The 144,179-nt window shown below is 39.7% G+C and overlaps 1 protein-coding gene across 9 annotated transcripts; it reads right to left on the bottom strand.

Moving 5' to 3' along the window:
* Window positions 1-24,284: 24,284 nt before the first annotated feature.
* On the bottom strand, window positions 24,285-121,704 carry NRIP1 (nuclear receptor interacting protein 1). Of its 9 annotated transcripts, none has more exons than XM_071563173.1 (5): window positions 121,645-121,704; window positions 121,284-121,406; window positions 92,007-92,092; window positions 47,429-47,477; window positions 24,285-33,081 (listed from the first exon to the last, which is right to left on the bottom strand). In XM_071563173.1, exon 5 carries the CDS (start codon window positions 32,712-32,714, stop codon window positions 29,229-29,231), a length of 3,486 nt encoding a protein of 1,161 aa, XP_071419274.1. In that variant the 5' UTR covers window positions 32,715-33,081; window positions 47,429-47,477; window positions 92,007-92,092; window positions 121,284-121,406; window positions 121,645-121,704; the 3' UTR covers window positions 24,285-29,228. The 9 variants fall into 9 exon arrangements, with proteins under 9 accessions (XP_071419274.1, XP_071419284.1, XP_071419264.1 ...); XM_071563183.1 differs by having other exon boundaries at window positions 121,284-121,409; window positions 121,645-121,659; XM_071563163.1 differs by lacking the exon at window positions 121,645-121,704 and adding an exon at window positions 121,527-121,614.
* Between the last annotated feature and the right edge of the window lie 22,475 nt (window positions 121,705-144,179).

Below are 144,179 nucleotides of genomic sequence, written 5' to 3'. Positions count from 1 at the left end.
GAAAAGGCTAATGAATGATTCAATGGCACAGCAATAAGATTTTTAGGAAGTTTTGCATGAAACCATGCATTGAAAAGAACAGTGTTATCATAGTAATAATGTATAATTATCCCTTCACACTTACCTCAAATAGGCTTATTAAAGAAGGCAAGAAGTATTACACTCATTTTACAGCAAGCATACCACAGAGCAAAATATCACTCTCAAAGTTGTGCAGTAGAGCACATGATGGATTCAGACATCCCACACAACTTTGGCTTTATTACATCTCTCTGTTTCAGTTAAAAAAAAAAAAAACAACATCAAAACCTAACAAAAAAACCCCTCATAAACTAAAACTATATGAGATTCTGTGCAGAAAAAATAGTGTTTTATGAGTCTCTGACTGCATGATGCATCAAAGCCTTAATACAGAATTCTGCAACATGGAGAACCTATATGCTAGTCTTCAGAGTCTGGGGGGAAAAGTAACAGTTTAAAAATTCTAAGAAATGAGAATAAGCATTTTCTCCAATTTCTAAAGTTGCTCCAATACTAAAAGGTTATAAACCACCTCCTATCTACCCCACATGAACTTAGACATTATGTGACTCAGATACTAAGTGCATGTTAGGATATTTGGATATATCAACCTGCTTGATTTACATCCAAAAATGTTGTGTGAAGATTTATACTCCCTATATTTATTGAAAACTCAGTGACTTTCCCAGCTAGATAAATATGAACATATACAAACACATGCACGACCTTAAAGAAGTAAATAAGGTGGTGAATAACCAGCTTAGGACTTGGCAATTTTGGAGGTCTAAGCACTTCACCAGCATTATTTTTGCAACATCCTAACTGAGGGACATGGTGAAGTGCCATCTCTGGCAGCTGAGGGCACATCAGAAGGCATGTGACTCCCCAGCAAGCTGGAGCCTCATGAGAAGTCCAGTGTGGAGTCAGGTCATACTAAACAACAACACACAGGGTTTAAGCCTGAGGTGGGGGATCTGGGCAGCATCACAACTGGCAAGGAAGGACTTGAGTTACAATAAGCAAGAAAATGCTAAGACTGAAATATATTTTAAGCATGTAATCTCCCATCATGTGGTATTATTCAGGAAGCTGCTTGAGCTTGGGGGTGGCAGGGCTTATTCTCTTAGTCAGAGCCAGTGCATTAGCAGGAGATTATTGCTGTGCATGTAGCAGAAAAGGAAAAGGATTGCAGCGTTTGTGACGTGGGAGAGAAAGGAGGTTACGCAGCATGAGCCAGAGAGGGAAAGAGATCTACAGGCACAATGGGAGGAGCGTGTGACGATCCCCATGACTAATAATGAAAGGGCTGACAGCCCCTCTGACAATAACAATCAGTTGTTTAAAGTTGAAATCTGAATCTCAAAGCATAAAATCGCTGAACATTCACACTGAGAGGGGAAAAAATAAGGCTAATTGTGAAATATATAATAGATTAGTAGCCATGGGATTAAGCTAAGCATTCCTGTACATTCCTGTCATACAGTTTGCTGTACAGGAGTTATTCATCCTGTATGCAAAAACTGCTCACTTGATAGATGGCTGAAGTCCTCAAAAGCAAGCTGGATAAGCTGACTCTGTTGCTTTCACAAGGGCTGAACCTGTGCCACCCTTTTTCAGAATTAATACCTAGAGATGTTTCCAAGGCATCACAATAAATTTTTGGCCTTGTTACAAATGAGAAAGCACCCTCTCCAGATCTGCATGTGTGTGCTGCCTTTTGGGCAGACTTGAGCTTCTAAATCTTTCATCCCTCTTACAGCAACAAGAAAGAACTACTGTGCACTTTAGGCAACCAGTGGGGATAGGGAGGGTATTTAATAAGGTTCACTGCAGTTTCAACACCCAGTTTATAGTTTTCCAAATGAGATAAAAAGTAATAAGCCTGCAAATCCCTCTAGTTAAGACTTTCACATCTCTGTATGCATATAAGAACAAGCAGCTGCAAATTCAAGTCACTGATTTACATTTACCAGACATATGAAAGGCTAGTTTGTTTGTTTGTTTTTTAAATCAATATATGAATTAGTAAGGGTTTGGGGCATATTGTGTCTTGTCATAGTCATTCCAAGTGCTCTTTTGTCATCTTGTCAAGTGGAAATCAACTAAATCTTGGTCATTATTCTTTTTTATTGGAAAAGGCAGCAACAACAGCAGTGTGCTTGTTCCTTCTATGGAGATTTTCCCACATATCTTCTACCTTCGATTTCCAGTATTTCACTTTTTCACTGATCTTTCCTTGGCATTCTGCTGCACTCTCTGCTTTATTTTCTGCTGGGGTCAGTAAGTGCTATGACATCCAGTCCCCACTTTTTTAAGGGCCTGCAGAGTTTTTAACATGATAGGTGAGTTCCAAGAATTCATTACTGCTTCCTGATCGCTCTAGACTTAAAAACCCAGATCCCATAAGCAACATGTAAATCTATTATCAAAACTGTTTGGAAAACTTTTGTCCCACATATTTCCATGCTCTTCTACTTCTCTCTTGCAGAGATGCATTAACCCTGCTGTGCTCTGAGACTGCCCTTGGTATTTTTCTGTACACCTCAGCTGTTATTGTTCTAGAGATTAAACACTACCATACTCCTCTTACTGCCTGAATGCTGACCAGTTGGGCTTTCTTGGGCACCATGTCTAACCAGTCAACTCAGGTGTTGTTTAGGAGGCTGGAAAGAAAAAGGTAGAGGGGCAGGAGAGCAGGGCAGCATGAGCATAAATAGGAGAAAGCATGGCAGAGGTACCTAACAGAGGAACTTCAGCTACTATAATTACCAGAGCCTCAATTTAACTGCGCTACACTGATTTTTTGCAAAATGAGCTTCTTATCTATTAAAGATGAAGCTGAGAGCTTCAGACTGTTGGCCTAGTTCCTCTCTAAGGCTGTCTCCAGAGATGCAGCCTTCCTGGTGACTTTAACAGCACCATTCCATCAGAGTTTCTTTATACCTTGGATATTTCACTTCATATTACCTCCATTATCAACTTGCTTTGTTCAGCAGCTTTGAAATATTATATAACACCAATCTCCCTTGTCCCCTTGAATTCAAAATATTACTATTAATCCTTTTGTAACTGTGAATCTGGGTTATATAATTTCTGCTGTAGACTTTTTTTAAAGTTGACAGAAAATGCAGAAGAGATATTTTCCTGATTTAAATTTTAGAACTTGTTCCAAATGTAAAACTACTCTACTGGCCTTTAGGCAGTATGTCAAGTGAGGCAGACATATTTAAGAAAAACATAGGATGCCCTGAAACAGATAAGGTGCTGATAAAGTCTTTTAGGCATTTTCAAATCAGTAGACTGTAATCATTATAGAATTTAGACATGCATCAAAAATATAAGGCTGAACTTTTTTGTGATGAGAAGCTTGGGGGTTTTATGTCACGGTATTTTGCAAATTCTAACTTCAGTGTTTCATCTCTTCTCACAAATTACTCAGAAGTTACTCAGGTAAAAAAAAATACATGTAGTCAGCCTAGTTGTCCCTAACACGTAGAATACATGCTACATTTTTTTAAATATTGTACAGTCAAGTTTGCAACTTGACTGTCTCACATTCAGAAGCATCATCAGCCAGGCAATTTAACCGGTGATGATAAAATAAATAATATTATTTTTAAGGCTATGCATCTAAAAGTTGTTAAATTATAAGTGACTTTTACTCAGTGGGAAAAGCTACTAGATGAATTTCAGTTTCTTCAGATTAAAATTAAAAAAAAAAAAAAACTATATCTTTCTCTGTACTCTGAGTTTAATTCAGATCCCCGTTCAGGTCTGAATAAATTCAGTGGGCATTCTCCATTTATCTTCAGCAAGCTACAGATCAAGCCCAGGAAACATGTTACAGCCAAAGAAGAGATACTATTGCACTGCCACTGTCTCTGCTGATTAACCAGGACTTTCCATACTAGGAAGGTGTGATTGGAAGTATCTAGGCTAAGGCAGACATTCCTCTGCTTATAATTCAGTGTGAAACATATGGAAAGTTATATACCAGGATGAATTTTGAAATATCTATACAGAATAATGTGGGAGACAACCAGCTGCTGTCTAATTTAGGGAGTGCAGTGAATAACCAGTATCATCTGACTGCAACAGGGAAATAAAAGGTTAATAAAAGTCACCACAGCCAAGTATTACAAAAAGGAAAGCTCCCTGCACTCTGCTATCAATTTAAATCTTTGTTATTTCAGCCTCTTTGCTTAGCTTGAGATTTACTACTGGGTATATCAAAATATGTAGATTTGAACCAGTTCTAGAAATGAAAGACTAACATAATCTGAACTGAAATAAATAGTCAGTTGGCTCAATAGCAGTTACAGGAATTTGCCCACAATGATATGAATTTCAGCAGACTTTCTGAATACACAAAAGTGATTTAAACTTAGTGACTTTTTCACCTGCCTGAAGAATTAACAATTTTGAGGGAAATGTGTGAACACATGTTAGAATTCCTCACTATTAATTGAATCAGTGTGCTGCAGTTAAAAGCCTGGAACCAGGAAAATAGGTAAGAAACATAGCATGAAATATTTTTACATTTATTTGTTGAAAAAGTAATGTTTTTAAGAATGCCTGTGGAAAGTAATTTTCTGGCCTCCACAGCCATCAGACATCACATCTCTTTGCTTATGAGGGTGTTTTCATACCAAGCTGTGGTTGATTGCTTCCAGTTCAGCACTTCCCGTTGACTTCCAAGGGCTCTGGAGGAAGTGTTCAGTGACCTAATGTTTTCTACCTCTTCTGTTTAAGTTTCTTTGACGTTAAAAATAGATTTTTCAGTAGAACATCTTTCCCCTTTATACTTTAATTATATTATCCTAAGTCTACTTTACATTGAAAACTTGTGCAGCTGTGACACTTCAAGAAGCTGTGAGATTCTGTTAACACACACCTTCAGTTTCATTAAAGACCTTTTTAAAACTTACCCTGATGTCTCAATTCTAGATGCTAAGCTGTGGTTACAAGGCTGAGTTCTCTCTTTTATTCTACCAAATGTGCTTCTGTAAGTCAAAGATAACTGTTTATTTTCCAGTTATTCTGTCACTTAAAATAGAGCACTACTAATTTCTGCAGAACAACAAACTCAACAAAGTGAAGCACCTTTTGTTTCTGTCACTAAGGAGCCTATGTGGTCAACAGCAGAATAACAGAGAAAAAGGCTTGATGATCATAACAACAAAGATCATGGTCTTACACTTACAAACTACTGCTAATCTGAACTAAAGCAGACCAGTATTTAGATAGCATTTGACCAGTGAATTCATATGACACATGCCATGAAGTTCTCTACATAAACTGAACTGATATGCTCTGGGGATACAATTACACTTATGATCCTAAAATACATAATCTTGGAGAGAGTTAGTATGAAGGAAAGCAAGAAAAATGAGTAATCAACATTTCCACTGAGAAAACAATCTCACTTTAGTTTGCAGAACCAAATATTCCCACAACCAACTAATATTATGTTGCTTTGTGAAATCAGAATGTATTTATAAATCTGTGAAGCACAAATGTCTTTCTCAGCTCCTAGGACTTGGGGTTTTGCTTTTATCTGCTTATGACAATCTCAGATTTGTATTCAGACATATGCAATTTGAGAATTAATTTTTGTTTGGTCTCTAATGTATAAAGATAATCTTTGAATGAGTCACAAGAAAAGAAGATGGCTAAAAGAAGTGGTATTGGGTTTGACCAAGAGGGGGTTTTTTTACTGTAAAGAGGGAAGAAGAGGTGGTGGAACTGTTGTATACCATTCTGCAGCAGGTGACAAGCAGTTATTTAAAAGAGGTGTGGTAATAACTCATATTCCTCTGTGAGAAGCTCATGCAGAGCGATCTTGGATGAAAAGTGCATGAGGACTGAGCAGCACAGGACTCAACTCACCCAGACTCACCATCATAACTCAAAGGCCTTACTTGGCCACTTTCTGTCAGCTGTAAGTAAAGCCCATGACCTGCAGAGCCCTTTCTCTCCTGCTGCCCATCCCAGCTGCCTCTAAGTGGGTACTGACATGAGATACATGATACACATCACACATCTCTCAGCATGGGTAATTTTGGAAAAGAAGTTAGCATCCACATCCCAAAAAAGCTGCTGAAGTCAATTCAGGTGTGCCTGCCTAATAACACACATAATGTGGCATTTCTGTTGGAGGCATTCAAAACACTCTATAAACATGAATAAAACTATTGATCCAATATACCATATACATATATATGCTGAACTGCTGTCAGATTATCCTAAAATTACTAGTCCACACAGAATTATAATATCAGTAACAATTAATGGAAGATGCCATTGAAGTTCAGTTTATGCTACAGTATCTATCAGAGTTTGGAAAGCTTCCATCTCAGCTTCCATCAAATTTCACTCAATATTTGCACAGCAATAATGTTTTTTCCATCCTTGGCCTGTCTCTCAGAATTTTTCTGCTTGTTCGCTCTTTTCTGTTAAAAAATACATCTAAAATACTTAATCCAGATTTCACCCTTCTCAAATTTAAATCTCAGTTTCCAACTGGTGACAAATTTAAAAGTGCTGATTTTTCCCCCCCTCGCACTCAGACAAAATACATTGCTCCTTCAGTATGGCTGTTCAGACCCAAAGTGCTTTTCAAAAACCTGAGGCAGTCTTTAGCAGGATTAAAAAACTGTAATAGGATAACCCCTCTGAAATCAATAAACAAACATCTAATAATGTAATGCACACCACTCAACTTTTCTATATCAGGTGAAACATTTCTCAATAATTGAATTTGCCCCAGATCCTTTAGGAATGTTGATGATCTACCCAGCTGCCTGAATCTAAAATTTGGAATATGATTCTAAGTAATTTTATTTAATACACAATAGAAATTTATCACCGAAAGACTTGTGTCAAGGACCCTACAGCATCTTATCTAAAAGGATTGTGATGAATTCTCACTTGATTCAGCAGTTGCTTATGCTTTTATTACTAAAGCCTCCAGATTACCTGGTGAAAGCATCACTGACATGATGGAGTATCACACAGCATAAGTGGTACTGCATACGAAAAGAAACTCAGAGTGGGGTATATCCCCAGTGGAAAAATCTCAGGCCAATTTTCTGCTGACCTACCACTGTACCTTTACATAGGACCACTATGCTTTCTAATTCCCGGCCTTACAGCTGGATTGGAAGCAAAAAGCAAGTAAAATGCTGTATTTTTGGTTTTCGTGCTTCAAGGAATATTAATTTTCTCTTCCTATGGATAAACTACTTGGAGATAGGAAAGCAAGGAATGAACTTAGTGGGATTGTACTATTAAGTGTTGCCCATTAAAATAAATCTAGGCCTTTGCTTCACAGAAAATTCAGTTTTACTAAAGCTCTTGTTTTGCACATAATCAGCTTTTGCCTGGCTGCTGTATACAATATATTTTCAGGAAACACTACTTTAGAAAAAAAGTTATAATAATGTAATTACCCTGCTAAGTGAAAAGAGAGGCACCAGAGGTATCAATCAGCTGATGTGTATCAGCAGAGCTACACCAAAGGAAAGATCTTGATGCAGTCTATCAGACAAGACTTTTATCCCAGTATGTTTCGTGACTGTGTATACCTTTGGCACACATAGAATGAGCTGTTTAAGAGAGCTGTTCTGTGAAATTCGTAATGATTTTTGCTGGAGGCAAGAGGGATTACAAACAGCCACCCTTTCAGCAGCTAAAAAAGTCAGGGGTGGACACCACATAGTGAGGATCAGCAGCAAACCTGTGCAGTGGCTTCCTGCTGAAGATACAGCCTGAGGTTCAGCTACTTGCCTGAGATGTATGTGGCCACTGCACTTCAACATGAGAGTCAAACAAAACTAACAAGGAACAAAACCAAATCTGATGCTTTTAGAAATGAAGTCATGGCCTACTTTTACTTCCTGTCCCCAGGCAAATGATTGACATTGGAGCAGACTGTGACCTGTTTAGACTGGTTTAGTGTGTCAACTGCCACCTGGTTTTATGTCATTGAACATGTAATGAGGCTCACTAAATAAGGCAGACCTAACCTAGAAAACTGCATCAGTCTTCACTTATATTTTTAGGTTGATTTCTTCTCAAATAAATTTAAATACCAACCTGAGTCATTCACTGTGAAAGTCTGTACAGGCTTTCCTGTGCTATCAAAAGAGATTAAGGATTCTTGCCAGTTACTTGGTGTCACTTTATTCTGGTTTGGGTTTTTTTATTTCTTTTTCCTTTTTTTTTTAATGAACTCTGATGTTCTGTGTTGAAGACAAATGGTATGCAGAACCAGAAGCTTCTGTGTTTTCAGGAGAGAAGAAATACCAACAGAAGAATGGAGAAGTCATCTGCTAGCTCAAGGAATTGGCCAATTCTGCTGCTCTTTCCCAGTAATGAGTTAGTATTTAACACTATTTTATTACTAACACTGGACCCATGTGATGCTGCTGCATGTTTTCTCAATGGTGACCAGTACAGTTGTTTCTGACAGGATTGTTCCAGCATGCTGCATTTCTGGGTGCTCTGCTGAGAGCCCAGAGGGGCATTACCTCTGTGGAACTAACCTACATTGCCCAGGGGAAGCTGAACACTTGCTACCTTTCCTTCTCCACACTCTAACACTGAACAAACCTTGCCACATGCAGGGAGGATTTTGGTAGCCCTGGCCATAGGTAGGCTCTGCCCTTGCACAGAGCAGCTGGTGGGGGGCAGGACTGAGCCAGGAGGAAGTATTGTGGCCCCACAAAAGCCCTAGGATGGGGCATAACAGTATAACTCAAAGGCCAAAACCAAACTTGGTGCTTGGCTTGCTCTCACAGAGATGTATTCCTACCGCTGTTCCTAGTAAGCTCATATGAGAAGTAGGGCATGTGTCAGCTGAAGCTTAACCCTTTTAAATTTTTTCCCCTGACTGAACACTTCTTAAAAAAAGGAGGATGACTTAGTCTCATTTTCTATGTTTTTGCAGCATTGGAAGGTCTTGGATTAGACTTTTGGATGTTCAGTCGACTTCTGGATCTGCTGCAAAGCAATGGCTTTAGGCAGTGGCTATGTTTTGAAAAATATGCAGATACTTTCTGTGAGTTGTTCAAACTGCAGTGCTGGGTCTAAACTCACTGACCTACTTTAACTTGCTTTTTGAGTGGCTGAGTTTCAGACTTATCTTCATTTTATCTGTATGTCAGATATTGCTTGGTTTTCAGAATTATTGTGCATGTCTCTGTCTGTAGTCAGTGTCTTCTCTAGGTTGGTGGTTTCCTGTCCTAAATTTTCATTACTAATTGTAATCATTCCTAATGCACACAAAAAGCCCTGTTCCAAGCTGCCATATCACCAATGCATGCTCTCATCCCTGAGAGGCCTTCAGACATCTGGGGCATTATGTGGTTAAGTACTTACCCATCTGTACTGAAACAAGCACATGCAAAACATAATAACTGCAAAGTGTTTGTTGCCTTAAACCCCAACAGTTGGCAGGCTATCAGAGCACCTAGTCTGTTTGCAGGAATAGAAACCAAGTGTATGAGGAAAGAGTATTACACATGATTGAGCTGCCAAATTGCAAGAGAGATGCAAACCTTTTAATGCCCCACCTTTGGAAGGTGAGCTGCCCAAACTCTGTCAGTTCACTTCAATTGCTGGAAAACATGGCCCCAGATCTTCATTCCTGGTGGGCAGATGTTAATATTCTCACGTGGTGCTCCCATTCACTTCCCAAGAGCAGTCTGTCAGTGCCTCTGGTCTGCAAAGTACACCAACTGTTATCACAAGTTTTTCTCGAGAGGAATTTTCACGCTTCTCTGCAGACAGAGTTGTGCAGACTTGAGTTTCACCAATGCGAAAAAAGAACTGCAGTTTAAGACACAAAAGTCCCTTCCCTTGACTGGGTGTATTTCAGTCCCTGACACTGGCTTGGTTAGTGGAGTGGCTGAGATTGCTCCCTAGATGGTGACACCAATGACTGGCTGTATCGCCATTTCTCTACACAAGCATCCAGGAGAGAAAGGGGCTGTGAAACCCTCAGTCAGGAAGCCAGCAACAGCTTGTGCAGTGTCCTGGTCCAGATTTCTGTGACAGCTCCAGCACCCTCATGTTTCCTTAGACTACCTTGACCCTGTTAAGTAGCTTGCAGAGGTGGGCTCAGCAGAGATGCCATACTAGCTGCAGTTTTTTGGCTTTGTCCTAGCAAGACCTAAAGGCAGTGTTGGTGGTGATCCAGCTGTCTGCCAGGTTTTATTGAGTCATTGGTGGACAAGAGTTGCCATCAGCAGAACCACTCTCCTCAAGCCTCATCTCTTCCTTTCTCAGCAATGCCCAAATGCTCCTGTGAGTTCTGGTTCCCAGAGCCCACTCCTATGACATGGCGTGGTGAGCCTCTCTTTCTCCCAGGACAGAAGAACGTGGGGAGAAGTGCCAGCTGCAGAACATTCCCAAGCTGGGCACCTGTTTGTTTTTTATGTCTGCATCATGCCTGACCTGGTCAGAGCAGCAGCATGACCCAGCCAGAGCAGTACATTGGTATATTTGGTGCCAGGGTAAGAGGGTGTGAATGGGTTTGACATGATCCAGGCAAGCCCAAAATAACCTCAGCTCTTGGCAAAGCTAACAGAATTTGACAGAATTTGTATGAGGAGACTTCAGGCTAGTCTGAACTCATTAAGAGACACAATAGAACTATGTTTTTCAAAAATGTATTTGAAAGTTTTTCAAAGTTCCTCTTCTTCAACGCGGGTTTTTTTCCCCCTACTCCACATCTCCTTTTGGGATTTACAAAAGTACATCAGTGTCTGGTGCACACCTTACAAGCAAATCCCACATATTTTCCAGATATTTAGAGTATATATGGCTCTCGGATATCATCACCAAATGCCCTGCCTGGGCCCCTACCCGCTATTTCTCCTGAACATGGAGAATTGCCTCACCTGACAGCTCAACAGACACTGTTTTTCCTACTCACATCATCGCACAGGGGTGTTGGGGACGTGGCCTGGACCACCCACTCCAGCAGGGCATGGTGATGCCTCATGGGCAGTTCCACCACACCATATCCACAGGGAGCAGAGGTGGCCTGGAGGCAGTACCAGCCCCCTTAGCCACCAAGGGGCTGGATGAACTCTGCCACGAGGTAAGCAAGGGACAGTGACAGCCTTCTGGGTAGTGGCCACATACCCCAACAGCCCTGGTTATATGTACTTTTAAACAACTTCTCAGAAGAAAATGCGGGAAATTCAGCATGAGCAAGGACAACATGACCTGTAACCTGATGGTTGAAATAAATATAGCACAGCACCAGATCCTGCTCCTCTGCTTCAAGCTACACCTATGCACTTGCAGAAGTAGGAGTTAATGAGTTTTCTTTACTAAAATCCTGCTTCTCGTAAAACCCTTGTCAGCTCCGGAATGTCAGCCACCAAAAGTTCCTTACAGCGTAGCCAGACACAAACACTCACTGCACAGAAGACCTGTTTGTTTGTTTTTTTTTTTTAAGATAAGACCATTAGCAGAAGCTTCTTCAGAGGATTGAAAAGTTTTAAAAATACGCACATTATGAGTGTGTGCTGGTTTAAAGGTGAACCAGCAGGGGAAATGAACTCACCACGAGAGAGATTATAAGTCAGACCTAAAATTTAATAATAATATTACAATAACAACACTGACACACAAGGGAGATTGCTTTCAACTCACAAAACCCCAGCAGTATAACCCAGTGTCCTGGGGCACAAACCCAAGGGGGTTTGTTTGCCCTTGTGCTGAGACCCCTGTGGTTCCCCCAAGTCCAGAGCAAAAGGAAAAGAAAAACCTGTTGGTGCAGGCAAGGGCTGTGGTCTGGGCGAGAGCGGGGATCTCCTCCTGTCAAGGTCCTGCTGCTGCTCTGGATCCGATGAGAGGTTCCCGAGGTCTTCTTACCCACCACTTATGTACCCTCAGGGAGCTCTCAGTCCCTCCCCCTGGGCGGGGACTCACACAATGGGTGATTAACTCTGGGAGCCAGGGGGTGTTGAGCTGTTGATGGCCCATTAGCAGCTCCGCCCCCCTCAGGCTGGGTGTGAAGTGATAATGGCTCCCTGGGCAGCTGCTGCTAATGGCCCATTGACCTTGGGGAATGAATAGAGGGGGTAGAATACACAGCTTTGATCACCCCCACACAGGGTTAGCTGGTCCCTCCTGCTGAACTAGGACAGAGTGCTTGCCCACTGCTCCCACAAATACCAGGTTTCCCAAAAGGGCTGCATGGGGCAGGGGACAGGCCAGTGCATGCTCTCCCTTGTGCTGTGCCTTCTTCTGGCCCTTGGCCTTCTGCACTGGAACTGATTGTTTGTCTGTAAAAACAGGTGATGGCCAGATCAAAACTTATTAAAACATAGGTATTATTAAAATCTGGGGGACAGACCAGACTGGTGGATGTCCCCTGTGTTGGTTTAAATACCCTTAGAGGGTGAGTTTCTCTTCTGTAGCAGATACCCAAAGGACAGAACAAGAGTACCTGCACCAAAATTAACTTATGCCACTGGGTGAAAAGAAACACCAAAACAAGTCTTTAAAGCCTATGGTGGCATAACTAAATCATAGTGACAAGAAATGTCCAAGCATAAACAGTGATATTACTCCTTCTTCACAATGCTTGGACATACTCTAAGTTCCCCAATGCAGATGCTCTAAACTTGGCTCTAAAATAATCTTCTCTCAAGTGGTATATGATGCAGATCCATTGGAAACCTACTGGATTTAGACATGCATATTGAAAAGCCCACGGTTGTTTTAGCAAGAGACCTCTGGTTTCCCTGGAATGGAGACATGGGCTCAGGCAATTGAGCCGCATGCAAGAACTCACAAGCATGCCTGAGATCTCAACCTCACAGACTTCAGGCTGGCAGCACAGTCACACGCCTGGCTTATTTTAAGTTGATAAGAATCAATCCCAACAGAGTTTATCAAATCATTTTTTGTTTACAGAGACATCATTTACTTAGATATAAAAATGTAAACACCAGAAGTGTTTACAAGTTTAATGTGTGCTTGCCTCTGTTTAAGTTGGGGCAGTAAAAACTTTCATTAAAATCTTAGAAGCAGTTCAGAGTGACACTGTACCATTAAAAAAAAGCCAAACCAAACCACCAAAACAACCACCACGGGAATTATAAAAGATGGGGCTGGCACTGGGAGATTGAAATTCACAAGCACGGCTGTGTTTGAAGTTGTCATGGTACCAGTGCTACGATGTGTGAATCACAGCACCATCAAATCACACTCTGAAAAGTTTTGCCTGCATACAAAGTGAGCAAAATCTTGGAGCAAACTGTTCTGTACCTTCAAGGAACTCAGTGTTCACTCTGATCTAGTAGTGTGGATCCAAATTTTAAGAAGCAGCGAGATTTTGGAAAAACTAGTAATTTTTTGCAAGGTAGGCCAGACTTCACACTGCCATGACATTATGGAGTTGCAATTCTGCAAGTTGTGGACTAAATCAGAAGCACCAGAAATACCCCAGCTCTTCTCACAGTGTTGGCCCTTACACAATGTTGAATAAACTTGTGGTTTCCTTGGGCAACTGCACCTTGTCTATGGCAATAATAAAAGTCAGCAGAATCCCTGTCAGTAATCAATGCTTTTATTGCTATTAGCCCTTTTGTGCTCTGCTACACATTGTAGCATGGATAATCCATCACTATCTTGTTAAACTTATTTTGCAAATTTTTACTTGAATATGTGGGCTAAGGTTTGTTCCCTTTATTGCTATGCTCCTAATAATACTGTGCAGCCGAGTGTAAAAGATCTTCTGTCTTCTCAATTAACAGACTATTAAGCTTTCCCCTAAGAGTAATAAACTCCTGAAATCTGGCAGGGGCAGCAGTCCACAGATACATCTTTTTTTTCCCCAAACTTCAAGTTTCTCTTTGCCGATCAGTATGGAATGTTCTAAACAGATTTTGCTGAGAAGACACACAGAAGGTATATTCAGACTAACATGCTAAACAGGTGAAAAGTCATCTGGTATGCAATTAAATATTTTGATATATTTCTTTCATTTCATGTATTTCTCCCAAGTATTTACTCGTGGTACATGAATAATCTTTAAAGACTGTCTCTCAACAGCAGATATTTTCCTACTAGGGCCACAGGGACTCTGAGTTTGCCTGGAAAAGATAGCTGGAAAAAGCAAATATTTTGTCAGGATGGTTGAATTCACTGACTTAAAAATGTCTGCACTCTTATGAAATAAACGTAGGAGGCCATAAATTCCAGACCTCTTGCTCTGAATACACGACTTGAGGAATGCAGAAACTGAATGGCAGATTCTCCCTCCCTTCTTCCAAATGCATAGTCAGGTATCTGGGAAACAACATGCAGTTTACCTAAACTTACAACTAAACACACTGTTCCCCATAGTCTCAATGTTCCCTAAGTCTCAATGTTCCCCATAAAAATGGTAAGCAAGGTCAGGCTCCAGAGGTGAGGTGTTACCCCACTCATTAAGTTACAAAACAGGAGAGCCAAAGATCACACCCAAAAGCAACAAGGTTGCTTTGTTTTCACTGTGCAAAAGCAAAGGCCAGGCATTCATTGCTTAACAGGTCCAAGGTCAGATTTTCTTGCGTCATTTTAAGAAAGGACAAAGAATTTCTTCCTGAAATTTATGATCTGAAGACTTGGAAAGAAGTCTTTCTGCCCCTTCTCTCTATAGTTGGCTGTAGAAAACAGCCAGGGTTACCCATTACTTGTATCTGCTTGGCTTCACTGCTTGTGAGCAGCCCCAGAGAGTCCATGGTAATATCATGGAACAAGAAAAGGTGCAAGTAGGTTCTTTTACAAGTTACAGAGCAGGTAAGGTCATCTACTTCATCACTTCATGTTTGAAACCATGGCTGGTTTGAAACCTGCCCAATAGCTATGCTATACTAGCCATAATTTGTTATTTTCTTGTCCCTTGCAACCAGAAATGAGGGAAAATCCCCAAAATTCACTACTGAGAAGTCCCATTGCATTTTTTTCAGCTTGCAGTGATAAGATGGTATTGTCAGCACTAACCTTTGACTAAGCAAAGCCTAGCCTTGGGCTGCAGTGTGGGAACCACCCACACACCAGGATATACCTCTCTACTAATTAAAAGCAACTAAGTATAAACAAAGGGAGCCACTTGGGGACTTGGAGTCAGCTCTCTCCACATAGCCTTTCCCGCTTTTACCTCACTACTGCTCATTTTTCAGATCCAGGTGACACTTAATTTCTCTGCTGAAATCAGGGTCAGGTTCATGCAAAGCCCTGAGAGCACATCTACAGTGCTCTGATGCTGTGGCTGGGCAGGAATACCCACAACAGCTGTAAGTGTATTGGCATGGGCACCAGCAGCATTTCCAAGTACATTTTAGATTTCTTAATGTATTAAACAAGTTTTTCAGCACTTTTTTTTTTCCCTCCCCTCTCTGGGCAATTTCATAACTTTTTTCTCACTCCATTTTGACTTTCCTTTTTTCCCCCTTCATACTTATTGGGTTTGTGGATTTTTTTTTTTTTATGTATTATTGGGGAACCACACAGCAACAGGCCCCTCCCTTATCTGATCAACTGCATGATCCAAGCCATAGATAATCACTCTTGTTTCAAGATAGGAAACAACATACTTGTGAAACAAGGCATACAAATGCCTAGGTAAGGAATTAATTAAATAAATAAGCTTTCTGCTTCTCTACTCCTCCTTTATTTACCATTTTTCTACATTTTCTATGATATTGAATGCTCTGGATTGACTCAACTCCTCAAAATCAGCTCTACCATCTGTAACTGGTGTTTCTTGACTAGCTCTAAATGAAGCTCAGTTACTATTTTGCGGTTTCATATATCCAAATTCTGTTCTTTTTCTGTTCCTGCTCTCATCTACCCCTCATCTTTAGCTTCAAAAGCTCCTTCAAGCCCAACCGTAAAAACTTTCCCTCCAGCCCAACCTGACTCCACTTCTTTCCTCAACAGCCTCTTCGAATTGGAAATCATCTTTCCCCAGTGTCAAGGATAAAATTCATTCCATGCAGAGGGGTTGGTGTCAGGTCCACTTAGGCCTTCCAGACAATTTCACCTTAGATGACTTTCCCCTCTCCTCCTTCTCCAAACTCATTCCTTTCATGATGCTTTTCAACAATGACCTCAGCCAGATTCCTTCACTACTGCTAACTTGTACCAGCACTTAATGTACTTTATGTGCCTGCAGTGGTTTTTTTCTGAGAATGCAATAGGCTGAAAATTCCTTGAAGCATGTCTCATTATATTTTTGTATAGCTCCACTCATTCTGTCTCTACTTAATAAATAATGGCTACTCTACAAGAACACTCACTATACAACACTCCTGCTTTAAATATCAGCCCTTGCATCGTCAGCTTTCTTAATTTTTCTTTTGTCTGCATGAGTCATTGTACCCATCTTCTGTATGTGTTTACACACACACAACATGCTCATTGACATTTTTCTCCACAGAAAGAAATGCAAAAGTAATCCTCTGCACCAAATTCCTTATTGTACACGTAAATCTAAACATTTTGGTTTAGCTGTAGACACAGTAAGCTTAAAAGATTTTCCACCTTTTTTTTTCTTTCGAGAAAAGGAGTCCTTCCCTCCAAAAAAACCCTAACCACAGAGTGTAAAAGCACTGTTTGTGTTCTTCAAGAAAAGCTATTTTAGACACGAGACCCCATGTTTAACTTGCTCTGTTGTTGCTATAAGAAATATATGGCAAATGATAAACAAACAACATGCTAAAAATACACTGAAATCTTGAGCACTGGAACTAAGCCTAAATGAAAGAGCTTTATGTTGAGGAAAACACAGTGAGGTGTAGCCTGTCTGAGAAAAAATGCTGGTTCCCACAAGCACAGTTGCAATAAGGCACTTTGACTACTGCAAGGTCTCATTTACTTGTCCAAGACTATTAGAGGTTAGATGTGCTATACAATTGCAAGCCTGGGGTCAGCTTTCACAGGTTTGAGGTACAAATCACAGCCAGTGCCCTGTTTCTGCTTTGGTTACTCACTGGCTTCAGAAACATTTCTTTTATTTGCTTCATTCGTATTAGCTTTTAAATTTGCTCATTTAATGCCCTGCAAGTGAGTTATACTTCTAAAATGTTTCTCTTGCAAGTACATTTTAACCTAGTTTTACTCAAAGGTCTCAGGTGAGATAACCAAAGCAGAGGCAGGGCTAAAGAGTCTGATTTAAATAACTGATGGAGACAGGAAGCAGCATCAGAGTTGTGGATTTTACCATCTACTCTGTGATCTGTCACTTGCAAACACATTCCTGACAAACAGGGTACCAGATCATAGCAGCTCCATAATCTCCAGGGATGTTCCCATATGAAGGGAAACCACATTTAGGTGCTCTAAACTGAAAGGCAAAACCACATGCTATGCATTTTAACACCCCAAAACTTGATATATGGCAAATTATATTATCTTGTCTATCTCAGATACATGTGCAGCTGACTCTCTGCTAGCACTGGAGTCTCCCTAAAACATGGAGAAGCCTTTTTTTGGTCTGTTTAGCACAGAAACCCTGGCATGTAGTATAGCCATATGCCCCACCTGAAATTTCATGAAACTTCACAATACAAGCACAGGATTCCTCAATCATCATTTGTAGACCATTCCTTTTCTCCTGCTGAGGATGGTGGTAGAAAATACAGGCACCACCTGACAGGAATACAGATCGAAGTTTTACATAGATGCTGTGGAAAGAGGACCCTTGCTCATAGCAGGAAAATTGCAGTGATTGCTGCAGAACCTGAGTAAACAGCGGTGAGCTAGCAGCTGTAACTTCTGCTGTGGAAAAAGAAAACATAGCAAACAGGAACTCCTGCTTTCACAGGAACCTCATCATTTGCCTCTGTAACCTGACTTTGTTTGCTCAGATGCTAAGGCAAGGCATCCTGGTACCACAATACTCTTCCTGAGGTCATTTTCTGCATGTCCTACTCATCCTGCCCTCTTTCAAGCAAGACCAACCCAGTCATCATTCCCTTCAGATTCCAGATGGTATCACCTACCCAGCTGGCCACTGTCCCCCACACCCCACTGAGCAGCAGTAGGTGCTGCAGCCAGTGAGGCTATATTATATTGCCCCTTTTTGCTGCCTCTTTTGGTCCTGTCAGGTCTCAGTTAACACCAGGAATCTGGATACTAGATAGAAAAGACAGAGTATCTCTCTAAGCACTCCTTCTTGGACCAGTCTCCTTCAACTGTCTCCTGGCCTTGATACATTCTGGACAGGGGTGTTTCTGTGCTTCATTGCCTTCTCATCTGGTCCTCATTCCAGGGACAGAATTTTGCTCACTGAATGCTATTCTCTTTCATCTGATCTTTTCCCATCTGGTTCCCACTCCAGAAAAACACGTGCATCAAAGCAGAGAAGGAGTCTGAACTCTGAGCATCCAGTGTGAAAAGGAAAACCCAAGATATACCCTGCCCTTCAGATGCTTCCAGACTTTTCAAGAATTAGATCTCCTATGCTGAACCCTCTACCTTCCTGCAAAACATGGGATTTCATGCCACAGGCAGTCACATTCCACATCAAAACAGACAGCACTGTCTCAGCTCCTGTGTAACCATGTTTGCTTCAGGCCAACCGGGCACATGTTCAAAGGGTGACACTGTTCCAGCTGCACCATTAATGCAGGCTAACAGGAATACAGTAGATGACTGGAAACTGGCTGCTGCTTCTGCAGCCCATGCTTTATGTACTGCCAAGAATCTCTGTATCCCCTCGATCCAATCTAGGAGACAGAAAAACTGAACTAGGCAGATTTACATGGCACTCAGACTCTCCTGTGACTGACATTACCAGTTACCTCTCCAGGCATTCTTGGAGCGAGGTACAGCAGGTACCCTGGGCTAGAGGAAACTTCTGTTCCATGCAGGAGGTTCCTGGGACTGTCAGGAGATGTTTTGCAGACAGCATTGTACTGTGTCTACAGACATAGTTTGGAATCAAACAAGGGATAGCAAGCCATGTTGTTCTAGTGGAAGTACAACATCAATATTTATGTGAAAAGAGAGAAAGATGACAGGTAAACTGAGTAGCACCTTTCTTGCTAAAGGGAACAAAGTTTTCAAGTGCTAAGCAGATGTTGGAAGACAATGAAAAAATCTGTTGAAGCCACTGAATATATGAAAAGTTCTATCTTATTTTTATGTAACTATGTAACCCTTGGATCTTCTATGCAAGTTTTAAAGAATGAGATGTATTCAATACAATAGCTGCTGTCAGTTTCTAGGCAATTATTCCTTCTCCTTTTAAATTAATAACTAAAAATCCATGCCATGCAAAAATATGGGATGATTCTTTGGGCTGTGAACATTTTCAGTGGGGGATTTCAGTACCTTCTCTTTCCCTATCACCAGCTGCCACTGTTTTGTTGGTGTTGAGAGCAGCTGCCACCAGCTCCCAGGTTTCCATGTCAGATCTCATGCAAATAGCAAAATTTGGCCCCCTTGGAAGCAACCAATGCCTGCATCACCATTGTGCCTTCCCTCTGGAAAATAGGTGGTGGGACAGAATGGGAGCAGGCAAGAGGCTGCCAGCAGGACCATACTGAGGATGCTTAAAAAAATTTCCCCTCTCATTTTCCTTCTCTGTCCTTGAACTTGCAGTTTTTATTCTGACACTTTTAAAAACTCTTGAAAAGCAGGGTTTTTTGTCTTTTTTTTTTTTTTGTGGGGAAAAAAGGCTGTGTGACATACACTTTGCTTCTTTCTGCCACAGTAACCAGCATTCTTAAAGGAGATACTGGGGGTAGGTGTTGTTAGATGTCATCACCTCTCTTCTCAGTATGCAGGCACTATGCAATGCCTTGGGTGAATACTTTCAGAGGACACACTAAGTTACAGCATTCAATACAGTCAATGTATAACACAGTACCTTGGGCAAATACTTATTTCAAAGCAGTTGTCTAAAAATACATACTTCTTTTGCCTCCTCTGCCCTTCATGGATGGTGACTGTGCTTCTGTGCAGTTTAAAGATGAAATGAAAGGACTCAAAATAATAGATAAGAAGGGGGGAAATGGCATGAGAGTTAACAGTTGCTCACACAAGAGAGACTCATCACTATATGCAAGGATTAGCTAAACCATTCCTTTCAGATTTTCAAGCACATTTACATAACGACCAACCAGCTCTTGGTATTTTTGCATGATGAAATGTAAAGCTTCTTTTGATTATGGACTAAGAGGTACATGGACTTGCATCAGTAATATTCCAGGATTTAAGTAGCGATACTGAACTACAGTTAATAATTAGTATACTAGGCCAGCTGCATCCTGGGCTGAATCAAAAGCAGCAAGGCCAGCAGGTCAAGGGCAGTGATTCTTCCCCTCTGTTCTGCTGTCACAAGACCCCACCTGCAGTGCTGCTTCCAGCTCTGGGAGTCCCCAGCATAAGAAAGATGTAGACCTGGTAGAATGAGTTCAAAGGGGGGGCACAAAGATGTTCAGAGGGCTGGAGCACTTCTCCTATCAAGACAGGCTGAGATAGCTGGAGTTGTTCACCCTGGAGATGAGGAGACTCCCCAGAGTCCCCAGACCTCAGAGACCCTTTCCCTGAAGGGGGCCTACAAGAAAACTGGAGAGGGACATTTTACAAGGGCATGCAGTGACAGGATGAGAGGGAATGGCTTTAAGCAGAAAGAAGGCAAATTTAGGTTTGGTATTAGGAAGAAATTCTTTACTATGAGGGTGGCGAGGCACTGGAACAGGTTGTCCAGAAAAGCTGTGGTTGTCCCATTCCTAGAAGTGCTCATGGTCAGGTTGGATGGGGCTTCAAACAACCTGATCTAGAGGAAGGTGTCCCTGCCCACAAATGGGGGTTTGGAACGTTATTCATTATCTTTAAGGTCCTTTCCAACCCAAACCATTTTATGATTCTACTACCTATGACATGACTAGTTACATGAGATTTTTGTTTCCTGGATTTATCTAATTCTTGTCTCAAATGCCAGTGAGGACTTTCTCATTGTGACCATGTCTAAATAGAAGAAAATGAGGCAGGATTAGAAAGTAGAAGGCACTTGACAATAACATAGTTATGCCCTTCCCTCTTTCATCCTTCTCCTCTTAAATTAACTGTGGCACAAAAGAAAACACCCCCAAGTCTCTGGTTCACCACAGCAAACACAGAGGACAGAAAGGCATACAAACATGGGGTTAGCATGTAGGAACTAAAGAAGAGGGTTCCTGCAAGACCAAAGGTGAATCACATGCTGAGATGTTTGTAAGGCATGTGAGTCACTTAAGCTTCTTTAAAGAAAAAACAACCACAGATTTCTTTCAGAGTCAAATGTGAGTAACACATTCAGGATAAAAACTTTCACAATTATACAACTATTAAGAGGAACTTCCATCTTCCACAGAAACCCTAATAAGACACTTCCCAAGTCACACCATACCAGAGACTGAGATCAGGGCATCCAACTCCAAATCATGCTTGAATTTCATCTCTTAATCTCTCTTGGTACCTGTGATGAGATTTGGGCATGGGGTCTGGCCAGGCATAACTTGGAAAACTATGACATTTTGCTGGAGTTACAAAGGTGCAGATAGGCAGATACAGAGAGGTAACAACACAGGATGTATCTATGTCTCAGTTGCTACCTTTGAGTTCTGTGCTGAAATTTTCAAAAGAATTTGAGCATAAAAAAGGTGTGACTTTAAAAGTCAATACCAGCTTCAGTGAAGACTGAGGCCAGAGATCCCCCACTAACTTACAGAATATAAGTTTGCCTTCCATTTAGTGAGAAAGTATCCCAACCTCACCAAACAAGACTGGATGAAGAGAATCCAGGTCATCTTTACTGTGAAGGACACAGTTATTTCCCCATCTCACTCCAAAACACGAAGATGCACTGAAGGCACCGAGTTTAATTGCAAAGGCAGGCATCAGGTTTATCTAACTGGCACAGTCACAAGCCAATAATGTTCCTTTTGCATTCAGTTAAATTCTGAGTAATTTAATCAGAAAAGTAATCTGGAAATAGTGGTAAATCTCTTAACTCATTAAAAGCAAGCAGTCCTCAGAAAGCCAAATGAAAGTGGGCTGCTGTGAGCTCAGATCAGCATATGCTCTTTCATTAGCAGCATTAATAGTTACCAGCAGAGAGGATTTTCATGCCCCAAGTTTGTGCCATCCTCCGAGTCACTCTGACAATCAGAAGGAAGTAAAAATATTATCAGCAATTGTTACCTGTGTATCTTAGCCACTGCTTGAGGCTCATATGGAATCCCTACAGACATTCCCATGGGCATATTCCACATCTCTAATATGCCAAGCTGTGTCATACAGACAAACGTTATCATTACATTCTTTAGTTTCAAACACGAATTGGCAAAAGTTTATAGTCAATTAAGAATAATTTGCTTTAAGTTTTTTTATGCGTGGACATTGTTTGTATTACTGCAACAAGTTTCTCTACTCTGATAAAGGCTTCCACAAGGCACATCCCTGCAAATGATCTATCAGAATCCACATCTGTCCTTGATGCCCACAGTGTTGATTTTATTGAGGAGCTTATTAAGACTGGGCTGCCAAGTCCCATGAACACAATTGCTACCCTGCTCCCCACCTCAGATTTTGAAATCTCTGAAACAGAAATGAAAATTTCTTTATCCAGCAGCTGGTTTGTGAAAAAGCATAAACATCAGACGCATCTTTCATTTTGAGAGGAACAAGCTGAAGATCAAGAAGATTCTACATGACCACAGGTCTGTCTGCAGAGTTCACGGGTAGTTTGAGGCATTTTTGAGCGAGTTCATTATGAATCACTAAGCAAGTGCTGCAAACATTCACTGGGAGTGAAATGTTTCTCAGGATATTCACACCCATTCAACATCCTCGTCACTCCACAGGCTGTTTTAGCATAGCATACGCTCAGCTCTGCAGGCCTGTTTGTTCTGGTAGACACAATGCAAGTTTTACTTGGTGTTACAGCACAATTGAATAAATATAGTGAAGTTAGGAGAGCCTTTCCTGCCCTCCCTCCCCCACGCTCCCCAAGTAATTAAAGAAGAATCAGTGATATTCAGGTGCTCCAAGGAACTGTCCTAGGGCATCATCACCTGAGAAACAGAGGCATACTGTTGGCTTTGCTTGGTGGGTTGACTCAAAACCAAAGGAACCACATCAGTGAGGAAACCACATATTTCCAGAAATTATTTCCAAGCTGCAGTGCTATCAGGAGATTGGCTTCTTAGGTAGAGTAGTCTCAGGTGGCTGTATTTTGGCTTAGCCATTCATCTCTCAAGTCAAGCCTACTTGCAGAGAGTAGGGTCTATAGAGAAGCTGGGTCAAGGGTCTTTTCTCTCTACAGCACAGCTGAGTATCACTGGTGGCACTGCATCCAAGATGACATACATCATAGCCAAAGACAGAGAGCAACCCAATCCTATTTTATTTAGGATACCAAACAATTAAAATGCTCACTTACATAACTGATGAAAACCAAACTGAGATCTAAGGAGTTGGATTCATTGTTTTAAAATTAACTTTATGTATCATAATTTATGCTTTCCAGAAAACTTCCAAAGAACTTTATGCATGCAGTTTATTCCTAAAAGATAGGAAATCATAGGATGATTCATGAAAATAGCTGTTAACGCAGGACAGTCATGACCCAAGTGCTTGCTTGCAACTGTACAGCTCCAGACGCAGTGTGCCTGTACACCCTGGAACAAAAACTTTCTGGAGAAACAGCACTTGCACTAATGCTGCAACCCATCATTTGCACTAACATCCTAAGCTAGCTTAAAAACTCCAAAATATGATGCAAGTGCATTATTAAACTTTTCTGTAGGCTTCATGGGCAAGCTGTGTTCACTTTTCTACGTGTTTACTTATGAATATAACTGAAATAAACTAAAATGTGCTCTCTGTGATAGAGATCAAAGTAGACTTTAGTGGGAAAACTTTCCTGCCCCGCACAGGGAAACTGAACAATGTTTCAACATTTAAAATGATTTTCACGTGAGAATTCTGCTTTAGAGGCTTCTAGTTTATGGTCATTGATTTCAGTTAATAAGCAGAAGGGTATGTGAATAAAACATGGGACAGAGCTTTCTAAAGTAAAGCTGCTAATCTGATTTAGATTGTTTCACTTCCAGCTCTACAACTCCGTTTCCAGTCAGTAGCTCTGTTGAAGGTTATGTGTGCCTAAGTCCTTGAGGTATTTTTGTTGTCAGGTATTTGTGTTAACAGCACAGGTACAGAGAGTCCACTAACACATGAAATAAAGCAGATTTAAAAACCATCAAGACAATGCATTTTTCTCATTTATTCAAATCTTCTGCAGGAAGTAAACACTGAAAGATTTAAAAAAACTTCACACTGCAGTATGTACAGTTTTGTGACATCACATGAGGAAATTAATTTCTAATAAAAAAATGAGACCAGTTAGATAAATTACTGAAGACACATCACAATAAAATTGGTTGTGGTAAAATCCCAAATTCTTATGTATGGCAATGAAAATCAACACTCCTTTGTTTTACAGGGATGGAATAGTCCTGGTACAATATTTCAGTTATGCAAAATGGAGTCCTGAACTTACATGACTGATTATAGTTGTATGAGCACTTCATGTTTTAAAAGTAGTTTTGCATTTTTTTTCCAGACCCTTTTGATTTGAAGCACATTCTTTCACAAAGCTAAAATACCACAGCAGAAGTCATGTCCAGAAGTGGAATACTGTTGTGTTTTGAACTGACCTGACTTGTTAAGACATTTTTTTTGCCAACGCACAGATGCACAGGGTCCCCCATGCACTTTTCATGCAGCAGGTAATCACAACTTTAAATAAAAGTATTTTTCTATACATTCTTCCAGACTTGCAACTGTATACATACATGCAAAAGTTTTTAAACCTATGTGATCATATTTACACTTATACATGGAATATACATAACAAAAAAGATTAAAAGGGTTTTTTCCTTTGCATTAGAACAATACAAAATATGTATTTTTCATTAAGGAAACCACTATTTACATCACCTTTTAAAAACCAATTTCAACATATTATAGGTGTAACAAGTCAACATATTTACATTATATATAAATATATATAATATATACTTACCAGTTTACTCCTCTGTAAGATGTGGCAGAGAACAAACTGGTAATATCATGTCACTGACGTCAATGAGAGCTGAAATACTTTCACCAACATTTAGCAGGGAAAATTTAAACCACTCATTTCTTTCTTTTAAAAACATTTGTAAATTAAAAATCTAAAAACATTACTAAGAGTAGATGGCTAAGAAAAGTGAAAGTTATGGCTGAATTCCCTTTTGATCTCATAACTTTTATAAACTTCTCAAACTAAGCCACCCAGTTACATGATATCAGCAGAGAAGCCTTGCAGCAAAACACCTCTGATTCTGCCATCACGTGTTACCCCCCACTATCATTTCCTCAAACAGAGGAGACACCAGAAATCCGGTTAGCTGAGTCCTGTACACTTCCCTCTGGAAAGAAAAGGCGTATCTCCATTGTGATTACAAGTCAATCGCCAAATATATCTGGCTTGAGGGCTACACACAAAGAGGACGAGCCTGCAGATGTTCCCTCCAGCAAGGCATCGGACACCTAGCAACCCAACTGTTGCAAGCCTTCCCAGTTGAGTAAGATTAAAGTTAATTCAGGTTTAAAACCCAAGGGGCTGCAATTACAACTCTAAGTGTGGTATAGAGACAAATCCCTAACTCACTTCTTCACTGCTCTATGAGGTGGAGGAACTTTCCTCCAGCAGCCTCACCCAGCCACAACTGGGATTCCTTCTCCCCTCCCTCCCTGCTCCTTGGATGGTGAGATCACCCACCAGCACCCATCGATCCTGCACTGCTTTGCCTATACAGCTGCTGCTGCTGATATCTGACAAGACCCCATTTTACTTCTAATCTAAAGGGCTATAGGAGACAGGAGGTGCTGAGCATACCAAGTGCTGTTCAAGAGACGACCTTGGTCTGCAATGCATCTATGATGAAAATCATGGATCTTTGACCTGCTTGGGAAAACATGGCCAGCCCTCCAGTCCATCTGCTGGTGCAGCAAACCCAGCTCCCGCACCCATCTTTTCTGATGGAAAAGTCCCAAGGGAAAAAATAGTGACTCCTTTTTAATCACCCATGCTACAAGACAAAAAATTATTAAAGAGCCTTTGGTCCTAAGGTTTAAAGGCTGTAAATGCAGATGGGGTAGACTTAAAGAGGACCAGTCTTCCCTAGGGAAGGGGTAACACCAGTGATACTGGACAATTTCATACAGAAGACTGTTGCCCTCTTAACAGCTGACTGAGAGCACTCCCTCGGTATGTCCTGCTCTCTCTCAAGGGCCTCATCACTGTGTTACCTGCTGCTTGAGACTGCAATGTTTGCAAGATGCAAGATTCTTACATGAACAGCATATCCTAAACTTAAATTCTTGTACATTATAGTTTCCTGAAGTTTGTGAGAATGGCAATATTCTTTCATTAACATCATTTAAAAAGAAAGATAAATCCTTAACTGGTCAAACTGATAACATTTAACTTAAACATTTCATAGAACTTTCAAAACTAAATGTTCAAAAGTATATATTATAACAATAGACTACCCTAGAATAAATACATAGGTCAGCACACTGCTAGAATCCAATATCACTTTATTTAGGGCCAGATTCTCTTCCCTACTTTTCATCTCAACTTTGATGAAGTTCTTTTCAACCAGATTATTCCACATTCACTCAAGCTGCACGTTTCTGTGGAGCTCTTCAAGTAAATTATAACCCTGTATTTACTCCAGGGACCATCTATTATTCTATATGGTATATATTTCCTACCTATATACACATTGTTTCAAGAAAAATAATCAATTAAGACTTTAAAAGACATTTAATGGATGGAACAAATACCATCTTTTTAATATTTCTGCTGGGTTGACTCATATAAAAAGAATTCAGTTCCACTGTCAATCCAAAATATACTTTATCTCATTAATGATTACTCTATGAGACATCTGAATTGTCATTGGGCCACTTATAAATGCAATATTAAAAACAAACAAAATTTTATTTTTATATTATACTTCAGACAATGACATTTAAAATGATATTAGATTTGTGTGAGGTTTTAAAATATAAATCTTCTTTGTACAGCCCATTAATATATTATGCTTCACCGAAATAACACAAAAATATATCTTTAAATTGCTCTGTTATTTCTCATAAAAACCAGGGGGAATGTTTTATATCAGATACTGCCAAATATTTGTGTTCCCTAAAAGAAGGTATCTCCCAGAGGGGGTCAAAACAGAATAGTGGTGCATTTTGCAGCTGGCAGACAGGAGAAGTCCCTTTCAGTAGGAACTGCACTGGAAAGAGGAGAAAGGGATCCCAGGCTGGGGACAGGGATGAGATGGGGAACAAACAGCAACACAGTAGTCTGGGAAAAGGGTCTTCAAAACCAAACCAGACAGGAAAAAAGCAAAATGCCCCATCACTCATCTCTGCTACACAGACATGAGATGGACAGAAACAGCAGTTTTGTCATGTCATCAGCTCTCAGTGGTGACAAGTCAAAATTAAAACTGTGGCTTTCTTTATCTGTGCAAGCCAACTACTCAGCTGTTTGCTGATAGCAGAGGGGATTATCAGTGAAATTAAGAACCCAGAGAGAAAAAATTTTTTCCAGGGGAGTAAATAGTTCAGCAAAACTTCTGCTTGCCAATAATTCACATAATTTAGAGGAACTGGATTTTGTCCTCCTCCTCCCCCATGAGAAATAAGGGCTGCAAATGGAGTTAACACTGACAGCGTTAACAGGAAAGCGGTGCCACACAGCTCTTCCCCAGCCAGCAATTCTTTTCAGGTGTCTCAGCTTTGACTGCAATTTTCAGTTGCTCCCATCTCAGGCTGATACTGCCAGATGTTACAAATCGCAGCACAGGTGGGGATTGAGGAAAAGGGCAGAGGAGGATTTCTCAGACATGTACCAGTATCCATTATAGAACATGACAAACCCACAGTTTTATCTTCAGTGCAACCTGGAAAATTACTCTAAAACCAGGTTTTCTGCAGTGAAAGGGTAGTGCATTAGACCATGCATCAGCTGTTCAGAAAGTAATAAATATTGGCAGATTATGGATCCTTTCCCTGGTTGTAGGAAGAGGCCTACACATTTTTTATTAAAATCCTATTCCATCTTTGAGTGGAAGTCTGATGTGCTGCTTCAGTGTAGTTGATGGTGTTCTGCAGGGAAGCAGGATGGTGCTGAACAGACAATTCCACTCATCCACTTCACAAGCTTTCCACCATTTTCCTCACTAGACGTATGCACTAAGCCTTCTCAATCACACTACTCCAAGAGGCATTTTGGCTTTCCCCTTTTCAGTAGGGAAGGGGTAGGAATGTGCTGACAAAAGGACTCATGCAGTACTTGCACGGCCTATGAAAATCTGCCTTTTTTATAAAGACCTAGATAAAACCCTTAATCATAATTAGTAACTCATAACTATGGCTAAGAATTCTGAGGAAGGCATTTGTCAAGAGCAGGGTAAGGAAGAAAAATAGATTTTACACCACTATTCTGGCAGGACACAAACAAGATTTAAAAATAACAATACAAATTTTGGAAGCACTAAAAAATACATTTCAGTGCACTTCAATTATTAACACTGACGCAGGTTTTCCAATATGATGAGCTAATACCTTGGACGGACTGCTCCATTTCTTAAAAGTTATTCTTAAAATGTCACAAAACATGATAAACATTCAAAAAAAAAGTACACTGTCTCTATGCTCAGGCTTCAAAAAATAAGGATTATTTTACAGGGAGGGAGGAAACGCAGCATTACCACCACCTAGGCTGTATGCTTATACTTTGTTATACCAAAAACTTGCAGATCCAAATAAGACTCTGATCAAAGAGTACTCATAACTTAATCTGATACATATACAGAAACGTCTTGTACAAATTACAACCTTTCTAGTTTCCTTGTGACAATCTACTGTAAAGCAAATTTTATCTACATGTATTTTAAATAACATCACCAGAAAAATAAAAAGTTTATCAAATGAAAACATGTTTCAATTAACCATGCTTTTTTTAAAATCATGCTCAATTTATACAGTAGTCAAGTTCATACTAATTTTTCTTTTTTTTTCTTTTTTTTTTTTTAACAAAGATTCAAAACCGCTGATTGTAAACTCACTGAGGAGGCTGCAGTTTATTCTGGCTCTTTTTTGATTGTTCGCACTTTTTCCAGAAGTCCATGCACTTCTCCATTCACACCACCATGTTGATGAGAGGTGTTACTCCCCATATGGCTGTTGTAAGGGCTTCTTAAGTTACTAAAAGAAGTTTTAAGCTCTGTGTCAGATGGCAACTCCTCTTTGATTGTAACATGAGTTGAACTCTCAGTAAATGAAGGTTCATTCCAAATTTCTTTGTCATGTGCTTCTTGGCTACTAAGAGAGTTGCCGCCTTTCTGTAACATGTAGTACAATATTGGATTGGTTTTGGTCAGTCTCGGAGAGTCCTTCTCATAATCATTCTTGTCCATACCTGTGATCACCCATCTGATGGGCCCTTTTTCACTGGGCATGGAACACATGCTAAACTGGTCAGGCTCAAGCCTAGATAGCGTATTCCCCAAATGTTCAGGGAAGGGGGAACTGGCAGGGCTCTTTACTGCTACAGGATACTGAAATGTTCTATGATCTACACAATTGTTCTGTTGCACAGGGCTTCCCATCAACGATCTCACTGAAGAAATGGTGAATTCAGGTTTATTAATTGTTGCACTGGTTTTGTTTCCTTTTTTCTTGCCCTCCGTTAGTACGTTATTCCTATGTTGTGACAGATCTCTCTCACAGTTTTCTGAGAGTAGCAGCTGTTTCAACACATTAAAGCCTTTACTATCTCTAGACCAACTCCTATTTTCAGTTTCACTATTTGAACCATGGCTTACAGCATATTTAAATTCAGCATCACTTCTGCTGAATTTCAGTTCTTGCTGGTTAAGCAAAGGCCCGTACAGTGCCTCGGAAGGAGAAGTGTGATTGTTTGCAGCATCAGACACATTATTTTTCATCTTTTTTAATGGGCTTTCCAAAGGTTCAGTGTGAAGCTTCCTCTTCTTCGGTACTGTGCAAAGACTCTTAGATTCAAGGTGTGTCAGCTCATTGTTTCGGTGACTCCTGTCCAGCTCATCTGCAGGGTAACCATCTTGATTCTGTCTCAGCAACCTACTTAGGAGGCCATTTTTGGAAAAAGAGAAATCTTGAGGTGAAAGAGGCTCAGACTTCAACTCCTCAGATGGTGGAGAAGCAGCTGTGTTTCTCTGCAGTGAATGAACAAATCCTTGAAATTTATTACTCTTGCACTCTCTTACTTGTGCATTTGGATTATAAGGAACATTAGAATCTTCAGATGGTTCAGTTTTTATTTTCACCGTCAATATTTGCTCATTCAAAGCCTTATCTGTCTGTTCTTGAGAACTTTCATCTCTTGAAAGCATCCTCTCTTTCTTTTCACTTTTACCTTTATTGGGAGTTCCCAGAAGCAGCTGAAGGACAGTGCGCCTTTCAAGGAGATTTTCTATTTCCGAACCTGGAAGTCCTTGTTCCACGGGCGCAGGCTGACAACTGAATATTTTGTTATTTTCTTCATGGGTACTCAATTTATTTGTAAGCAGAGGGCTGTTCAATCTATCAATCAAGCCTACAGGTTTATCCATGTTCCCTGCTAGCAGCTGTTTGCTGGCTCTTTGTTCTTCACTCGACATGGAAGTCTGCATGCCGCACTGAGCCAGGTTCTGCAACAGCTTGCTGGCACTGAATGCTGAAGAGTTTTGGGGACTGTCATTCCTGCTCAGCTTGGCTCCTTGAATCTCTTTGCTTTTAGACAGGTCTATCAGATGTTTGGATGCAGGATTCATCAGTCTGTCTGGCTGGATGCTGCAGGCATATGGTGGTGAGCTGCGCTTGATGGCTAGCGATGGGTGTGAGAGATTTATAGGAGAGTCTGCTTTTGCAGAAGCCAGCAAAGGTGGAGTGCTTAATGGAGTCATTCGATTTGCACTGGGACTGTCAGTAACAGGAGTCCTTTTCCCAGTCTGAACAGTGAATTTTGCCACATCAGCTGCACTGTGTGGTTCCTGAGGGTCATTACTCTTGTCTATCTGTTCTTCACTCTTATGCCCAAGTAACAGCTGAAGCAGTGTTACTTTCTGATGGGGATTCAGCTTGGAAGCTTTGGGAGTGTCTTTCTCTTCCTTGTTTTCTGTACAGGAAACTTTTGGATCCCAGTTATTAAGCAAGGACTTAGTCAGGTTATCCAGGGATGCAGGTGGACCTGCATCTGGTTTATCTGTCCTCTGTTTGAAGGATAAGTCTATAGGAAGACAGTTAGAATGGGAGCTTTCATCATCACTGCTGTCTTCTGTAAAACTAGGATTGTTGTCTGAATACTCATCAACAGTTGTTGGTGTGCTACTGTCTTCAAAAATGCTGACTCTCTCACTCTGCTCACGCCCTTTCACATGCTTGGTGGTATTCTGGCTCTTCAGCAAATGCAAGAGCAAACTGTTGCTGGGAGAGGTTTTCAGGTTACTCCTTTCCACAGTACTTTTGTATCCCACAGTTTTGGGAGGTGAATGCATGATTCCCACCGAACTCTGAAATGGTGCCATATTGCTTTTGCTAGATACTGGTTTGGGTGATGATCCTGCCTGACCATTGAGATGGCTTGTCATTCCTTTTGCCAGACCGTATTGGCCTATGTCTTTCTGAGCACTTTCTTGCAATCTGGCCATGGCTGCAAGTCTCTCACTTGCAATCTGATTGGCGTTTTGTGCTTTCAAAGCGTGTTCCCTGGAGTACTGCTGCAAGTGGGCCTCGCTGGAAAGGAGCAGGGCGAGCTGGCTGCACGCTACGCTGGGCTTCGGGGAAGCAGCAGGGCTGGATCGTTTCTCCACCATGCTTGCAACAGCTTGCAATCTTGCAGCACATGACAGAGGCTCATTTATCACTTTAGGGCCACTCTGCACCGCATGAGGGGATTCTATAAACCTCTCTTTGGGCAGATTCTTTGTTATATCAGGCAAGCTGTTGTCCAGCTTCTGATCTTTTGCTTTGCTCTTCTTCAGCAGAGTCTTCAGGTGGCTGGATGCAACACCATAGCACCTTAAATCTTTCTCCACTTGTAAGGAATCATGGCTAAGGGAATACCCTTGCTCCTTAAGGCTCTGCCTAATCTGCTGTGACAGAGCAACACTCTGCAGCCTAGAGCTGAATGACTGAAGCAAAGAGGCAAGTAATGTGCTATCCTGTTTGCCTTTAGGCACATTTTCAACCATGCCAGCCAACAAAGCTTCCTTTTTCCCATCTAAATCCACAATGGAATCAGACAACCGCCTTCTCTTTGCTGCATTCCAGTCTTCTGAAGACTGCAACAGTCTTGCTTTTTTGAGGTGCAGCATGCCAGATCCCCGATATGTACTTGTATTAAGAGCTGGACCATTACTTTGACAGCTGGGAAATATATTTCCTGAAATCTTAAAGTTTTGATCCTCTCCGCTATGCCCAGTAGACTTTTTGTCAACTGCAGTACCTGAGCCTCCTGCTGCTTGATGCATTAGTAATCCTTCTAGGTAAGTTAGAACAACAGAATCCTGGTGCATCTCAGAGCCAAGCTCTTCTCCATGAGTCATGTTCAATAAAAGTTTCCAAAAAGGCTCTGGTTCTACTCACTTCAAAGATTAGCTTTGCTGAATAATTGAGAGGCAGAATTAAGAAAAAAAACAGGTAGATGTCTATAGTGTTTTCTCACAGACTTTCAGAAACAATAGAAAATGTCTTATTCTAAGAAAGCTTCTCCCAGTGTATACTGTTTGATGAGTCAGGCTTCCAATCATATCAATCTGCTGATATCTAGAATATTTATGAACGATGTCTAGGAGGAGCACTCAAAACATGGGTCCACAGAAATAAAGTTCCATTAAGTATGTACTGCCTTCTTTCTCCAGGAAGCTGGCTTGCTTTTCTTCTTTTTCCATCTCCACCAAGCACATAAAATTCCTAAGTGTGAAACACAAAACAGAAAGAAAATATTTAGGATACATTTTAAGTGCTTAAGACTTCTTTTCCTTTCTTTCTTAGGAAAAAAAAAACCAAACCACCAACCCCCCCCCAACACATTGTCTTAGGTAGAGATTAAGGACACATAAGCAAAGACCACCTTCCAGAAGAAACTAAAAATCAAGCAATGGGCAAAATGTATTATAACTAATTTAAAGGCTTTTGTGAAAACAACTCTAAGACAAAGTTTTATACTTGCTTGTGCAAGATGCATCTCTTCTCTTTTTAGTTGTGAAGCTGGTCAATGAAAGCATGAACAGTTGTCACAACAGTTCAATACTGCTACCATTACACCACACAGGTCTCCTCCTTCCCTCTTGCAGTTCTAAACTGGCATAAATATTCAACATGAGCAAAGGTAAGTGTCTTTCTGCATATTTAACTCTGCAATTTGCCTTCATAGACTAAAAGCCCATTGAAAACTTGTATTTACAAGTTTAAAAAGGATGTACACAGATGAAATCCTTGCCTCCTTAAAGTGAATGAATATTTTATGACTGATTTCCCAAAGGCTGTTTTTTAATTCAAAACCTACAGGCAACTAGGTGCCAGAAAAACATCATATCTGAAAAAACTAAAGAATGAGAAGAAAAATTAAATAAAGTTAACAGCCCATATATCCCTCTGTGCAAATACTCCCTTATTAGGCTTTAAGTCATTTAGAGAAACACTAAAAACTGAGCTACCTCAAAAAAAACCCCCAAAGTAAAACAATCCAGCAATGCATTGTAGTGCAAATGTGTATATCCACGTATTTAAATATCAAATGAAAAGCTGATAGCTATTACTGAGGTCTCAGTACTCCCCTCAGAAATACATGCCTACATTAGCCAGCATTTATGTGTTCATTCAAATATGTAACAACTTAAATGTGGATTCATCTAATTGAAAATTACTAATCATCTTATTGTTCCTTCAAAAACCTGTGCACCTCTGGGTGGGCTTTTGCAGAGTTTTGACCCAACATAGACTAAAATCACAAATAACAAATCCTTAAAAAATTAATTTCCAATGAATACATCAAGTATCCAGCAATAGTAACATCAACACAGACAGACTTACTTCCTCAAACATGTGGGAAGGCACTTAATCTGGAAAACACCTTTTTCCAGCTTCTAAAAATAAAGTGTTTATTTGCAGCCACATTTTCCTGTTTCAAAATGTAATTAAGCTGACAGCATGATGCTATTAAAAAGGAATGAGTAGCACTTGATACTCTCTGTGTTGCATTTAAGACAATAGTACTGAATTTTTGTCAAGATTTCTTATTGTCTGATACAAGTTTGCTTTGAAGGTCACCTTTAAGATGCAAGTCCCAAACAAATGCACCATTAAGCCACTATTCAGTACAACTTCATTAATTACAGCTTTGAGAAATTCAAAAAAGACAATGTATTTATGCAAACCCCTCAGGTACTCCAAAAGCCTGTTGTAGGAGATGACACTTGTAGCCAATACAGTCTACATACAATAACTACTCTAAGAAGTGTTTTGCCACTTTTTATTTTACTTTAATTACTCAGTGCTATGGAAATCCTGACAATTTTACAGAAATCAAGTTGATGCAGAGGAACCTTCTTTAAACCTGAAAAGCACTTAACATCAGCAATCCCTCTTAAAATCCTCTTCTGATCTAGTGCTGCAACAGGTATTACAGTGCTATAAAATCTTACTTGATTTAATGTTCGATACACAAATGTGAAGAAGTCATCTGTCAAGAACTAAAATTACAGTTTTAAAAACCTGTCTCTAGTCCTACACCTTATTTGTGATGGGAAACCAGGCAGTAAATTCCAGGGTTTGAAGGCAGTCCCATAACCAGGCACTTGCAGCAAGTTTTGAACCAAGAATGATTTTCTTCTACTATCTGAGGCACAGTCATGTGGAAACCAAACCAGCTCTGCAAAGTAATGTTCAGCTGGACACTAAGGCAACCATTCAGCAACCTTTTAAAAACAGAGACTGTACCAAAGAACTTCTCTGGCCTCACTGAAACGTTAATTTTTCTTGATGTTAAATATTATTCAAGAAATTACCAGAACAGAGAAAAGAAAAAAGCAGAAGAACAGGAAGAAAAAGGGAAGAAGGAAGAGAAAGGAGAAGCCATACGGCAACAGAGCTCACATGTCCCAGTAAGGGCTGAATAAATTGCTAAGTTCTATGAATCTCTACACATAAAAATTATATTTAGTTACTGTGAAAACATAAATTGATAAGTTGATGTGCTTTCTTGACTACTGTAAATGCACTGTTTGTTGCAACTTCTACTATTTTCTCCCAGACTTCTGTATGCTAAGAAATAAATAACCCACTTGTTTTGCTGAGACTATTTTGAGACCCTCCAAGAGCACCCACTGATTATAGCTCATTAAAACATGTTTACCCAGACAAAACTAAACCACCAGCAGAATCCACAGCACAAATGCTGTAACCTGGTGAGACACTCCCCAAGTGGAGCATACCAGGAGAAATTGATCCTACAGCCTTTTAAAATGTGCCCAGGGAGAAACTGTGTGCAGAATAGGGCAGGTAAGAGAATATCAAAATGTACACTGAACCATGTATATTAATTCTATTTTTTTTGCAGTTGTTGGGAGTTTTTCTTTGCTTGCAAACTACAAATATACTTGTTCACCACAAAGATTTTTAAGTAACAATAGCAACAAACTTTGACATCCTTTGCTTAGAAAAGTATTACTGCTGCAAAAGATAATGAAACTTGAGAATACATGAACAAGTATGTTAAAACACAACAACTGAGCCAATGCCTTTTTGCTCATGAACGTATACTTTTGATTTTTAAAGAATTCTTTGATCTCAATTGTAAAAACCTAACTGGAGACTGTAAACAAACAGCAGACTTCTAGTTCACCCAACAGATATTCAGTTCCCACCATTTAAGAAACCAAAAATAGTTCACAACTGAAACTAGCAAAATTACATCCCTAAGACATTTTTCCAATATCCCAGACTAGTATTTCTAGTTAAATCCCTTTGCTAAATAGAACAGAGAGCCAAAGTAAATTAACAACTACTAGTATTATAGCGTACTAGACTAGTATTTATAAGTTGAAGGGTTACACAATTTATTGGAAATAACCCATAAAACTGGATATTAACAAGATGTCTTCCCTATGATCTTGAATTAAGACTACGAGAAAAAATCTTATAGGAATCATTTCCTTTTGGAAACTAGCAGTGGTTAGCAGATTGCCCAAGCAAACATTTATTAGCAAAGAGATTACCAAATTCACACACTTTGTTTGATTTATTAATAGAGGTTGGCATTTGTATACATTCACAAAGATCAACTGCATTTTATCAACTGCATTTCAGAGTTCTTTCTTGACTATTAAATTCCTGTAACCATTTTATGTTCCGTTTTTAAGTTGAGATGCATCAAAACATGAATTTGTAGAGCTAAAATCGAACTGGTCTGGGAAATAAAAATCTTCAGATATTTAATAAATTTGGTGTTCCAATGCTTAGCAACTACTGAAGAGTCAGAAAAAGTCTCTCATTAGCTCACTGACTTCCTGTTCTCATATACCCAAACGTAAAGGCCCCAGCCCACCACATCAACCAATGGCTCAGTCATTTTAATTATTACAGATTTGAGGAATGCAGTACAGTGATTACAGTGGCAGCTTGGGATCCAGGGGTCCAATTACTCCCTGTGCTGCAGACAGGCTGTCTGACTTCTGGTTTTACGTCTCTGTACCGTGTTTTCCCAGATGGAGTAATAATAGATGCAAATTTCAGAAAGATAATTGAGGATAAACATATTAAAGGTTGTGTGTTGCTCAGCAGCTCCACTAATAGCACTGAGTAACTACCTAAAATACAGGATTTTAAGTGATTCCCCATCCTTAAAGCTGACTGCAGTGAATTGTTGCAGAACACAATGAAATTAAGGTCTCTACAAAAATTCCCAGATGCGCTGGAAAATTGAAGCAGAATCTTGCAGTGAACTAAGCATGAGTCGGGGAAAAGGAGACTTGCTGTCCCCGAATTATTTTGTTACGAAGCTCAGTTTGTAAATCTTTGATTTCAGCAAGCAGGAAAGATGTTTTTAAGATGGTGGTAAAAGCACTTCAGTTGACACTTTCTGTTAAGGTTACGAGCAGTGAAACAGGTCTGATTCAACAGCCCTGGGCACCAAATCCCCTGCACAAACCTGAGCGTACTTCAATGGTACTTAAGCACGTGCTTTAAGAGAATCAAGTATTTAAGTGCTTTGCTTTCTGAAATCCACACTTTAAGTCAGAAATCTGTTGAGATGAATGGAGCAGCTGAGACCTCTTCACAGTTTTGATTCCGGCTGTCAAGACATTTCAAAGGTTTCTTTTGCAAATGTAATTTAGACCAAAAAATAAAAAGCAAAAGTGATCAGATGGGGGAGCAAAACTCAGCAATAAAATTATTCCATGGTTGCACTCAAAAGAACCTGGGAATCCAGAAGCCTTTTTTATAGTTAAATCATTGAAATAAAATAAATCAGGCTCCTCTCCTCCAATGGTACGATACCACTTTGAGAAAACAAAAATAGGCTTCTTCCCAGGAGCTTGGCACGTTATTCACTCCTTCGTTAAGGCTTACTGACTGACTCCAAAAGACATTTTAAACACGGGAAGGATACCCTATCCCTTTTAAACAGCTCGGTCAGGAGAGGGCACATGGGGAATCATGTTGCAGAAGCAGCAGGAGCTCCTGCTCCTGCCAGGAAATCTGGAGAGGCTCCCAAGGCCCTGACCCCAGCACAGAGTTGGCATCCCCCACCCTGAGTTAGGGCTGTTCCTTTCAGGCTGGCATGGTCCCACAGCATCCCTCCCTCTATGAAACATCCCCCTGGATAATGGCAGGATCAGGAACAGCCACAGCTTCACGACCAAGTTCTGCACGAGCATATGAGATGGAAAAGCCTTCTCCCTAGAGTTTCGTTAATCTGTGTACTGCCAAAGCCAGTCCTGATCTGACTTTCTTAAGAGAAGTTTTAGACAATAGAAAGAGGTGTTGTTTTCTTCAGTATGGGGATGGGACGGGAGGGGTTGAGTGGAAAGGAACAGACCCAAAACAGAACAGTCAAAACTTCCTGATTATTTTAGCAGCTTAATAGTAGGATTTGAAAACCACTGTAGAAACCCAAATCTGTAACAGCTGATGAAACAGCTCAAAGCAATGCAAAATATACCATTTTACAAAAGCACAGAAACTCCGAGTCACTGGTAAATCCTGTGTCACATAAATTTGATGAGAACGCAGAACCAACAGCACAGCAGGCACAAGACACAGTTTTTCCTGTGAGAATAAGATCTGACAGACCACTGGACTGAAATGTTAGTAAACCAACAACTGAGTGGGGAAGGAAAAAAACAACTATTCTCCTGGCAGAGACTATCTAGATTTACTTTAGCCTTTAAGAGACTTATTACTGTTGTTAATAGTGATCCCAGAGGCACATAAGGAAGGGGAGGCTGTTCCTACACCTTCCATCTGGGGTGTGGAAAGGGGGATTTCAGACACCTCATCTCAGTGTCCCTTCGCTCCTCAGATTTCACATGGGATTCTCCAGTCCGGGAATCTGTGACTCACCCAGACCATGCAATACCACCTCATGACAACGAGTAGCTTTGGGATGGTATGTAATAGATATCAAGGGGGAATGCAATATTTCCAGCATCTGCTGAAATGAGGTGTGGAAATGTCACAGAGATTTTCATATCCACATAGAGAGCTGCTCGAGGAGGCGGCAAGGCAGGCTGTGCATCATGCTAGGAGAGACACAGATGTTGGACACCTCAAACTCTGTGGCAAAGCATTTTCACATGAAAGACCAAATCCTGGGCAGTGCTGGCTACATGGCAGTGTTCACCCAGCTCAAGGGAAGCACGTTGAGAAGAAAGTCCCATCCAGCCCTGACAGACATGTCCCCCCAGGAGAGGACGGCATGAGCACAAACGACAGCAACCTGAGCATGGTGGTGTTTAGAGAAAGGTCTGTCTGCCCTGCAGACTGACGGGTACAGGAGAGAGCCAAGGCAGCTCAGGTGCCAGAGTAAGCCTAGCCCAGTGGCAAGGGATCCCAAAGAGGCTGGTCCCCCGCAAGAAGCAGGATATTGCAACACAGAGCTGGTCTGCTGCAACTCATCCATCAATGCTGACACTCAGCTACCTACTCCAGAACACAATGCACAGCTTACAAAAGGCCACAGGCAGACATTTCTGGCTAAGTTGCATGTGACTTGTGTTTTTGAAGCTTACTTCATAAACCTATCAGAAAGGAGGGGGAAAAAGAAAACAAAAACGAAAAAGCAACACATAAACAAACAAATAAAAGAAACCAAACCAAACCAAACCAAAAAAGACAAAGAATCACCAAAAAACCAAACCAAACCAAAAACCAAACCACCCTATTATTAAAAAAGTCCCTCATCCACTATCACCTCAAACCCAAGCAAATCCTCAAAACAACTGAAGTCAGTTATTGAAGGGGGAAATGGCAGACAGACAACTGCCATGGAAGCTGAGTTTGTGAAAGCCTTAGCAGCAGCTCTCCAAGGTTTGCAAGTACGCTTAAGCACCATACACAGCTTAATCCAAATCTGGCCTGCTACAGGGTTCTGCGAAGTTCAGAGATGAAACACACATGTGGCCATTTGTCATGCTGTGGCTCTCTTCAAACAACAGCTAATGCCAGCCTACTTTAAATAAGGATTTCTTCTAACAAGTAAAAGAATTGAGCATCACAGAAACAATCACTTCTAGATGCAGAAAACCCCACCCATATTGTTCATGTAACCTATGATTCACCACAGTATTTCATAGACATTTTAGTCAATTCCTAAGCCAGACTCTCATGCACATATATTTTGTTCTTACAAATATTATGGGAGGAACATTTATATTTTGTTCTCTAATGGTACTGTAAAGGCCATCTTCGAGTTAATTTGCTGATCATGATCTGCTAACACTCAGACATGAACTTCTTAGAAACACAGTCTCTGCCAACTCTTTGCTAATTGTACTATGAGGAGGAATAGTCATTCAACCTACAAATGCCACCTGTGAAGGAATCAGGTATTTGACATCTAACACTGCCCCTTGGATCATTGCTCAATGATCTCCTTTTACTGAAGATAAAAAGGGCAGAAACTAAAAGATGATGCAGAAAAGTTACACCCCATCCCCACACACATTAAGGACAGGAGTCCACAAATAACATATATGACTAAATCTCAACTAACTTGGGTAATGCTGTTTATCAAGGCTAAGAAATCCAGTGAGCTGAAAGGTTTTTGGTTAATTGAATCTTCTTATTCAAGAGACAAAGAGCAAAAAAACACACAAAAATCTACAAAGATACTTGTTTTTAGGATAGAGGAATGGATAATATACAAGAGGATGGACAAAAGATGCATCTTTCCCATCTTTGGTAAACCATTTGCCTATAAACAAGCAATTAAGAAAGGACAGTCACAACCAGATTCCCATTCCCTCCAACACCTACAAAAACAAATCACTGATTATGCATTTAACACTACGTCAACTCCCCAAGAATGAAACTTGATTAATATACAGCGAAGAAATCAATGTCTTCTTCAGGGCAATCATGCTTTTGAATTATGATCGATGCATGCAGATAATGCATTTCTACACAACTCTGACCTTCTGCTTGTTGGAGGGATCTAAAGATACAGGCAGTTATTGATATCACTGCAATAAAATTGTGTATTTCTTAGAATAACTGTATAACATGGCCTGTCATATGATAAGTCACTTTATGTTATTTTAACCAAGAATTAGTTTCAAATGCCAAACTGCAGCAAAGCACTGAAGAGTAATGCACAGTACTTTATTGATAGTAGTAGTTGTGTTCCACTTGGGACCAAGCACCTCATAGTTAAGTTATGAATGAGAGCCACTTTCTAGACTTTACAACAGAACAGGTTTCATCTAACAACACAAATGCACAGTAATTCCACAGCAAGATGAAATACAGGATCACAGTCGCACACCATTCAATTATATGTAAAAACCCTATAAATCCATGTTAGAGACCCCGATGATTTGTGGTTTGGGTTGTTTTTTGGTTTTTTTTGAGTGGAAGGGACAATACAGTTTCTACTGTAATAGGAGACTTCAGCTTATTGTAGATGATGTTTCTAAAGGTTATAGACACAGAAGAGGCTCATATACCTATAATTAGGTGGGAAAAGAAAAAATCGTATTAGCAAGACCATCTCTTCTAGGTCAATTCAAACAAAAAATTATGTGGTGGGGTTTTTTTGCCTCCAAAGCAGCAATAAACTCAAATGAAATAAAAGATGAAACAAAAGAACCAACTTTAGTGAAACCTTGAAGATGAGGCTCACAACATCCTGTAGAGCCAAAAGGACACAAAGCCCTTATTTTATCACTATGCCAGAGTTAATCTGAAAACATTCATAACATAAATCCCTAAGTAAAATATTAAAAAGGTTTAAAGCCATACAGATGTATACAGAGATGACCAGATGACCCTCAAAAGTAAGGAACTGGGGTGCAACTCAACCTTAGACACAAATCAGAACAATTAAAATACCAATTTAACTCAAAACCAGTGGAAACAGTATTCACTGCCACAAAGCCATGGTAGAACAGCAGAGAGCTGAAAAGGGGAGAGCTGAACTACCCCTCAATATGAGGACATACATTTTAAAACAGTTTTAGGATGATAAAGGCAGCATTCATTTTAAGAAGATAATACACCGTAACAAAATTGTACAAAAGAAACATTATCTATCTGGTTTTTACGAGTGTTGCATGAAAGAAATAACTGCAAAATAGCGAAAAAGGTTGTTTGCTGTTACCACTTGTCCCATTACTGTCAAGAGAGTTGAAACAGGTGGTTTTACCAAATTAAAACCTGTAAAAACAAAGCAACACAGATGTGTGATTGATTTCTGACGAAATGTGATTTTCTACATAAAAGAACATCTACCCTAAAAAAATAGAAGACCTATTCAAAATAAGTCTATTGCTCCATAGTTACATACAAGTATTACCTAATCTGGGACCATCTTCCATAGTGCCTGTGAAGCCAACAACCTGAGTAAGCATTTATGAAGCTGTATGCACAAGGTGTCAGAACACCAACCAACTGCAATGCCCTCTTAGCACACGACTACAATAAGGCCTGAGTTGAAGAACCCTGCTGAACACACCAGTGCATCAGAGCCCAGCAGGCTGCTAGGGAGCTCCACCTCTAGGAAAAAAAAGCCATCCAATCACCATGGACAACAATGCTAGAAATAACCTAGTTCAGAATCTGCACATGTAAATGTATACGAAAACATGGTTCCACAAGAATTGTTGTTTGATCTAAGTGTGAAGCTGCTGTCAAAATACATAGCCTTGTCTTGGTCTATGGATCTGCAGCCACTTGAGCCTGCCACCTTCTTAGGATTGACACAAGCATTCCTACACAAAGCTCCTACAAGGGAAGTCAGACTAAGGACCTCACCCCATCAAAAGAAACCCCAAAGACACTGGTGAGTGTGTGCTGCACAGCTCTCCATGCGGGAATGGGTGACTGTGAGTGGCATGAGGAAGGACAAAGAGCAGGGACTACTCCTTCCACTGGGGAACCTCACTTAATGCCAAACCAAAGCATTGCCACTGGTGAGGTTCTTGTAGAGAAAACTCCACCTCCAGGTGGAAGGTCTGTGCTGACTTTAGAAGAGTTCATGACTAAGGCAAAGATGCCTTTTTAAGAAGCGTCTCCTACAGAGCATTACAAAAAATAATTTTAAGAAGTCAATGCATTCAAGCCCTCTGAAATCTTAAAATATGACTGAAAATTTAATTGATCCAAATATTTTAATTTGGGGATTTTACTGAAGTATCTTGTGAAGCGTGAGTATAAATCCTATTAAAATGAACTTAGTTTGTCCATCCCTAAAATAGATTTGACATACAAACACAAACACAAGGTCAAGGTCACAGATCAGCAAGAAAGATTACAAAGAGGACTGATGTAAGAGCTGGCATTTGATCAAAGCTCCTGCATGTATTTTTTTAGTACACTTACCAGAAATACCACTACGCTACATTTTCTTCACATTGGTACATTATACATTTTAAACATTCCCTACCTTTGCGAGCAGCTGCTCTGTCCATATTTATTTTGACAAGTGATGTTAGGCAGTATAGCAAGGAAATTATGGGAGAACTCTTATGTTAAATGAAAAGCAAGTGGAAAACACTTTTTGCCACCTTTTTTACTCTGTTCAGCCATGTGCTGATACATATGAACTCAGAAATCTAAATATAAAACCCACTGACAAACACAAAACACAACAGCAAGACCACTGCTAGAGAGTCAGGATCTCAGTTTTTAACTGTACAGTCCACGATACATAATATAGCAATTGTATCTTTGGATGTGCATTTCCAAGCACAACACTTGCTTATTTATCCTAATTATCTGTGTGCACTGCACATATTTCTTAATTAAAAAAAAAGAACTCAACACAAAGTCTATGCAGAACACAATCAAACCTCTTCTGTAATCAGGACAACATTTACCTCCTAGAAAGCTTCTTTAATGCTGAATGCTGAGTAAGTGAGCAGATTAAACACAGTAGCAACAGTTGAAAGACTCATTAAAACCCAGCTGCTGAAAATAGTTAGCAATGAAAGTCATTTACTGATCTATCCATCCACCCACTGATACATTCTCAAAGCTTTAAACATATGCAGAAGAATATTTATCTTACAGGTCACGTCTACCAGACGTAGCCTTCTGATGCTTAAAGGAGAGGAAGAAGGGGTGTCTTGGGTGACACAGCATCATCTGACTGACATTCAAAGGTGCACTGCTTCCACAAAGTTTAGATGCTCATGGTACCAAGCAGTAATTTAAAAGCCAGTGTGGCTTGTACTCTTAATTCTGAACCCGCACTTTCAATACCAGCACCACTCTGATGTTAGTCTAGACATGACTGGGAGCAGTTTATATTTAGACAGAGAGGTATGTCTATAAATAAGACTGTTTGTGTTGGTATTAAAGCTTTTATTGGAACACATTTCGGGTGACCTGCATAACTCACTTGTATATGTGGGTCTCTTGGACATTGCCAGTAAAACATTCATGCCATCACAGACCCTCCTGTATCTTTTTTTGGTTATTAATTCAATATTTCTTTACTGATTTTTCTCCATTTAATTTTTGTATAGGTATTACGTTTGCAGCAGTCTACCTGTGTGATCGGGTTGGCTCAGCTACTAAAGAAAAGGCCTTAAATGAAAAAGACAAAAAGAAGTCAAGTTTTAAAAAGTTGTCTCCTTTTTGAAAACATCCTTCACAAGAATTAGATTGTCACCCTTTTAAGCTTTAGTATTGCCTGAGCTACTAGGGCCAGATACAAATCACTCCTGAAGCCTGAGATGTGAGCTTCTCAGCACAATGGTATAGGTGCTTTTAACTCTGCTAGTGATTCATCAGATCTTAAAACAGTCACTGGTTTAAGATCAAATTGAGTTAAGTCGTAGACCTCAGGGCAATGCAGTTCTGCTCTTCCTTAGTCCCTTCTTTTCTAAACCCTTTCAGCAAAATGGAAGAAAAGGGGAGGTTGGATCCTTTTTTTTTTCAAGGGGAATTTCTATCCTTCCTCCTTTGCGAAAGGCTGATAAAGCTGCTCACTGCACTAAGGTCTTAGGGAAGAAATATAATAACCAAACCCAATAAATTTGGCAATGACTGTGAAAAAACAGAGGTTAATTCAACATTCACAAACAAATCAGAAACTTAGTCTGAAAACCAAATACACATGAAAATGTGTATATAAGACATTTCCCAACCGAACACATTCTAGGAAATAGTTGATAAAGCAGTACAACAACCCAGCACTCTAAAATAAACATGTTTGGAGTCACATAACATCTAAATTTACTAATGTACGAAAACTCAAATGTGTGAAAAAGCCTTTAGATTAGCTATATTACAGTGAATAACTGCTCATTCAGTATCATGGTAGGTCTTCTCTCAAGCTTACACTAGGGAAAAAAAAAATCTGTCTTTAATCTTCAAAAGTAAACCTTGAATAAAACTAGTCAGCAGCAGTTGCAGGTTTCGTTTGGGGTTTTTTGCCTGTTAACTACAACCTCACTGTCTTAACGCTCATAACCTGCAGAAGGCATGAAGTTTCTGCTGATTTTGAATTTTGGATTAAAGATCCCCTCTCTTCAAGAGAAGCTGGGATGTGACAGGTTGCTATCAGCAGTCAGTGGTGGTTTTGGTCGTTTTCTTATTGTGGCACTAAGTAGAAAACATCTGAAACCCAATTCTAATCTATTTCTCTTTGGAGAGCTCAAACAGGCATCCTTCCACATGGCAACCCAAAGGTAAAGCATTTCAAATGTCTTGTCTTTTTAAAAGGGGTAATGACAAACTGCAATAAATGACAAGCCAATATAGAAACAGAAATGAATATGACAGCTAGCACAGAGAAGAGAATATTTCTGGTCAATTCAGTGGTCAAGTAGTCTAAAACAATGGGTTATCTTAAAGAAATTCATGGCTATCAATGTCCAATTTTGTAAAGGTACAACTTTAACTATTTTGTAGGTATTGACTGTGGTTATATTTACATGTCTAAAATGTTAAATTTTTAAAAAATTTAAAATAACATATTGATGAATAGTGCAGTAGTAAGGCCCTGAACCTTATACTTTCCTTTTCCTTATTTATTTTTCTTTACATAAGTAGATCTATGGATTTTAATAGGACACGCAAGATTATGCATGTCAATGTATGAGAGAGATACCTAAATGATGCAACACATATTAAAGTAGCAGACTTTCTGGATATCAACCATAGTAAAAAACAGTAATACATCACCTGTTTAAGCATCATGACTACAAAAAGCAAACTAGTTCATATTCAAAATTTCAATATTCTTCCATTATTCAGGACACAGCAAAGGATTTCCAAGATGTGCAAGATCAGTTACTCCAGCATTCCCGCTCCTCAAGTTGTTCAACACACAGCAAGGTGATTTAGTTTCCAACATGCTGGAAGTTTGATAGCAACTCAACATCTAATAAAATTGGCCAGGGTTAACAATAAGAGCCCGTGGGAGGTGGGTGAATTTGCCTCTGCAAATCTTGTCTCAGCTTTGAGGTTGTGGGGGAACACACAGAAGTATCTTAAAAGTTGTAATTATAGTTTTAATCTAGTCACTTAATGTCTACTGATAAGAGTATGGAGACAGTGGGGGAAATTGTCGCAACAAAAGACCTAAAATTCAAGAATGTAGCAAAAAAACAGGTGAAACTGCACCAAAGTAACTTAAACCATGTATCACAAGGTCATTAACTTAGAGTTATTATCCGTAACCACAACTCTATTGATTCAGCTGATCAGCCCAGGTATTATTTCCAGCTTAATCTGCCATGGTACAGATCTGAGCATGGCTGACAGGTCACAACCCCTGTCCTTTGTGTTATATAAAGACATCTTCCCTTGATGTAACTGGAAGAGCCATTTCCCAGCTCAATATGCCATCAATAAGTAACTCCAGCATCTTCTGAATCAATATCTAGTAAGGCCTTGTCAATGACCTGAAGGTAAGTTTCATTGACTTGCCTCTATTCTCATTAAACCATATTTTTGTTGTTTCTTCTCTTTTTCAGTTTTTATAAGAATCTGGTCACAAAGCTAAATAAGAATGTTTTTGCTCAAATTCTGTTGCTAAATTTCATTGGTGAGCGACACCAAAAAAACTCCACTGAATACAACATTAATGTGATTTTATTCAAGAGTAGTTCAGGCTCATATGTACCTGCAGGAATCTTACAAAACCACAAGATAACTCCCAAATACCAAATAACTGCTGAAGCAAATCAAACTGGAAAGGGAAATGTAAACCAAAGAAAGACAAGATGGAAAAAAGGCCACAAAACTCTCCACAACCTATTGTTCTCAAAGAGACTTTATGCTCTAAAAGCATACAATTTCAAATCCATTTCAGGAGGAAAGGCCAGAAGTTCTGGTGGGCAGGTGATCGTGTCTTCAGCTTCCCAGGAACCTGCTTAGAAGATTGTTAGCTTGGCACCCTAGTTAGCAAACTCCAGAGAAAGAGATCAAGACTATACAAGGATGTGAAATAAACCACCCTCTGACTCGCAATTCTTAGGAGAGGTAAGGACCAAAGGAAGTGTGAATGAGATAAAGTTACCATTCCATGCCCAGGGTGAGAAAAAATACAGGTTAATAAACTTCACAAGTTCAGGGCAAAAACTCATACCTTTCAAGTGTCACTGCCGGATCTTAGTGAATCTGCTTTTCACTCCTCCCTGCCAAAAATAAATACATTATAATCAGGATGCAGAAACTTATGGTGGAAAACATTATTTCTAGTGTAACAAGAAATCACTCTGCTAATTCAATATTAGCTCATGAAAGAGAGTCTGTCTTACTTCTACAAGGCATAACAGACTTAAACAGAGTTTTCCCCCAAAGTCGGTTTTACTTGTGGTCGGTTTGTGACAGGATCAGACCTTGACAAGTGAAACTGAGCTGAGCAAGGTGATAAAGGTAATGTGCCAGGAGAGAGGGGATAGATCTCCTTGCCTGGTTAATACTATCCACTTTGTCAAAAAAAGCTGTCATCAGCAGATTATCTTTATTTTAACACTCCTGCTATCCATTTACACACCATGACTAACAAGAAAGCAAAACCCAACCAACCAAAACCAAAATAAACAACACACTACACACCCTTGACACTGCATTCTGCTTTTTAAAATCTTTCTCACTTTCTCCTGCTATTATCCATGTTACTCTCATTCAGCTCCCTATTTCTGCAACCCACACTTTTGTAACATTAAGGACATCCAATGACCATTCCCCACTACACAAAACACAGCTGTTATTGTAATCTTTCCCCTCAAGACACTCTGACCGTACAACTCTTTACTTCAACTTTCCCATTGTTTTTCTCTTGCTTTAGACTAAGTTTAAAATTTCTCATCTCTGTACTACAGACATTAGTAACTTTCATTTCTACCTACACAACCTAACCACTTAATGTGTCCTTCTTCCTTATCCTTTTGTTTCCACAAACACTCATTTTTGCTGTAATACTCAGGCACCTCTCACACAGGAAATTCCATTATGTTTCTGCACTGCTCCCCAGGTGAAGATCATCCACACTCTGGAGGCTATTTCTTCCTCTCCTCCAACAGTAAATTACCAGAACAAAAATTAATCCAAATCCACTAGAATACCTCCTGCAAGACCACAAGCCAAAACACAAATGACATATGTTACTTGCCTTTCCTCACAGACTTGTTTGCCCCCTTTCCCTCATCATAGTCTATATTAAGTTTAAAATAAATACATCTGCACCTCTGAGATGCTGACAACTTCAGCTGGACAGCAATTAAATGAAGCCCTAGAGCGACACTGCCTTCCAGAATAAGTACATTTTCCCTTCCTCTCACAGAAGAAAAAAATGCTCTTATTGGTTTTGAGGTACAAAAATACATCCTGCTGTAATAATACAGTTTTCACTCCACTCCATACCTTTCTTTTACTACATACGATTAGAAGGGAGGAAAGAGTGATGCACACTGAAAGATCAACAAAACACAAAAATTAATGATGTATGTTGAAAAGGGTACAAAAGGCCTAAAATAAAACATAAAAGGGCTAAAACACAGTGTCAAAGGGCTCCCCTTCTCTTGAGCTGGTGCTTTTAAAAACCTGGTGAAAGCTCTTTCACTTCCCTGGCTGATACAATGACAATATCTCTACCCTGATGCAATCTGTTTTCACTTCAGAGAGCACAGATGCTACGAAGGCCAGAGAAGGAAAGGAAATACTGCTGCTAGGAAAACTTTTCAGTGACCATAGTTACTTATTTTTAATCATGACAGCCGGTGGTGCCAAATATATGAATAAGGAAACTTTCGAGGAGGAAGGTGAAGGCTGAGAGAGCACCTGTCCCAGAGACTGGTTAAACATAAACCCAGACCTCCTTCAATAAAACAAAGAAGCTTTCTGTGTCTCAGCTGCCTTAATGAAACAACCTTCCCAACCCAAACAGCAGACTTCATTCTGCAAGTTCTCTACTTTTTTGAACATAGTTTCTCTTCCTCCTTCTCAAATCAGAGGGGTTTTATTTACTTGGTCTACCTCTGAATTCTGTGTTATTGCAAATAAAATTTAACCCTTGCTTTCAAAGTCTCTTTGCTATCTCTCTACTACATCACAAACCAGAGCTTGCTAGTAGCACTACTGGAGGTGAACAGTTTGGTTTACCAAGAATAACCTATTGGGGTGCAAAAAGCACTTTCTTTCTTTATGTGCTGTCAGGTTCCTGAGAGCAGGCCTGCCTATGCTTGACATTTGACATAATTACTATTGTAAACCATTTTATATTCCTGCAAATTCAGTCTGCAACCCCAAAGGGCTTACAAAATAAGATAAGATGCAGTGATAACAGAGGAGAGAAAAAGGGCTGTAGTGGAAAAGCAGGTATAAGAAGGAGGAAAAGCATCAATGGCAGGTGAAGACAGTGAGGCTACTCAAGCAGTTTGGGACACTGCCTTACCAGCCTGAAGTCACAAAGAGTAAGAAAAAGAATGGCAGAAACAAGATGTAGGACACTGCATATGGTAAAAGGATATAAGCAACTGCTTCATTAAACTATAAAGTCAGAGGTGAAATACTAGGTTGCATGGTTCCTCAAACATCAGCTGTATTTCACTGTGGTAGGGCGCATTTCCACTGAACTGCGATAAACACTGTTACAATGCATATGGTCCAAAATCTTCAGGAGTTTACATTGGTTTTACTGTGACTTTGACCAAAGAAACAAGACTAAGGACTGGAAGATCTAATGCATCTTGACTAACCTGTTGCTGAAAACTGGGTAGGAGGGGAGGAGAAAAAAAACCATTAAGTTACTGCCTATCCATCACCACTCAGACCAAAAACTCCATTTGCACAGGGAGGACAGGAGTAAGATTCCAAAATGAAAATTAATAGACTAAACCATTCTTGCAATTCACTTCAACATACAAGAAACAAAATGTGCACTAAATGAAACCTATTTTTGTCAGCTGCTTGATAAGACAAGAATGACTAAAGAAGATGGAGTAACAACAGTCTCGTTTTCGTTAATACATCTGAACAGAAGGTATTTCCATAAACAGCTTTCTTGAGTTTTCCACAAATTGTTATATTCCACTACAGCTACCTTACTTTAAAGCAAATGCCTAAGTTCCAAGAGCAAGCATGATCTGTGTTATGCACAGGTATCAATCACAGGAAAGGTAATAGTAGTTTATGGGAGTTTTTCTAAAGCGCATCCAAAAAACTCAAGACTGCTTGATAGGGATATGCAAACACAATCTTTGCCACTCCAAGTACTACCATTAAAACCTTTCTTTGTTTAACATTTCTCTGTGTTCGATTGGCAAATTTCAGTACTAGCCTGATTTTTGTGTAGTACATTTCATTCTGCCATTTTACATCTCAAATTGGTTTGCACTCCATCATTACTACCTGAATGCTGCAAAAATCTTTGACATCGTAACTTCATAAATATTGGAGAACAGAGGAAATGCTCTTATGAGCAGGGAACTGTTGATAAAACACTTCTTCCTCCATTGACTGTATTTTGTCAGCTGTAACTATGTGCAAGTGTCCACACTTGCAAATTACACAAAACATGCATCTGAACTACCCTTTCATGAAATTATTTTGTTTGGTAAAATGATAGCCACAGGTAGAAAAGATGAGAAGAAAGTGTCTGAAGTTGACCAAGCATCCTATCTTTCTTTGTTGCAACATACAATCAATTAAAAAACTTAATCAAAAAATAATAATATACTCCGCCACCAAGCTGCAGAGTGCAGGCAACATCCTCACTGCAGAAAGGACTTTCACAGACTTACTACTACATGAATCTGGAAAAGAGAATCCCAAACTACTTTGAACTTGAGTGAACTACAGAATTAAATTCCGTATTGCTTATACATAAGCCGAGGTCATAAAAACCCCCACTCACATGCAAACTAGTGACAAGTGAGAGGCACTTCAGTTACAAAAGGCCTACTTCAATCTGGCATCTAAATATCTGATGTTAGGTGGCTGCTGCTGTTTACAGACTGATCACAGTCATTTCATTCCTTTGTTGCTCACCAGGACCTCTCATTACATGCACTGTGCGAGTCTAAATTACGTTGGAGGCTACTGGACACTATCAAAATTGCAAGAAGAAAAAGTGATTCCGTCTTTGAATAGAACAGAACAGAAGACTTTACAAACATCAGTGAAGACATCACAGCAGTCCTTTGGAATATAACCACTCTACACACGAGGAAAAGTGAGGACAAGAGAAGATAAACAACTTGCCCAGTACCATGAAGTCCATATCCATAGGAAATGTTCAGTTTTGCCCTTTAATTACAAGATACTTTCTTTTTTATTTCTTTTGTGTGTAGTTTTGGGTATTTCTTTTCCCCCCATTGATGAAAAAAATACAATTAGGTACACTAAATTTGAGGAAACAGTGGTTCTTACTAAAGGAGTAGGAATTGCACACTACGGTAACTGCTTCTATCTTCCAAAATAAGAAAAATTATTGGCACTTCCATCACCTTAGGTGGAGATGTGTGTCAGTCAAGTACAGGCAATACAGGTTTTCCAGTATACCTGCTGAAAAAATGTTCTCCCCAAGAAAACAACTGTGTCAGTACTGAGCTGATGAATGATGGCATTAGGATCAAAAACATAATTCCACCAACTTTACCTATTTCTCAGAAATCTAACATGCTGAAGGAGTCTACTGAGCAAGGGAAGCACTATTACATTGATTGGAGTAGGAAAGACCACTACATAGCAGAGGCTCTTCTGATCCACTCCCTCTTTCAGTCTCTTTCCTAACCCAGAACAGTAAAGTCCTTTTTTATCCTGAAGCAGGAGTCTTTCATAGTGAAGTACATATAAATGTCAGTACACGTATCTAAGCCCTTCCTTCCCAAACAGGTCCATTTTTATTTCCTTGCTTTAGAAAGCTGTTAAAACCTGCTTTTACCAGTCTAATCCAGCTGCAATACATTTACAGCACTGGATTGCTTGGATGGACCAGAAAACAGGGTGTGCTTTTATCCACAGTAACACCAGTGTAAACACAGAACTCCAGCAGCAGCCCACGAAAGAAGCAGGGCAATGAAGGAAAGCAACTGATGCTGCAATGACAAGAAAACCCAGACAGACAGCTTTTTTTTTTTAAGTGCTGAACTGCTTGGTGGTGCCCAGGCTCTGGAATCCTAAATTACATCAGGCCTGACTGAGCATCCTCTGCAAGTTGCATCAGTGACTAAAACTGAGCCTGTAGAAAGGAGTTAACTCCCCATTCAAAGCCAAAAGGCATAGATAGAATATTCATCCCTCAGCAACAAATATTAACATTTTTCCTGATGAGTTTGTACATACTGAAATTCTAACTTCAGAAGCTGGATGTTTCCAAACTCACCAAAGTCAATGAATAAACAACTCAGTTCCTATACCTATTACTTTGTAGAACTTGCAGATATCTGCCACATACTCTTTGCCAGAGTGAGAGAAAAATGGATCAGGAGGCTGCCAGTCACTTAAAGGGGTAAGTTTGGGAGGAGGGAAAACATCCCAAACCTTCTAACTGCTAATAGTCAGTGCCACCTATGGTTGATATTACAGCAACAGAGATTCAAACAAAGAAAAAAAAAGGTGCCGGTATACTTTTAATAAGGTTTTTCAAATGGCTTCAAGAGAACAGATTAGACAAAGTAGATTAACAATCTTTGCCTACTCCAGATTCTTTACAACCACTGCACTAGGTATAATGCTACTACCAAAAACAGGTCCCAATTCTCAATATGATTTTACAACCAAAACATCTTAAAAACACACTAGGACTTTTTAAGCACAACTTTCTACTTTCTTATCTTAGCACACTCATCTCCTCAAGTAAGGCTGATCATGTTTTTATTAACAGTTCCATTTCAACCATTCAGTCTGGTTCCGTTGCTGCAGATACTTTGTCCAGCGGTCAGCAAAATGATGCCAGAGATTATTTCATCAGGCCTTGCAAAATCCTCCCTCATAACCCCAACAGAGTATCACCAACACACTTAATTTTCAGGGAAAGTTAACCAACACAATAGACAAAATAATTCCCTCCAGAGGTTTCCCAGCAGCCTCAGTTCAGTACACAAGGCCATTAATTACACAACTGCCTGTAGCATTAGCAGGAATCTGGTAAGGACAGCACTGCTTCAGTTAAGGCTGCCTTCAGTATCTGCACAGAAAATCTATTTACTCTGAGAAGTTATGCAACACCTCCACTTCCTCTTTGCTTTACTATGGTAGAGCATGATAACAGAAGGAAAGCGGGTGGAGATGGGGAACAAGCATTTCACAATGCCTGGTAGCAGGGCACAGCTACCTCTCAAAAACAGACCTAAACTGGAATTCACCTCTAAAATCTGCCCAAATTGATGATAACACTCAAGCATCACTTTTACTTGAAACTTGATTACATATTTCCAGAGGAAAAGTGGTCACACAGTTAACCAATGCTGGAATCAACTGCATGCCTCTAATGTAAGTAAGAAGGGTTATTAAAAATCTGACTTACTTGGTTGGGGATTTGTGTTTAGTTTTGGTTTGGGGTTTTCCCCCCTCATTTGGTATCTTTCCCACCATCCCACCCAAAATATAGCAGTCTACCCCAGGCCAAGTTGTATTCCAAAAATTTCATCAAGATTTTAATGCTGCCAGTTATGCTCATTCATTAAAGTCAGCAGTAAAAGTTTTAATTCTGCAAACATCTTTTCATTCTCCATTTGGTGTGGGGTTGGTGGAAGAAAACCAGGAAAATGCTAGGCAAGCAGATACATTTCATGGCAATAAGAAAATAAAGATATAAAAAACACAACACTCATCAGTCCTCTTTTAACTATGATTTGAAGGAGTCTACCACATCTCTCTATTGATACACTGAGAAATGACAAAAACCCCCAAACCAAAACCTCCACAAACCCTCAGAACTGGCTTTTCCAATAGTGGAATTACAACAAGTCCCAAAGCAATCATAGCAATCTTGACTGGTAAACTGTTTTCAAGGACTTGGATTTAATCACATGTCATTTTCTTTTCCTCTAATCATTTATTTAAAGTCATAGGTTGAATTATTTATGAACAAAAGTTAATTGCATTGAAATGCAGTATTGCCCTGTATTTATCTAACACCTTCTTCAGAATTCAACTTTCTCCCATGAACTGGTTAAAATCTACAAAAAGTCCATCCAGAATTTAAGATAAGGTTTAACCATTTCTGCAGCAGTGCTGCAATTAACTTCCAAAACCTAGTTAAATATGGCAAAGTTCCTGCATCTTGAGATCCATTGTGTAAATTGTGCAACTGTTTTTACCAACTTTTGTTATCATTACAACATGTCTTTATGGGTTTTTTGTTTGTTTTTGGTGGGTGTTTTGTTTTGTCTTTTGTTTTTGGGGGTTGTTTTTAGAAGTAATTCAAGGGGAAGAATAGCTCACTCACAAAGTACTTGCTTTGGAATAAATAAGTTTTGTCTAATGAGTTGCAATCAGAGTAGTCACTATTTGAGTCCAAACAGTCACATCACAGAGCCTCCCTAACTGGGGTTCTTCAAAATTTTCTTAGCTGTCAGAGGATCTCAAAGATCAACAACTCGCATGCATAAGGCTGTATCCACACTCTTCGCAAGGTGTAAAATACAAGTTCAAGAATACACTCATAGAAATACACCACACATCTATAAAGTGTTAATCTTAAATCAGCAGGGCCACATGACAGAAGTAACTATTACAGTGCATGACTTCAGCTCAGCATGCAGCGGTTCCCAAGTCCCTCACTTCCTTAAAGCAACGCATTGACTTCTCACTTGCCAGGACAAAGAGTGGGAAGAGGATTTCACAAATACCTCTGTGGCTTGTCCGTGGTGATAACGCACTAGGAAAGATGGATTTTCATTTTCTCATCAAGTTATTAGGTTAGGTTTACACACACATTTAAATGCCCAGGAGGAGTCTGCCACCTGTCCTAAACTTAATTAGTCCGGAATGTCTGCATGACAAGAGCAGATACTTCAGATGTTTCTGAATGACCACAAGCAAACATCCAAATAATCACCAACACGATTTCAGTGATGCCAAGAATGAAGGACTAAGCACAGCTCTCTGTGAAACAGCTTGAATTTTATTAATGGAGTGTTTCATACTTCCCATCAAACACAACTGACATCAACTGAGCATTTATAATACCAGAGAATCAACTATGTAAAGTCTGCAACTATGTTCAGAAAATGAAGAGCACTAGATTTCTCATTAAAATACGGGTGCATATTTACACATTACTAGGAAAGGGGGGGGGGGGGGGGTTGAAAGATGTGAAGACTCAAATCCTTAAGACTTTTCCTCAGCTTTGTTCTTTCTCTGTTTATCACAGCAGCACATCTAAGATTCGCAGGTTTTTATACCTCCCCTCCCATACCCACCCCCACACACACGTAGGACCAGCGCAGCAGATTAAAAACTAGTAAAAAACAAGACATCTTCATTTAAAGAGGCACACACATCCATGTTCAAGTATATTTCACATTTATCATCTCGCTAAAAGCTAAACCAAAACCCCCTTGAAACATTAATTAGAATTTTATCTGTGTAGGTACACAGCAACTACTGACACTGAAGTGAGTAACTGAATATAATACAGAGAATTCAGTTAATCATCTCCTTACGTTGCCATTGGCACATAAATTTGTCTCATTAGTAGGGGCTACTTAGTTCACTGTAGTAAACAAAGCTGCTGATACGACAGCCCCACATACTTTTCATTCATTCATATATTTTTCTTTACTTAGACTTCTAGCATGTGCCACAGAAGAGCTGAATGTTAAAACATTCCTGGAGTGTCACAATATGTAATACAATAAAACAGATTACAACCATACCTTTCTTTCACAGCAGTGGTGCCAAGCACAGGTACACTGTAGCAATCAATTTGTTCTGCAGACAGTAAGGCTTTCATAGAATACTAATGCAAAATCTCTTTTCTTTTTCCTTTGACTTGACTCCCCAATGCCTGGGTCCCGACCAATACAAGGAGGAGGGCAGAATGTCTTCTGCTGAGATAACCACAACTACTAATCAAGTATACGTGTACAAGGGCACAGGATTAAACCTCCACCGGGCTTGACTCGGGCACTGAGAGCAGCTAAACACATGCACAGCAAGGTCAGAATTAAACACATACACACGCACGCGCATCTACTTGAGTGAACTAATTTATCACACTTTACCACTGACGGCTTTTTACCTCAGGGGAGTAAAATTACATCCCGGAGAACTGACGACGTTCAGACACAACAGCATCCCACAACAAATTAGATCTCTTGGAAAAGGGAACCGGGCTCCTTGGTGAATGTTCCTCTCCTGGTTTCACAGAAACTCTGTGCATGCTGCTTGTGTCTGCAGGTGCATGCAAATACTTGGGCACAGGTGTGCATATGCACACACACACACATGTGGGACACACCAATAGGTGTTGGGTAAACCACCACGACTGCGGTAAAGTTCAAAAACAGGCAGCAACTCCCTTCGAGAGAGTTCTCTTTCTGATTATATTTATCTTTACCTCTTAACATAATCAATCTATCAAGTCTAATTACTCCAGAAGAAAGCATTTTATTATTGTCTAACATAGCAAATGTCAAACAAGCTGTTCATTTACCTTGAAGTTTATTAGCATAGAAATGCAAAACAAAGATGCTCTCAAAACACTGTCACTTGTATTCACAATATTTTCAAAAACCCACTTAGCAGGTTTTTATTGCCTGGCATAGCTGGATACTGTATTAGTTCTTACAATAGGCAAGACTTTACCTTAACTGTATCACCCTTGAGCTAATACAAGACTTTTTCTGTAAACATCCAATTTACATTTAACTTTTCTCTTTGGCTCTCTCTAAATACAGACTTCTCCCATGTTCCAGTCAGCTCTACATACATGGATACATGTGTTTTCATAAAGGTTCACACATGTGCCTTTCAAGTAGGAGTGAAAAGTGAAATACTGAAATGTCAAAGCAGGATTTCCCCCCCCCGAAGTTCTGCCCTGTCATGCATCCTTCATGGCATCTTCCCTGCAGTACAGGCAGATGTACATTTTACCAAAAACATTGAGATGAACCCTGTAAATGACCATCAGTGAGCTTTTAACAGCACTGCTTTTGCAAATGATCTATATTGAGAAGAAAACACTGCACCAATGCTCCCCAAAATAACATGTGGCACTTTACCTAGAAAAAATTAGCAAAATATTTTTGAAATAACAGTGGCTTTGCACAGACACCAGGAAAAAGCAGGGTTAATCAATACTGATGAGTTTGTCCTTGACATACTGACCGTGTCATCGGGCTATTGTCATGTGATATCATGTCATTTCCCCACCTGGCTCATGACCTTGTCCTTTAAATGACCCAAAGCTTCCCTCAAGTAGCAGGAGGCCCCTCCCCGCTGCCTCAGCAAGGTCGAATGGGTCAGCGTGTCCTCATCTATAATCCACCACCATTTGTCAGCAGGGAGGCTGGAGGAGGCAGGCTTGCTACAAGGGGAGAATGCCCAATTAGGCAGCTGTCACACAAAGCATAGGCTGCAAAATTATCCCCTGTCAAAAGAAAGAGCAGCTGCGGGTGCCAATTACAGCAACCTTTCAACCCTTTAGGTACTGGAAACTACACAGAAGTAAATGAAGTACAATTAGTGATAACAAATCGATGAATTAGGACAGTAAATTAGAAATTACTAGCAGGTGAGCTTAGGTCTCCCATAATATTAAGGGCACAGCACACCCCAGGCAAGGGCAGGAGCATACAGATTTCACAGAGCACATCAGTTTTGTCTTATCCTTGTCTTTCTTGTATGGAGTCTGTTTTCCTCTGTCGTTTTCTTCTCACAAGCCTTGCCTGAGCCAGATAGCAAAAGGAAAGGAAAAAAAAAGCAACCCAAAGAGGAAAAAAGTTGTAACACCAGATCTTCCCTCTTTATCCTGGCAAATGCAGTTCCCTCCTTTCTCAGAAGGAGGTCCTCAGAGCCAGCACAATCTCTCTCGAGTAAATACACTCCATCTGACATTTGCTGCATCTCCTATTCCAGCTGAACAAGATTCACCCCAGAAAAAACAAATGAAACAAGAACCAAAACAACCAGAAGTAATAAACTCTCAGTGAATCTTAAGTCATTTGCACTTGAAACATTTAAAACTGAATTAAATGCGAGACTTTTGACTACATGGGGAAATACAGAGGAAATTTCTCCACATTTCAGCTCTCCGCAGATCATGTAGTGTGTATCTCTGAGCATACACAGAGCCCAAAGTTTGCCAGTAAAGTTTCTACTCAATGATTTTTTTTGCCCTTTTCCTTTTGGGTGAGCAATTCCCACGTATTTTTTCACCCTTACTACTTTGTCAAGCAGACAACCTGGAAAGTTACTGTGTGCTGGCACCAAAAGGCAGGTCCTACAGACCACAGTAAATAAAGTTTCTCCTCCCAAGCATTTGGTCTGTCCTTTCAAGGGCACCCAGGTGAGCCCTGCCCACAGATACCTGGGGCTCTGCATGCCCAAGGCAAGCACAGAAGGCTGGTCACCTAACCAGCCTCTGGCATTTAGAGAATAAGACTGGAAAACAGAGTAAAGAAAAAGATCAGGAGGATAAGATTAACATACAGCCACATCAACACATGGTTGAAACAACAGTATCAGTGCCTGTTTAGGTGCTTTGAGTCAGAGAAACAAATCTGAGGAACAGAAATCAAATTCCAAGATGCTTCTCTTTCCAGCCAGCTCGCAGTCATTTCACACAAAGTGAGGTTGCCATTTCTTATCAATTTTCTCCTTTCATTTCCCATTCCCTAATATACTTTCGTTATGTTCTTATGCCTTGCAGTCACATTGAGCACTGAGGATAGAAGTCCAGATTTTTCCCAGGGCAGTTCTAAAGAATACCTGTACACCTGCACTGTAATTCATACATGTACTCACACATATATATATATATATTTATGCTAATACATTCATCAAAATATGAGATGGAGTAGAAATTAGATCACTGATCTCCAACAAGCAATTTCCTATGGCTATCTCTCTATCACTAGCCAGTAGTATTTCACTGTTTACTTAAAAAAAAAAATCTTGCTTTTGTAACTCTGATAAAAGAAAGCATAATGGAACACTAACTAAAAATACATGTAAAAATGCTCATTTAACAGCAGTTGCAATAATGTTTAGCAAGTCTGACATTTTCTTTTGAGTAGCATATGGAAACTGTAGAGTACTGAAAGAGTTAATGTGTTTAGAATTCAGTTTCCATCATACTTGGGTGACTATCTCTTTAAATAATTTAAATCCTCTCCATCAACTACAAAGCTGTTTTGAAGCCATTTAGCTTTGTTCTTTACATGTGTTCTAATTAAGAAATGACCTTGTCATCACACACACCAGAAATCCTGGATTATTTCCTGCAGCAAAAATCTACGAAGCCAAAAGAAAAAAAAAAGATGACAAAAAAAATATACACTTCTTCCTTCAGTCAGGAACTGAGGAAGTTGTTGGTTGCCTGAATGCTGAAGCAGTTTCACTGCATAATTTTGTGTGTGTGTGTGTGTGTGTTGTTGAATGTCACAGGGCGGGTTAGTGTGACCTTGAGCTGCATCAGCAGCACAGCAAGGGTCGAGATGCCTGCAGGCGCCCTTGTACTGGATTTGCAAGACAAAAACCTTCAAACTGGCTGAAGGACATCTTAAATCTCTTCAAAGGTTTTCCGAACTAATCTGGGCTGCTCTTAGCCGGATCTGTGCCAGTGTGAGAGGCAAAATTAAAAACAAGGTCTTTGACAGGATGTTGTCTCCTCTTAACCCTTCCCGTGCAGGAGGCAGCGCATCGCATGCGTGCTGGAGACACACTTTATAACCCACGGCTCAACCAGCAGCATTCTTTCATAACGAAATTATGTAAACCACCACTCCCAGGAACGGTGCTGCTACTCACACCGAGCACCCAGACGGCTCCCCCCGCACAGCCATCCCCATCCCCGTCCCCGTCTCCGTCTCCATCCCCATCTCTCGCCTCCCCCGCAGCTGAAAATGTCCCTTTTCCAGCACGCTGCAGGGACGGTCCCAGCTCACTGGCTGCAGAAAAAATGCTCGGTCCCTCAACCCCCATCCCCTCCACAAATATCCTGGTGAAGATGCTTTTATCAAGTGAAAGTGGTGATGCTAAGGCCAGGCAGGTAAGGAGGAGGGTCAGGAACACACAGAGGGTTCCTGTGGCAGGCACCTGATGTGCTATGAGAAGAAATTAAAAAGGGACCACTTCTCATCTTAACCTGTGATCTCCTTTTCAGTGATCCTGACCCAAGAAGGAAGCAGAGCAGAGGATATTAACATGCAATGGGCCTACAAGAGTTTGAGAGCATGACTCTGTGGGCTGGGAAACAAAAAGAACTAACCAAGCAACCTGTCTGTCTGTGACTGCTAATCATCTCACCAGTGACACAGAGGTTTTCTAAAAACTTTAGCAAACATGCAGAGATAACCTCTAGGAAAGGCCCTAGAAACACATGGTTGCTCTATGAAACCACAGGTTTATCCAATGGATTTGGCAGCACTATTAGAATGCAACTATCAGCACACTGAAGCGATGGGCACATTCTTCAGAAACATATTTGCACAAAGATTCTCCAACTTCACCTCCAGCAAGAGTTGCCAACTAGAGGTAGCCTTCTGTGCGTTTAGTTAGAAAGCAACATAGATTCCTACATCTTAAAGCAAAGAAAAAAAAACCATCACCACCCTCCCTCCATCTGTTTTAGTGGTGGAATGTTATTGGTCAGACCAAACTGACAAAAATTTCTACAGGGCACGGGGGGAAATAATGGGTTAAAACACCCTCAGTTTAATTGAAAAGAGCCAGCATCACACTTCAGAACTGTCTTTTACTATTTCTAGGATATCTGCCAGGCAAGTCCTTGAGGAGATGAGGAGTCACTCGCACCAGCAGAGGGTGTTGTGATTCTTCTCTGGTTGAGCACTAAGGGCTTCATTTAGTTTGGTTTGGTACAGTAATTTTTTAAGCACTATAATCTGTTACACAGTAACAAAAGACACCGAAGTTTACTGAAGAAGGACACAACTTTGGCAGTTGTGTCAGAACTGCTGTAAACACTACCCTCCACCTACCACTGAAATAGGTCCCTCCCTGACTCCCAAGAACCACAGCTCTTCTCACGAAACTCCCTCCTTGTTAGAAGGCTCTAACAATTTTAAGGCGTTAACTTTCAGTAATATTAATAATGGTGCCTTCTGTATCAGCAGAGGAGGAACTTGCCCCGTACCGATGCTTTTCCACAGACGTGCCAAGGTTTTCAAGGCATTTGTTACGCCTGGACAGAGGGCCACAGTGTTCCTGCAGCACCTGGATGTCAGGAGCACCCCTGTGATTACTCAGCAGCAGCCTCAGGGTGTGCTCTGCCCCAGGGGCTCAGCCACCTCGGCCACAGGGGGCACACCACCCCAGGCACCTTCTCCACCACATCAGGGACTCTGGCAAAGGGAGACTGAGCAGACCCACACATGTGGGTCCATTGATCTTTCTGAAGAAAGGTATCCTTTTTGCAGCCTTTGAATTGGCAGGATGCCATACAGGCAGCCAGGTGTGGCTTTAAAAAAAGCAAATGAAGTTTAGTCACTTACCCTATTACACACTTATTGCAGTACTGGGTCCTAAACTGTGTTTCCTAGAAAATTTTCCAATTTACCCCAGAGTTAGCAGGAAGAGGGATTAGAAGAGACCAGTTTAAGTAGTTCACATGTTTACATGTTAGCCCAGGAGAAAACACTAAGATGTATTTTCATGGTATGCACAGCTGATCGTGCAGCACCCGCAGTTTCTTAAGCTTCTCCAAAGTGTAATAAGACAAAAATATATTACAGGTTTTCCAAACACCATGTGTTGTGAAAACCCCCAAAACAAAAACAAAGAACTCCTATTGCAATATTTCAGCTGAGCAGGGTGATTCAAAGACGCAATGAAAGCTTTCAAGCCACACAGTTGTTGCTGCCAAGTATGGGACACGTTGTGTGGCTCTGCCAAAAGTAGAAGCCAAAAGCCAAAAATACAAATTAACAGCTTTCTTCCAGGGCCACAATAGTCCAGTGAAAACTTTCCAAACAAGCTGTCCCTAGGAGCATCAGAAGCAGTGAGTGCAGTCACACACAACTCCAAACCTACAGCAGTACCCAAACCACAACCATCATGACAATGTAACATCTGTGAAGTTGGACAGTAACTCATTTCTACCCATCTGATGAAAGTGGTCTTCATAGCTAGAATTTCTCAGGGACAGCAAGTTGCAGAGAGCTGGGCTGTCCTCTGCCCACCTGGCTCCCTACACAGCTGTGCTCACACTAGCACACACATGGCATATAAAGGACCAGCCGAGCATTTTACAGACCATCCAAGTACAGGCTGCCCACTCAACCTTAATGCTGCCATTTTCCAGCTGCTGATTCTGACTACACAACGTGCACATTCTTTAAGCATAAGCCTTATTTTGTGGAGAATGTACCTCTGTGCTGCAGAGAAAAAGGGATAAAGATGGCAGAACTTGATCTAATGAACTCTCTTCCCACCTGGATCCCATTTGTAACTAAAATTGTATTTGCTAAAGATGCTATTGATGAAAACATTCTCTTGGGAGCAAACACAGATAGTTCCACTGGTAGTGGTATTAACGAGAAACAGTTGAAAAATTGTCTTGTGACCGACCATGTCTCCCAGCATTGCTGACTTGACTTCTCAGCAGCATCCAGTGCAGCCCCTAGTCTAGCACCACACCAGAGACTTTTCTAGAGACAAGAGTTGCAAATTATGACTCATTATTATGCATTGTTATGCTTTTTGTGAGCTACCTATAGTATAAAGCACAGCAATTTTTAAGTGGAAGTTAGGTAAGGGGGAATACTTATTTTAAGTAACATGACTAAATAGGTAATTTGATGGATTGCTCTTTACAGTGCTAATATACTAATATATTAAATAAGTTTTCACGAGAAAGGAAGCAGCACTAGATACAAACTAAGCACTGAAATAACAGCTAAAACATTAGCACTGATAAATCTCAGAATGGTTACAAAGAAAAACATACTCAAAAAATGAAAATTAATACTATTCCTATTGATAGAGATGGCATTCTTATGCTAGTATACAATATACTGCTTATAGTAGTATATAATACATTAAGTAACTATTACTTGAAAGTAACAGTTAAGGGCAGGAGCTACTGAATAATGTAGGTTAAAGTGATCAAATACAGCAATCCTTTCCACATCCACAAGGGAAAAAAATTCTTAATAGATTATTAGTGTTTATATAGCGCTGCATCCAGCTCCAGGGTCCTCAGCACACACAGAGATCTGTTGAAGGAAGTCCAGAAGGGGCCACCAAGTTGATGAGAAGGAATGGAGCATCTCTCCTATGAGGAAAGACTAACGAGTGGGATTGTTCAGCCTAGAAAAGAGAAGGCTTTGGGGTGACGTAATTGTGGCCTTCCAGTACCTGAGGGGAGTCAACGAGAAACATGGCAAGGGACTATTTACAAGGGGCTGCAGTGACAGGACAAGGAGAAATGGCTCCAAATTGAAAGAGGGTAGGTTTAGATATTAGAAATTCTTGACTCTTGAGTGGTGAGGCACTGGCACAGGTTGCCCTGAGAAGCTGTGGATGCTCCATCCCTGGAAGTGTTCAAGGCCAGGCTGGATGAGACTTGGAGCAGCCTGATCCAGTGGAAAATGTCCCTGCCTAGGTGATCTTTAAGGTCCCTTCCAACCCAAACCATTCTATGATTCTGTGATACAAACAAAATAATCTTACTCTACTGAGATCTCGATTATCCAGGCGTTTTCCACAGCTTTCTAGTAAAACCTGATGTTTAATTTAGGTCTCCAAGAACTATCAAACACAGCAGCAATTTTTTGCATATGTTTCATCAAAAGCAATAACTTCTAAACCAGGGGACACCTTTCCACAATGGGCATCTCAAAGCAAATGAGGTTGATGACCTGAACAGATATCACCGCTCATTTTGGTGGGGTTCATTTCCTGCTTCAGACATCTCAGATACCAATTTAAGGACACTATCAACACTTCATATTATATGCACTTTTATTCTTATATTTAACTTGTGCCCTGCTCAGGAATTACATGAGCATTTGCAGAAGAATAACGACTGTATCCATGTTTAAGATTAAATGTGTTTTGCTGAATCAGACCCTGAACCTTAATGCAGGTTTTTCTCATTGCTGTACCAGTTTATTTTATTCAGTACAAAGCCACCAACAACCTTTGAGTTCTTCTGCTCAAGGTCATTTTTAACATTCACAAGCACAGCTTTTTGGCTGTCTGCAGAGCACAGAATTTTTTTAAGTGCATTTCAGAGCAAAGTGATGTCTGGAAACATCTTTAAATGGTGAAAAACACCTTAATCAGTTGCTTCTTAATAATTCAACTTGGCTACCTTTAACAGCATAGGCTCTAATTTTATCTTCAATCTCTGCACCCACCCATATCTGGAAGGTATAAACATGATATAAAAATCAGTTCCAACTCCTGGAATCTGAAAGTCTAAGCTACACCTCCCACTCGTAGCCTTTGAAGGCACCCAGTACATAGAATAAGGTCCTTGAGCTCCTTCCCCTGTTCCACCAGACATAACATTTTCTAAATTTGCACTTAAAAGGGAGGGTAGGGTTTCGAGCTACCTACATTCAACATTAATTTGCAATATAAAAAACATCCACAAGTTTGTTTATTATTACCTCTCACAAAGTTAAACAAGATTCCCTATTCCTCAGACATCTTCTTTCATCACCCTAACTAACCTCTTCAGGTTTCTGTACCACTTCTTTCTTCTTATGATTAATGATGTGGGATTGAGGGGGGTAATATAAGGAAGCACTTATTTTCTTTACAGTCCTGATTGTGCTGTACTAAATATTATTAATATTTTGTCAGCATCTGACTGCCAAAAAAATATCACAAGCCTGGGAAAAGAAAACAACAGTGTATTTTGGGGTTTTTAACAAATATATCAGTGTCTGCATCATCGCTGAAATGCTACAATGCTAATGTTCACCTTCAAATAGTCTTATTTAAATACTCTTCATTTGTCTGTGGAAATCTCAGATATCTCAAAGCGAGAAGCAGCATAGTGATTACAGAAAATACAGCTAGCCATGAGAAGTGAAAGTGTCTGGCAGGCAGGCATGTTTTATATCCATGTACTGTATTTCCACGTGTGCATCCACCTTAGACATGTGCACTTTTATCTTGGTAGCCCAGGCCATTGGGAGAAGAGAGTAAGAAGCTGTCAACCAGTCAAGCTCAAAAGAAGAGTGAATTACACTTGTTCAGTTCCAGCAATGATCACACTGTAATACTGTTTCCATCTGTCCAACAAAATAGCTGAAGCCAACAGTATTCAGCAGCAATTCCTGGTTATCAAGTGTATTTGGGCGCTCAGTTGCCAACAGCATTTCCTTTTCCAAAACAGCCTTCATTTTATCTTCAACAATATTAATTCCTAGGTCCTACAGTGACTCAGACCTCTCCTCCTCTCCAGCCAGCAAGAGTGTCAGAAACTCTTCTACCACAAGCTTTCTCTTGCTATTTTGTTATTTCAGTTTACAATATTCTCAATTTTAAATTGGAGGTTCTTTGCCTTCTACTTGAGCCAGGGATTCCCACTTTACTGCATGCATCAGAATTCGCAATGTATTAGACTCTCTTTTTTTTTTAAACTTTAGAAATTCAAACGCTTATGAGTCTCTAATACCTTTCCAAGTTTTAGACCTCTTGACTATTTCCTAGCATGTAACTCAAAAGTGGTATCAAATCTCACAATAAAGTCAACAGAAACTGCAGTACTAGAAAGTGAGATTTATCCTGTTTCTAGTCAAAACCATAAGCTTAAGTAAGGACTGTTTCCTTATTTAAGAACTAGTAGTGTTTTTAAGTAAATAACAATAAAAATAATAAAAAGTAGTGGAAAGGCAAGAAAGTTCCTAGGCCATTATCCTGAACCGTACTCCTCCCTTTCTGAGAAACACTAGACAGACCCTTTTAGAAACAAAGCCTCTCATTTGTCTTGTAACAGACATAACCCCTCTGCCCAAACACATTTTCCCTATAAATGAGCACACAACAGCTCCATACTCATAACAATTTTTCAAACTATGGCACATTCTGCAAAGGTACTGGCTTAGGAAAATACAGAGCACACTAAAACTGTTCTGCTTTTTCAGAACACACATTAAGTTCCTATTTAGTGCACACCATTCAAGTTTGTCTAATTCTTCATATTTTGCCAGTAGAACAATTGCTGTGACCGCCAACTCGAGACTGACTGATTTAAATAACCAGAAATATGAAGCCTTCACAAATCTTTTAAATGCACCCAAAGATTTCAAAACATTTACAAAACCTTTGTCACTTTTCAATTATTTTCATTTATGGATGACTAATAGTATGTCTGTGCCAAACAGAGACATAAAATGCATTCTTCAAAAGGCATAAATCTACATAAAAACACAGATTTACCAAATTAAAATCCTGTAAGGACAATTATTTTCCTCAAACAAAAACAAAACACAACTAAAAATAAAATTTTCAGCTTTCAAAACTTTCATTAACATAAAAAAATGGTTTGAGCTATTAGAAGTGTACATAACTTATATAATAATAAAAAATAACATTATTTTAATATTTCATCTTTCCTGCTGTACAGGTGAACAACTCTTGAGAAACCACAGATAAGCAGAAATGCAGCAATGGGAAAAGGCCAAACTGAGTACTAATTTCAAAAAGATAATAAAGATGGAATGTTGTGGCTACTACTCTAAATATAACTCACATCCTTTTTAAAATAGTTGTATAGGTAAATATCAGATGTGCTCCTACAGGTTGTCTCAACTTTCTGTGGTTAATTAATCAGCCATAACAGGGAGAGAATTGACACAAAACTCTAAACCTTTCCTCCTTGTTATGTTTGAGTTAGTACTAAGAAACACCAAATAAACCATCAACAACAAGGTACTGACCACTGAAAGAATAAAAGGACCTAATTTATTTTCTCATAAGAACACAATTAACATTACAGTACCCTCAAAAAGCATCAGAAAACCAACAAAAACAACTGTACACAGAGTTCGCCTACACAGATGGCTCTATGTCATGTACCCCAACATCACCAAAAGGATCTCCCATGCTCATGAGGAAGCCTTCTCCTCTGATCTATCACATTCACAATTCAAGCATAAAGAATAAATAAGAAATGTCTATGGGAAGAACCTCATGGAAAATTTCTTTCCTTTAATTCTGTTCCTATGTACAAGGTTTTCCACAGCAGGAGCAATTTGGCTCTGGAATATTCATGCTCACTACCACCTGACATCAAGGTTCATTTCTCTGTGAAAGTGTCTCCAAAGGGTAATAAAGTAAAAGCCTGAACACTTGCAAGAAGCATGCAATAATGCAGACAAGCAGTAAAGATTACTCCTGCCCCAGCAAAGGGAATAAATAGATAATCATGGAAAAGAAGTTTCTAAGATCTTCTGAAAACCTGCTGCTTAAGAACACAGCAAGAACCTGGTCTTTAAACAAGCCATCAGTATTTAACATATGTGTCTTTCAAGGCAAGCTCAGTCAGAAATTCATATAAACCTTTTTTTGTGATCCAAACCAGAGCACCCAAGCTGCAGTTTGCTGGCTGGATGGAATCCACCATAACAATTTATCTGGCCAGCCACCCACTCCTTGCTGTCCTCCCCAATGGCTAATTAGATACAGGAAGGAAGCAGGCAAGGGCTAGGGGAATTACTCTCACATCTGATTTCCCACTGCTATGTTTCATAAGAACCTGTATCCTCTGCTTTATTAAAAAAGTGGGCAGAAATTCCCATGCAGTAGTGATGGTGCTCATGTACCTGCCATGTACTTCCTAATATATAAGAATTTTGCTCCATGTCTGTTAGAACAACCAGTCCTGTGGCAGCACAGCTGTCTTGCCCACAGCTTTGTTACAACACGCTCGTGCTCCATCCTAACAGTCATCTGCACATCTACAGAAACCATCATCTGCAGCCCAGACCCGCCGTGACAAATGTGGCTCCCTGGAGAAGTTCAGCTTTAGTTCTCCAAACTAACAGGTTTCACATCAAACCAGGAAAGAACTGTCTTAAACTGGGGTGAGTTTCCTCCTTCCAAAAGGGGAACAGCTCACAGAGGAAGGCTCTCCATGCTCACTGAGTAACATTTAGCTGTAAGTTGAGAGTGACTGCTAGCTGCCACCACAACCCAATCAGGACACGCATACTAATGCTCTTGGACTGCTGCCATATTATCCATATATGTTTTATTACAGCTCATCTCCTTAATGTGCAAGACATTTATCTTTGATTCTTTCAAAATGAAAAAGAAAAAAAAAAAAACCCTGATACTGTAGAACTGGTTTTAGCACTGTGCAGACCATTTAAACTGGGTCACTATAAGCTCTTCAAGCAGATGTTTCTTTGTCATCACATAGAAGTAACAGCACCCAATTATTTTATGCCTTATTAACTAACTTTTCTGAATTGTAAGGGTTAGAATTTCTATTAACAACTAGGTAAGCTTCTAGACACAGTTATTTCATTTATCAGCAGGAAGTTTCAAAATCAAAAATACAGAAAAAGAATTCTGCCCATGGAATCATCCTCTTTGACCTTACAACAAGCAAATGGATCGTTGAGTACAAAGACAACAGTGACTGAACCTGAGCAGGGGAAATCTAATCACATGAATCAACCTACCGGCTTCAACACTAGTTAGTCATGAGGTGGGGACAACAGATGGATGATGGGACAAACACAAAACTTGCAAAATTGAGTCCACAAATTCAAGGACAGATCAATGCCCATGACTGACACAGAAAAATAAGCAGATCTCACAGACGCCAACCAGCCATCATCAGAAATATGAAGATACTCCCCATTCCTTAGGGAGACAGTGGAATCACAGAATGCAGCTGAGAAACAGCATCATTTCAACACAATGAAGGCTCGTTGATACGTGATTTTCAACCAAAGGTACTGGACTGTTACGGTATTTTAAAAATGAAACCCTTTCCCAGAATGTTTTTCTGAGGATTGTATGAGATGTCACGCAAAAAAATAACTCATTCTAAAAACATGAGAATTAGTACTGTGGAGGAAAAAAAAAGAAAAACCCCAACACAAATCAAATGCATAGTTAAATTCATTTGACCAATTATTCATAAAAATTTACCAACCCACATGAAAACAGGATTTGCTAGTCTTTCATAACGATAAAGAACATGTAGCAAATCCTTTAATCCACCCACCAAGAAAACAACTTTGCACTTCTCAGTTGTCTGAAATAGGAAATAAAGCTAATAAAGCATTTTATATGTCTGCAGCTTCTGAAAGTCATACTTTCTTACAACAACTAACATGACATATAAATGTCCCTCAGTGTCATGCACCAACCAACGCAGAAACACTGGCTATGCTTTATACGTGTTATACAAACCACACCACCAATTTTCAAAAGGTAAACAGCAGGAAAGGGCCAAAACCCCTGTACAACTTCAGTTATGCTCCTCCATTAGGGTAGTTAAGGCTTCAGTTTTCAGTGGTCTGTATGGGTTCACCAAAAGCACAGTACAAACCTGGACGAGACTGGAACTCTGATTTCTGGGTCTACTGTTGTATGGTAGAAGTGGGTGAGCTCTTTTCCTTTATCAGCCGCACATGGCATTTACACTCTCCTACCTTCTTCTCTCCTCACACTCAACTTGTTGCTAAAAAATGTACTACATAAAACATCCCCACATTCTTTTTAAAAAAAGTTTAACAAGCAATGCTTACAACCTGTTGAACTTGGCAATGTCCCTGTAAGAGATTTTCTTCCTTTAGTCAGGTGTCTAATTCTGTGGATGTAAACAAAAACACTGAGTAGAAAGTCTTCTACTCTCAAAATATGACTCATTTAGGAAAAACAATTTTTGGCAATGTTCCTTTGAGAGGGAAGCTATGCCAGATATGAAGCTGCTTTTTATGAAGGCTGGCAGGTAAGAGGTAAGCCCTGGGGTCTGCAGGTCCCCACATCCAGAACAGCCACTAGGACAGCTGAGCACCTGGGTTACTCCTTTCTCTCATCACAGCCAGAGAACAGCAGAAACCGCACTCCAGAGCTACATTTCTCCATCAAGTTCTGTCTCACATAAGAAAACTTTTGCAACAGGCACATATAGTTGCAAAACTCTCAATGAAACTCAAATTTTTGTCATGCCAAACTTGGTTGATTTCTCATCAGGAAAGAAGATATTCTGAGATGACAGAGATTTTCAAAGTGCTTATTCAAAATACATTAAATAGATCAGTCCTGCAGAAGTATTTAATGCTAAGCACAGTGGAATAAACTACTGGTGGTGACTGAAACGAAGTTTAAACAAGTTCAAGAAAGACCAAAATTAGTTTCCAAGTTAATGATGGAGCAGCAGCAGCTTCAAATACAGTCAGTTTGCTTTTTGTTCATGCAAGGTAAATCTTAATATTAAATGCCATCATTTTAGTGCACTTTCTAGGTCTTTAATATTGCACACCATTTGCCTTTTTTAGTAAAGTAGGTTGTACATCCATTTTATTAAAATATTACAGTGATTAATCTCAAAAAGGAAACACTGACTCCATACCACCCATGCACGGATCAGACCAGCCTTCCCAAAAATCATGTTTGATATGGATTTAGACATCCCAGACCTCAGATATGACTGAAAGGCATTCTGAAAAAAATTCTTCCTGGTATTACAGCTCTCCCAAGCTGAATCCCACGTACCCAGCCAACTCTGATGTCTTTCCCCCCACATTTTCCTTCCCTCTGTTAAATCAAAGGAATAATTACGCAGTCTAAGGCTGTAAGACTATTTCAGCTTTAATGTGTGCCTGCAAGACAATGTGAATACAGACATACAGGGCTATACTGAGCTGGGGCACTGTCTGAACTTTGTCCTAAACTCTCTAAACATTCAATGTTGCTTTTACCATTTTCAAGACCTAACCCAAGAATAAACCACTTTGAATATGCCTTGAAAGGGACGCGGAAGATACAGAGTGAAGTAAATAGTGCTTAGGGATAGGGTGTAAATGCAAGAAAAAAATAATTAAGGAAAAATTAGACGAAAAGACAAGGATTCAGGAAACAAAACAAATAAGCAAAAAACCCACCAAAAATCCCATAACTCAGACAAAAACAGTAACAGAGCACATCATCCCAAACAAATAAAATAAGCAATAACAAAACAAAGAGCAGGGAGATTAAGAACTAAAAAAGTAAATCAGATTTAATCCAGATACTTTTGGTCAGCCATGTTACATTATTTCCTACATTTCAATCAGCACGCACGCACTCACCCAAATAGCTGTATCTTAATCCACACCAGTTGGGTTTTGCTACTCAGCTCCAGATTACATCCTTGTCCTTCCCAGAACTGAAAGACTTTGACAGGGTCATCACTCTGTGCATTTTTTGGATCAACAGAGCCACCTTCTCTCCGACCTCTCCAACCTCCCCAGCAGCATCTTCTTCAAACCCTTCAAAGTCAGTGCCTGGGTCACTCACTGCCCCAGTACAGGAACAATTCCTCCGTGGATGAAGGTCAGAACACATACATGAGGATGGGGAGAAGACATGGAAAGGACCGGGAAGAAGCAGGAAACATGGAAAAAACACCGAAAGAACAAAAGGAGTGGAAAAAAGAAAGTGATGTTTCCATATATGGAGCATCAATTAGGAAAAAAAAGTGAGAGCCACCACTTTAAAAAAATGTAACTTTAGGCTTTAAAATACACTAAAGGGGAAGAATCAGCCTTACTAGTCAATTAGCTAACTTTACTGAGTATGAGCTTTCTTAAACTGGCTTTGCTTGAGCTTTCTCCACCCCCGCCCTCCCCCCAATCACAGTTTCATTGTGAAAGAATTTAATTATTATTTTCATTACCAGATGCATACATTATAAAATGAGCCTGCAGAGAGAAAATGAGCACTTTAAGAAAGTGTAATAATGAGAATGATCTGTTTACATTTTTTTGCCATAAAAATGAAGATACTCTGAACAAGGTTACTCTTTACAATATACTTGAAAAAAATAATTCATAATCATTGTAATACTGAATGTGATACCCCTCCTTTTCTTAACAAAAGGATTAGTCCAGTGCCTTGAATTTTAATACAGCTTAATAAAAAACTGTTTGGATTTGATTTTAAGCTCCCTATCAAAAATTTCCCGAAAAATTTAACTTGAACATATTTCAGAATGACAGAATAGTGAAGCTTTTCTGTTTTGTTCTTTAAAAAAAATTTAAAAATCTGTTCCACAAACATCAGTTATACTGCATACCCAGAGAAAGAACACTGCAGCCACCATGTAATATACTGATATTCCAAATAAACCACCAGGAAATTTGAGAGAAAAAAAAATAAATGGAGTTTTCAAATGAAATAAAGATACATGTATTTATTTATTCAGGAGTTTTGCAGCATAAACAAAAGTTTCAAAGCCATGAAGCACTAAAACCATGTTTCTATTGATACAATAGAAACAAAGTAATGGTAACATCTGCATGTTACATATAGTCCAAAATTACTCATCAAGAAGAAAACAGGAGTTTTGTGCTTTATGTGGCCCGACTTAACAATACAGAGCAACACTCCAACCCAGGAACCAGCTTCAATAAATCATTTACTTTTCATGGCCCACCAAACACGCACTGGGTGATTTAAAGGTAGCACCAAGCCTGTCACCAGAACGTACCCTGTGCTCTCCAGTAATAGTGTCCCCGTGGAGCTCCCTGTCTGACCACTTGTCACATCTACCACACTCACCTGTAAATCAGTCACTGCTGGAGGGGGGAAGCTCAACAGGCCACTGCTCCCAGCCCTTTGAAGTTCTGCCTGCTCCAGAGCTGGGTGAACCACAGGTCTTGCCAGCAATGCTGCAGGACTTGGCCCCGCAGCTCAGCCTGCGGCTGGTGCCCACATGCACTGACACAAGAGCAGTAACAGGGGTATGACGGGTTGGCTTCTGCTGCCCGTGAGGAGATGGCACAAGGGTGATGCCCTCACAATGCTTCAGCATGAATCGCTAGCCTGACCTGGGCAGAGCTCTGGAAGCCCTGGAATGCCAACTTCCATTCTGAAAAGGTGTTGAGTCTTTACTCAAGTAGGATGGAGGGCATCTGACACTTGACCACAAACCATAATAACAGAGCAGCCTTGTCTTCCCAGTCTTAGATGTGGATGCCAAGCCAGAATTCACTTGGCCAAATGAAGATGTTTACAGTCTAAGTGTCTGTATCTGAACAGGTCATGTTAGTCTTCCTTTACAGCCCATGGGAAGAACTAGGCTCTCCTCCTGAACTCCTGCCTAAAGGAGGTCAAATGAATCATACCCTCCAAGTGCCTGCTCCTGTTCTGGGCCTGGCCAGAGTTCTACAGAATTCCCATTTCTCTTTGTTAAATTCATATGAGGTCTTCTCCCTGCCTTCTACTTAAGAGTTAGATATTTGTTACACAGGTGACACAAACCCCACACTGCCCTAGTACCACCTTAATCCTCTCAGTTTAAAGATCAGTAGCAAAACACTGAATGTGTAAGGTCTGGGTAACACCAGTCCTTCACACAACTGCTTTTAGTTACATGACACCAATTACTGTGTTTATTTTGACTTTATTTGTCAGCTTGCACTTATTTCTTCTGCACTTTTTCCTTCAGATGTCACAGGAATTGCCTGAGTCTGGGTAAGTAACTCTTCTCCTTAGTGAAGAAACTTTCACTCTTTGTTACCAGTCTTCAAAAAACACTTACCAAAAGATCTTTCCCTTTAGGTATGACCCATTTATTTTCTTCTACTTTATTTCCTTAACTTTTCCATTTCTTAAGCTTTTTTTTCCTTTTGTTCTATATTTAAAAAAAAAAAGTATTATCCAAAATCTGCTGAAACCAGTGAATCTTTAGTTGACTTTGAATCAAGCCATCTGATCTATCATCTTTTTTTCCTCAGAGTCGTCATTTTTAATGTATAGTCAAGAACTAAAGCTATGAATATTCTCAAGTTCTCTAATTCTAGTTCTGATTTATTTCCTAATCTTTTCCAAAAACAAGTAACTTCTTTTTTTTCCTTACTTCTGATCTCCCAATTCCTTTTCTTTCTTCTTCTAAACCGTATTCCCGAAGCTCTCCAGAATCCAGACTGACAGGCAAAGGGTTAAAATGTATTCAGGAAAGGGAGGTGGTTAGATTTTTTTCTATCCTGTCCAATGCAGACATGCAAACTGAATTCCCTCATCCTGTAGGACCAGGCAGCCTCTGTTAGAAATTGGTCCCAGCTCCCTGAACTAACAATTATTAGTTACCTAAGGCTTAAATTGAAATTTGTCTTCTCAGTTCCTTTCTCATATCTTTCTATAACCAAGATGGTTACATCTTGGTTGGCTGTTGGGCATTTGCCAGCAAACCTTCAGATATCTCATAGTAGTTGTAGAACAGAGCTTTTCCAAGCCCAAGTTATGACTGTATTTATGTTCCAACAGTTGGCTCCAGCTTTGGCATGCAGTTGCCACGTAGCACTCCAGACAAAATCCCTCCTCCTCAAAACAACTTTCACTCCTGAACCTTTTTCTTCACCCAACAGACCAACCTCACTGAAAATGGCATAGCTGGGAAAAAAACACCCAACACGTTGCATGGGGCAAAGAGGGCCCTACTGCAGTCTGTGTAGCTGTGAGGCCTGGGATGTTGCTTTAAGCTTAAAGCATTTGGTGATGGTTTTAATGGTTTGGCAAACCTTTTTTCCCATCAAGAAGGAAGATTTCCATGCCTGGCAGTGAACTGTAGAGTCTTCCACAAAGCTGAAAGAAAACAGCACTTATCTAAATTTAACTTGCCATACTTTCAAATTTGTCTGTGTGAGGAAACGTCTTTTGCTTTAATTTCATGTAAAACATTCAATTAACTTCTCTCAGGAAAAAAGCCCTTACATATAAAGGCATATATGCTATTTTTTTCTTTCAAATATATCTCATTTATCTTCCCACATGACTCAAGTGGAAAAGTCTTTGTGTAGCAATATAAACTCACATTAACCTGTCTTTCTTTAGGGGCAAAGGAGAACAGGAGAAGCACTGAGCAATTCCTCATCTCCATAGGCAAAGAAATAAGATAGGCCTGGCACTGAGCCCATTCAGCAAGCTGACTCCACCAGACCAGGTTGGGAGCACATTCCACAGTCAAAAGTACTTCTCAAAGAACTTCCTGCCAATGGCTACTTGACATTAAAAACTAGGATGATCTAGGTCAAGTATCCCAGTTGACATTAATTGCTATGTTGGATGAAAAAGCAGGCAGCCTCTCAGCCGGAGCTCAAGTCATGTTAGCCTTAAAAGCAACCAAGGCCAAAACCTTGAACTGTACCCAGAAGCCAAAAGGAAGCCAACGCAGCTGTTGAAGAACTGCCCAAGCATGTTCTTTCCACTCATGCCCCCTCCACACAGGCAGCTGCCGACCGGAGCTCAGTGGCACTGACCAAGGGCAGCCTTGAGAACAGGCAAGCCCGGAGCCTCATGGGGAGGTCAGGGACAGCCTCTGTGACACATGACCTCTTGGGCACAGTTTTCTGTGTCCTCATGCAGAAGGCTGGGGGCCTGCTGGCTGTACATCCCTCAGAAAAACAGCAAATTGCAGAACACTTACATAAAAGGAAGGATGAAAAGCTCCAGTGACTGGCAAACTATAGTACCACCTGAATTTAGTGCTTTATCTCTTTTTGTGGCTTCTTTTATCTCTATGTACTCTGAAGGCAAAGCATGTGCAACGTCCAACTGGAAAGGAAAGATGACCTGGAAAAGCAAGTCATCTTTTTATTGATCAGAGCATAAGACCAGGTGACTCTCAGTTATCTAGAGAATTCAGTGAGTGCTTTAGAACACAGTGCCTCAGTGTTGGCTGGAAAGCAGTCAAAGCTATCACTGCTGAAATGTCAAAAACCAGAATAAAGGATTTAAAAACTTAAAACATTCATCTGATACCAAAGACCTTAGATGACTTTTTTTTTTAAGAGATGATGATTGATTAGGAACATTAGTTATTTTGAGAATGCAACTTTACTAATTCCAACAAGAAAAAGAGAATCCAAATGCGCATTTTCAATCCCAGAGTTATCATCGTGTCCAATGCCAAGAAGGTCAGATTTTAGAACAACCACACCATGTGAAGGGTATCTTCTTCCACATACTCTTCCAATTATTTCCAAAAATGTCCTATGGTAGATGATGTCTTACAGTATAATTTTCAGGTACATAATAGTTCATGAAGAGGCAAGTCCATGAGCCCTTTTAATTAATATATTTTCCCAAGCTATAGCTGGAGCAGAAAACAACCAGGGGCTCATCTTACTTATCCACACAGCTTGAACAACACAGCCTCTTCTACAACAGACATAAAGGGAACTGATTAATTTTTAAAGAGCAAAAAATGAAAATATATAGTTGTACTCTGTAACTCATAGTAGGTTTCCAAATTGTAATCAATATTTTCCTCTGCATTTAAGCACTCCTGAATCTTAATGCTTTTTAGATGTCCAAATGCCAGAAACAATAATTTTATTATAGATAACTATATGTGTTTAGACTCTTAACATAGTTTTTGAAGTTCTTTGCAAACTCTATACAGGTTAAGTCCCCATTTGTATTGCTGTGAAACTTCTTTACAGTGCTGTGATACAATAGCTCAAGCAGCAGACCCTGAGCTAATATTTAGCATAAAACCTGATAACCTTGTAGAGACCCAAACACAGCTGGAAAACCAGAAGTCTACACTAGTCCAACAATATTTGCATTATTTTATTCAAAAGTTTAAGAATACAGCTGTCAAAATAACTTTTCAAAGCACAAAAAGTATTTGGCAGAAGTAACTTATCAGTCAATTCAACTATTCAACAATAGCAGCACGTGCAGTACTATGGGCCATCAACAGCTCAGACAGTCCCAAGGACAGCAGACTTTCTCCCCACAAAATATAAGCTCTCTAGCCAATAAAGATACCTAACACTTTGTCCAGGTTTTCAGAATAACAATTTTAGGCCAAATCCAAAACTGTGTCAAGGATAACTTTCTAAAAACCTAGACATGCAACTTTAAAATAATGAAATAAATAAATAACAAAAACAACCCCAACATAACAAAAAACTCTAAATAATCTAAAACATATTTACTTAAGAAGTCAGAGCATTTTTTCTGTTCTATAAAATGCGTACTGCTCCAGATCCAGGTAAGGTATAAAATGTTCAAATATTACAGCAGTAAAAATTAACCCTAATAAGTGCTTGTACTAAGAAGTAGACAGCATTTCTCCCCATAAGGCAACAGAGAGCACCACAGGTTGCTCGTATTACTGGGAGGAATTCTGGTGACTCTCCCAGCATTACGAACTAGACTGGACCCCATTTGGACATTAGGAAAAGTTTCTTCACTCAGGGGCCGGTTGGTCACTGGAACAGGCTCCTCATGAAAGTGGTCGCAGTACCAAGCCTGCCAGCGTTCAAGGAGCATCTGGATGATGCTCTTAGTCACAAGGTTTCGTGTTAAGTGGTCCTGCGAGGAGCAGGGGGATGGATTTGATGAGCCTTATGGGTGCCTTCCAACTCAAGATATTCTATGACTCTAATCTCATATTTTCAGTCAACAAAACATTGATAACCTATTGAGACTTTTCAAAAGGCTTTTTTGATTTGGAAATACACATCATGCTTGTTCTGCTCCTGCATTCATAGAAGGACATCTATACTTTGTGAAAGATCTCCTGCTACCTTAAAAGCAAAGGTCTGGAACTCTACAGGGATTACCTATAGAAATTACTAACGCAGAAAACAGCTGCAAAAATTAAAGACTTAAATGAGTCATCTTCACAAATTCTTTTTCGTATGTTTCTTTTCAAGAGCTGGGGGTCTTGTTTGTCTGTTTAAATTTGTTTTGATTACTAAATGCACTGAGAAGTTAATGTAGCAATATGTGCCTTTTCATAAAATACTAGGCTAGAACAGTCACTTATTAACTATAGCAGAGTTGTATTTTACAATGAAAGAATGTGACACATGAGTCAGGCTTCTCATTTAATAGAATTTCCTTTAGCAAAACTAGAGTACCTCAGAAGCCTGACTCAAAAAGATCCTCTACTCAAATAGCTGCTTGTGTGTTTACTTTTGAAAAGTGATAAAAATAAATAAAATAGGAAAAGGAACCAATGTAGTCTGTTAGAATGAAACAGTTTATTTGTTTGAACAATCATTTAACATATATAATTTGTGTTTTGTTTAATTTATCTCTTGCTGCTCTTCTTGATCACCTCAAGCATGCTCTTGAGGTGGAAGGAGTAATAAAATAAATTTTTAAAAAACCATTACTTCCAGTCCTCCACTTTTCCTTTACTTCCACTAGCACTCTCTTTCTTCATCCTGCAGTAAGATGGCTCAGGAAATGAAGACAGCACAAATATTTATGTTTTTAATAAGACAAATAATTGCACCTCCTTAACTGCTCCCAGCAGGGTAATAATACCACAGTCTATGCCTGTACCAGTGGAGTGGCAGCACTGATAGGCCAGGGCTAAGACTTCCCTGCTCAGTGGAACTCAGCCGTAATATCAATCTGGACACACTGTCTTTTATACATAAGGATCCACACTTACTATTCTCTTGTATTTCCATATCTAATTAGGTGAATATGCCCGAGCTCTCCCTCATATATGCAATGTCATCCTTTGTGCAAGCAAAATCTCACATTATTTGACATTGTTTTAAAATGAAAATTGAGTAGCAGAGATTAGACAGCCACCACTGATAACGCCACCTCCTGACTGCATCCATCACATAGGTAACAGTGTCTCTATATGACAAAGAGAAGTAAGAGAGGTACTTCAGTTCCTCAGACTATAAAGCACAGGTCATGTTCTTGTTGCCTTCTAATCTCCAAGTCTAGCAAGAAGAGAGAAAAAAATGAAAAACAAAATAAGATTATTTACTCTATTTGTTTCTGAATAAAGACTGCGGTGAGAGAGTTACCTGTTGTCTTACCAGGTCTTAGTTTCCTCCCCAACTGTTCCACACATTAATCTTGTGCAATGCACTGCCAGAAAGATATTACTATTCTTTCTAGGTCTATGAAGGCATCTTTTCTAGTATTCTATTGTTTAATAATATCTCCATGCAACTACAGCCACGTGTTTTATCAGTGCTAAACTCACGGAATGCTGGCATAAGCCTTCACGACCCTGGGATTTCTCTCTTGCCACAGACTTCCCTTCTGGATGCTCTGTCTCACTTAAGACCCCACACATTTTAGTCCCACACCTCTAAAATTTTAACAGTCCCATTCTTACCCTGGTTTAGTGTGTGCATGTGGTTTAATGTTCCAAAACACAGTGGAGTGCTATTTTCAGCTACCATTTCTGTGCTCCTGTATTAAAAAACACTCATTAGCATATGAAATGAAAACCACAGTCAGATCTGGGGGGCTGAATCACTTGTTCCCTGGATATTATCTACTCCTCCCAGCAAATTGAAACAGTAATAACCAAATGACCAATTCACAGAAGACTGTACAGTTCCACCAGTTTTCACACTGAGCTCCCCTGGAATCAGTGCCTGGTATGGTTAAGGGACTGACTGTTCTCCTTGGAAAAGGCACATTTACTGCAAGTTAACTGTTGAAATTAACAACTAAAATGAATGTTAGTTAGCACATTAAAAAGTGTTAACTGGTCACAAACTCAACCTCTACCTCTAAAAAAGTGCTCACTCTGTACAGGCAGTAGGGCTATTTTCCCTAAATTTAGGTGTGTTCCACTTTAATCAGATGTTCTCTCACAGCGTCAAAGCTCACAAGAAGAGCAGAAAACACTGAAAGCAAACTAGGACAGGTTTTCCTCAGAACCACGATGAATATTTTTAAGCATCAGACACATGCAATTTGGCATGTTGAGAGAGATATATACAGCCATCTCTTTTGAAAGTCCCTTTTAGAACCAAAATATTTTATGTTCTCTTTCTCACAGGTGTATGTTCACATGCTCTGATCTATTTTTAGAATGTCCTTCCTAGATTAATTTTTAAACTCAAGCCTGGATACTTTTTACCCTCTCTCTGCCCAGATAACCCTGTTGAGTCTGTCTATTCCACTACCAGAGGCAGCAAGGACATGGAAGTCAGTCTGCCACAGGTTTGCATCCCACCCTTTCCCACTAAAAGCAGAAAAAACAACAAGGGAGAGGGTCATCTTATATACAGAAACAGGGCACAGCACTTACAGAGCCAGAGCCATAACTTCCTACAGCATATATGCTATTGTATATACTTTCTATCACAGTAGATGACAATAAGACATCTCATTAAATGATGCAAGTCTTAAAAAGAAGGGAAAACCAGTCATGTTGCCCAACTTCCACAAAGAAGAGTATAACTAAGCATACCTGCCTTCATCCATAAAGTAGCTAGCCCAGGCTTAGGCTTGACAGCATCTTTAACAGAATAACCACACCACAGACTTTACAGTCTAAGTACGTATCTAAACCTTCTGGCAGTTTTCTCTTTACTAGATATAATACACCTTCTACAGCTTTAGCTATGCCAGCTCACAAACATGACAATTTTAACCAAAGTCTGTTTACACACTTTTATTTAGAAGGGTCTTCTACCTGAAAGCCTTTATACATCACATCATTTGTAGGGAAATGGAGACTTTAGTTTAGAGACTTCAGACAACCACTGATGTTGGTGTGAACTATTAAGAAGTTGCTTTAGACTTATCCAGTTATTCTTATTCCACTTACAAAAAGCTGGGGAAAATAATATGAGTGATTAAAAGGGAGTGGGAGGAGGAATTAAACCAGCTACTTTATGTAAGTTAATCAACGAGCAATTTGTGAGCAAATGCAAGCTGACATTAGTTCAGAGTTCTGTTATTTCCATGTGTAGTCCCAAGGAATGGTAAACAGCACTTCTAAGCTGAGACCAAGCTGTGCCCACAGACCACAGGGTATCAAATATTCAGTGTTGGTCAAATCCAAAAGGAGACAAATCTCCAGGCTGTATAATCATCCCTGAACAACTCCAACAAACCACTTATGCACTACCAGAAGAAAATGTTTCCTACAGATTACACATGAGCAATCTGCAAAGACTAAATAGCATTACAAGGAGAGCTAATTAAGGCATAGAGAAGATGTTACACCTTTTTCTTCTCTTCTGTGATCTCATTTTAGTAATTACCAGTTATTTCCATGTATCTTAAGTGGCTCACTTGTAAATAACAAATACAGGAATACGGTGCTGGAACACACCAGCACCAGTGTACATACACGAGTCAGAATTCAGGAAAGGGAGTTTATGAATTATGTTTGTATTTACACATTTTTAATACAGTGTTTAAATAAAAAAAGAAAATAGTAAGGATATTTGCCCTTATCTTAATTAGTGAGGATGTTTATGCAGGATGAAAGTTCCCGCCACCCCCAAATTTCTACAAGTAAATCTCATTGCTACAAGTTCAATTACATCATAAGATGGCCCTCTTCCCTAATTCTTCCAAACAAGAATGTATGAGGTCACTTGATACAGGGCTTAACAAGAGAATATAAATCAGGATTAAAAACCAGCCAACTAAAAAAATCAGAGGCCCAAAACTGACAAAGCCCCAAAAGCCAAACACAGTATATGCTTCATCCCAGGCTAGATGACAGGTGTTCAGAATTGTAAATATGGTTCCCATCCATTACTCCCCTCCCAGTCTTAGGAGCATTAAATGTTCCTACTACAGCTCTGCTATACCTCTTGTCACATGCCCTTGCCATAGTCCTTCTCCTATCTACAGTTTTGATCAATATTCAGAAATATTTCAGTATCTTAAGTTATTTTTTTGAATTATTTAAACAACCTCTGCTATTTCTACAACCCAGGACGTTTTGTCAGAGTTCTCTGAACCTAAACTAACATAGGTTAGTTTAAAAAAAAAAAAAAAACAAAACAAAACCACATAGAACAGCTGCGTCTCCAAGTAACTCTCTTTGCTCAGGAAGGGCAGGCAGCAGGTGAGGAGACAACACACCCTGACTTATGCCATCCCCCTACAGGGAAGGGACTTTCTGCAGAGGGATGGAGCAGGTCACTACAGTCAGCAACACCGTCATGGATAAACCTGACAAAGTCCACCTGCCACAGCACCAGGCAATAAGCTAACAAAAATTAGATCAGATAGCAGACCTACAAGTGTTTATAGCCCATGACTCAACTTTCCCTCCTGTACAGTGACCTTTACAGAGGACAGGAAAAGGAGATGAGCATGCTTATATGTTAAATTCATACAATCCATTATCCAAAAGAGTAACTGGTATCTGAGGCTCTAAATCTACTTAGGAAGCAGAACAGCAATGGCCTACCATATCCCAAAAGGCCACAACAGAGGAAATTTGATTGTTTTTGTGCTCCTGGTATCATTTGAAGCATGCACAATTTTTTTTCAAAAAATAACAACAAAGTCATAAGGTAGGAGACACAGAAACAGCAGGATCATCAGTACAAAGAGGATATTTTAAGACCTGCTTTAATGCTCAAGTTCAGTTTTGCAGAGACAGAATAAAACTGATATTTGCCTGGGCAAGACATCAGTGCTGGAGGAACCGTACAGCACTGTAACCCAAAATATTCAGTATTACCCCAAAAATAGTGTCCCAATACTGTTCATCTCCCCTGTCATACATTAGACTACTCTGAAAACAAAAGCAGAGCAGGGCAAGGCAAAAGTGAAATTGCCTGGAAAGCCTGAAGGGCACAATGAACAGACCCTTTTTCCATTAAGGAAATTCACAGTAGAAAATGACTAATGGTAATACTTGAGGTCCAGAAGATAAAATTTGGCAAAGTGACCTTTTATGCATTTCAAAAAACAGTTTGGTCATATGCGTGCTGAGATAGCCTTGGGCATATGACAAACCAGCTTAAAAAAAAGTTTGTGAGCAAGCACTGAAGACAGCCGTGTTCAAGAGCTATATCCAAAAAACATGATCCAACTTTCATGTTTGCTATTGCAATCTAAAGATGAGCCAGAGTTCAGTAAACAGTAAATGTGATTCTACACAACCTTGTTATCTTTCCATCTCGACAGTGAAACCTATGCGAGGGAGTGCAGAGAGGTTACAAAATGCTATCAGCACACTTTATTAAATGCTCCTTCTGCATTTACTCTGTAGCAGGATAAAACTTGTGGCAGCAGAGACTTAAACATCAGGAAGTTGAGAGGACCAGGACTGATTGTTGAGAAATCATCCTGACCTACAGAGGCAAGGCAAAAATTTGTTTCAAGCAATTTTACACTCTCATGTGGCCACTGCTGAGCGGTTTGGAGCAGGTTTGCTCTTGCCATGTGAGCAAAGCAAAAGTGAACTGCAAATGTGCGTAGATTCTTCCCTTGTTTTCCATAAATAGGACCCAAAGTAACAGATTAATGAGAATTTTTCAGCTGGTTTTGCCTTTCCACCTCATAACCACACACCTCTAGAGATCCATTATTCAGGGAGTTCTAGGCCTTTTAACATATGCTTTTGGAATTCAGGTGAAATTTTGGCCTGACTGAAGTCAGCAGCACCATTTCTTCCAATTGCAAAGGTGAGGGATTTCACACTTATCTGTGGTGTTCCATCTCCCCACTTCTAACACCCTGGCCCTAAAGCCAGAGGCTTTACCAGGAGTTTTACTTTTATTTAGATTCCTAATAATTTTCCCATACAAAAATTTTGCAGAGTCTTAGTTCTTTGATACCTTGAATTTGCATACAGAGAAAAGCTACACACTTTTCCCCTAAAAGATTTCTTTTAATTTAGTAAGCAAATAGGTGTTTTGGCAGAAGGGTTTACAGGAGTAACATGCAGCCAAGGAGAGGATTCCACAAAAGCTTTACACTTAATCAACCCACACCTTAAGTGAAATACCAGGACGAGAGAAAGGGAAGGGAGGACGAGAGAAAGGGAAGGGAGGACGAGAGAAAGGGAAGGGAGGACGAGAGAAAGGGAAGGGAGGACGAGAGAAAGGGAAGGGAGGACGAGAGAAAGGGAAGGGAGGACGAGAGAAAGGGAAGGGAGGACGAGAGAAAGGGAAGGGAGGACGAGAGAAAGGGAAGGGAGGACGAGAGAAAGGGAAGGGAGGACGAGAGAAAGGGAGAAAGAGTTACTGCCAAGAAGTCATATGCTGGCAGGTCCAGAGACAGAAAGTCCAACAGGTTGGAGACTGTGTGTGCCTCTCTAGGTGGTTTGGGTACCATGGCCACTCCCACAGGAGGGACAGCTGCAGCCCTTGCCATGTGAACACCAATGCTGGAGGCCTGGCCCTCCCAGTGCCCCCAACACACAGACAAGATGGTTAACTCGACCCATCCATCAAACAACCTAGTGACATACAAATCTGGACTCTCACACCATCCTCTCCTAATCCCTTTGGATCATTATATTCTGGTTTTGAACTTGAGCTTCTTACCCCACTTCTCAAATTTCACTCAAAAGAAATTTTGCTTATCTAGTTTCTGAAAGCACCTTTAAATCACTTCAAGTTATGGTTGTTATTATAAATTCAAGAAAAATCAAGCTATTGTTCTTTCTGCACAGTTAGGAAGCATAGAATATAACCTGAAATGCTGAGCTCTTACAGAAGTGGGAGGACAAGGCTGCTCTTGGGTTTGAGTTGTAGGCTATCTCCATAAGGCAGAAACAGTCAAATAAGACCATGCATAGAATTAATGAGTGTTTAAAGCATGTTTTCATCACTACACAGTTACTTTAGCACAGAAGATTTGAGCAAGCAGAAGAAAGTTACCTACCTCAACAGCAAGGAGCCCACGTACTACTCTTGCTAGATAGGAAAGAAATTACAAAAGCAACTACTATGCAAAATAAGGCCAACACAGCCAGCAGCCCTTGCTGCCCAAATGGTTCCAGATAAGCTCTCCAGAGAGTTGTGTCCAAGTTTCACACAGCTTTGTCCTTCCCCACCAAACTGAGTCCAATACAAGACTGGCAGAACATCCTTGCTTGAACACTCCACTCCATCAGAGATGTCTGCTTCTCCATCTGGGAGCTATATTGCTACAAAAATGGTCACAAGCAGGAAATGAAAGGTGTGGGCAAAGGGGTTTTTTGGGTCTTTTTGTTCTCTTTCACATGAGACTTCCCCTATACTCACTTTTTTGACAACTACAAAAACTCCTGAGTGGAGGAAAAAACCACCCCACACTCAAGCAAGCATTTTTTTTCCATAAATGATAAGCAAAACAACTGTAGTCAAACAAAGTTGAAGGCTACTGACAAGAAAATAGAGGCCTAGGCCCTGTTCTTTCTACTGCCGGAGAAATGAAGGCAGAAACCAATATCTTGATGTTCTTCCCTGCTGTTTTACGCTGCTTTTTCACTGTATTTTGGCAGCAGTGGGAATAAAGACAAAAGAAGTACCAAAGAACAAAACATGAATCTCATTCGTGCAAAAATAGGGAGGGGGAACAAAAGACAGAGTGGAAGTGGATGGACTACTTATAGCAATTATTGTCAAATATTTTTGCACTTCCTTCCTTAATGTAGCTCCTTTCATATACAAAGGCCTACAAATAGTTCTGAAAAGTCCCCTTTATAAAAGGAGCAGAAAGGAAAACTGTAATAAGACTATGCAATGAAGATAAATTTTCCCAATAATGCAAGCTACAGGAAACACATGGAGGTCAAATAAAACTATTATTTGCGTTTTCAAATACTATTTTCTTCAGCTGCTAAATAAAAACATTATGAAGCCATTTTACACAGTGAAATTTAACCTTATATTAACCTTCCATATTAAGTAAACAAACCTTTCTAGCCAGTAAGCATCATTGTGAACTCTCCAAGATGATAAGCAATACCTTAATTACATTCATTTACATGACTTTGAAATTCTTCCAGACCAAAGTCGACAACTACAAGGTCAAAGAGTATGGAAATCTAAAATAAGGAGAAATCCATAGTCGGCCGGTTCACACAAGCATGTGCAGCATCCTTTCTAACCCAGTTTGCAAAGGGTCACAGATACCAACCAAGTACTTGCCTTTTCATAAATTAAATTAAAAAAGCAAATCCTTTGGAACAACAAAGACTGAGAGTCTCTATTTTTTTTCTTTGAAAACTATTCCAAGTTGAAAACAATGGACACTTCAGAATTGGGTTTAATGCCTATTGGCCAATTAAGCTGTATGAATCTTATGCAAATGTTTTATAATATTCTAACTAAAAAACACAATACAAAAGATGGTTTTAAAAGTGCACTCATATAACTGACAGCTACTGAATATTTGATATAGTGTTGCTATATTCTGCAATGCTAAACTGACATAACAACAGAAGAGAAGCCAATACATCAATTCCACATCATTGTACTTCATGAACTGTGCAGATTCAGAGAGAAGGCCCAGCCCACCTCACCCCTCTGCAAAAAATAAAAAAAAAGTCACTGCCTAGACTTTCATTCTCATCAGTAAGACTAGACTAAATCCTTAAGACATGGGAAGAAAACACTGTGTTTACTCCTAAGTACAACTTTCAGTGTGCTACATGAAAACCTTTATTTTTTGACCCATGCCACACTTAGAGCTGGAAATGCTAGTAACACTCAAACAGCAATTATAAACTTCTAATAATGACTGTTGCAAGAAACCTGATAAAGTATGTTCTGCCCTGAAACAGCAGAAAAGTAGACACAGAGTCCATCCTGTTCCCAAGACATTAGATAATGGCTCTGGTATGATCAATAGCAATCAAATTAGCTAAAATAGAGCATACATGCATGCTTCACTAATGGGTCATTTCAGGATTACATTTTGTGTATTATAAGCAGGAAATTATAACAAATATACATACACAAAAATCTAAAGTACAGCTTTAGGATTTAGGCAGTCCTGTAACAATGCACTGCAGCTGACAATATTTTCTTTGTATTAAATTAGATAAATCTCCCTGCACCCTACTTTACCAGCCAAGCACTTTTTACACAACTCTCAAGCCAACAACCTTCTGCAATTTAAGGATGATTTAGTGCAAGAGAAGCAATGAGTATTATAAAATTTATGCTTGTTCACCTTCTCTCCCCACAGAGAAGGGCAAGACGTTTTTCATGTAAATATGTATTAGATCCAAATCATTTAAATAGATATTATTCCATAGAGAACATGATGCTGCATATGCCCATTTCAGCTCCCTCTTACTAAATAAACTGCAAGATAATGATGTTGCCTTGCTCATCCTAAAGGACACTGAAAATATTTCTAGGCATTTCAAACAGAAGTAAAAGGAAGAGACTTTCACAAGAAAAGAATGAAACTAGGGTGGCTCTTACAAAGCCAGATAAGGTGAAGACAAGTTACTGACAAATTAGGAAATCTCTCCAGGAACAAGTCACAGCTGCTACAGCAAAAGTATAGCTCAGGTACATGGAACAGTCTTTATAGTATGAATTGCAAGTCATTACCATCTTCCACCTTTATTTTCTTTTAAATGGAGCAAGGGAAAGATAATTATGTTTGCAAGGAGAAAACAGAGAAACTTTAGACAGGTGACTAATTCTAAAAATTAATGTAAGAATGTTAAATGCAAGGTGCCAAATGCTAATTTGTCTCTAATATGTCTCAGTTATATTTAGCTGCAAGTGTTACTGCTTGAATGAAATAGAAAGAGAGAACAGGGAAAACTTAAACAACGTCTTAAAAATGAGAGCTTTAAGTATGTATTCTCACTGCTTTTCACAAATTACAATGGAATTTAATCCGCATGTTACCACAAAATACATTTTTGATAACATTTTATTTCTAAATCATTTCTTTAAAGTGAGGAAGTCTGTCATTGGGCTTGAAGCTATCACATATCATTTGGGCCACAGTCAGTTATCTTACAATACAGTCTGACCTCTACTTGATTTTAAAATAGGATAATCACCTTCAACTATGTATGAACCTTGAACATTATCAAAAACAGTTTTATTGCATCAACGATTTATTAATAGTCTTATATTAATAGTAATGTAACTTTGACTTTACAAAGTCATAAAGATGACGAGAAACACAGTCGAGGCTTATTGTGCTACCTATTTTATTTTAGGCTTCTAAGGCAACCTCATGACACAATCAGAAAAACTATCCTGAAAGTAACAGCTACAAAGGAAAAACAACGGAATACGTATGTATTGTCCCAGTTCAACAACAGAGCAGGAAGGATACAGGCAGAATAATGAGTTCAGACAAATGCTGAAACCTTTCAAGCACCAAAATTCTCCTCTAGCCAACTGTGCTTGGAAGTGCAAAACTGCTCGTGCTGAGACAGGCAACGTCTGCACAAGCACAGAGCAGCGACTCCTACGAAGAAGAGGCGTGAGCCTTACACAGGAATGCACTAAGCCAGATTCCCCTTCCAAGCAAAGCACTGCAGAATGCCCAAAGCCTACAGGCTCACATTCAAAACAAACCTGAGGAAGTAGGAAATGTTCCTCCCAGACCTTTCTGGTTCAAAACACTTGCCGCAGCAGCCCTGCCGCGCTCCCTGTGCCGCACGGTCACTTTTATAGCTGTTAGCCCCATTACACCACAGTTGACAGTTTAAACAAAGAGCAACTAAGAAAGTACAATATTCTATAACTGGCATTTACAGCATCGGCCTTGGACTTCTAATCTTTACCAGACGGGCACACAAATCAATCTATCAGCTCATAAAGGTATGCTTTTTAACCTCTAAAACAGATGGGATTGGCCAGAAACGTCTGCCATGTCAAACTGCTAATCACTGCTGCCCTTTGCACAAAATAACCCACTTAAGTTGAGGCATGGTTGCACTGTAACAGACATTAGTCTGTGGGAAACCCATTTAACTGTCACATACTCCCGCCACTCTTGCTCTCCCTTAATTAAGCCTAATGCCTTATGCTTTGACCTTTTGTTCTAGCCTATTAACCCTATCTAGTACAAGTTCAAATATGTTAAACCTAAAAGTTCGCAGTAAAATATTAAATGCCAACCTACAGAAAGAATGAGGGACGCTTCTCTACCCTGCACATTACCAACTCCTTTCCCAAATTTCCCAGGGGAAAAAATGGAAGCACTATGGTAGCCCCCAACAACAAATTATGTCCAAACACTAAGCAGCTTCACAGCAAAAAAAGTGGAGTTTCTTCCACTTGCATAGCCTACTTTTTCTTCTTCAGAGGAGAGAGGAGGGTGAGGAAAAAACAAAAGTGAAACTTCTCTTTGCAACTTCATATCCTCAAGCTTTCAGGTTTTTATTCAACAAGAAAAGCACATGCTATCAGCCAAGATCATACTACACTCATTTGCTGTTCTCTGAAACCCATCATTAAAAATAAGACATAACTGGTTTACAGTGACCAATTTTGCCTCAATTAAAGGCTGCCTCTGACAACCTTGCTCACATTGAATCACCATCTTGTTCTTTGGACAAGATAGTTACACTTAGTATTAGTTTTTAATTCTCATGGGTAGCTTCTTGTTATTTGCATCTTTTGAAGTTTCTCAGACTTGCATAGACTTAAACAAAGACATAATTCATACACTTTAGCTCACTGATACACACTTTGATACAAGCTCAACTTAAGCATGGCTGCTTTCCGCCCCTCTCTCTCACTTCATGAAGGGTTACACAGCATCCAGCAGTTATTTTTCTAAAGCACTACTCTTGTTACAGAAAGACCAGCCTAACAGACCAGAAGTCCTGACTTAAAACAAGTAGTCTAATTTCAGTGACAAAAATAAACCTCTCAACAAGACACTACTGCATTCCACATTAAAGCCATTCACATGTGCAATGCAAACTTGGTATACCAACAGAGGCATTCTACAATTAGTGCTCATAACCAATAAACAAACCTACTCCCCACTCCAAAAAAAAAAAAAAAAACAAGACATAGCACATAACTGTTTTATAATGCTGGTTAGAAACAGAAGGTGGAATGCAAACTGTGTCAGGATTACCAGCCGCTTATACACTGATAAACATGTTTTCTCAAATCTTTAGCTTAACCACCTTACTGACAAGTTGAATACTTGGTACAACATCCTTGTTTACAGCTTAAGCTCCTGCAACTCTGACTAAATAAAACTGCTTTTAAACAGAGGCCACAGTCTTGAAACAAAGCTTTGAATTACTTTACATGTTTTTGAAGATGTGTAAGATTTCTAAAAGCTTATTGCCACAAAAGCCACTGTCTGCTACATTCTGCTAAAGCTGCATAAGAGACCATCTGCTGCTGATCAAAACAATTCTCAAGTTTAAAACAGTTAATTAATTAATTGATTACATTTTAATTCCAAAGTGCCTATCTTACTTATTCTGAGACAAGCAAGCATCACAATTAACTTTTCTTAAATACTATTGCTCAGACAACTAAGATGCACTACAGAAATGCTAGACTTCTTTTTTGGAAAAGTCAAATAGAAAACATTATGGGGAAAAAAGTGGATCTCATCTTAATTTACCTTTATTTCCAAAACACTGATTCTGGATAAATCTAAATCCCCTGGATTTAAAAAGCACATATATTTTATAATTATTTCACTTTGCTATATTCTATTGTGTTGGAGATGCTCAAACTGCATGACACAGACCAGTGCTGTATTCAAATGAGTCGAGCAACACATGGATTTATTAAAAGAAAAAAAAGAGGAAAATATATTCCTTGCATCTGCAATGTGTGTCATTACAACAGATATCCAGGAAGTTCTGCAGGCTGGGATTTGGTATGACTGCCTCCAGCTTCTAGACCTTCCCTACAAATGCTCACAGAAGTTGCCACTGGAGGCAATGCAAATGAGTCCTAAGAGAGACCAGAAACAAAACAACAACTGCTTGTCAACCATTACATGCCCAAATTGTGTTCTTTATGCTCATCAGCATTCTCCAGTTCTTAGGCACTGCATGTAGGCCCACCGAGGACAGTGGGGCTACTCAAGTGAATAAAATCACTCACGAACCAAAGTGCATATATATAAGCAATCACTGGACAACACTCAGGGAATTATTCCCTGGTATCAAAGAAAAGTAGGATTTAGGAAATGGGAACCAAGGGAGCAGAGCCAAACAAAATGACAGTGATGCTACATGTGTACAAGCCATTGTAATGTAATATCTAGTAATAATTTTACTGTGACAATCCCTTGCCACAGAAGCTCAATTTGAATCTGTTTTATTTAAAAAATAAGAGATGGTAACACAGTAAGTTTTACTTAATCTTCTCTTCCACTCTGAATTTACATGTAAATTAAGTTCTTCACTATTTAGCTTCTACCTCCCAAACAAGTGGGTTAAATCTTCAGGACTTACCCGCAACTTGCACACAAAAATTTTAAACATTACAAAAATATTTCTCTCTAAACGGCACACATACAAAAAAAAAAAGAAAAGAAAGAAGTCTTAAAAGAGAGGGATTAACTTGAAAATTTATCACTTCAAAACATACTGTAATCCTAGAAGGCTTATACATGGCACACAGTTCTCTGACAGCCTTAGCAAGACAAAGACAACCCCAAAACAGAGACAAGGTAAATAACCCAAACAAATTATTTACCTTGAATGTGGTCCCATCAGGAAAGCTCTTCCTTCAGGAGTCCAAAGATGCATTAAATTTTCTTCCTCAACAATTTCATGCTTGATCTGAAAAGAACAGCAGAAATGGCCCTATGAAAGTCTGCATACCAATTTTTCCTACCTCATATGCCTCCATCTACTTTTTTACTGTTGGTGTAACAAAAAACAATGCTTTATTTTTGCCAGTTAGAACTGCAAATAATTTTATTTCAGAAGAAAAAAATGTAGTTCAGAACTTTAGAAATTCAAAATCTTCCAAACAAAACCATCCGTGAAACTAGTAGAAACAACTCATGTTGTCTAGACTTGTACTGACTAAGGAGTATTTCTGTAAGAACAAATTCACATGCAACTCTAAAAGTCACAGTCCTCTTTTTCTTCCTTTAATTCAAAAATCAGCTGTGACATGAAAGCCCTGCTTTCTATGTAGTGGTTTCTGTTTAACACTTCAAACTTGCACCTGTGAACATCAAAATAATTTTTAAGAGCCTCTATTAATTTACATATACATAAAGCAAAGGCAAGAGCATAGTAAAACAGGTGAGTGTAATGCTAAATGCCACAAAATTACTTAGAAAGAACTAAACCAGTAGAAATTGTATTTGGTTTTGAGATACTAGAATTGAATAAAATGTAACATTATAGTTGGAACATGTTATCCATCATCACAACCGCCACATGGTAGACAGCAGAAACAAGAATCATCTGAGCTCCTTCACTCTTCTTGTAATGAGCATCACTATTAAATGTTATGTTACATCTTCTGCCATCAAGTTTCCACCCAAACAGCAAGCTTATTATGCATAGTCAAATTCAACTACAATAAAATATATTTAAAACCAATAAAATAGACTTTCTCCATTGTTGAGCGGAACTTTCCCCCACTCCTGTTGCTTGGCAGGGGTAGACTTCCTCTCCTCATTTCAATGCCTTTAGCTTCTGTTCCCACAAAAAGCGCATGCAAAAGCTTTTTAAACACAGGACTTTTTTAGCACTGAGGATCTCAGAGGTAGGTACAGGTGAATAGGATGGAGGGGGCAGAGGTGTGTGTGCTGGGGCACATCTCAGCATGTTCCCCTCCACTAAAAGCACTTGGGCTCAAGTCAGCTTAAAGAAAACATCTAACTGACCACTGCAATGTGTCTGCTACCTGGGAAAAAAGATACAGGTGGTGATAGATGGGTGATCATCCAAAAAAAAAAACCAACCTATTCAAAGCTTTCGGGTACATGAAATAACAGCAGCATGTTGGACTACTGCCAGCATCAAGACCCAACAAAAGATACCTAACAATAGAGCCAATTAAACTAAAAAATAAGTAAATACCCTGAAATACTACATACAGATACAACTTCAAATCCTTCTCCTATACACATCACAAAATCAAAAGACAATTTGCACCACAGAACAGCAGGAGGCCTCAATATTTGTATTCAGCTGGGGGGGGGGGGGAAGTTGAAATCTACCATTGCAGTCGAAACAGGCAGAAAAATGATGGGTAATAAATATAGTTCAAAGCCTTCAACTCCATTTTGAAGGCTCTGAATGGGAAAATAAGCTCAATTTGGAATCTTTTCTGGCCAATGGTAAAACAGGACAAGAGATCCCACACAGCACATGAAAGTAGCACTTGAAAAAAACAAAAACGACCAGAAACCAAACTCATCTTCTCAAGTCACCTTAATTTGAGAAAAACAGTGAATTCCAGAATTACTGTTCTATACTACAGATGTAGACAAAATGTGTTTCAGCACTGACAGGTGGGTGAACTTCAGCATCCCTGCTTCCAAGAGAAGAGAGATTTCCATCCAGCAGAGAAAAATGCAAAACAAAACACAAAAATCCCACCCCACACTGTACTACCATCAAGGTTCAATGTACAGAAGGGACTTGCTTTGGGTCAGCACTAAACAGTCTTCTCTGTATTGTTCCAACTGGCTACAAAAGGTTTATGAGAGTTACAAGAAAAGAGAACAAAAGACATTGTTACTTCTGGGGAAAATGACATATTCTTCAATAACATTTTAAAATAACTAAGAATAAAAAAAAAATTAAAAAGTCTTTTCTAGAATACTACTTTATTCCCCAAAACTTCACATATGGATTACTTGCTTTGCACACCTTACAGTTTTTTGAATGTTGATTTGTTTTGCATTATGAACTGCCAAAAGCAGGACAGGTGATGACATGAACAACGCCTACAAGACAATCTCCTGGGGCAAGAATGATCATTTCTTTCTACCTCTGAGGCAAGCCCTGCTTTCTACATCACTGAAAAAGCCTTCTCAGTTCCCTTTCCCTCTCCATTTTCACAGTGGGATGGGACACAGGGAAGAAGCAGAAAGCATGCAGCCATGAACCTTAAAGTTCACTGTGAAAAACAAAAAAAAAAAAAAAAAAAAAAAAAAAAAATCAGTACCAGAGCAACACTATGAACTTGGAATCAATGAAAACAAAAGTACTGTTCATCTGTGACCAACACATACTGCTTGGACACATTTCAACATAGAACTTCATTAAGTGCTTTTTGGGGCACATTAAATTCTCCCTTATTTGTTTTCACATTATAGTTTCATCCAAGACTGAAACTCATTTTGCATCTAGCACCTGATCTCTCACAAGGACTCCCTCACACAACTTCCCTTCCTTGAGGAGGAAGATTAACCCCTCAGAAGTCTTTTGCAACCCCGAGTTTTTTTTCTAAGCTAAACTCAGCCTCTTAGAAACCAACAACTAACAGATCTGTAACTTCTGCTTTTTATTTGATTTTGTCTATAAGCAAAATCGGTTTTCCTCTGTTGAAGACAATGGTATTTAAGTGGTATGAAAACAGTTTCACTCAAAACAGGCAATTAAACAAGCTGCAATGAGCTCCAATAACAATTTAAGTATGAGAAGACTATGCCAAGAGGGGCTTGACTCAAGCTAAGATGTCTAGCAACTGCTTCTTCCCCTTTCTACACATGAATATTTATTTATGTGAGCTTTAGTTCCTATTCTCCTTCTTGAACCATCAAGCCAATTGACCTGCAACAGACAGCCAAATAAATTACCAAATTAATTCTTTCAAGTGCTAAATAGGTCCGTTAGCACTTCCAAGTATTTGAAATAAATAATCCAGAAACACTAAAGAGCAGGCATTCATCTTTACCAAAAGGATCCCTCTGCCCACTTTTCCCAAGGCAGATTGGGAAACGCAGGGAAGTTTTCACGTAGTCACAGATATCCACCCAAAGTACTGCCTGCCAACCACTGTACACTGTTTTCTAATTCAGTGTTTTCAAAATGCAACCAGGGAAACCCTACCCCCATAGTATCCAAAAACAATGCCACAAGCCTTTGAAATACCTTCCTCACAACTCGCCCCATATTTGCCTCAGGCAGGTCAGCACAGCTCAGATAGTTTCTGTCCTTATCATTTTGACCTGTTGGCAGGAAGAAAGAGCAAACCACAAATGCTGTTACCATTAACCATTTTGTTTTTAGGTTAAGACTGTTTAGACAGAACATCAAGTTTATACTTTTTATCTTTTTTGTACATTTCTGCATATTATTTCACACCTTTTCCTCCTGTTCAGGCTTCATTCCCTACCCATGTGCCTTTCTGCTTGCCTGTCATTAAACCTCTTCTGCACAGTAATGGTTTATACTTTCAAATTTGCACTTCTTGTCTCCAAAGGGTATTTATCCTTTTTTAATCCACAGGACAGCTATCCTATTAATCCCACCTACTGTTCATCACCCAGCCCATCGTTCAGCACATGGGAGATGAACCAAGCCCTGCCCTGCCTGCAGGCCCCACGCATGGGAGAGGAGCCACCAAAGCCCCACTGGAAAAGGGGCTCGTGCTCCCATACCAGGCACTCAGTTGTAAACCGTTATGCTCTTCCCCAGGCTCCCTCCTAGATCCACCTCACCCCCTATACATTGACATATAGGGGAAATAAAAAAAAAAAAAAAAACCAAAAAAAACCAACAACCACAAGCCATTTGGGTTTTGAGGTTCAGGAAAGCTCTGAAGGGCTATTCTAAAATTAACAAAAAATATTATAGTCTCCAGGTATTCTCTGATAGCTCTGCAAAGAGGTGTCAAGCACAGCCCTTGAGCAGGACAGCTGACTGGGGGAAATGCAACTCCCTGGCTTTGCCTTGGGCAAGTTTACACATGTGCTTGGCACAACACAAAACAGAGTTTACCTTTTAATACAGTGATGTCCTGCACTGTCACTGGTAAAACTGACAGTGCTCTCACTGATGGCCATAAAGCTGGCATTATAGAAACCTTTTGCCAACATTCAAAGACAGAAAAATAAAGTTAGCTCCGAAGAAACAAAATAAGCTTTAAGCAAGCAAGCCTTTGTCAATTCTTTTAAGCCAATCCCACATTAAGCAAAACTACTGGCAAATACAGTCACCATAAAGTTAATTTATGTTTGAGTTCTATAACCTTGACTGAATCACTTACATTTCCTTGATGTCTTTCACAGAACAGATTTACCCCAAACACAGCTATCAAACACTGTAGGTGATACAGCCAGCAATTAAATCCCTCATTTAAGTTTACAGTATAAAAACATTAGTTCACTTTTACTTTTCTATCAACATACATTTTATGACTACAATAAATTTTGGTTAGCACATCTTTCACTTTGGAAAAAGAAACAAACATGGAGAGCAGAGAGGAAGAGCACGTTTTCATCTGGTAATTTTCTGCCCCAAGACTAACAGGGGAAAAAACAAAAGTAATTCATCCAGTACAGTTTGGCATCTGCCTGCATCTTGTATTCTGTGCAAGCACGGCCTACAAAAATCTGAAAGCCATTGATAGCTCTTGCTCATTAGATAACCCAGAACCACAGGCCAGTCTCAGAGCAGGTCAGATTTCACCCCTACCCAAAACATGCAGCCACTACTCGTTACCTCTTCCATCCCACACAGCAGAACATGTACACCCTTACGTATGCATTTCACTCATTACTAACTTGCAGCCTTGATTCGAAGTCCATGTCAACCCTATCTTGACAGACCACTGATAGAACAAGTCTGACCTCCTGACCACAAGTTTGGGAAGACAGTCAACCCCAGACAGCAGAAACCTCAAACCTGCCTCAACATCATTCTGCATGAGAAGTTTTGCTCTCCATGATGCCTACTGCTGCCCATATAGTAATTACTCAGATGCCATTAAATATGATTTTAACAACATGATATCCTCAGCTCAGAGAGCTTTTCTCATACGGCATCTCATTATGTTACTCTCTCATGTGTTCAGTCAGCCCTAGAAAGAGTAAATCTCGTATGAGTATTAAAGAAAATGTTTTCTACCACTCACTCAGGGATACGCTACCCCCTTTCCACAAGCGACTGCTTCCTCCCCACAGGTCTTGCAGACTGATTCGCACTCTTTTTTAAATAAAGCTTTACGGTATCTCTGAACATTTATAGTGCCATGACTCAGTTAAATTCTAATCAGCCTGTGAGCTGTCAGACACCGCAGGCAGGTCCCCTCAAAATAAAACAAGGAATAATATAGTCTCCAGATTCCAGAGAGATGAGGCAAAAGAGGACAACTTCCACTTCAGCCTTAAAAACAACATAATCCCCAAGCCAGAAATCCCACCGGTTTTTTCCAACACCTTCAACACGTGTCAAGCACTCCACTTGAATCCTTTTTTAAATTAAAAGCCCAGTAAATCACCGGAACACACGATCCAGGAGGGAGGTGCAGCACAGACACAAGGCTGTCTGCTCGCTACAACGCTTGCCCTTGTTTTGCCCACACCACGTTTCCTTGGGTTCCGCTGCCTTCCAACTTAATCACCCACTGACACTTACAAAGAACAGCCTCAAACAGTGAGAAAGGGTGGCTGGAAAAGGGGGAAAAATAAAATTTAAAAAAATCACCTTTAAAGGGCTTCGCGGACACAAAAAAACCCCGCGTCTAGAAAAGTAACCTTTAGTCTAGAAGGGAGAACAGCGACGTCCGTGAGGAGCCCGAGGCGATGAGAAGGCATCTTTGGGGGGCGCAGGGAGCCGAGCCCGAGCCAGCGCCGAGCGGCGGCTGCCCCTGCGCTGGCTGCGGGCCCGCAGGTGGCGGTGGCGGCGGGGCGGGCACAGCGCGCCGGGGCGGCGGCGGGGGCAGCGGCGGGGACAGCGGCATGGCCTTGTCCGCAGCCGCGGGGAGCGCGGCCGGCCTTGCCCTGCCCTGCCCGCACCGAGCGAGCGGCCCCGCGGTTCGGATGGATCATCGCGTCCGTCCCCGCGAGCGGGGCCCGGGCGCGCAGCCGGCGCTCGGCAAACACCCGCGGGTCCCGCCTCGCAACTTTTGCGTCCCCGCGGCTCGCCCCGAACCCACCGCGGCCGGGCAAACTTTGCGCCCGCCCCGGGGGGCGCGGCGGGGCTGCCCCCGGCATTGTTCGGCGGTGGCGGTGCCGCCGCCCGGCACAGCGCGGCCCCGGCCCGCCCCGCTCGGCCATTTCCCCGGCGGAACAGCGCCGCACTCACCCCGCAGCCACCGCGGCGCCTCCCGGAGCCTCCCGGGGCCGCTCCGCCCGCGGCCGCCGTGCACGCCGGTCCCGGCACGGAGCTCCGCGGCACAGCCGGGGATGGGTCCCCCGCGCTGGAGGGCAGGACGGGGCAGCGCAAGGCAGGGCAGGGCAGGACGCGCCGCCTCCCGCCACCCCCAGGTCCGCGCGTCCCCCTCCCTTCCCCCGCGCATCCCCGCGCACATACAGGGCGAGCCGAGCTCCGCTGCGCTGCTCCCCGCGGCTCGGGGCTCTGCTGCAATGCCTGCGAGGCTGACTTTCAAAGCCTAACCCGCAGCCGCGATCCTCCCTCTCCGCCTTCCACCTCGTCCGCCGCGGCGCAGCCCGGCCCCTCCCCGCGCCGCGCCATTCATCTCTACAGCCAAGTTTCTTAACCCTTTTCTAACCTCCGGCGCTGGGAGGGAGCGAGGGAGGGAAGCGGGGCGGGATGCAGAGATGCGCCCCCCGCCCCGCCCGGGAGGGCACGGCAGCACGTACGCGAATCGCATCCCCTCCTGCCCTCGCCAGTTAATGGCACTGAAGGCGTAGAGCCCCTGGAAACAAACTTACGAGCTACAGGACCGGAAGACCCGTATTTAATGAACACAGCGGTGGCTTAAAAATAACACTTTCTTGTTCCTTTTTTTTTCTTCAGCTCCCCTGAACGTGAGGGTCGGAGAGGGGGCGTTTTCAGTGTTGTTAATTCTTGTCGGTTCCGATCTTGTGTTTTCAGCCTTTCCTCCGAAAAACGCGCGCTAGAAACTTTTTAGTATTATTAGTAGTAGTATTATTTTGAAGGAAACGCCGGGATGCTCCCGGTAGCGCCCGGCAGCCACACGGGGAGGGAGCGGCCCCGACACCTGCTACTGCTCCCGGGCGGGCTCTGTCCCGGCCCTGCCAGCTCGGCACGGCTCCTTATCCTCGGCCCCAGCTTCCCGGGAGCAGAGAGCATCCCTCCCGGCTGGAGCCAGGGCAGCCCGCGGTCTCTGTGCCGCACGGGAAGGAAGGGAGGCGGGGGTAGACCCCCGGCACCCCGCGGGAGCAGTGCCAGGGGAGGGGGCAAAACCATCAAAGCCATGCTGTCTGCCCACGTGGCAAATAAATATAATTTGGGAGCTAAAAACAGAGGTGGGCAGAGCTTCCAGGAAGAGTCAGCCCTCCATTTTGGTAGGTGGCATCCCCAAAATCTCTCCTGTCAGAAATTGCACTAAATGTCAAATTGTTCTTTAGAATTTGCTCCCACCAAAGAAGGGAGTACCCAGAGGCTACAAAGTGCAGGCGACCTCCATCACACCTCCTGTGCGCCTGTATTTAACAAACGTCTCGACGCGTCGCATGCTGTCTGCCGTACGCTTTACAGAACACTTCATGATACTTTACTTCTGGAAGTCAAAGACTGAGGAAAAGAAACAAATCTGTCTGCAAGTCACATATAAACTGCGTGATAATTTCTTCATTAACACATGCGGACATTTTAGTTTTAAAAAGCAGGTAAAATAAACGATCTATTCAAGCATCTTTTTAGTAAGAGACTAGTATCGTTAAAGAACAGGAATTTCCACTTTAAAGGAAGCAAAACTGAGTCACATTTGTGAAAAGCTAAATATATTAACCTGGAAATACCATGAATGAAAGTAGATGTAGGAATGTTAAGCAAAACCTCCTTCACTTTGGAATGTACAGGCTTAGAGTGGAGCTAGTAATGTATTACTTGACCTATTTTTTAAGCCAATGAAAGATTTAGGTTAACTTCATCATCATGTGTTTTTAACCACTTTCTTCCAGACATGCAGGCGCATTTTCTAAAGCCCTTGCATGTCACCGTGTTTATACAACCTCTTTTTTTGACACCATGTCTCATAATATAACCTGATCATGCTTCCATCAAAACAGTAAGTTTTGCTCTTCATTTCCATAGTAGCTTCATTAGCAAATTCTGATCGTAAAGAAATTATCTTCAATTTTTCCATTTCATAAAGAATCTTCATCTCAATTTTTTTTTTCAATGCTAAGCAGCTGAATTATCAAGGGAAAAAAAAATTCTCATTACTGCAGCAATTTATCTGCTATTTCAATCAAGAATGTGTAGTAGAGACCTCTTTCATTCTTAACCTTAGGGAACATGTTACGTAGATGAGAGACCTACAAAATGAGGAATCTTGGACAAGTAACAGAAAAAAAGTGCATGTAGAGTATTTCTTAAAATCATTGTTGTTAGGTAACACAGTACCCTGGGGTCACAAGTTTCAGTAAGTTACAATCAACTGAGACTGATGCAATGTATAGAACTAGTAGGTTATTTCCAACTTTTAATATTTGTATCACACTGAGTTGTGCCACTTGTCCATATTTACTTAACTATGACAATTCAAACAATATACAAAATAAACACTCCATAGAAGTAAAGGAAAAATTTCACACAGTGAAATCCACCTCTCAAGAAACATGAGAGTACTGATGTGTATTTGTTGGTCCTTCCCCTGCATTCTTCAACCAAAATTAAACACACACTCACTCCCGAGCACAAAAGACAAACATCTATGGAGGTACCTATCTGTCATCAGTGGGTGGTGTTTATGACTTCACTTTGTTACAGATATTACAAAATTGGACTTTTTTTCAATTTTTTTCTTTAAATGGAACTCATGCCTTTAAAGGGAACTCATCCCTATAAAATACCTTTAAATGACAGGCCAATTATGACAGGAAAGCAAAAACTACCTTTGGATTAGTCTTGGAAAACAGGTTTATAGAGTTTAGATTAGACCTTATTCTCAGAATTGCAAGCACTTAGTGAAGAGCCATTGGTGTTATACTTCAGTATATCAAGGGACCACTTCTTTTTATATTTAGAAAAATATTTAATAATAGACACTTTACTTTAAAAACGTTAACAGAAAATCTCCAGATAGAAAGGTACCTTTTTGACCTAGTAGGAATTCTATCAAAATCAGAATATACTTGTGATTCTGACATTCTAAAAATACAAAATTAATCTGTGTGACCACTTAAAAAATGGTTACATACATAGTGGATGTACCCAAAACTTTTCTTTGATGACTTTGATGATTGCAATAGTACATTGAAAAATTATGAACAAAGCTACACTTTCGGTAACAAACTTTGTCTTTAACTTGCAGAAGTAGAACACATTGGTCTGTGCCATATGGCAAAAAAAAAACAGGTAGTATTCATAAAAGGAAAAGGAAAATGCTATTATATTGTTCCAAAACATTTTTAAGCTAATGCTAGCCTATTTTTAAATTACATAAAGTGCTTTGAAGAGCTTTGGAGAATTACAGTTGCTCTTATTTTCATTTTCCTTTAAGGTTATCTCAGCCTCTCAAAAAACTAACTGCTCTGAAACTACCTTTTTTCAATCAAAATAATTATGGCCTTGCTTTATGACATCCAATCATGATATGAAAGGCTTAGGATGGGTTGAGAAGGTAGCTAGCTTTACAGAAATGCATTTCCAGACTAAATCTTCCTCTAAAATAGTTTGTCAGCCTTGCATAGACAAATAATGAAATTCCATCCTTGACTCAGCCTAGTTCAATTCATGTAATATGTCAGATTACCCACTATTTCGAAGGTGCCTTCACAGAGGATTAAATCACCTAGTATTCCTAGTAGGCACACACACACACAAAAGAACCACACAAAACCAACCAAACAAGCAAACAAAAATCAAACAAAAAACCTCAAAAACAATCAGAAAAGGAAAAGGAATCATTATGATTCCTATTTATTCATGACTTCAAAAGAGGTTTGCCTAAGTAAGTGATAATGATGTGACAGTGTTCATCCATAAATCAGCAGTAGTAGGGTGGTTTGTCTGCCATTCTTTAGGAGTACTATCTAGGACTAACTGAAATCAGCAGGAACCCTACAAGTGTCATCAGAGGAAGAACTGGTCCAGGGAAGGGTTTACCACAGGGCATATCTTGTTTTGTTCTTGACAGCAACAAGTCTGCAACTGTTGGTGCTGGAGTTCAATTACACAATAACATATAAAGGAAAGAGTAATGTACTCTTTATATAGCTGAAAAGTACCAAGAGTACACAATGCTTGCTGCTTTATCTACCTACAGTTAAAATTATAAAGGAATTTGTATGCATACATAACTCATATCATTCCCCACTGGTGCTGTTTTCCACTTCCTTTTTCTTCTTTTAATTACAAATTTTACTTACATTTCTACAAGTACTTCGAAGCAGGTCATCTGAGAGAAATGTACCCTTAGCGACTCAAGTTCTTTTTTTTTTCTGCATTATTTAAAAGTAGACTTTAGATCGTGACTATTTGTTCTAAGAGTAATAGGCAAAGGACCAGATGCTGGAGTCTTTTCAATTACAAAAACATTTAAAGACAGCTGTACCATATAAACTCTCATGGAGGAATCATATGCTTGCAGCATCTGGTGATTTTTGGCCATGCCTCTAGTACGCCATATCTGTTCTGAGGCATGAGAGGGAAGAGGCTTATTTGGCCATATGTGATTTTGGGATAGGTGTATGCATTTTTTAACCACACACAGGAACTAACACTTCAGGTCTTATATTTGGTGGTAGGAAATAAACACTGCTCTCAGCCCCTTTAAAACCTTCCATGGAAGAGTCAAAGGGGTGTATGCTAAGTTGATATGACTACTTTACATTAATTATTTTACCAGAATAAAATACTGATGTTTTTATTCAGAAGAACACACCCCATACTAGTGCATTTTCTGCTATTTCATCCCACTTACACAAACAACTATTCAAAGTATATTTCTGAGAACATTGTTCTGATGAGTCACATTCCTGGTTTGAGAGCACATCCAGAAAATAACCATGCTGGAGTCATGGCTTATAAACTGGCATGAAAAAACACCTGTAGTGCAGGTATTACACTACATAAACACTGTTACTCCTATGGGTTGATGGCAATGCAAAGGTAACATTTAAGGTTATATGCACATAGTTGAAACTGTTCAGAACATTGATTTTCCTTTCAGAATTCATGTTTCCCTCTTTCCTTTGACAGAGATGTTCCTTATGTCAGCAGTAACAGATTGAATGAGGACTGAAGAATCTTGCCCTCTCTCACACTAGCACTCAGAAGTTACTCTAAGTAACAATTTTGTCTCACAGCCCCATTTTTCTGGCTGGCTAACATGGGATCTGGGTAATCCTTTGTCGTGGTTCTCATGATGACACAAGCCATGTTGTTGAAACAGTATGTTCTAAAATAAAATGAACAGTACGTACAAATTATACATACACAATCTGGCAGCCAGTACCACATTGCAAATGAATAAAGTTCTGAAAGGACCATTAGGAAGCACCTAAAAAATGAAGATAAAGTGTCCTGTGTTTGCCCTTCAAAATAATGCAGGTACTGGGCAAATGTTTTTAAACATATGAACAATTTAATTAGATATTAAAATTGCTGTAATATTCTTTAGTACAAATGATACTAAGAGCTCTGACTCGAGTACAGGAAACTGCTGTGTTAAGCTGAACTGTGCATCTCATGTATTTTTATTAAATATTATTTCCCTCCTCATATATTAGCTTATGTACAACTATGAAATTCTGAAGGAAAACCTGCCTTCTTTGTCTAGGTACCCAAAAGAGGACTGTTTTAAAACCTTGGTCCCAGTTCTGAGGATTAAATATTCTCAAAAAATTGATGCTTACCTACCTAACATCATAGATTTAATCACAAGTTATTAATGTTTCTGTTTACATACAGGTGCCTACAGAGAAAATCCATTTTAATTGTGTATCAAAAAACTTAAGGAACTGAAATCACTGGTCAGTGTAACCTTAGATAAGTTTCTGCTTGATTATATTTTATATGATGAGCTTATCAGAATCAAATTAGCTGTGTTTTTATAACTGATCCAACTATATATCTTTGCATGTTTTTATTAGCACACAAATATTTAGGTTTTATTAGGAGGCATTAGCCTCACTAAATATTAGATATATAAATCCAGCTTTGATGCTGCTGATCATCATCCACTAGTTTACATCTGACATAAAACTGTCAAGGCATAGGAATGACTCAACTCACCATAAAACAGAAAGCAACAATTATGTTCACCTAAGTTACATCCCCTCATGGAGCTGGGAAATTTTTCTTGCAACTTTTTGCATATATTTCAGAGAACTGCCTAGCCAAGATTAGTCTTGCTTTGAAAGGAGTGAGACCATGAGGATACTTCTATTTATAAACAGGAGATACAATACCCTGTTTCTATATATGTAATTCTAACTTTGAAATAATTGCATCTCTTTTATTCTTGTCTGACATATGATTTCAAAAAAATGAGGTATTTTCTGTGGAAAAGAGAATTCATTCTGAGTTTTGATGACTTAGCACAGAGAATATCTGGGTTACATTCTTCAATTGAACAACATCCATTTTGCTGCATTACAATGGCAGAAAAAATATTTTAAAATGGAGAAAATAATTACATTTTGTTAATAATTTGAAAGTTTAGCTTCATGTTTATTTAGATTGGAAACAACATTTTAAGTCCTCCAATATTATTATAATTATTGCCCAGCATACAAATTATTTGGGAAGCTGGGACCTTAATGTTGTCACCTTGACAAAATACTCCAAGAAGCCTGAATTTGAAAGCTCCTCTTACAGAGGGAGGAGGAGTTTATATGCCCAAGGATTCCTGCTTCTCACTTCTTTCCACATCTGAGGAATCATATGATCAAGCAGCAGGAAAAAGAAATATTTCAAATGTTTTCAAGTTGAATTTTGTCTATCTTGCTGCGCCTACTTTTTGCTCTGTTATTTTGTTTAAGAAAACTACTGTCATCACATACAAAATTCATGTTTTTCTGACAAATCATTTAAAATTATACCATCCCCTAAACCCCCTTCTTTAATGTAAATGATACTGAAACTCTTGATACATCAGTTCTACAATAGTATTGCTTTCTTAATATAAGGGGTAAGGAATCACAAAATTCCTTACAGGCATCTTCTAAAATATGTTAAGTTCTATATACCTAATAACCCTTAAGTGTTTTACTGTCTGGGCCCTTTGTCTACCAGCAGAAATGTACAAAACCAGTTTCTTGAAAAAACGTGCTTGAAAAAAAAAGAAGTGTCAGGGTGGTTTGCTTAGAGCAGATTAAACTCTTGAAAAGATGATCACTATTCACAATTAGCTGACAAAGAATTAATAAGCAGTTCAATTGGCCAGGTCAAGACAATAAAAATTAATTAAATCCATAAACATTTTTTCACCTTACCCAAGCCCCTTTAGGTACTGGTTATTTGTAATTTTCTATTTATGCTGTCTCATGCCTGTCTCATGTCTGTCATGCCACTCATATAGATGCTTAAAGAAAGCTAATAAATGACACAACAAATCAGATAAATGCTTGAATTTGTTTAAAGAAATAGTTTTATGTGTTTTCCAGAGTTGATCTTTTAATTGCAAATATATTTTTTCATTTATTTTCTATTAAAAAAAGAAAAGGCATTAACAATTTACTGTGTTATGACTCTCACTATTCTTTACTGAAATTCTCTTTCCCAGTATCAGAGATGTACTGCGATTCCAGTAATAAGCTGTACTTGGATTTATGAGTAAAATACAGTGTCAATCATGACATGAAGACATGTAATTCTGTTTTCTATGACTCATCAGCTTTTTTCCAGTTCCCACCTTCACATAAAAAAGTATTTTTTTTTAAATTTGTGAGATATATTGCATGGTCAGGACAGTGCAAAAGAGGACAATACTCAACTTTTCCTCCTACTGCACAGCTGTTCTCTTACTAGTTTTCATTCTTTCTTTCCCCTGTCTTTTCTCTGAGAATTGAAATATCAGTGAACATTTTCATCAACATTTTATGATCCTGCTAGAATGCTTCTGGTAGAAAGAAAATCTCTAAGAAGAAAATAAAAAGAAATCTGTTGATTTTTTCTCAAATTCTTGAAAATTGATAAAAATCATGACTTGCAGAACGTTTCACCCATTTATTAGGATTGTCTTTTTATTGTCTTTTCTGGGCTAAATGAAAAATAGTAGCAATAATCATTATTTAGTTGCTGGAATACAGAAAGCAAGAGGTGCAACACCATGCACAAATTCTGTTTAAACTGATACACAACACAAAGCATAAAATCCCTCCATGGATTTCTGTTATTTTACATCCCCAGAAACCAACATCACCAAAATACATAAAGGATTTGCTTTTGGCTTCAGTGAGTATGGATAAGATACGATATATGGTTCAGACTCTATGTTTTGAGTGGGATTTTTATTACTTAAAATTTTCAGCAAGACAGCAATGAGATGTAACCTTCTCCTAAAGACAAGCTCTCATTCTCCAGCTACTTTCATTTTGCTAGATCTTAATGTTCTTCTTGAATGCCTGAGGAACTTTATCTTCCTGTTTGGCACAGTTCTAAATTGGCTTAAATCATATTTATCCAACAGTTACCTGCATTATATTTTCAAGGGTAATTTGTGTCCTTCTGCTAGACCATTTATTTCTCGTGCTTTGTAGGGTTCCATTCTGGCCCTGTCCTTACTCAGCAATCCAAAGCTGCCTGTGTGCAGTGTTGTACACTGGCATGATGCTGGATTTCAATTCTATGCCGACAAGATGCAGCTCTCGTCAACCAAACCAGCAATTTCAGACTATGCTATTACCATATTGACAAGCTGGTAAGCATAAAAGCCTCTATGGGCATCAATTTTCTTTAGTTAAAACCAGAAAAAAAACCCTGAGCTGTTCATGGCTGACTCTTGCCATCAACCCAAGCCCACCTGAACTTCTAACACATCATAAAATTCAACCCAGGTTCATTGGTTAAAAACCTTATTTTGATTGCAAGCTCTTCTTTCAGTGTTGCAGTCAAAAGATTAGGGCTTCCTATTATTAGTTGAACTAAATGTGCTTTGCTTATTGCTCACTCATGCTTTTATGTTCCCTGGGCTAGATTATTTTAATGCCCAGCTTGTTGATCTGCCAATGAGGCCGATTATCAAATTTCATCGTGTAGCCAAGTTCTGTTTCCAGAGCAAGTATTGTACAGACTAATGCCTGTTTCCTACCTGCTGTTCTCCCCCAGTGGCTACTAATACACCATAAAATCTATTTAAGCTGTTACTGCTCTTGCATTACCAAGTTTTTCATGAACTTTGACTTACTACTAAGAGATATTTGTCAGGGGGCTGATTCTACCAAGTTAAGGTAATGGAAGCTTTATCACTGAGCGCAGAAAAAAAAATAGGACATAAAACCACATATTCTCTACTCATGTTCTTAAAGCTATTGCATGAGCACTGGGTGATGGTTTTCTGCTTGTGTCCTATATATATTTCGGAAACAGGTGGTGTATCCCAACTGGCAGACTCAGCAGCACTTTTCAGGTCCTGAATTCTGATGTTTGTGCCCTATGGCTATATCCTATATATTGAAATAAAACTATTTCTTTGCGAACTCTGATTTTCTTCTGAAGGAAGCACTCACATGCCACTGCCCTTCTGTCAGGTTGATCAGAGGATTAGGGCTGACAGAGGCAGTCTGGGCTGCTGTGCCTGGTAATGGTCTGAGTATGCCACAAGCTGCACAAGATTTGTATGGTTTTCTGAGGGGTTCTGGCTTATGAAGGTGCTGTATCCATCAGCTGCCATGGAATAAAGAGCCATTTAACTTTATTTTGGTCCTTGTAGTAATTTGTAAGAATTTTAACTAAATGTTCTTTACCATTAACTAATAATGTAAGAAATAATGTAAAAGCCTGTCCTGGCAAACAAGAGAACAGCCTGTTTTTATCAGCAACCTCATTTAGACAAGAGTCTTCTTGGGTGGTGCTACTGAAATCAATGAAAATTCTCCATAACAAAACACACTATGGCCTAAACCAGAAGCAGTCATGTTACAGAGTCACTGGCCCACCCTACTGGCTTTCCTCATGGCATCCCTTTCTGCTGGAGAGTTGATCACTGATTCATGTGGTCCCTCATCTTTGCACATCCAGGTGTGGTCACACAGATCTGAGGAAGAATCTAATTTTAGGACTAACATATTTCATTACTTGTGTCAAATGTCTTCTTATCAGTAATCGAAAGAAAAAGAAAATATGAAGAGTTTTGTCCCCAGGACTTGGCTTTTAAATAACCAAAATTAAACCTACGAGAACAGTGATATTAGAACACAGGGCTTCAAAGATGAGTAGTGGAGAGAGGAAGAATTTGACTCTATAGCACTGACAACAAAGGTAATTTCACAACAGATTGCAGAACTTACTTGTTCATAAAAAGTCCTAACAAGAGTTGCTGCACAAAGGAGTGCCAGTGCTTAACAGGAAAAGAGCAGTTGTAGAACCCCTAAAGTTGTAGCTAAGAATATGGGCCTACAGGGGTTATACTGAAGATTAAAATATTTTGGCTGTAGTGAGTGCTGTAATGAGAATACATCTAGAGATTACCCGAGAAAGCTGAAAAGTATTTAATTTAGATGGCACCCTACAAAAGTTAATGTGAAAATCTTGCTTAGAGGTAATAGATGGAGGGTACAAGACTCATATTTTAAGTGTTAACCTTTTACCTGACAGTGCGATATTGTAATTAAAATGAGAGCATTCTTTGTTTGGGAATTTATTTTACATTTCTAATTGTTTTGTAATTCCTAGGTTAGGAATTTTCTCCATCAATTTCTGACTGGCAGAAGTCAAGGATTTTTCACAGCAATACAATGGAATGAGTGAGCTTCATTGTACTGATCAAAAGATTAAGCAGCAACTTGGTTTAATTGTTGTGATTGAATTAAACTATTCTTGAATATTAATCTTTTTTCTGGTCTATGTTGAATACAAACATGGAAATTCAACTGATTTCTTTCTAGCAACCCAATCCTTAAGAACTTGCCCCAAACTTTGAGTCACTTTGATGTTCAAAGGCTTTGGCTGAGATCAGAGATGAGAAAAAAAAAAGAATGGGGACCTCTTCACAATATTTTTACCTTTGAAGTGTCAGGTTAAAAGTACTATTTCTGTTTTCTTAAACAAGGAGGAGAATGAAGGATAAGATCATGAATTATGATAACAGATGAATGACAAATGTTTTGTATGAAGTACATTTCCTTATCAGGAGAGAGAACATTCTTCTAACAGATTTCCAAAGAGATTGACAATTTGTACAGTCAGTTATTGGGAAGGAAAAGATACATGGTTGTATTTTGGTTTTAACTGTTTAAGTGGGAATAAAGGCTTTATTTGGAACTTTTTTCCCTCTGTTTTCCTCTACATTTCATACTACTGGTAGCAAACACGCACATTATCCAACTGTCAACAAATCCCCTAGACTCAAGCCTGGAACAGTACATCCCACATCTCCCCCATGAAAGTACTTCATGAAAGCTCCTCTGTCATTCAAGATCATAATATTCCCTCCTCTATTTATTTCTAAGTGTCACTCAGCTCCATTCTACCAGCTTGGAAAAACGTCAAGAACTTTTATCTTCAGAGTCAGTTGCCAGTTCTGTTTAGTGAACAAGCCAGCAGGGACCTCTGGTGCCATCACTGCAGCTCAGTCAATGCCCCTCTCTTCAGGGATGGAGTATATCATTATCCCGATGGCTGGACAGAAAAAAGCTGCATTTTTAGAATAGTTTTCAGGGAGCAGTTACTGGAAATCTCCTCCCTTGAGACAGACTATTGGCAACAAGTTTTGCTGCTGTGACATGAGGTATTGCATCGAGGCCCAATCCTGCCACTAATAAAGTTAGTGGGAAACATATCATTCTTTTCAAGCAAAGTCAACAGGATTAGTGTAGCAAATCAGAGCTAAAAATGTACCTTGCATCTACAAATGCAAATAGAATGTCATCTTACAAGTGTGAATGTCATTTTCTGTCTGTTTTCAGAATCTGGCTTTGTTTCAAATCAGAATAAGCCCCTTCCCTGAATTTAAAATTGACAATAAAGAAAATGGAAATTTTATTTTCACATTACAGCATCTCCATTTTTGGGTTTTGGGGTGTTTATTTAAGTTTGCAGCTAAAAAAAGTCCAGAACAGACTGTTTCAGTGTTGGATTTCTTTTTCCTCTGAAAAAAAGAAAAAAACAACCCCTTTTTTAGTTTTCTCTAGAACAAGGCATAGACATTGTAGAGATTTTAATTTTTAACAAAAACTATTTTCTGATAGGAAACAGTTTACAGTTTTCCTTAATCAGCTCTAGCAGAGTCTTTTAATTGCCAGCAGACACATTACACAGCTGTGCTAGGAAACATAACCTGCTCAGTCTGAATGGAGAATTTCATTTGATGTCAGCTGTCACACCCACGGGCTCTTGACTGCACTAACAGGTAACAGTCTCAATGTCTTGGCAAGTGCATTTTCCTATAAAGAAATAAAATGGTGCTGGGTTATTTTAATTATAAATACATATGTGTGTGTGTGGGTGTGTATTATATATATATTATATATATATATATAAATATATATATATAAATGTTGGTTCTTTTTTTTTCATAAGATATTATCATACTTGGCAATACTGGCTTTAATTCTACTTAAAATGACAGAACTGAATTGTCATCATTTTTAATGGGTGAAATCTATGCAGTTCATCAGAGGTGCTGTAAAATCTAATCAGAAATTAGACTGTAAAATTAATAGGCCTATATTCTCTATAATGCTGTTTTATAAATCTGAAACTGTAGCACATTTGGAGTTTCACAATTAAGCAGTGCTGAGATCTTCAGTTTAAACAAATAACCTGTGAAATAACTGGTACACTATGCTAAAGAACTGGTGGCTGTGTTTTATTTTGAGTAGTAGGGTACCAAATGCACTAATTCCATGCCTGGGCTTTCATTTGAGTGTATTTCTATACCCCAGTTATAAACCATGGGGTAACTCCCCCTGGTTTATTTTTTCACAGATATTTACAGAATATTCTGAGTTGGAAGAGCCTCACATGGATGAAGAAATCCAGCTCATGAGTGGCCCATACTTTTTATGCAGCAAAGGTTAAGAATGGCACTGGTTTTGACCACGCAGCCCTTGTGTGCGAACATCCAGGTGACAGGAAGGCAGTGCTAACTTGGTCAGAGAGGAATAACAGGGACAAATGGACAGGAGAGGCGTGACACAAGCTAAGAAAGGAACTGGTGTGCAGCCTTGCCGTAGCAGCAGCACTGGGAGAAAGGGGAGCGCAGGCAGCAGCCCCTCAGCACTGCCCTGCTCCGGGGGGCTGCGGGAGCCCAGCCGTGGGCAGGGAGGTGGGTGATGGTTGTGAGCATCTCCCCCTCCCTGCGCTCTGCAGGAGTACACGCAGGGAAGCACGGAGCCTGGGCCAAAGCCTCCCGAAAGCCCCCAGAGCCCTACAGGAAAATCCCAAAGCGGGATTTTCCTCCCCATAGCAGCAGAAGGAGGGTGAGGGGGTGCCGCTTGCGATGCCTCCCCTGCCCGCAGCAGGACCGGGCAATCTGGCCGAACATATGTGACATTATGTAATGCCACGGGAGCGGCGGCTGTGGACGGGGAGCGATGGCAAGGAGGCAACGGGCAGACAGCAAAGCTGCCTTCCCTGGGCTCAAATGATTCACTCCTGTTGGGAATTTGCACCATTTTAGCGCCGAGTACCTCCCGTGTTATGACTATCCAGAGTTACTATAAAACCTCAGGGTTCATCTGCAGAAACATTTCTCACGCTGGAATTCTCTGTGGAGACATACTTATAAAAACTGGTATGAGGGGAAGATTAAATAGATAAGAGCATAAAAACAGATTTTAGAATAAACAGTCTTGTAGATGAGTTGAATGGGGAGGCAGGAGCTGACACTCCTGGTTCTCCTGCCAAATTCTGTCATACTGGACAGAACTCTGTTCCCACCTCAGTTTCCCAGATTTGAAAGAATGGTAATGCCTTTTTCAGCTCTTTCTCCACCTTATCTAAGCATACTGTAATACAGCAGGAATACCTGCACTGGAGACATTTGTACTCTGTCTAGCATACGGAATCTGGATCCCAGTTTAGTCTTCAAACTTGGAACAAATAATTAACATATAAACACACTGCCTTTTGGTTTTGGCTTGTGTACTCTTTTCTTGTAGCTCCTGCTATTCATTCTATCTCTATCTCCATCCCAACAGAAAAAGAAATGTTTGCCAAGGGCAAAAGAGTAAAATCAGTAATTTTTACCTTTTTTTTTTTTTAACAACCTGATAGAGAATACAGCACAGTGAATAAGATTTTTTTTAATCCAGTCTTTAAAAAAAAAAAAAAACACAACAAAAAACCTTGAGTAGTATTTCTTCATATTAATAAAACCATTCACTGAAGTAATCTTGTCTTACACCATTAGTGCACAGCAATACAAAACAAGGTGAAAACCTTTGGAAAGGTACTTAAAACAATAAATCTGTAACAAGGAATATGCTTTCTCTCTATCATAATGGCACATTTAAGAGGCCTCTGCTTTACCAGTGGCAATTCAGAGTGACAATGCCTGCCTTAATGCTGTTGTCTTTTAGCTACTATTATAGAAATTGTAGTTACACAATTTTCAAAGTGAGCAATTTTATGTAGTTAATTGTGTAACGTTGTTTATGAATTTAAACCACAGAACTAATATATTATTCACAGACATGCATAATGGACTCTTTGTATTGAATGATGGTTTAAGAAAAAAATGTAACTGATTTTGCAGCTACAGTGATTGATTTATGAAGTAAAATTAAAAGTGCTAAGTATGTATTACTTGGCTACTCACCAGCTAAATGGATGGGGGTGGTATGAAAAATATCTATATATAACTAACTGCAATGTATGGATATCAAGGAATCAGGGAAATTATTTAAAGCAAAGCAAAAGGATTAACCTAGAAGTAAATGGTGAAGATTTAGGAAAGGCAATTGGCTATCAAGGGAAACTAGACAAGAATTAGATGTTCTTGCCTATAAAAATCTTGTCTAATATAAGGTAATGGAAGCTTTATTCTTAGAAATTCTAAAACAGCTGGATCGAACAATATCAAATTAAAAGACAGCACTCCAGTAACATCTCTCATTAATATCTTGCTTTTTAAGTAATGGTGGGACTTTAAATGAAATGGTACCCAATATGAATAATAGAAACTACCTGCCTTTAATGAAGACAGGACCTCTGTGGTACCAAGGGATCTGACTTCTTGATACTTACCAAGAGGTACTGGAAGTACTTTCCATTTTTAATTCATTTGGAGGGGTTTAAAACAAAAAAAGATATCATTACACATGGTGAATGTCACACAAGTTCATGGGCAGTTCCATTAAAGAGCTTTACTCTAAGTAAAAAGTCTCAGTTTAGATAAAAGCTATGCCCTGGTATTGTGCTGTAGCTTTTTACACTAACAAATTTTAACTGGACAACAAATTGGAGAAAGCACTTGTTTTATTTCACCAGATTTCTTTCTCTGAACTGATAGTTTAAGAAAAGTATGTAAAGTCTTATTAAAGTGCATGAGCAATTTGGAAGAAACACACCAAAGCAATACACTAAACTTGCTGTTTCCACCATCCTCTTCACTTACACTAAGCAAAGGAGAGTCTCAATTAGCTCTTAGCTAAATACCACAAACATATTGCTATCCTTTATTTGATCTAGCCTGCTTCAGGGATAAAAAAAAGTATTTAGAGGATAACTACTCTAGTAAAAGGACAGTTCCTCTTGTCACAGGGCATAAGGAGATAGGTTTATTAAGGAAGTTTGTATAATTTAATAAAAAAGTTAATATAAATGTTTCCATGTTGATGTGCCTTGATTTAAGCTCTAAAATTAAGCAAGTTTCACATTTCTGTGAAAAAGTCATGAACAGCAGCCTGTAGTATAACTTGCCTTTAAGCTACAGCAAAATAACAAACACACTTTTCCTAGACTGATAACTGTCACATATTTTGACATAGAAATGGGATGGATCATTTATTACTTTGATTTTGGAAACCTGACACCATCAAAATATTATAAAGCAAAAACATTGCATCAACATGGAACTTTTTTACTCCTGAACTTCTGTTGGGCAAAATGAAATAAAATTCACGCAGATCTTTTGACATTTATCTTCTGTTTACCACATGTATATAGATCTCCATGCTACACTATCTTTGTTTATAAACTATGTAACATATATAGGATACATAAAAGCAATTTTCCCTCAGACTCACATATGCCTATTCCCTATTGAGTATTAACTTAAGTTCATTTTAACTTCATACTCTTTCTCCATTTATTCTCCTGCCAAAGCAGTCTGACCCTTCTTCCACCTGAACATTTAACACACATTATAAGTTTCAGCTCTTCGTCTTTCTGGAAATTTATCTTCATACTTTGTGAACTTCATAACTCATATTTTCATCAAGTTTCAGTCATGACACTCTTAAATGTCTGAGTGACTGTATTTGAGTGTCTGTTTACACTCTTATGACATGTGTACTGGGATGACACTATGAACTCCCAAGAAAAAGCAGGCCGTGCATACAGTATATCAATAATGTTTAAAATGTTCCATATAGAAATGAAATGGAAGTTCTGACACTACTGCCTTTTCTGGTGTAATTTATTCAACTCATAGCCACCAATTTGAAATTTTTATATATGCTAACAGTTCTGACCTGCTCCACTGGCTGAGATAGGAAAAGAAAGAATGGTCATTAGCACAATATGATAACTAATGGAAAGCAGAAGTTCACATTTAACAATTTAGCAAAATATGGATAGAAGACTAGTTTACAAATAAATAGCTGCAGTTGTCATAAATTAAAAAAAAAAAAAAACAACAAAAAGACAAACAAAAAGCCCATCCAAACTTATCTCTTAGAGTTCATTTGTTATTGAATAAATTAGAGCACAGTCTACTACAGATGACCTGGTGGCCATCTAGGATTACATACTGGAGCCCAGGCTATTCAGCCCAAAGGTTAGGGCCTGTGTCCAGAACTGGGAAAAGAGCCAAATGTTCAGGGCCAAAAATCAGGAACAAGAAAATCAAACCAAGGGTCAGCAGCTGGAGATAAGAATAAGCATCTGCCCAGGAATCATGATCTGAAATCAGAAATGCACAAGAAGAAACTGCAGTCACAGGGCACAATGCAGAGGTGATTCTGAAAATATATACTATGAGGTGCAAAAGGATGTCCTGGAGTTCTGCCTCAGAGACCTGCTGCTGAGCCACTGGCTGATGTGCTCTGGCTAACAGGTCCAAACTGCAGGAATCCTGATCTACTACTACAAAAGATCTTTTCACAGAGTAGCAGGTTTTCTCTGAAAAATATGGCAATTAAACTGGCCTTTTACCATTCCAAACTCCGGATATTTAGAAAGATGGAACCTCTTTTCTCAGTATCATACTTATTAAATAGATTAATAGAAGGCTTCCACTTCTTCTTTTGCTGAACCTGAAAGTTCCAGAGGCATAACATCCACAGAACACTTCTAGATTTTGCACTAACATGGAACTTTTGGATCTGTTAAAGGCAGGAATAAATTAAACCAAACAGATCAAAGTTGCACTAATATGGATCTTTAGACTTTTAATAATTCTTTGACCCTCCTAAGGCTTTTTCTTAGTATCACTACAGAGAACTATGCCAAATGGTCAGACTGGACTTCCACCTGCAATTCTGTATGCATAAAGTAGCAGTGGAGGAAGATTGATGCAAAAGGGTCTGGCATGAAAACTCAGATCAAAAGATAAGTAGAATGGTTTGGACTGGAAGGGATCTTTAAAGGTCACCTAGTCCAATCACCATCCAGTGAGCAGGAACATCTTCCAGTATACCAGTTTGCTCAGAGCCCTGTCCAATGTGATGGGGATGGGGCATCCACCATGTCTCCAGGCAATCTGTGAACATATTTCACCACCCTCAATATAAAACATTTCTTTCATATATCTAGTCTGAATCTACTCTCTTTTATTTTTAAACCATTGCAACTTATCCTGTTGCAAGAGGCCCTGCTAAGAAGTTTGTCTCCATCTTTCTTATAAGCCCCCTTCAAGTACTGAAAGGCCACTATAAGGTCTCCCCAGACCTGTTTCTTCTCCAGGCTGAGCAACCCCAGCTCTCTCAGCCTCTCCCCATAAGAGAGGTGCTCCAGCCCTCTAACCATCTTCAGGACCCTCCTCTGGACTCCCTCCAACAGGTCCTTCTGTGCTGGGACCCCAGAGCTGGAGGCAGCACTGCAGGTTGGGTCTCACCAGAGCAGAGCAGAGGGGCAGAATCCCCTCCCTCCCCTGCTGCCCACAGTGCTTTGAATGCAGCCCAGGACACGGGTGGTTTCTGGGCTACCAGTGCACATGGCCAGGGCATGTCCAGCCTCATCCCCCAGCACCCCCAAGTCCTTCTTGGCAGAGCTGCTCTCCATCTGTTCATCCATCAGCCTGGTTTGGTATGGGGAAACCCTGCACTTGGTCTTGTTCAATCTCATGAGGTTCAAATGGGTCCAGTTCGGGACTTTGTTCAAGTCCCTCTGGATGGCATCCGTTTCCTTGGACATGTCAACTGCACTACACAGTTTGGCTTTGTCTGCAAATTTGCTGAGGGTGCACTTGATCCCGCTCTCCTTGATGAAGATATTAAACAATACTTGTCCCGACACAGTCCTAGGCCCAAGTTCAAATTCCTTCCTCCTGGGGTTGCTCAGGACTGATGCCTAACATCCCTTAAAAGAGCATATCTGTTTTGTGCATGGCTGTGGACCAAGAGTTCTTGTCTGCACTGCATTAGTATGAGAGTTTGGAGAGTTTGTGAGAGAGATAGGCATGGCTTGGTATGCTTGTGAGGGAACAGTGATGGACAGATATTACTGTCACTACTCCTTGGGAATGCAGTTCTTGCTGGAAGTGGCAGCTATGAGGTACATCTATGAGAAGAAAGGTGGAATGGGCCATGAACTTAGCCCTATCCACATGTACAGCTTGGGTCAAGCAAGTTTTGGAGCCACTGCTTCAGAAGTTCTACGCATCCCTGGACTGGGGTATTCTCCACTACAGCACTGTGGCTCCTTACCATAATGATTCTCATTTATCTCTTCCAAATGGTTAAATCTTGCTTAGGTATATAAGGATATCTTAGGCATGTAAGAATTTAAACATGCAAAAATAGTGCAGTGGGTCAGACCACCCACAATTTACTTAGAAAAAACATGTTGAGGATTTTGCTATGACCTCACCCTATTTTTCTATGTGAAAGAAAAATATTGTCTGACTTCCTTCATAGCATATTCTACATCTTATTGACAAATCACTTATGACACTAATTTATTAGCATAGAAATATTACTACACTCAAGACAGCCTGCTTTGATTTACTACATCAGGGTTTTTCATATGCCAAGGTCCTATCATCTCTGCTTGATCATTAAAAGTCCCTTGGCTTTTTGTTTTTTGGGGTTTTTTGTACAACAGAAGAGTTTTGTCCTGTGGCCCTGGCTAAAACCCTGAGTATCAGAATGGATTTGCAGCTCAAAGGAAGATTCATTGAGCTGATGCTTAAGAAATACAGGATGTGTTTTTCAAAACTGCTGTCTTACATTAGCTCCTCGCCACAAAAGTCAGTAGCAAAGTAGGAAAAAAAAGGGGGACATAAACACAGAAAAGTAAAATCTAACAACAATTAGAGACAAGAATTCCACAGAGACATGAAAAATAATTGTAGAATTTAGTCGTTTTTCCAGCATCGTTGTATAACATGAAAGATGGGTGGCCAGTTTCATAATAGCGGGGGGGTTGGAACTAGATGATCTTTAATGTCCCTTCCAACCCAAGCCTTTCAGCGAGTCTATGGTAAGCTGCCATTCCAGGTGTTTTCCTCTCTTTCATAGGTGTATCATTGTCCTCACCAGCTTCATTTCACTACGTGCCCAACCCGTGACTGACTACTGGTACTAGTCAAAGTAAGCAAGCCCTGTGTCACTAATGTTCCAGATTACAAAGGTCCATTCAGAAAACATATTAAAGATAGAAAATGGACACTAAAGCTAAAACTTACACTCTATCCCTCACATAAATTGGTTTGTATTTTGAAAAAGAAATCAAAGTCTCATTGATCTGAAACTTGTAGTTCAAATGAAATCTATGGAAAATCAAGTGGCTTATATTTAATTCAAAGATCTTTCCTGGAAAAAGAAAAAAATACATCTTAACACATAACAGAAAATAACAATTTATTTTATCTTGTCTCCACTTCTGAAACAAAGGAAGCCAAAACAATTTCATTATTATGTGAAATGAGCTATCAAAATGGGATACGAATAAAAATTTTAGACACATTTTCAAATTTTTCATGCATTTTCAGAGATTTTTATTTATATTTTAGCAAATACTACTTTAGCCATAGCAATGAATTTGAACACCTGTTGTTTGTGTAATGTGTACCTACCAGTCTCTCAGCCAGACCAGACCGTGCTATAACATAATTTCAAAGAGTATGTTCTTATTTTGTCTGAAAAGTAAACAATTCATCTGCCCACAAGGAAACAAGTTTGCTTGTCAACACAGAAAATGGATGCATGGTGATATTATATATCCAGCATAAAAAACAGCACAAAGTTTTGAAATAAAATAAATATCTCAAAATATCTTATATGTGTAAGTTCAATTCACGTAAATAAGTAACAGCTAATTAGTGAACATTTAAGTTGCGTTATCAAACACAGCCTTCCCATGCAGAAATACACCTTAAAGGCTGTGAGAATTACACTTGCTCCTTTTTTGGTCTTCACACCACCCACGTGCATGGCTGATAACACACAGAAATGCCCTAATGTTTTCCCCTCCCTCTCCTTCTCCAACAGATATGAGAGCACAGTGTTGATACACAGCTGCGTCAAATTCTCATTCAGAAACCAAATCTCCAACAGGAACTTTGTCCCCATATATATCAAAAAGTCAACACAGCTCATTGTCACATACGCCGCGCATTAGGAAGCTTATTCTGTCCTCGGATTGCTGAGATACTTGGCAAGACAGACAGCCAGCCTCTCTGTCTCCCCGATGGCGTCTGCAGTGCTGCAGATTTGTCATGTATTTCATCGAGCTGAACTGAGCACATAAATTTTCAGTTATGACTAAAAAGTTAGAAAATTCTCCACAGATGGAAATTACACGTCCTTACTGATAGGCAGGCAGGGAGCACTTTGGGGAACAAGAGCAGGAACAAAGGATCAATCCCAGAGTGTGAGAGTGACTTAGAGAAAGCAAGAACAAGCTAAAAGTAACACTGGCAAGAAATAAATTCTATGTTAACTCTAGTAGATCCTTCTACATTTGTTCATTTTCCAGCCACAACATCATTAAATATTTAAATCACTCTCACTGTAGGTGGCAGTTTATTGGGATGATTTTTTTTTTGAGAATTGAGACAGTAAACCAAAAGCTTCTACCACAGTGTCAACCCTGACTTTAAAGGCAGCATCTCCACAATAAACCACTGATCTCCATCCTTAACTATGGCAAACCAGTGCCCACATCCAGACTACAGAGAGATCATGCAGAACCTTCCACTTAACACAGAAGCAATACAAATCTGTGTTTTCATATAAAATCTCTTATCAGACAGAAAGACCAAAAGGAACAACATCCTTTCATAACAAAGACTTGAACTATTCTCCAGTATATCATAATGAGCAGTTGTAGGCAAATGTAATGATTTTACTAATTTCTGTATCTTAGAAAAGCATATTTTCAATCAGTATTTTACACAGGACAGGCCATGATCTTGGTCTGAAGTACAAAAACCTGAGGTTCTTACCAGTGAAAGGTTTAACCTGAATGGGAGGGAAAAAAACATTGCTGTTTGAACAACTCTTTTGAAGAAGTTTGCCAGGCAAATATAGGTAGATGTATAAAATTAACTTAATTTTAATTCACTCTTTCATTCTAATTTTGTAATAATGTGTGTCACTAGTCCAAGGTGTACTAGTTTATTATTACCAACACATAAAGTAGTGAGCTACTTAAATATCTCTTCTGCTTTTTAACATTCAAAACACATTTGTATTTTATTTGAAATACAATTTTGAAAAAATTAGGTGAAGTCGTAGTTCAAAAAGTGTTTTACAGCATAAATAGGACACCAAATGATAGATGTCAATTTGCTTTACAGAGCATTTTCAGTATCTGTACAAGCACATTCTAGCTGATAGAATACAACCTACACTGGGAAGAAGCAAGTGGTGGTGGAAAGTTTGCCATAACTACACCAGGAAAATAGCTGCAGAAACACTCTCTTACTCTACCACTTCAGTGTGGACAACACTAAATATAGAAGACATGCAGAACAGAAAATTCTCTAGAGAAGAGCAAAATCAAAAAAAAATCAGAAACAAACAACAGCACCAGTCCGAGGGCAGCTATGCCAATCCTATTTTGGACTATTCTCGTTTGTTTTCTTCCAGTATTCCAACCAAAGGAAATCCCCCTGTATTTTCTTAAGACATCTGAATTTGCATGAGCTGGATGGAAGGAAGGCTCTTCTGATAGCCTTACCTAAAGAGGTTCAAAATAGGGACTAGGGAGTGTATAAACTAAGAAGAAAATTCATAGGCACATACTCTTAGTGGAAAGATACTAGTTTCAGGATTAAAAAGGAAATACCTACAAGCCATATTTGCATGCATGAACCTTTTTAAGACCTTTGTTTTTTTCCAAAGGACAGACAGCAATAGGACTTGTCTCTTCTAAAGCTCACAGCACCTTGAATGAACTGACTTTTACTTACCTGTTAGGTCTCTCCCAATAGTAGGATCCCAGCAGAACTCCAACCAAGTAGTACTACACAGTCCTTCTCTAGGATCTGGTTCTTGGTTCAGGTAGACAACAGCTGGGATGATTCTGAAACAGTCTGCTGAGAAAGAAAATAATAAATTTGAAACAACAGCAGCTATACACAGACAAAAATTTAAATTAAAAAAAAAAGAGAGAGTGAAAGAAAAGAAATGAAACAAGGAAAATAAGATTTGACCTGTGAGTAATTTTCCTGTTTATTCTTGTGTTTCCAACTGGAGCCAGGTGACACAGGCACAGAAGACTGTCATGAAAATGGGGGGAGGGGAAGGCAAGAGGGAGATACAAACACTCACCTGTCTACTTTAGCAAAGTCGACAGCCAGAAGACTTGCTACCTTGCAAACCTGGTCCAAGTTCCTGTTTTGCTTGATTTGGACTATGTACCTGAACTTCAGCCTGTTGCCCTAGCCCATGAAACCTAACCATGGGGTTATAGGGACTCTCCCCCTTCTTCCTATTATACCTTCCCCTGCAAATATATTACTGTAACATGTGTTAATGCCAAGAGAAAAAGAATGAAAGGAACCCACTCCACACAATAGGGAATAGCCTGATAGGGCTCATCTTTTTGGATGAGGCAAGCCCAGGATCAAATCTGTAGTTATTACACAGAACTATGTCACCTGAAGGACTTTTATCAGTGCAGTAAGCAACGTACATGTTTTGCATCTGTTAATTTTATCATCTTGTCCCCACCCTTTGTATGTCTTCATTGGCCTGAAATGCTGGGGAGGGTAGTGGCACTAGTCAGAGTTTGTTAAGAAACAAAGATTCCAAGGCCAGGTATAATCAGCCTAGCAAAGTGAAGCCAGAGACTCTGGTGGAACTTCAACTGTGGGAGCAACAGAAAATGTTACTCACAATTTCTTCTATGTCAGAGATTTGCATCAGTGCAGACCCAATGAACTAATTATGGATGTGCTCTTCCAGTATTACCACTTAATACTAGTCTTAGTGACTTATCTGTTCACTGTGGTGGTTGGACAGAGACAGCACAGAGTAACAGAAAAAAGACTAATAGGACTATTAGTTTCCACAGTCCAGGACAGGAATGGAACATCACAGGTACAGTTCCTGTTATTTCTACTTCTCAGCATTCTCCCAGGATGGTCTCAGGCATTATAACACATTATTTTGGATCTTTGGACCTTGGCTGACTTTTTTTTTTCCTTTTTGAGCACTAAGTAGTTCACGCACCCATCTGAGCCCTTACAAGCTGTGGTCTGGAGCGTTCACTATAGGGTCATTGTTAGTTCCTTAAATACATTGCTCAGAAGTGGGAGGTTAGACCCCAAATAATAACCAAAGCACAGGACTAACTCATCAGAGGAAGGCTCCTCTGGTGTTTGAGGACTTATAGAGGTTTACAGAAAAGAAAAAAAAAATCATAATTTCTAAACACACAAGTATTTTGGTCCAGAACTCATGTTTTTGGCTACTACAGTCCTTCCTCGAGTCCTGGCTTTAATTGTGGCTCTCAACAATTAAATGTACTGAGCCCAGACGTATAGAAACTATGATACAAAGGGGGCAGACCTCTGTTGTCTGAGAAAGTTTTCAGAACATCCATGTTCCTTTCCGTAAAGTGAGATGACAGCAGTCTGCTCAGACCTGCAGCATGCTATGGGCACTGAGCACTGAATGACTTGGTTTACCACCCATGGTTTACCATCCTTTCCTTGATAAAGGATGTGGCAACAGATAGGAAACTTTCCTGTGTCTGTAATAGCACTACAGCATTGTCTGAAATATAAATTCCTCCAAGGGTGTTTGTACCAGCCTTTGCTCTCAGCCATCAGTCTCCATTCTCACTCAGGGTCTGTGCTTGGATACAGCAGACTTTGATATGACCACAGCTAATCAAAAAAGCTGCACAGGTGGGGTTTGCAGCCCTTATGAATAAGAAAGTTTGGGTTAGCTTTGAAAAAACCTCTGAAGGAGGAGAAAAAGGAGGATTTGAAAGCAGGATATCCAGACATATTAAGTTCTCTTGACCCCCATGGTGTGGAACACCGTTACCATAACACAAAGGAAACACATGGACTAGCTTTTTTCTTTTCAGTTTCTTTTTTTAAGAGTTCAGATCATCTCTGTGGATATGGAGAATTAGTTCTTTGACTTCATTTTTCCTCATTTCAATAAACCTCAGGAGGAAGGAGATGCTGATGGGCACTACTTCGACATGCACCATTTCACCAGACCGTGCCTTCAGTGGGGTTTGGTGAGGTCGCCCTATTATACAGCACATTATTTTTAAACAGTTCAGCGACTCCTTCCAAAACGTTCCTCCTTTAACAAAGTCTGACACATGAGAAAAGAGAATGGGAAGTTTTTGTTGTTTGTACTTATAATCTTAAGCCAACTCTTGCTTATCCCAAGCGTGTCAGAGAGCATGACCAAAGAGCCAGCAAGCCCTCAGACACTGAACTCTGAACTTTGGCTGGACCTTGCCCTGGTCAGCTCTGTGACAGGAAAGCAGGCAGACTCTGAACCCAGGGCTTTGGGGCCGTGAGCAGAGAAACAGCTGCACTTTGCAACACGAACTTTGTACTTAGACACATGTACATTTAATCTCTATAAAAGAGCCTTTGTTTCATTACTTATTAACATCTCCTCCTTGAGTAAAGTTCTTTGTTAATGTGGCTTTAAAGTGTGGTGTGAGGGTTTTTTCCCACCTTCCTATCCCCTGAAAAATAAAACTCACCACCTAACTTGATAGGTTTACATTAACTATTAGAAAATACCAAAACCAAAATCAACTTAGACTTTATGCACCTTCTGAATGTGGTGGATATTTGATGTGCTCCCTTCTGAATGACTTAGTTGCAATAACCAGAGCTAAATGCAGAAATCAGGCAGTATTCTGAGGCCCATCTTTGCAGAGACCACTTCTTGAGATGATACCTACAGTAAAACACTCTGCAGCAACATTCAACCTTACTGAATAAATCAAATAAAAGGATGAAATAGTAGGAAAGTGTCAGCCCATCCACACTAAAAAGCCATACTTTATGGAAGTGTTATGAGTTTTACAGCTGTACAGCTTTTTGCTACCGGTTTTACTTTGGAGCAGTGTCAGTGCTTGGCTTCTCTGTATTTCATCATAAAATATGCTAACACACAAATTAGCAGAGAGGAAGTTTATCTCCTTTCCTTCACTAATAAAAGCTTTGATCAGGAACAGAAACCTACCTAAACAAGGACCAAATGAAAAGTGAAGAGAGAGTCCACATGGGAGGCTTTAATCATTTCTGCACCAAAAGAAAAAGCCGACGATGCACATACGCATTTACTGTAACAAAACTGAGTGACAGAAAAGCACTGGAAGATCCTGGAAATGCCCTCTTGTGTCTGTGTTGTCATAATGCTATGGAGTGGCAAAAGAAGATGGAGAAAAGAAGGATTTCCTGAACAATTCTTCATCTGCAACCAGAATAAAACAAACACTTGGAAGTGTATTTTCCATGTCTTCAGATACCACAAATATTTGTTACAGCCTGTTTAAAAGAAATTATCCACAGACAGAGCGATCACACCCACACTCTCCCTATTTTCCATCACTACATGTTTTCAACATAAATTTCTTTCCATGTCTCTCTGGTGAGCCTTTTTCTCTTCCTTTTTTTTTTTTTAATTTTTTATGAAGACACCCCCCGCAAACTTGACCCACTTTTCCTTAATTTTCATTAACAGAATGATAAAAAGGACATTTTCAGCTAGTCTAGCAAGTTAGGTAGGTAAAGAATAAATCAAGTAAAGTGATTTCAAAGCACTGCCTCGCACAAAGCTGGGCTGGCAGGACTCAGAAGCGATTGGGTGAGGATGGTCAGTTTCTGCAGCTCCTTGTGAGAAGCCTCTGACTTTTCTTATTCAGATCTATTTATTTACCCCCCACCTTCAGGGCACTGCTTTGACAGCATCAGTGTTCATCTAATCCGAGTTTGATTTGCATTCTTTGCAGAGCGGACTGACAGAAAATGACAAAATTGCTTGTGTTGCTCCCATTTTGGGTACGAGTGCTGCTGCCCTCCTATGACTGCAAAGCAGCTGGCACAACTGCAAGAATGTTATACCTTATTATTTCCCTTTGTGTATCCAGAAAGCTGTGTCTTCTCCTCCTTGAGGTGCCCCCACCATGATCAGGCATGCATTATGCATTCTGTCTCACACATCCCTCCCGTCACATGGGTCTACCATGATGATCATAAGGTTTAGCTGTTGCTAAGAATAGACATGATCATTTGGAAGAGACCCTGCTTTATTTCTAGGTACAGCTTCTGAATGGTGTTAGACAATAAAACCTTTAGGTTGGATTTGGGGTAACACCTGCCTGCCCCTTCCATGGGTTCAAGGGTGTCAGACTTCCCTCCACCAGGGCAGGGATGAAGATCTGCACCATTTGCTTGGCTAAGGACAGCTGCAGACGTGCACATGAATGAAGCCAAGCAAATCATAACATCTCCCTGAACAAAGCAGGCAAGCCTCTGGGAAACTGCAATACCTTTAATTAAAATAAATAAATAAAAATAAATAAGCGTGGAAAGAATGCTGAGAAGAGCAACAGGAATTATTTAGGTCTTGAAAAAAAGACTCCTTACAGTGAGACATTGAACTAAATGTATTTTGCTTCAAAGAGAAGATTATAATCTTGAAGGGACTAGACAAGAAGAAGATATTTCTTAAGACTAAATTAGTGGGCAGACACACAACAGAATCCAGTATTTGCAAGTTCAATCTGGAGATAAAAAGCATGTTTTAAGTATAATTAGCTACAGAGATGAATTGTCAAAAGATGCAGTAAATTCTCCATCACTAAGAAACTTTTAATTATTGCATGCTTAGCTTAAACTAGATTCCAGAAGTCTCAGACAACACAAACCAAATAATCTTTAGTTTATCAAGGTTCTAGCACAAGACATCCCCCTCATCTGGAAATTGTTCCTGTTACTAATTCCAAATGAGATTATTTTTCCCCATGAAATTCAAGGTGGAGGAATAATGACAAGTGAATAATTAGTGCATACACTACCAAGTCACGTAGACCTTATTTATATAATAGTAGCATTTCTCAGTCCAGTGCTTCCACGGAAAAAAATAAAAGAGGTATTCCCTAATGTCTAATTCAGGTGAGAAAGCCAAAGCAACAACAACAAAACCCAACCAAACAGAAATGTGTATCACTTTATATATAAAATCTAAAATATATAGTATTGTATATAGTATTGGGGAGTGATTTTATCAGATCCAAAATGCACCAGAGTCACAGAATGTCCTGGGTTGGAAGGGACTTTAAAGCTAATCCAGTTCCAATCCCCAGTGCTATGGGCAGGGACATATTTCACCAGACCAGGTTGCTCAGAGCTCCATCCAACCTGGACTTGAACACTTCCAGGCATGGGGCATTCCCACCTTCTCTGGGAAATCTATTTCAGTGCCTCATCATCCTTATAGTAAAGAATTTTTCCTAATACTTAATCTAAACCTGCTCTCTTCCAGTCTGAAGCCATTCCCTCTTGTCCTGTCACTACATGCTCTTGTAAACAGGAATATTTACAGTATTTATGCAAATAGAAGAAAGGTTTCAGACTGGCACTATCAAGCACTCTACCAATTCCCTCCCGGAATGCCTCAACATTGTTCTATACCCTAAACAAAAAAACACAGCTAGCAGAACACTATTTCTCTTTTGGTCCTTCAGGAGTTTACATGGATAGCTCCTATTAACACTAATCAGAGTTAAGCGCAGAAATCCCCCATGGACAGCCATGATGTCTGGGGATATGTCCATAATTAATATGTTCTAAGAATCTAATTTTGAAACAAAGTAATCAGGCTTAAGATGAGTTATATTAAGACCAATAAACCTCTGACTGCATATTTGCCTATATATATATATATATATATATATATATATATATATATATATATACACACTGGATCCAATGTCAGTCCAATGTATAGCTTACAAGACATGTTAGATGTGTTTGGGAGCACGAAATAAAAATGCACAGGAGGACTAAAAACAGAGTGGGGGTTGTTTTTGGCTTTTTCTCTTCTTTGTAACACATCGTTATTATAAATGTTAATGCTCATCATTGTTCTTTTTCATATCATAGTGCCCAGGCTCAGCAAAGCTAACACAATCCTAACACTTCTGATGTTACAAACTAAAATTAACCATGCAGCACCATGGGAATATTTGTAATATGAAAGATGTGGAACGGGGACTTTGTGACAAGTACATGGAGGAGAGAAGAGGAAGCTAGATGGCTTAAACATGAGTGGTTTTGCAAGTAAGAGATGCTGTAATGGGACAAGGAATACAAAATAAAATTATGCCAACAGAATTTGGTTTCAGTATTATTTAGGATTTCTGTCACTGAAAGAGACATTTTCAAGTCTGTGGCTGCTGCTGCTCCAGCACAATTGATGCCCAAGCCATACATAATGTATTATACAACACAGTATATTAACTCAGCTTCAAAGTGTTAATATGTCAAGAAACTTAATTCAGATATCACAGATTATGCAAAGGAGATGGAGATGTGGAGACACACTCTTGTTTCTCAAACGTGTCAGCCAGATAGCTTTGTGTCCCTCAGTTCAGGTGGATCTATCAGCAGCTCACTCTAAACCTCTTTACAGGGTGAGGGCTGCGTGTCTCTTCACCCTGGTATTTTTGGCAAAGAAATCCCATACTGAAGGCAAAACTATGCATTAAAAAAAAAAAAAAGAAACCTTTAAATACAAGACAATAGCCCAGGTTTTGCAGTGCCACAGCTGCAGATAGATTTTATACTGCAGATATGAAAATTGAATAATGTTAAGCACAGAAGACTTTGTCAATTTCTTTATGTACAGTAAAACAAAGTGATAGCTTTAGTGCTGTGTGGGTGAAGAATCCAGCTATACTCTGAATGTCTGTGAATAGATGGCAGCAATAGAGACAAATTCTTTCCTTGATCAGCAGCTGGAAATAAAGACAGCAAATCTTCGGCCCCTTGAGCTCACTTGGGAGTGGAGTTGCATGGAGACTTCTCTAGTGCCTCTGTCAGCTGGAAATGAAGTCCACAACAATCCACAGTACTTTAAATGCAGGTGAAGACCTTCTCCCATTTCCACACACATTGTTTTTTGGAAGTCTCTCACTAACTGCTCTCTCCCTAAGCAATTCCATGCTTCATATGTATGGCCAAACTTCAAGAACGAAGATTTGGGAAGGGCTTTCCCCACATGGGGGTGTGCCCTTCGAGCCTGCGCAGTGGATTTTTTAGGTGAGGCACAGCGTGTGCAGAACTGGTCCCACCGTTTAAGTCCCAAGGTCCATTTGCCACGGCCGAGCGAGCTTGGATGGTGACAGTGAAGTCCTCAGGACTGTCTACAGCACCCGGTACTAACCAGGGCTGACCCTGCTGAGCATCCGAGATCTGACGGGATTGGATGGCAGGGAGGCATTTAACTGCCCGGTACGGTCTCCACTGAGACTCGAACTCATGACCTTGTGATCAGAGTCCGGAGTGCTCACCATTACCCCATGGGACCGCCCTGCATGCTTCATATAAGCTGCTACTAAAGGACACCATAAACAACAACTACCAAAATTACATTGGAAGCAACAGAGGGAAAGCATCCAAAGGACCTTTTTCTCATAGTATGAAGTTTTCTAGCTCCCCTTTGGAGGCACTTCTGTTGAGGGAAGAAGAATGTGATATAAGCCTAAAAGCAAAGTTCAGCTCCTGACACTAGCAGATCATTCCTGGGTCCTGATGCTTTTTAAAACAGGTTGGAAGAGATATGTCTAATTGTCTCAGTGTCAATTCATTTGAAGAAAAGGGAAAACAGAGGACAGATTTCTGCCTATAGAGATAAAATACGTTGATAATATTAAGTATTGAAATATTAATATACTATGAATACATATTAAATATTCAACATAAAGTGTCCTCCACCATCCGTAATATTTTTGGGTGTTTAACCATGGATAAAACAGCCAAGGCTTTTATAGAATGCAATTAGAGAATACTCTTATAAAAAACTTAGCAAAAAAACCTCGAAAACAACAACAACAAAAGAAAACAACAACAACAAAACGTATGCACAAAACTCTAACAACAACAAAAATCCCCAATCCCCCTCCAAAAAAAACCAAAACCCAACCAAACCCAAAAACAAAAAAAACCCCAAAAACCTCAAACAAACAAAAAAACAAACACAAAACCATCCTAACTCTTACAACTTTGAGGAACCTACTTTCAGGTTTAAGCTTTCATGATTATCTAGGTTATGGCTTTCTTTGTATTGTTTGTACTAAACCAAGAGGAAAAAGGGATGCTTTCATTATTCAGACTTAATGAACACACTCACAAGAACAGTCTCAATTTAGACTAGCTAGACAATTCAGTGTATTTGGAGACAAAGAAAAATAAACTAGGCAAACAGATGAAGTCCAAGATTCCCTGGAATAAAAACCAGCTAGCAGGACTGATCACAGCCCTATACACTAATTGAGGCAGAACATGTCTCTCCTAAGTGACCACTTTGGGGAGGAAGGGAAGAAACAAAACAAAGCACGAAGGTGCTGTCTGCAGGAGAGAGTCCTCTCACATAGCAGACAAATCCTGCTATCGTCTAAGAATACTGAGAAGTAACAAGGAGTTGTATTCTTCATCCTTTCATAATCTACTAAAAATGTTCCTTCTGCAAGATCAGCATCTGATGCTACCAATCCTCAAAAAAAAATTTCCTTGAACAAACTCTCAAGAAAACACCATGCATGGGCTGACAGACACTTTGGGAGCCTGTTAAGGCATCCTGTGACAAATACATGCAACCAATGTGGAGTTAAACATTATTTTTAAAGGACAAAACAGTAAAATACATCACCAGGTCATATTTCACCATCAGCTTCTACCTCAGCTACTTCCAGGGTCATCCAGATCCAGCTCACACTCACCAAATTAACTTCTGTTCTGTTCCTTGGCAGCAGGAGCTCCAGGTTCTCATCTCCCCTTGGCCAAGTTAGAGCATCCTGATCTCTCTGAGGTGCTCCTCATGAGGGCACACTTCCTACTTTCTCCTCTAATGGCGATCTGATTCCAGAACTTCTGCCAAATATGGCTGCGAAGGCTTAGTTTTCCCATCGCCTGTTTTTCTGCAATTAAACTTAGAATATAATAGAAGACTTAGGATATATAATTAAGGCTCAGGTTGTAATAAAAGGGACGCTCTTTTGTTTAAATTCTCTGCCTTACTGTGGCTGCTTTAAATTTGTATTTCTATCATTCTCTAATTAGTATCTCTCTTCTGTCTTTAGGCTGGCTTTTCCTGTTTATAAGTCTGTGGTAAAACATGATAAATTGTTTAACCTAGAAAAAGGGATAGCACCAGCACCTCACTGAAGCTACAATTATCATTTTGCTCTCAATATTACCTATGGATTAGATAACGATAACTCTAACAGAAAATAGGTATGAGAAAGGGGTTACAGGGATGATTTAAACTCTTCTTCCTACACAGACAGCACAACTTCTGGGGAGTTCCTCACAGTAAATAAAACAATCCCTGTGAAGCTAATTAGTTCAGGTGTGGCCAGGCTAAGAAGTCTGGAAGGTGGTTCACCTGAAATCACATCAGGGATTCTCCCACTACCAAACAACATGAACATATTTTCTCCATCGCTCATCCTTGCTTCAGCAAGCATTTCTACCATGCAGGGGAAGCAAAAGCATAGGAACCAACACAGCAGGCTCACCAGGGCCAAGAGCAACCTATTAAAATACATACAAAAGGCAGAAGAGTGTGGTAATGAGGAAAACACAGGAGTCATTTTCCTCCAGTTCCTCTAGCCCATCCATTTCCCCACATCCCTTCCCTCGTTCCTTTGTGACAGCTCTCCAGGTTCTAGACTCTGCTCTTGGTTACTCTAAGGTGTGCTTGGTTACACCTGCCTGTCAACATGTTGCTGTGTGCTTGCACTCTGAACACAAACCTAGGGAGAACCTCAGTCTGTTTCTACAGGATCAGAAACTGCAAAAGGAACCAATGTTGCAAAACAAGTCAGCAATCAGCTTTAAAATGAGGTACTGCAAAACACTAATTCCTTCTTCACCTTTCAGTCCCACAACACTGTCATGCTCAGCATACGCTTCAAAGAAATAAAGAGAATTACTGTCAAACACATATCAACTCTTTTTTCATCTAAAAAGCACACTTTTCCAAATTCTGTCCTGTTCTGCAATAAAGCGTGTGAAGCTAACTACATCCTAAAATATGCTTTTGCTTCAAAATAACCCAAACATAGCATATACACCTTCCATTTTATGGTAAGTCAGTCAACTATGCATTAACCACTGCCCTATAAAACCAGTCGCAACACAGCTCTGACAGGTGTTCAGAATAGATTACACAACAAATCACCATTGACTTTTTCTTGAGGAGATGACTCTCAGTTCTTTGAGGCTGGTTCATGCAGTATGATACCTGTTATACATCTTTGATCCTGCACCCCAGCCCACCAGCAAATCCACTTTGAAGATACAGCTAATGTTCCAAGTCCTGAGAAGCTTTAGTCTTTATTAATTAATTAAAAAAGGAAAAAAAAAGAATATATCTATGTGCCTTAGGGTGACATTCAGCCTGATCCCACTGACAGCTTCCCTTTATGGCTTTGAAATCTTTTACCTTCTGCAAGAATAGGAACTCTGTGGCAACCTTCAAAAGGAAGCTTCTACCTTCAAATCAGGACCTGCAGCTGCTTTAGTGGCAGATCAAGGTCTCCAGGTGGCCCAGAACAGCAATTATTCCATGAATATAACAAATATGCCAGAAAGCATGTAGGAAGAAAAGTATATGCAAAGTCAGAAACAGCTAGTCAAACTCATCCCAGAAACTCTTTTCTGAGCAACAGTTCCTGGGAGAGGGGAGGAGAGAATGGAATCAAGTCTGGCTGCACATCTTGTAGTTGCTGAAGTCTGAAGACACTTATACCAAACACAGTAATTTACTCACAGGGGTTGAGTTCTTCACTTTGTTTGTACAATGACTGGATGTGGGAAGAAGGGAAAATTCCTACTAAGAATTCTTTCTCCTGGGTCAACTGGACCTAAAAGCATTTAAGAGAAATGAGATGCTGGCTCTAAGGAAAGCCATTAGTGCAAAAGCACTACCAAAATATAGGTTTAGGAGGGCTTTGACCCCGTTTACAGTGGCTAGACCAGAATGTTGGACATGAACTGCTTTGCAAACCTGCTAGAAGAATTGCCTCTTTAGCTATGAACAGACTGTAAACACCACACAGTCAACAAAACAAATGCCAAAACTATGCTAAAAAGTTCCAAGAACTTTTCATTTCTCAGAAGGGTGTGATTTAGATCAGGTCAAACCTAAGCATGTCTTCTGTTCATTCAATATAAACATACTTACCATCAGACTTTCCTTCTGTCCCAGCTGCAGTACCAGCTGTGGGCTTTCACCTCCCAGCACGTTTCTGTGCAGTAAGGATGGGTGGATCACTACGGCAGCCTTCCCCCTCTGCCCATCATCCTTTCCAAAACACAGGAAATGGCTGTCAGGTCAGTTCTGAAAGTTGGTTAATAATTACACAGACTAATTATTTGCCTTTCATCTTAATAATTAGCATTTCAAAAGTATTTTATTAATCAGTCTTATTATAGGTAGAGATCATTGTAAGCCTTGGATTTTTTTTATTTTTTTAATCCTTTTCATTGTTAAATCACCATTGAGGTTTCCAGCGCTGCTGTTAAATAGCTTGTAATAGCTTGACACCCTCCACCCCTCTTTCAATTTCAATTCACTGTCTAGGTGAATCACTATCTAAAATTATCAGTATACTCTCCAGATATCACTATCTAGAATAATCAGGCTCGTAATGCTCAGCAGATACAGTAATAACATACCTATTTTTTAACTTTCATGATTGGATTCCTCTGGGACAGAGAAGCAGGAAGACTGATGTATTATTAATATTATAAATAATTAAAATTAATGAAATGCACCAAAAGTGGAAAGTGTGAACCAAAGCAAGAATTAGCACACACCAATCTTAATGTAAACTATTGGCCCTGTGTCTACACAATGCCAGTCTGTACTCCTTTACATCCCTGCAAAGCATGCATAAAACCTTGCTAGAACAAAATGATATAATTTCCTACTCATTTTCCACACATGGAAGTATCTACAGAAGGCACAAGGCAGGGGAGAGAGTGGTCAGTCATTCGTGTTTTAATTTATAGCTATTTTTGCCTAAGCCCTGAATGGCCTGCCAATTATGAATAGTACCAGCTGGGCTGTCAGGAGAGCAGGCTAAGAAGGACACACAGAAAAAGAATATTACCATAATGTAAAAATGAAGAGCAGGAGAAAAGTTTGGAGTGGGGAAGACCCAATGGGAGGGCCAGCTCTGGTTTTAAAGTGCCTCACTACAGTCCTATGGTCCCCATTCCCCCAAATAAAAAAAGTACTATGATCATAATCATTATCTGAACATAGGCCTATAACACAGCTAAGACTACATCCTTGACTTCTCAGGGCATAATCCAGACATCTACTACATATAAAAGCTGGAACTTTTCTGTGCTTAAATAATCAGCAAAAATACGAATTGCATATGATGAGGAGGATGAGAATCTTTTAAAGGGTCTTAATTTTTCAAATAAATAATAAAACCTCACTAGTTTCTTTTTTTAACACAAGCATTTTACATGAGTTTTAAATGAAATGCAAAGAAATTAAGATTTTTCAGTAACATGACAGCTCTACGTTTTAAGAAGCTCTTTCCCCAGCCTCTGTAACAGGGAGAATATAAAAAACAATTCTTCTAAACAAAACCTGATGAATGCCCATCAGAAGAGTCATGTCTTGAGCATTTGTTGAGGGAACAAAGAATAAACACAGGCATTAAAAAAACAAAGATTTTATTCCTTTGCTACTAGGATGTCAGTGGTGGACCACGCTGGTATATATAGAGAAATGTTGCATTTGGCAAAGCGGTAGTTTTGGAAGCTGATCCGCTTTTCATGGCTGCTATTCTCTGTGAAAAAATTAAGAGATTTACCCCATACTTTATTGTAATCTGCTTATTTGTGGATGCAGATTAGTTTAAAAAGGAAAAGTATATTTATACTCATGTACTTCACTGCATATCAGCATCATACAGAGAAATTCTACAATATCCCTCTGCTCCTTTCCACAGCCTTGTAGGAACGGCAAGGCAGACAAGCCAGTATGAAAAGCCAGCAGGCCATAATTCCTCTCCTACAGACAAGCGACAATTAATCACATTCACCAGCTAGGCAGGTAGCTCTTGTCCTTTAACACTGAAGGAAACATAAAGCTCCTTTCTCTGAGCACTGATTGTCCAGTTGATATTGGAGCTTTCAGAAGCAGCCACTGAGCTGCTGAGACAGTTGAAAACAAGGTAAACCAAAACCTAAATATGTCAGTCTTCTGCTATTTTATTAATCCTTGTTTTTCAGGAGAGCAATGAAAGAAAAACCAGCTGCTGGAGTGGAATGTTTATCACCATTTTCCCCTTCAAGATTGTAATTTGCTCCTCTTGTGCCAGGGGTTCAAGGTCCGTGTGGCTCATTTGGGCTCTACCCACAGAACCCCTGCTCAAAGGCACTCAGCCCCATGGTGTCTGTGGGGGCACAGCACCAGCCATGGAGTCACATTACACTCCCTTGGAATAAGAAGGAAGGGAACAAGCCACAACACTATCAAATATGTCTACCGTGGGACTAAGAAAAAGAGGATTATTGCTTTTTTTTTGGTTTTGCTCTCAAGCAACTAACCTTTCTGTTTTAGCTTTCTCCATGCAAGCGTAACTCATTGATTAATTCTGAAAATTACATAATGCTTTTGAAGTGCAAAGGGAAACCAAAGAGCATATCCAAAATCTGGGACAGCTATAGCTCATCTGTTTCTTATGGTTCCCTAGCATAGGTTTTATTTCCAAGTGAGTCAGTCACATTTCAGTGAGTGTCACAGAGTTATTTTTGTAACCCTTCCAAAAACCCTCTGACTAAGACCCAGTGATATAGTGACCCCTTGGAGGGGGAAGGGATGACAGATATGATTTCATGAGGCCACACAGAAATGTTAAGATTATCTGTGGAATCTCTCCTTCAGTCACTTAGCAGAAATCAAGCACTCAGAAACCTACCTTTTTTGAAAAAGAAGAGATATGGGTCTTATTCTATCTGCTGAAGATTATTTAAAACCCAGAATTGCTAAATAAAAATCTTTTCATTTTGCAACTTGATCCCCAAGTCGAGGGGGCTCCTTGCTGGCTTTGCTAACTCAAGTGTAATATCAGTGAAACAAGAAAACTGCACTAAGGATGTGTGAAATGAGAAGTCTTTGTTGTAGAAGTACCCTCATCTCCCTTTCACACAGGCTCCAGCCTCCTGTCGACCCATAAGCTGATGAAATGAACATTTCAAGCATGTAAGCCGAAGTGTAGTCAGAAATTGGTGATGTTCTGGGCATGTCAATAATGTCACACAGCTGGAACGCTGCCCAGTACGTGGTGAACAGCTGTTCTCCCAATGACTAATCACACAGGAGGAGGTAGATCATAAAATTCTGTTTTCAGAGAGCAGGACACTGCTTCTCCCAATTCCACCTCTTGTAATTAGTTTCTCCTCTCCCTTCCAGTTTCATGGTGTAATAGTCTATCCACAATGTGTGCACAACAACATCTCAAACATGTGAGTGTGAACTTTAAATGTGCCAGTGTTTCATCTTCAATGAATTGTCTGACAGCAGTGCTGTACTCCAGATGTGGAAGGATTCAGTGATCAGTGAATTAACTGCAGAAATTTTTGAAAATAAAAGCAATTTATAAGAGTAAAATAGTCTTCCAATTACTGTTCAGTTACAGACAGAATGTAGTGATGTTTTTGAGTTCTAATAAATCCAACTCAAAGTTCAGCGCTTTGTCTATTGAAATAATCACTTCAGTGAAGGACTCATAAAAGTAGAGTGAAAGAGGCCCCAAGGTGACTGATATATTAGAAACCAAGCCACAGGGTACATCAGTTTGGATATACCTCACCTGTGTACCACAAATACTGTGAAGAAATACAAAATGAAAAAATTCAGAATAAATTCCAAGAAATTGCTTTTGTTTCATTTAAAAAACAGAGTTAGTCCATCTACATTCAATATTATTTCCCAGATGCTTAAAGATAATAGCAGTCAGGATAATATCCAGAAAGCAAAATAGAATATAGCTTTTATCATCTCAAAAGTGTTTGAAAGCCCACCCCATACCAGGACAAAATGGTTGGTGTTTGCCTCTAACCATTACAGTGATCCTATTTTTGAGGATCACAGTGATAAACAATTCCCTGAAGTATACTGTAATTCTGCAGCACTGATGAGCCCAATATCAATGCCTGTGTTAAGGGCAAGTTCAAAGACTCTTCAGTCTTTGCTTGATAAGCTTCTCAGAGAGGTCATTAACTAGGACAGTTCGTGTACTGCACTTTTCATGAAAATTTTCTGCACTTTTTTTTTACTTTTCTCATCACAATCCCCATTTTAGGGAACCTTTCCTGGCTGCCTAGAACAGTTTGTGTGTGCCTAAAGGGAAAGGCATATGTGCATCAGTTGTCAGTACTCACATACTGTAGCCTGTATGTCTAAAGCATGTTTGTTGTTAAGGACTGTTAGCACACAGGAGACCAGGAGATGTTTTAACTGGCTGAATGCAGGAATTCAGTGGAAAACATTTGCGAGGCTTAGGTCCAATAAGAAAGTTATTCCAGGAAATGATCAGGGTGGCTCCTGGTGATACTCATGTCCAGTACTCGAGCATTAGGAGTAAACAAAACCAACAAGAGGAGAACCTCAGTGGTACCTCATCCTCCAGTGTTAACTGCTGCTGTTTAAATCTCTAAAATCACGGATGTCTTGGTGTCATCGTACTGGCCTTGCACATGGCAAGGTGGTGAAGGTGACCAGGCTCGGAGCCCCAGATTCACAGAAGACTCACCAGGACAGCTCTGATTGTCACAGTCAACTGGAGTTAACTGTTCTTCAGCCAACTCCTTCCAGCAAGCAATCCAGAGTCTGAAAGAGTTCCAGAGGAGCCACTCACTGATACAGGAATGCTGCTCTACCATACCAGCATTTTTGACTTAATGGAGAAGCAAGACAGAAGTAGCTTTTCTATTGTGACTTCCACCCTTTCAGTTGACACCGTCAATGAACTGTCACCAAAAAACTGTTTGAGTAAAAATTTCAACTGCATCCATGTGGGTGTCTGCTGATCAGACTAGTCCCTCTAGCCCTGAGCAAGACAGGCCTGCCCAAGTCCATCATGCAGACACAGCTACACAGGTCTGAATTAATGCCAACGTTGCAGTGGATCAGCTGCTGTCTAATGCAGGGCCCAGAGGCTTCAGCAAACATCTTTAAGCAGCTCTAAGACCCAGAAGCAATCAGAGTTGCCCGAGGCCATCACAAGCATTGGACACAGACTATTCACCATGACAAGTCTCAGGGAGTACCCGGGTGTCTCTGAAGGGTTGTTGGCTGTTACCCAGCCCTACAGAGCAGAGACAGCAGTGTGATCCAGAGATGCCATGATTCAGAACCACCAAGAGCAGCAGTGTCCAGAGTGGGTGCTCCAAACGTGAGAGACAAAAATTAAACCTGAAAATTCTCAGAGCCAGTTCTTCAGTTTCATAGCAGAAATTAATCGAGGCAGTATTAATTCAAGCTGACAAAACCACAGGATAGCATTAAAGAGATATGAAGAAAAATGAGGAACTCCACCCTTTCCAGTCACAGCTGGCAGGCAGCTCCCTCCTCCCCAGCAGTGGAGGGGTGAGAGGGGTCATGAAGGTGGGAGAAGCCACGACAGCTCTGAAGGGCCTCCATGCCTTGCTGTAGAAATTTCAGCTTTAGGAGCCCTGTCAGGACACACAGAGTTCCAGTCCCAGAGGAAAGACCTAGCACAAATCTCTTTCTTTTTCTTTTGTTCTTCCAACAGCTGCTTTTAGGCCGTGTGCTCTTTCCCCAAGTCTAACTTGTGAGCAACAACAGAGAGAAAATTCAGCAGATCTCCCACACAAATACTTTTCATCTCAGAAGATCCCACTTGAGGAATGTCATCAAGTGACTTAGGCTTTGTCATGAAACCTTTCCCTCCTAGCATTCAAGCACTGATGTATAAGTGTCCTCTTATAGCTGGGGGGATATGTGGAGGGAAGAAACATACAGACATATACATATGGGAGAATAAATTATTTATTGTGAGGGTGGTGAGGCACTGGAGCAGGTTGCCCAGAGGAGTTGTGGTTGCCCCATCTCTGGAAATGTTTAAAGCCAGGCTGGATGGGGTCCTGAGCAACTTGGTCTAATGGAAGGTGTCTCTGCCCATGGGACTCTTAGCTTCTGATAAGGGTCATCATCTTCTCCATGCACAGGCTTTTTGTTGTTTTGGTTTTTGGTTGGGTTTTTTTTTGTTTGCTTTTTTTTAAACTGATCTTTGTGGTGCCATCTCCACTTTGAAAAACCTGCTTAAGTGTATAAATGATGGACAGAAAGCTATTTCAAACAACATACAGGTACTTGGGGAGATCTTTTCAGCTCATCTGATCATTTAGTATGCTACAAGTTTGGGTTATATGCAGATAGTCATTGCTGATATAAAACATAGTGATGTCAATCTCTCCCATTTATTCAAATATCCCCAATTCTGTAAGCTTCATATGTTCCCTGACAGAAAGATAAATGAAAACAAAGTGGGAAAACGAGGAAAAGGGAAAACCATCCTGTACACACATTCTTTAGACCTCTCAACAGATGCTCCTCAGAGAGGGGCTGACCAAGCCGGAATATGGGAACAGCCAAGAATTTATACATATGTATTTATTTATATTTATAGATCCCTATGAGTCATCAGAAAATATGGATCCAAAGGAACAAGACATCTGCCCAGGAAGGTAGCATTTTGGCCACATTTTAAGCTGTGGAGTAATTTAATTCACAAAATTTCAATTGTATGTATATTCTGAGGTTTCAAATGTAATACTACATTTTCTATTTCTAGAGTGATATCAGCAATGAAACATTTTGAAAAAAAAACACAAAAAACCAGAGTCAAAACTGAAACACATCAGGTCAACTTCCCTGAATTTTCCTGGTGGATGGAAAACAAGGATCAAGAGGGGACACAGTGTTGATTTTTATTTTTTTTCCCCCGGCCTTTCAGCCAATGCCATAAAAGAAACATCTTTTGAAATCTCCACGACTCTCACACAATAGGGAAGAAAAAAAGAGCAACCAAATCAATCACCCTCCAGCTCATACTATTGCAGAATAAAATCCATTCTGAGGTCTTCTAGAAGCAGGACAACACTTTTGAGTTACAGCAAATCAAATCTGTTGATAAAAGGGCTGCCTCTTGCTTCTTGCCTTCATGACAAACAGGCACAGGTTATCTACTCCAGCATACAGTCAAAGGAGCTTGAATTAAGCAAGTCAGTTTTTATTATCAGTTCACCTTCCTGAAGAAGCCACTTCACAGAACTACCTGTACAGGTGCTCTTATCCATTTGTCTGTCTTGCAAAATAACTTCCAGTTTTCCAGGATGAGTTCAATGAGGTTTTGACAGAACGGTAACAGTCATAAAAATACTGTGTCTGATCAAGATTTGTACATGTATGGATAGCAGGGCAGAAGAAAGATAATGCTTCTGCTGAGCAAAATTACCTAGACACAAGAAAATTCACATATTGAGCACAGAGCTATAGGAAATCAGACTTCATACTTTTTTCCCTACACTCCTGAGATACTGCAAGATTACAAACCCCCAGGCAAAAAGATGCATTTTGGAATGTAACGGCACTATCTCTTTTAAATATAAAGTACCAGCTTTGGAATATAAAACTAACTGGGCTGATACAATAATTTAAGAAATCCGCAATGAAAACACATCTACCTGATGAATTCAGAGAAGAGTCCAACAACAAAATCTCTACTTAGTTTTATGCCTTCCAGGGGCTCTGTGTATGTTTTTATCAGGGATTTGTCTTAGAACAATCTTTGTTATACATATAGGATATCAGAGGGAATGATTGTGGAATGTATGTCAAAATGATGACTAGTCAAAACTCTGGCAGGTGTCACTTGTCATTTACCAATACCTTTGCTTAACCCTGTCCAAATTTTTATTCTTAGTGGAGATTTTGGGTTGTAAATGGAAACCATGCCTTTTGCTACATTTTTAGCCTCCAAGTTAATGCTGTTCTACTAGGTCTCTGAATATACTGTAAGTAGGAAAAAATGAGCAGAAGTAAATGCATTTTTAGTTTCCATTTCAACAAAAGAATCCCATTTCTCAACAAGATTGTGAACACTGGGCTACAAATTATTATAGAAGGTCAGATTTCATTTAATTCCCACTGCAAGTTACTAGGTAAAGAAACATATTTGATTTTTGTATGCTAATGATAATTGTATTTTGCCTGCTGAAAAAAAAAAAAACAAAACAAAACACCCAAGCTATTTTACTAAAGATGAGGTTATCTAACCATTCTTTATTTAGGGCAATCAGCCATCACAAAACAATTCCTGGGAGTAAACACCATAGTTAGAGACATGCAAACAAATGCTAGAATTATAAATGATAGTACCACACATGAAAGAAAAAGAAATCAAAGAGATTACTACATGAAGCAAATCCGTATTATGCCTCCCACTGAGTGGTAATATTTTCCATGTACTCTGCTTTGGGGGGTTGATGTCTGTTTGTATGTTTTTGTTGTTTGGGTTGTTTGGGTTTTTTTCCTAAGCAAAACCACACGTTCCAACAGGGTAAATCAGGTAAAACCGTGTTTTATTTCATTTTGGAAAGAGCATACAGTTCTGTGTCTACATCTCTTCCAGTATACCAGTGTAATAAGTCTCTCGACAGAGAGCTCATGGAGACTTAATAGAATTTAATACTGAAAAAACAACCAACAAAAACCAGTGCCATGCACATTTGAAGATTTTGCCAAGCCAAATTGTTTAAATTCAGAAAAAATATACAAAGAAACAAACAACACCAGTCACATAAAATCAAGTATAACTTTCCTATTAATTTGCGACAAGGTTTCCTTTATGCAAAGAGTCAGTCAAAGCCTTGGGCTTTGGGAATGGATATTAATCTGGTACAGGCAATGAAGCTACGCTGATCTGCTCCAGTACGTGATTTGGCCAAATATTTGGAAGAGATAATTATTACTTCTAAACAGGAAGTCTCCTTGAAAGGAAGGGACCCTGTTGCAAAGTTACTAGCTGGTCAGCATGTCAATTCTAAGATTTATACGGAATCAGCCTCAGGGAATATTCACAAATATGCCCTTAATTAAACACATTATTCCACCAGCCTAAAAACATGAAGAGAGGAATTAATTACATAGTGACAGATCTTGAACCCATTAGTTTTAGGGATGTCCTGTGTATCAAAGATTAGGCTTCAATACAAAAAATAGCATTAATACCATTAAAGCTTAGAGTCCTTTCAGCTACTGGTAAAAGTTGGGGGAAAAAAAAACATTCCTCGAGAAATGTAAATGGATTTGCTTTCAGAAAGACTGGTGTGAACCTACATGTAATCAATCAGCTCAGCTGCTGCAGCTGCTCTGTAAGAAGTGTGAGAGTAGATTTACTGTAGAAAGGTTCTGAGAAAAAGTCATGACAGTAACACGCAGACACCTCAGAAGTTCGTTTCCCCATGTATGGTCTCCATCAATTAAAACCTCAATTCATGAACAGCATCAATAACAAAATAACGCTCCTGAAAATTTAGCACTAAAGTGGAACGCAAAGTGAATGCTGTAAAATGAGAGGCAGCAGAGTACACAGTCCCCCTGCAGACAGGCATAGCAGCCCCATAAAAGCTACAGACTACCAGAGACTGCACTGCTGTAATTCTCTTGTCCCTCCCTCTCTTTTTATACTGTCCCAGAAAAAGTGACACTGTAAGTTATAGAACTGTTGTAGTTTGGGATTATTATGTAAATTCTCTCCCCTGTCACTTAACTGCCCAGGCCAGCAGTTAACAAAAGAAGTAGTACACTGTTGATCACTGGGGTGGGGGCAGGTTTGTCTCAATGTTTGAACATTGCAGGACCTCAGATATGGGAACAGCTTCAAAGGAGTGTGTATATAAAAATAAAGGTATCCTAGATGAGATCAGACCATCTCCCAGTGTACCCAAACTTGCTTCCATCCACCTGGAATATGAAGAACTGTAATATAAATTGGTGTAAGCTATGCATCAGGTAAACACATGAGAAATGTGTGTTTCTGGGCATGGGATAATCTGTTTATTATATATTCTTATGTTCTCCAGTTTCTTCTTCCCACATCTGTTCTTCTTGGCTCCATGTGTACAACAGCTGCATATCTGGGGGGACAGATTTCAAATAAAGGAAAAGTATTTTTTGCTTTTCTCATAAATCACTCTTCAGATAGTATATAACTCCAGAATTCAGATAATTATGCCAAAATATCAGGGGTTTTTTTCATAACAAAACAAACCAGTATTATTTCCCTAGTGATATCCTCGCTCTGCCTAGAAAAGCAACTAGATAAGTGTGTTTAGCAATCCATATGTTTATATCTACTTCTGTCTCAGGAATTAGTATCCAACCTTCTATACAGCTCACACACCTTTATTATGCCCTGTCAGTACACCTTTATGGACTGGAAAGAAGCTGAACAAACAATAGGAATTATGGCCTTTAAACAAAAAGAATGGAAATAGGCTGTGTTCCATAGAGAGGATGGCAGGATCCATGTTCCTTCCCTGAAGAAGGATAAAGATATTGACCCCAGAGCAATTTCAGCCAGTGTGATGCTGTTGCTTCTCAAAAGGCAATTCCCAGGCACAGAGAGTGAACATGACAGGAGCATGTCACCATCAACACAGAAGAGCTGATGGCACATCAGCTCCTCTGAATCCCAAGCCTGTGTATTCCTCATTTCTAAACCCTGAAGTCTTCATTCAAGCCACGTTACTGCTCAGTTTAAAAGGAGTTACTATTAAGGAATTGTGCAGCAAGGTTTTAATGATAAGGCATAGTATGCAAACACTTCATCTGCCATATCAATAATAATTCTGGAATAGAAACCAAACACTAGTTCATATTTTCTTGCTTAACCTTTTCATATTTATACAACAATAGGTGAAGACACTGCAAAAGTCTTACAGAAGAAGTTTCTCCTGTTCATTGTACGTACACAAGATAGTTAAGAATGAATGAAGAATGTGGAATTAAAACCAGTAAACCGTGTGCCAAATGTTACAGATTCCACAAGTTTAACACCCTTTCCATAATCTTTCATAAAAATCACAGTGCAGCTTCGTACACAATTCATTAATTGCCCCTCTTTCGTTAAACACCAGGCAGCCTGCAGGCCTGTTGTTTGTTTGTTTTTAATTCAAAGGCTGATGGGGCATCTGAGGTGGTTTAATAACAGCCCTGTGCTAATTTTTCCAGTCTATACAGTTTGACTATTTATTTAATTTTTTTTTTTAGGAGTTGAGTGGTGTTCTTTGAGTTTACATGTAATAAATCATGGCCAGTACTCATCAGACAAGTACAGCTGAGTATTTTTTTTAAAGACAGTAGTGACTGGACTGTTTTCTGCATAAAGTGACTCCTCATATGGCAACAGTGAAGCAATAGCACAATATGGCTGTACATGTCTGACATGCAGATTTTCAAACTGAGTGCATCCATTAGAAAGCAAGGCACAATGAGCATCAGTATCACAGTCTGTCTGAAGAATACAGTTTTAGGCA

Source organism: Pithys albifrons, chromosome 1, assembly GCF_047495875.1.
Source record: "Pithys albifrons albifrons isolate INPA30051 chromosome 1, PitAlb_v1, whole genome shotgun sequence".
Classification (NCBI taxonomy): domain Eukaryota; kingdom Metazoa; phylum Chordata; class Aves; order Passeriformes; family Thamnophilidae; genus Pithys; species Pithys albifrons.
Note: the sequence above shows the minus strand (reverse complement) of the source record. Positions and strands in the feature narration are given on the sequence as shown.

Coding starts and splice junctions, on each gene's coding strand:
- NRIP1 (XM_071563173.1), bottom strand. CDS start 32,714: ATGACTCATGGAGAAGAGCTTGGCTCTGAGATGCACCAGGATTCTGTT.